The sequence below is a fragment of the Pinus tabuliformis genome, chromosome 3_1 (assembly GCF_031772625.1).
Source record: "Pinus tabuliformis cultivar Carrire ecotype Pingquan chromosome 3_1, CPIR1, whole genome shotgun sequence".
NCBI lineage: Eukaryota > Viridiplantae > Streptophyta > Pinopsida > Pinales > Pinaceae > Pinus > Pinus tabuliformis.
Genome location: NC_142301.1, coordinates 450,751,070 through 450,895,248, shown reverse-complemented (window position 1 = coordinate 450,895,248; position 144,179 = coordinate 450,751,070). Strand labels below are relative to the sequence as shown.

At 40.1% G+C, this 144,179-nt stretch overlaps 1 protein-coding gene across 5 annotated transcripts; it reads right to left on the bottom strand.

The window, feature by feature from the left end:
* Positions 1 to 43,749: 43,749 nt before the first annotated feature.
* LOC149187699 (Zinc knuckle (CCHC-type) family protein) lies at positions 43,750 to 102,289 on the bottom strand. 5 transcript variants are annotated; one of them, XM_089411448.1, is made up of 7 exons: positions 102,038 to 102,289; positions 101,870 to 101,936; positions 101,558 to 101,625; positions 87,043 to 87,386; positions 73,338 to 73,830; positions 72,578 to 72,807; positions 43,750 to 44,354 (listed from the first exon to the last, which is right to left on the bottom strand). In XM_089411448.1, the coding sequence occupies exons 4-7, from the start codon at positions 87,364 to 87,366 to the stop codon at positions 43,992 to 43,994; spliced, it is 1,410 nt and encodes a 469-aa protein (XP_089267574.1). In that variant the 5' UTR covers positions 87,367 to 87,386; positions 101,558 to 101,625; positions 101,870 to 101,936; positions 102,038 to 102,289; the 3' UTR covers positions 43,750 to 43,991. The 5 variants fall into 5 exon arrangements, with proteins under 5 accessions (XP_089267574.1, XP_089267575.1, XP_089267573.1 ...); XM_089411449.1 differs by lacking the exon at positions 101,558 to 101,625 and having other exon boundaries at positions 102,038 to 102,288; XM_089411447.1 differs by lacking the exon at positions 102,038 to 102,289 and having other exon boundaries at positions 101,870 to 102,024.
* Between the last annotated feature and the right edge of the window lie 41,890 nt (positions 102,290 to 144,179).

Genomic DNA, 144,179 nt, shown 5'->3' with positions numbered 1-144,179 from the left:
GAGGTCGAAGTCATTGTAGCAGGAGGCCGAGTTGATATTGATCTTGGAGGGTATTTGTCTTAGTCACTAGATCATAGTATTTTTCAATTGAATAATATATAAGGAGAGAAGAGATTTAAGGGTTTCCCCCTCAAAATGAAGGGTTGTGGCTCTAGCTTGCAACCTATATAGTGTGTCATTGTTCTTATTGTTTTGGTAGCTTTTTTATGTATCTCACACTGTAATAATAAGGAAAAAAAATCTAATAAGGAAAAAGATAACACAAGAAATTATCAAGTTAAGATAATTAACATACTAACTGCCCTATTGAATTCTCAACACCTATAGAAGTGTTTCTCATTGATTGTGATGGCCCTTAAAGGTGATATTTTGGGAGCAATTTTGAGGAAATAAGGCATTTCAAGAAGGCATTACAACAGACCTAGTCCAGAGTGAAGTGTTGACTCAATTCCATTGCAAGGATTCAAGTAACCTACAACAAACTTTTCCAATGCATGGAAGTAAACCATGTCATATTCAAATAAATGATTGGGACAGATTTTATGTGGATTATTGCAAAGATAGTTTTCCATCGAAATTCACCCTTCCAACGTTGATATAACAAAGGCTTAACATTGATATCTGAAGCATTGAAGTATTGTTGAAAGGAAGGGGTATTTGGAATCCCTAGCCAATAATATATATTGAAAATATGGCAAATCTAGAGTTTTAATGTTTAGAACCATGAAAAATTATGAAGCCCTAAGTTTTATCCTTGCATACTCGTGATGAACACACAATTTTTCTTGCAGAGCCTTTGTGTCATACTTGCAGTGTTAATAAGGGTTAAAGGGAGAAATGAATTATGCCCATTATAAGAGCCCTAAATGAAAAAAATAAACATACAATAGGCCTATAAATCAGCCTTATATCACCTATATTTGGCCATGATTGTATGAGATAGTTTGTTGACTTTGGGTGAGGATGAATGCATGTCATGTTGAGTAAAAATTTTGGGTATGTGAGCAGCAATGAGTGAAGCCCTTGGGTGTACAAATAGTGGCCATAAATTTAGCATACCTCTCAACCTTTAACACTTAAACATGAGGATATTTATGAGTGTCAACAAATAGCTATCTTAGGAAACATGTAACATGTAGAGTGCATTCAACTTTTAGCAATTTATTAAGGGACCAACTATGTGGTGGTATATAGCCTTTAAAGGAAACTTATTGCGGAACTAGTGGAATATGATAAGGCATTGTTTGACACCCTTATACATGAAATATGAATGCGTTGACAATATTCCATGATCAAATCAAAGTAACTATGTTTTTATTGCCACAACATGTCTTTAGGGAAATTAAGAAAAAATTGGAAATATTTACCCATTCAAATTTGTCATACAATGTTTTCGTTCAAGAAGATTTATAAATAACATGGGAGTTATTTTAAAAAATTAAGAAGATACTCAAATGCACCACCATCATTTTTAAGTCAAATAGTTGGTGTCACTATTAAGCCACAAATATAAGACCCTCAAAAACAGTTTGAGCATTTTTAGATTAGCAAAATCCACATTGTTGGTGACAATTTGAGTTAAATTTGAAGACATTTGGAGCATGTGAAACTCCCATTCCATCTACTTTCTAACCCAACATGCCTTGTTTCAAAATCTTTCCATAAATTTTACATATATCATAGAGGTCAACCCACATGAACGCTAGCTCTTGGAGTTGTTTACACAATTAGTATGATTTTTTTTGGGTACATGATGTTGGGTTGTGTTATATTCTTTCCATGTAGTTAACAGGGTGTTTGAGGGGCACCCGTAACCCCACTTTATGGGGTCCAGGGCAGTGCCCCAGAAAATTTTGGTTTTGGACCCTATGTTAGGTTGAGCGGACACACCTATGGTTTTGTGCATGATTTTCGCACATGTTTTTTGGACGCGATGGTTTTCGGTCCATCGTATTGGATGCTTCGACATGTATAAATATGTATTGTAACATTGAAAGGAACATAATGAAAAATAAAGTTGGTAGTCCTGGTTTTGGGATCCAAGAGAAAATATCTATGTATATGTGTTTTATGTGTTATGCTCTCACATTTTTTACTTTATGTGTTTTAGAATTTGTATGCAGATGATTTCTGTACAGGGTTAAAACCTACATTTGGTATCAGAGCAGATTTGGCTTCAAGGGGACGCCTTTGTTGTTGAGGGGTTTCGCTCAGGCCTGTGGTAGACCCTGTTCAGTGGGAGATCTGCGAGATTGATTCTCGTGGTAAAAGAAGATGGCGAGCAGTGGAAATATAGAGATCGAGAAATTTAATGGCTGGAGTTTTGAGATGTGGAAACTCAAGATGGAGGATCTTTTGGTGGATAAAGATTAGTGGATCACGGTAGATCCGGGTACTAAACCAACGGGAGTGTCCGATGAAGAATGGAAGAAGTTGGATCAAAATGCAAAGAGCACAATACGATTGTGCGTCTCAGATTCAGTATTGTTGAATGTATCAGGAGAAGCTACAACAAAGGCATTGTGGGACAAGTTAGGGACTTTGTACCAATCTAAGTCTTTGGTGAATAAACTGTTCCTGTCGAAAAAGTTGTATAACCTGAGGATGAAAGATGGAGACTCAGTGACAGAGCATCTGAATGCATTTAATATTGTGGTAAGTCAGTTAGCATCTGTTGATATTAAAATTTCAGATGAAGATAAGTGCATCAGTTTGTTGTGTTCTCTACCATATTCGTGGGATAGTCCGGTTATTGCAATAGGTAGCAATGAAACTGCCATGCAGTTTGACGAAATAGTCTTAGCCTTGCTAATGGAGGAGATGAGACGGAAAAATATGGAGAGCCAAAATGGTGATGCCTTGTTTGTACGAGGACGGTCCCAGAATAGAAACAAAAATAAGTCATCGAGTGGGAGATCTAAATCTCCAGGAAAACCTGTAAAGGTGGTGTGCTGGAAATGTGGAAAGGAAGGCCACTTCAAAAGGAACTGTAAATCTAAATCTCCTGACAAAGGAAAGGGATTTGATGAGGCTCCTTCTGCAGAGGCGAAAACCACCTTAGATGAAGGTGGGGATGTGTACTTGGCTTCTTCAAGTACACATGTAGATCATGAGGCATGGTTGATTGACTCAGGTGCATCCTTTCACTTCACTCCCCATGGAGAGTGGTTCTGTGAGTATGAGAAATATGATGGTGGTGATGTCTTCTTGGGGGATGATAGGAAGTCTAGAATCATTGGTCGTGGAAAAGTAAAGATGAAGCTGCAAGGTGGAAGGGTTAGAACACTTTCGAGTGTTCTACATATTCTTGCATTAGCCAGAAACCTGATTTCTGTTAGTAAGTTGGATGATGCAGGTGTAAAAACAGTGTTCGAGAAGGATACCTATAAGATGGTTCCGGGAGCACTGGTATTGATGTGGGGAGTTCGGATTGGAACTCTGTACAAACTGCAAGGTAGCATTGTTGTTGATGGGTGCAACAGTTTCATGGTTCCTGAAAGTGGAGCAGAAAATCTAGTGGTCTCTGGAGAAAAGACCATGTTGTGGCATCAAAGGCTAGGACATATTGGAGAGAAGGGCCTTTTAATACTTCATGGTAAAGGTATGGTAGAAGGTATGAGTAATATGTCTCTGGATTTTGATTTCTATGAAAATTGTGTATACGGGAAGCAGAATCGGGTGAGTTTCCCCTCTAGTGGTAAGAGGGCGAAACATATATTAGAGCTTGTGCACAGTGATGTGTTTGGACCTGTGAAGGTTCCATCACTAGGTAAGTTTGTGTACCATGTATCATTTATAGATGACTTCTCAAAGAATACATTGATATATTTCCTTAAGAAAAAATCTGAAGTCTTTGATAGGTTTAAAGAATTTAAGGCTCTAGTGGAAAATCAAACAGAAAAGAAGATTAAGGTGTTGAGCACAGATAATGGTGGAGATTTTTGCAGTAAGGAATTTGAAAAATTCTGCAAGAAGTGTGGTATAGCACGGCAGAAGACTACTCCATATACACCTCAGCAAAATGGAGTTGCAGAAAGAATGAACAAGACGTTGATGGAAAGGGCAAGAAGCATGCTCAGTGGTGCCAGGTTAGGACAGGAATTCTGGGTGGAGGCAGTGGATACTGCATGTTACCTGGTCAACAGGTCACCTTCATCAGCGTTGGAGGATAAGACTCCACAAGAGGTATGGACTGGTAAGAAACCCTCTCTTTCACATCTGACGGTATTTGGATGTGATGCATATGTACATGTTCCAAAGGAGAAAATAACAAAGTTGGATAGTAAATCTGAAAAGTGCATCTTTATTGGGTATAAGGATGGTTTAAAGGGTTATAAGCTTTGGAACCTAGTAACAAGGAAGGTTATGTACAGTCGAGATGTGGTGTTTAGAGAGGTGAAAGATGTTATCAAACATGAAGTCCAACCAAAGGAACCTAAGAAGATAGAGTTTGAGCTAAAGGAGGAAGAATCGGACTCTACAGCAGAGGAGGAATCAGAAGATGAAGAGCCACAAACTCCAGCTGTAAGAAGATCAGTTCGAGAAAGAAGGCAGCCAGAAAGGTATAGTCCATTTTCTTTCTGTTCAAATTTTTCTGTCTGTTACTGATGATGATCCCAGAACTGTGAAGGAAGCAGTGGATTCAGAAGATGGAAAACTCTGGAAAGAGGCCATGGTTGATGAAATGGCATCTTTGCACAAAAATGAGGCTCGGGATCTGGTGGAGTTGCCGGCTGGAAGGAAACCCATTGGCAGCAAATGGGTATTCAAAAAGAAGACAAATGCAGAAGGAAAAGTGGAGAAATGCAAAGCTCGGTTGGTAGTAAAAGGGTATTCCCAGGTGCAGAGAATTGATTTTGGTGATATTTTTTCTCTTGTTGCCAAGGTAACTTCTATTAGATTACTTTTATCTGTTGTTGTTGCTTTTGATTTTGAGGTAGAACAGATGGATGTGAAGAGAGCATTTCTTCACAGGGATCTGGAAGAGGAGATCCACATGAAGCAACCTGAAGGATTTGCGGTGAAAGGTAAGAAAGAACTGGTATGTAAGTTAAAGAGGTCTCTATATGGGTTAAAACAGTCACCAAGGATGTGGTATCAGAAATTTGATACATTTATATGGGGACTTGGCTTCACCAGAAGCAAAGCAGAACACTGTGTGTATTTTAAATTAATTGGTGACTGTGTTATTTATCTCGTCTTGTATGTGGATGATATGTTGTTGGTCGGAAATGACAAAGAAGTTATCCAGGATTTGAATACCCAATTGTCCTCCAAATTCAACATGAAAGATCTTGGTGTTGCAAACTATATTTTGGGCATGGAAATTAAAAGAGATCGGGCAAAGAGGAAGCTCCGATTAAACCAGAGGAAGTATGTCAAGACAATATTGCAGAGGTTTAATATGAAGGATAGTAAACCGGTGAAGGATCTTATTCCTGTAGGTGTGAGGTTATCTGTTGAACAGTGTCCCAAGACACAAGAAGAGGAAGAGGACATGTCCCATGTTCCATATTCAAGTGCAGTCGATAGCCTGAGGTATGCAATGGTCTGTACTAGACCAAACATTGCACATGTAGTGGGAGTATTGAGCAGGTTTATGTCAAAACCAGGGAAGGAGCACTGGACAGCAGTGAAGCGGGTTTTCAAGTATTTTCGTGGCACTAGTGATTATGGTTTGTGCTACCAAGGAAGACCAGGATTGGACAGAGTTTTGGATATTCATGGCTTTGTTGATGCAGACTGGGCTGGAGATCTGGATCAGAGAAGATCTACAAGTGGGTATGTGTTTAACCTATTTGGAGGTGCAGTCAGTTGGATGAGTAAGAAACAATCTGTAGTGGCACTGTCAACTACAGAGGTAGAATACATGGCAGCCACTCATGCAAGCAAGAAAGCAGTTTGGTTGCAGAGATTGTGTTCAAGTTAGAATAGATTGATTAATTGGATCCATTGCACCATTACCCAGTCTCATAGGTGGAATTATAAGGCTTAAATTTCAACAAAAAACCAACATTAATATGGAAATGTTTCTCTTTGATTGTGATGGCCCGTAATGGTGATCTTTTGGGAGAAATTTTGAGAAAATAGGGCATTTCGAGAAGGTATTACAAAAAACCTAGTCCAGAGTGAAGTGTTGACTCAAGTCCCTACCTAGGCCAGAGTGAAAAGTTGACTCAAGTCTCTTGAAAGGATTCAATTAACCTACAGCAACCTTTTCCATTGCATGGAAGTAAACCATGTCATATTCAAATAAATGATTGGGACTGATTTTATGCGGATCATTGCTAAGATATTTTTCCATCAAAATTCACCCTTCCAATGTTGATATAACAAAGGCTTAACATTGATATCTGAAGCATTGAAGTGATGTTGAAAGGAAGGGATGTTTTGAAGCCTTATCGAATAATTTATATTGAAAATATGACAAATCTGGAGAGTTTATGTTTGGCACCCATGACCAATGATGAAGCCCTAAGTTTTATCCTTGTGTACTCGTGATGAACATGCAATTTTTCTTACAAAGCCTTTGTTTCATACTTGTAGTGTTGATAACGGTTAAAGGGAGAAATGAATTAGGACCTTTATAAGAGCCCTAAATGACAAATTTTAACATGTAATAGGCCTACAAATCAGCCTTATATCGCCTATATTTGGCCATGATTGTATGAGATAGTTTGCTGATTTTGGGTGAGGATGCATGCATGTCTTGTTGAGTAAAAATTTTGGGTATGTGAGCAGCAATGAATGAAGCCCTTGGGTGTACTAATAGTGACCCTAAAATCAGTGTACCTCTCAGCCTTTAACACTTAAACATGAGGATATTTGTGAGTGTCAACAAATATATATCTTAGGAAACCTGTAACATGCAAAGTGCATTCAACTTTGAACAATTTCTTTAGGGACCAAATCTGTGGTGGCATATAGCCTTTCAAGGAAACTTATTGTGGCATTAATGGAATATGATAAGGCATTGTTTGACACCCTTATGCATGAAATATGAATTTTTTGACAATATTCCACGACTAGATCAATGCACCTATATTTTTGTTGCCACAACATGTCTTTAGGGTAATTAAGAGAAAAATGGAAATATTTTCCCATTCAAATTTGTCAGGAAATGTTGTCATTCAAGAATATTTATCAATAACATGGGAACTATTTTACAAAATGATGGAGATGCTCAAATGAACCACCATCCTTTTTAAGTCAAATAGTTGATGTCACTATTAAGCCACAAAGATAAGACCACCAAAAACCGTTTGAGCATTTTCAAATTAGGAAAATCCACATTTTTGGTGACAATTTGAGTTATATTTGAAGACATTTTGAGCATGTGAAACTCCCATTCCATCCACTTTCTAAAAAAACACGCCTGTTTCAAAATCTTTCCATAAATTTTACATATTTCACAGAGGTCAACCCACCTAAACACTAGCTCTTGATGTTGCTTACACAAAGTATGCTTTATTTTTGGGTACATGATAGAAGAGATTGATTAAGTGGATCCATTGCACCATTACCCAATCTCATAGGTGAAATTATAAGGCTGAAATTGCAACAAACAACCCACAATCCTATAGCAATGTTTCTCATTGATTGAGATGGCCCTTAATGGTGATCTTTTGGGAGACATTTTGACAAAATAAGGCATTTTCAAGAACGTATTACAACATACCTAGTTAAGAGTGAAGTGTTGAATCATGTCCCTTGCAAGGATTCAAGTAACCTATAACAACATTTTCCAATGCATGGAAGTAAACAATGTCATATTCAAATAAATTATTGGGACTGATTTTATGGGGATCATTGCAAAGATATTTTTCCATCGAAAATAACCCTTCCAACATTGATATAACAAAGGCTTAACATTGATATATGAATCATTTAAGTGTTGTTGAAAGGAAGGGCTATTTGGAAGCCATAGCCAATAATTTATATTGAAAATATGACAAATCTAGAGAGTTTATGTTTGGAACCCATGACCAATGATGAAGCCCTAAGTTTTATCCTTGTGTACTCGTGATGAACACATAGCTTTTCTTGCAAAGCCTTTGTGTCATACTTGCAATGTTGACAAGGGTTAAAGGGAGCAATTATTTAGGCCCTTTATAAGATCCCTAAATAAAAAAATTTGACATGTAATAGGCCTGCAAATCAGCCTTATATCACCTATATTTTGCCATGATTGTATGAGATAGTTTGTTGATTTTGGGTGAGGATGCATGCATGTCTTGTTGAGTAACAATTTGGCGTATGTGAGAATAAATGAACGAAGCCCTTGGGTGTACAAATAGTGGCCCTAAATTCAGCATACCTTTTTAACACTTAAACATGAGGATATTTATGAGTGTCAAAAAATAACTATCTTAGGAAACTTGTAACATGCAGAGTGCATTCAACTTTGAGCAATTTCTTGAGGAACCAAATATGTGGAGGCATGTAGCCTTTCAAGGAAACTTATTGCAGCATTAATGGAATATGATAAGGCATTGTTTGACACCCTTATGCATGAAATATGAATGTGTTGAAAATATTCCATGTATGATCAAAAGTACCTATGGTTTTATTTCCACAACATGTCTTTAGGAAATTAAGAAAAAATTGGAAATATTTTCCCATTCAAATTTGTCAATCAATGTTGTCATTCAAGAAGATTTATCAATAACATGGGAACTATTTTACAAAATGAAGAATATACTCAAATGCACCACCATTATTTTTAATCCAAATAGTTGGTGTCACTATTAAGCCACAAAGATAAGACCCTCAAAAATAGTTTGAGCATTTTCAAATTAGCAAAATCCACATTGTTGGTGACAATTTGAGTTAAATTTGAAGACATTTGGAGCATGTGAAACTCCCATTCCATCTACTTTCTAACCAAACATGCCTTGTTTCAAAATATTGCCATAAATTTTAAATATTTCATAGAGGTCAACCCACCTGAACACTAGCTCTTGAAGTTATTTAAACAGAGTATGATTTCTTTTTGGGTATATGATAGAAGAGATTGATTAAGTGGATCCATTGCACCATTACCCAGTCTCATAGGTGGCATTCTAAGGCTGAAATTGCAACAAACAACCCACAATATCATAGAAATGTTTCTCATTAATTGTGATGGCCATTAATGGTGATTTTTTGGGAGCAATTTTGAGGAAATAGGGCATTTCAAGAAGGTATTACAACAAACCTTGTCTAGAGTGAAGTGTTGACTCAAGTACTTGTCTAGTCTAGTGTGAAGGGTTGACTCAAGTCCCTTGCAAGGATTCAAGTAACCTAAAACAACATTTTCCAATGCATGGAATTAAACCATGTCATATTCAAATAAATGGTTGGGACTGATTTTATATGAATCATGGCAAAGATATTTTTCCATCGAAATTCACCCTTCCAACATTGATATAGAAAAGGCTTAACATTGATATATGAAGCATTGAAGTGTTGTTGAAAGGAAGGGCTATTTTGAAGCCCTAGAAAATAATGTATGTTGAAAATATGACAAATCTTTAGATTTTATGTTTCGCACCCATGACCAATTATGAAGCCCTAAGTTTTATCCTTGTGTACTCATGATGAACACACAATTTTTCCTGTAGAGCCTTTGTGTCATACTTGCATTGTTGACAAGGGTTAAAGGGATCAATGAATTAGTCCCTTTATAAGAGCCCTAAATGACAAATTTTATCATGTAATAGACCTACAAATCATCCTTATATCACCTATATTTTCCATGATTGTATGAGATAGTTTGTTGATTTTGGGTGAGGATGCATGCATGTCTTGTTGAGTAACAATTTGGGTATGTGAGAAGCAATGAAAGAATCCCTTGGGTGTATAAATAGTGGCCCTAAATTCAGCATACCTCTCAGTCTTTAACACTTAAACACGGGTATATTTACGAGTATCAACAAATAGCTATCTTAGGAAACCTGTAATATGTAGAGTGCATTCAACTTTGATTAATTTCTTAATGGACCAAATATGTGGTGGCATATAGTTGTTCAATGAAATTTATTGCAGCATTAGTGGAATATGATAATGCATTTTTTGACACCCTTATGCATGAAATATGAATTTTTTGACAACATTCCATGACTAGATAAAATTACTTATGTTTTTATTGCCACAACATGTCTTTAGGGAAATTAAGAAAAAAAATGGAAATATTTTCCCATTTGAATTTTTCAGACAATGTTGTCATTCAAGAATATTTATCAATAACATGAGAACAATTTTTAAAAATGAATAAGATACTCAAACTCACCACTGTCCTTTTTTCACTCAAGATGAGAAAGAGTAGATCAGTCAAGATCTAGAAGGATTGACACGAATTTTAATTGCAAGTTGTTCTCGCACACACATATGGGACTCTAAAATGGCAAGGATATGTTTTAAAATATATCCACATACTATGAGAAGAGATGGAAACAAAATGAAATATGGGCAAGGGAAAAGAATCCAGAGAGGCCACTGGTGATTATAATGAACTGGTTTTCAGTGACTTTTTAAAGGAAACTTAGGTTTATCCATTATGACAAAGTGATATTGGAGGCTTTGTATGATTCTGTTGTAGCAACTACAACCACCCTCCAAAATTTTGGCCTGCACCAATTTCGGAGCCTCCCTTGAAGAGTTTCACTTGATGATTGCACACACTCGGGTTCACTCTGTGAGCTCATGTGAGTCTTTACATTCACCTTGATTGTTTATTACATTCAAGTCCCTACATGTTGACGTCTAAGTCTTTCTTGCGACCATGTTCTGGTTATGCTCAAAGTCTTTGCTTCGTATGTGTTTGTTGTGTTCACCATGAAAGCATTTGTCGCACTCACACACGGAGTCAAATTCACTGTCACGCAAACGCCGTCTCGATCATGAACGATCAATCACGAATGTCAGGCTTGTCACTTGCACCGTCGATCAGTCATGTTGAACATGTTTATCTGGATGGTTTGGTCATTTCATCGTCAAGTCATGCGATTGTGTTTTTGTATGATCACCTATGCATCTTTCAACTATTCACACACTTAGTCATTTTTTCTGAAGTTATGACGACCAGACTCCTCACTGACAACCGGACCATCACCCTACTTTCGACTCAACCAACTGTCAACTAGAACAGCGCAGAAGCACCAGGCTAGTCCTTTCAACCAGCATTGCCCGCAAGAAACTCAATCAACCCTCATGATGGCCACCCGGACAGTCAGACCCGATAGTCACCCCGGGACTGACTCCCCTCAAAATTTGCGCAGAGGCCATTGACCTCACACGTTAAATTGACTGAGGAGATTGCGTAGACAAGCTAGACAGGCACCAAGTGCCCATCCCTGTCTCCTTTAGAAAATTGCGAAGTTTTCCGAGTCAATCATCTGGACAGTCGACCAACTATTCATCTAAAAAATTGTTTTGTGCTCATGAGCAGGCCTTCCGCTGCCCATCAGTCAGCTCAACTTAGAAATTGCGCAGAGATTACCAGCATGCCGACCTCCCAGCCTCAGTGCAGTTTTCCCAACTAGTAGCTCCTAGCAGCAGATTGCGTGTTCCCTCCAGGAATTGTGCAGTTTCTGCTCCCAGTGACTGAGCAGCCAACTTCCAGTGACCCCAGCAGCCAACTGGGAATTCCCTCTTGGACTTGTGTAGTTTTGGCTGCCAGTGACCCCAGTAGCCAACTGGAAGTTCCCTCTGGGAATTGCACAGTTTTGGCTACCAGTGACCCCAATAGCCAACTAGAAGTTCCCTCTGGGAATTGCGTAGTTCTGGCTACCGGTCTCCTGGGTAGTTCCCCAGAAAAACTATGCAATCCCTGCCTACTGACCCTTCATGCAGCCCAATCCGTTCCTCTGGAAAATTGTGCAAATATGGTTGTCCAACCCTTGTTGACTGTTCGTTCCAGAAAATGCACATATCATGCCTGTCTTTTCCTCCTGCAACCCAAACTATCCCTCCCAAAATTTGTGCAATTTTTCCTCCTAGCCGAGCCGGAACTTGTAGATAGTCACTATCGACTCAGATTGTCTGTCTCCATCTCTCAGTGACTCTTGCACAGTTTTCATCAGCAGTTGCCTGGAGCCATCATCCCGCATCACATCCCTGTTGCCTCTCCCGGTCACCAGTATTCGAATGATCCTATGTCATGGTATACTAGGAGGTTTTGGATTTGATGTCGTCTCGTCATGAGTGACTACAAGTACAGGTACACCAAAAAACATCTCAATACGATGAATGGGATGAATGAAGCACATACAGATGGACAGGTTCACCAACGGATGAACGAAAGAAACATGTGAAGCGGACGAACGTGACGAACAGTGACCTTCGCGAACAAGTGAGCCTATCAAGCCTTCTAGCACGAAAGTAAGGAACAACATGCTAAAGCTTCATCAAGTGAACCAACGACCATCGAAGACTTTGCGCACTTCGCCATGCGAAGGTGAAGCTATGATACACCATGAAGACATCTGTCACTCAGCAGCACTATAGCTCGACATGCACTCAAGCAACAACACAAATGTACCAGCATTGTCATGTCAATTCAAATCAAGTCATGAGTCATGTTGCCCACATATCGACTTTGGGCTTGTTGTCAATCAATGTGATGTAATGTGGAAGTCCAAAAGACCCACTTGTTGAACATAGAGTCATGTAAGTCGAAAATTCATGGAAGTCGAACGGTCATGAGGGTAGTCAAATAGCCACAAGGGTTAGTTTCACCCTTGGCTATAAATACCCTCCTCATTTGTACATGAAAATACTTTTTACCTCATCTCCTCCCACATAGCCAAGAGAGTCTGTAATATTTTCTTTGAGGAGTAAGTAGTGGCTCCAATGCCCCGCTGACGAGGTTAGTGATGTATGGTGTAATGATGTGTCTTGGAACTTTCACTTAATTCAGAAGTCTGTCAACAAGCCAACACATTTTCACACATGTATTGTATTTGTTTTAAGATTGATCTTTAACACTTGTAATGCATGTTGCTTTAACCTATGTTCTACATCTGAACTGATTCATTTGTTGTAATGCATAATCTAATAATGGAAATGTGTTGTATATGTTGCTAATGTTGTCATGTATGTGTCGACTGCTTTGTCGGACATCAGACAGACCTTTCACATAAACCTTTTTGTAACAATCATTTCACTTGTTGGGACTAATCCGTGAGTGTTGCATGTGTTATCTTACCTTGTATGTTGTGACTGCCGCATCTGGGTGGACTGCTCTGCCGGAAGCTGTGTATGTCCTTTGTGTTGTGTGTTCCTAGCCAAGTTTGGATTGATCCCTTTCATCCTGGAACTCACCTTCACCTTCTTCCCCTCACAGTGAAAGAACCACTGACACAAGTACAGTCACACTCACCAGGCACGCGCGAACCTCACTTCTCGAAGACAAAGTGAACCACTCTCCTAAGCTGACAAGCAAGAGTTGAGGAAAATCCTTATGATAATGGAAAATAGGCCATCATATCAGATGGGACTCCCACACCAAACGGTGTGAGGTATAGTTGGGACTTCATACTGAGGTGATCCCCTGAATGTTCGCGGGTCCAGCACCGTCAACATTTCTAGCACTAGAAGGAGGGAAGCTAGTTGTACATGGTTGAAATTCCCCTCACACTCACCCATCAACCATCTAGTCAAGGCAGTAACTCGCACTCCCTCTCCCATGAATCAGCATTTTATTACTCCTCACCTCCCAGAATTGAACACTGTTATCACTCCTCCAGATCTCCAAGGTTGAGGAACAATGCAGCTAAGGTAACCACAGACTAATATTTTGACTTGGTAGCTAGCCCTACCAAGTCGGAGAGGGCTCTATCCAAAGAATCACATCCACGAGGATTGGATGGATTAGGGTTTTAGGCTAGTTATGATTTGCATAAGTTGTTTGATTTGATTTGGTGGGGTTGTTGGTGGATGAGGGTATTAGGTCAAAGAGGCTAGGTCAGGGAAAATCAGATATGATTCTAGACATTCCAAGGGGCAAGGTATGAAGGAGGCTTAGCACTTAAAAGGTGATTTGATGAGATGGTTTAAGACTGATGAGGAGTTAGGAAGAGCATATGAGATGTATTCTTCCTAATCTTAAGAAATAAAGGACAAATTATGATAACTTTCCCAAAACAAAGCATGAGCAAACATGTATTCTACCTATCAACTTGAAAATTACCATATAACATACATGAAATGGTTTATGAGCTTACAAAACATTCATACAAATGATAACAAATAAGAAACAATGCTAAACATCCATACCAAATGTATCCCAAAGAAATAGTTGCAACTCATCTATTAATGCTAGCCAAAATCTGATACAATAGTGTCTTTGATCACTAGTACAACATCCAACTAAGTCCAACCTTTGAAAAGACTAAAAAATACAAGATATAGGACTCAAAACAATCTCCTCCTAGCCTCAAGGGTCGAATACATGAGAGGAGGAGCAGTTCCATGAAAACCTGAATCGATAGCTAGAGTGTAGGGTGTTCAAAATGACTCATCCCTAATTACAATGAAATTGATTCATTACACCTGATGAAGTCTATTTACCTAATGTATTTTTTTAGGTCCCTATACTACTAGTGTAACCCCTTATTGTTATTAGTACAACCCCCTTATTATATTTTTGTGCCCATGTAGTCCCCATATTGTTATTATTGTGCTCCATAGAAGCCCACTATTGTTATTATTGTTCCCTTACATTATTATTATTAGGTCAGCTCTTATTATATTATGACCCCTTAGACTCATATATATAGAAAGGAGGCCTTGTCATTTGTATCACCCAAGAATATTCATTTGTGTAATGTAAAAGAGGTTTCCCCCTCGAAGAGTCTTATTTCTAAAGCATTGATCTATCTTTTCTATCTTTTTGTAAGCTGGTTTCATAACATTTGGTATCAGAGGTTTGGATTCTAGGGTTTCGTCGCTCCAAACAAGCCATCGTGGCATTTTCGCTTTAACGTTTTTTCTGTGATGTTTCAGAAGCTACAAAAAAACCCATTTGAGACAACATCTCATTGAATGTTGGGTCCCAATTTCATATATTTTCGGAGATATGATTTGAGGAATTTAGGGTTTTTGAAAGCTCCAGAATTCCATCTCAAACAGGTCATCGTGTAATTTTCGATATAATTGTTTTTCTACAAAGTTTCAGACTCTAAAATTAAAACCCATTTGCGCCGAAAACTTGGTGAATCTCGGGCCCGAATTTCAGATCTTGTTTTGCTACATTGTCAGAGATATAATCCAAGAGATATAGTCTATGTATCGGTTTCAGGTCCTAATGTTGAAACAGTGACACATGGAAGTTCGTACAAGTTCACTCTACTGAACTAGTCTATAATCAAGTCATCATGGGAAATTTAACATAACTCTTCCTTTCAGAATCCAATCTTGGTCAGACTTACAGGGTTAGAAAGAGGATTCAGAGGGCTACTGTAGGATGCAATTTCAGAACTGAGAGATTTGAAATTACAGAGTTACAGTCGTTTCAAGATCGAGCTCCTAAAATCAAGAAAAGGTTATATGAGGAAGTTTGATGGCAAGGATCCGGTAAAATGGATACTACAGATGGAGCAATATTTTTATCTACATGAGGTGCAACTGTTATAAAAGGTACGTATTGCATCTTCATATTTAGGACTGGATCAATTTTTATGGTATAAAGGGCTTTGTTCTCGTAAACCACTTGTTACGTGGTCAATTTTCACGGAGGAAATGATAGCACATTATGAGGATACAAAGAGAAGCACCTTCTTTAGCCAATTGATAAATCTCAAACAAAAGGGTTCAATGGCAGAACACATTGAGGAATTTCAAAAATTGAATATAAGTGTAAATGATATTCCAGAGAAGCAAAGGATCAATGGCTTCATAGGGATTTTAAAGGATAACATTCAACATGAGGTTCGTCTTTGGGAACCCGATCCATTGGAGAAGGGATTCAGGTTGGCAAGAAAAATTGAAAGCAAAATTATGGAAACAAGGAATCCCACCACTCATAACTATAATTATGGAAGTGTTTTTTCTCCTACCCTTCCACAACCTACAAGGTTTACACCACAAAAATTGGAAGAAAAAAGGGAAAAAGGGCTTTGTTACAATTGTGATAGCAAATACACTAAAGGTCATAATTGTGCTGAGAAGAAATTATTTTACATAGATTATGAAAAGGAGGAATAAAAGGATCAAGAAACATAAAAATAAGAGGATATACACCATGAACCAACCCCAGATAAAGAAGAAATGAATCTGACCATATCTTGTAAAGCATTGGCAAGAATTACCACTCCTCAAAGTCTCAAGACAGAAGGACATATCAAGAAGAAAAAGGTTCAAGAAGTGAAAGATCACATTGAGAAAGAAGAAATGAATCTAACCATATCTTGTAATGCATTGGCTGAAATTACCACTCCTCAAACTATCAAGATAGAAGGACATATCAAGAAGAAAAATGTTCAAGAAGTGAAATATCACATCGAGCATCAAGAAATGAATCCAACCATATCTTGTAATGCATTGGAAGAAATTACCACTCCTCGAACTCTCAAGATAGAAGGACACATCAAGAAGAAAAAGATTCAATCAGTGAAAGATCACATCGAGCATCACCAACAAGTTCTCCAACTTTTAAAGGATAACGCCATTTTGGTGCAGAATTGAATGAAACAACAGGAAAATCAACGTCGCAGTGAAAGAAGTTTTGATGTAGGAGATTGGGTATTTTTACGGCTACATCTCAAGCAAGCTATTTATGAGAAGGAAATGTTGGCAATACTACATGCACTTAAGAAATGGCGACCTTACCTAATCAGAAGACACTTCAAGGTAAAAATGGATCATGATAGTCTTAAATACTTCTTAGAACAAAGATTATCTTTAGAAGAACAAAAAAAATGGGTCACAAATATGTTGGGTTATGACTTTGAAATCATCTACAAAATGGGGAAGCAAAATTTTGTTGCAGATGCACTCTCAAGAAAGGATGAGGATGTGGAATCATTGATTTCTGCTATTTCTATTATCCAATCAGATTGGATAAATGAAGCAAGGGATGAATGGAAGAAGGATGAAGAAGTTTGGCCACTCATTCAAAAGTTGCAGAAGATCCCAGTTCAAACAATGTTTTCAAAACTTGACGAGGAAGGAAAAATCATATTGGAACCTAGAGTAGGCATAGAAACAAGAACCCAACAGCTACGAAATCGATCAATTTCAGAGTATCTAATCAAGTGGAATAACTTACCCACTGAAGATTCTACATGGGAGAAAAATAATTTTATACAGAAGCATCAAGAACTACTCAAGCATTGAGGACAACACTTTTTGAAGAAGAGGGGCAATCTTAGGTCCCTATACTACTAGTGTAACCCCTTATTATTATTAGTACAACCCCCTTATTATATTGTTGTGCCCATGTAGTCCCCATATTGTTATTATTGTGCCACATAGAAGCCCACTATTGTTATTATAAAGCCCTTACATTATTATTGTTAGGTCAGCTCTGATTATATTATGACCCCTTAGACTCCTATATATAGAAAGAAGGTCTTGTCATTTGTATCATATAAGAATTATTCATTTGTGTAATGTAAAGGAGGTAGCCCCTTGAAGAGGTTTATTTATAAGGCGTTGATCTATCTTTTCTATCTTTTTATGCGTTGGTTTCATAACATATTTACCCTAGGTAATAGTAAAAATACCATAATTACGTTTACAACATCAATTACATCAGTAAAAATCTGATTTCCAAGGATGAAAATCAAATCTGGAGAAAAACAGTGAAAAATCAGGCAACTGATGCTATGCGCAGCGCAAGTGGTCTATGCGCAGCGCCTTTGGTCTGTGCGCAATGCCATATTCTAGCTAAGTTTTGAAGGGGTTTCCGATGTCCAAATTGAGCTCAAGATAGTTCAGTGGAAAGCCTATCCTGTCTAGTTTCCATAAATGTTCTTGGTTCTAATACATGATAATATTTTACCCTCCAAAAAGTAAATCTCCCAAGACTTCTCATGTGCACAGCACCTAGTTGAAAAAGAGGGCAAAATTGTGATTTTTGAGGTGTTTTTGGCTATTTATCCCTGTCAGATTGCCCAATTTTGATGTGCCAATAGTAAAAATTGCATGTTTACTGCCTTCTAAATCCAATGGTGGTCTTGATTTTTCATTTGGATGCCTTTATAAGGTTCGCAACGCCTAGGGTGTTGCGCATAGGACAGTCCAACTGTGCCAAAAAATGTCAATGTTTGCACAAAAACCCAAAAATTCCAAAAAATGCCCAGAAAATTTGTCAAAATTGGTACATGAGCTTCTGATGAAGTATGTCAAGCATGGAAAGAGGATTCAACAAGGATATCAATTTTTCTCTTCCCCTCTTGCATATTTATGGTTTCAAGCTTTGATTTCACTATCTTGAGTTTTGACCTTGCTATTTGGCTTCTTTGGCAATAATACTTTGCCATCCTCCTCTGTATGTCATTGTCTTTTTTGGCCTTGTCTAGGAGCTTCTCTAAATGATGATTTACCTTGTCAAACCAATTCTCTCTGTTATCATTAATCATGATGGAAAATTGTGCATTCCATGTGAGTTGATTTGCAAGCTTAGCCTCCTTTTGTCTTTCTAGTTCTAGAGCTCTTTTCAAACCTCTAGTCCTAGGTCTACTTTTTTTTTCTTGTTGAGGTTCACCATGCCTGTCATAGGATTCATCAAGAAATTCCTTAGCTTTCATTTCTTCTCTTTTTGCCTTAATGAGTTGAATCTCCATGGCATCATGTTTGGCTTGAAGTCGCTGGTTTTCTTGCTCATAATATGAAATAATATATGTAGCCCTCTCTAAGTTGGTCTGGAGGTCCCTGATGAGTGCATATTTTTCTTTGATGACTATGCTAATATCTCCATTTCCATCATGCTCATCTAAGTTAACAAGGTCAAAATCTTGCTCTGTCTCATGTAAATCCTCATCCTCTGACCTGATTTCCTCATGAACAACTATCTTTGTGATCTTTTTCTTCCCCTTTTGTACCTTCTTTGCTAATGAAGAAGGCAGGGACCCTCCCACAATCTGTGGGGAAAACACTTGCCTATGACCTTTCTGATAAGTATATGCCAATGTGCCCAATTCTTCCCTCTTAGGCTTGATGACCTCAAGTCTGCTAGGTGACCCTGTATGATCATACAATGGTGATGATGATGGTGAAATAGGCTGAGATGATGGAGGGATAGATGTAGTGGGCTGAGATGGAGGGGGTATGTCTTCAGTGTGATGATCAATGGAATGAGATGAAGAATTCATATCTTCAGCATGTGGAGCTTGTGGAGCAGTGAAAGTATCATTGGCAATGAAAGTTTCCCATGAGATGTTCAGCTGATTAAGGTGATGGAGGACAATGATCTTGATTAGAGAGTGATGAAAGAGGTTGTTCATTTGCAGATCATACTTTTTTCCTTGAGCTGTGTATGCCATTTTTTCAATGCTCTTGATAAAATAATATATGGTGAAGGTTACACCAGCTAACGTCACTTGATTGTCCTTAATATTTGAAATGAAAACTCTAGTCAAAATAGGGTGGCTTTGAAATCTTTGTATCATGTCACAAAAATCAAAGCATCCCATGCTTGAAACAAGTGACTGTCATGGGTGAGGCCATTAGTTCTCTAGTCTTGTTAGGATCAAACCTCAATATTCTTCCTCCTTTGTGTGGCCTTCTTTCTTCTGTATCTTCCTCCTCTGTAAAATCTCTATCTTCCTCCATGATGTGTTTTTTTTCTTTTTGTCTTGAAACCCTAGGGATTAGGAAATGGGAGTGGGAATGGGGTAGGAAAAATTTAGGGAATGGGGGAAGGGATTAGGGAACTTAGGGAGGTGATAGGGGATTGAAATATTTAAGGGATTTGGGAATTGGTATTTTATTACAGGTATGGCAGTATGGCTGCCTAGGAATTCGCTGCCTAGGACTTAGGGTTTAAGGGAGAATAAATTTGGGATAGGGATTTAGCAATACAAGGGTAGGGATAGGGTTTATTATGATGTGGGAAGGATAGTAGGGTCTTAGGAACAGTTTTGGAGGTGTGGGAATGAAACTAGGGTTTGCAAGTTTTGAGAACTCCAAGTTTCACACAAGAAACTTAAAACCATGAATTGATGACTTGTGAAATGTAAGGAGGGTATAGTAACGCTTTACTTAATTTCTAAGAGGTTAAGAGACCATGTGCTGAAGTTTTGGAGCACCTTCATGAAATCTGAGAGCTTACAGATGAAATTTGACAGGTGCGTAGCGCCTTTGATGCATGCGTAGCGCCTGACTGCTCTATGTGCAGCACCTTTAATGCATGCGCAACGCCGTCTTCAAACCAACATTTGAGTGCCTTCCCGAAGTCCCAATTGAGCCCATGATAGCTCGTTGGAAATATAACTCTCTGGGATACACAATGGACCTATCACGAACTGAAAAGGATCAATTATAGACCCACAAACATCAATTATACACAAAAAGGGAAGAGTACACAAGGGATCATGGAGGAGCTTATGAGGGAGAACCGATTGTTGAGGAGGCAAAACCAACAAGTCCTAGAGAGGATACAACAAATGATACAAAACCAGCAAAGAATCCAAGCATGTGCAAGCACAACCCAGCAGTACAACACCCATACGTATGGCCAATTTCGCCATCCTACCATGCCTCATTTTTTGGATGAACCAGAGAAGGAGAACCATAGGTCAAGGACGTGATCATCATGTAGAGGAGTGCAATTAGAGGGTGAGACCAGGGGGTGTTTCTGTTGGTGGAGACCGGGCTTTAGATGTCACGAGCCTGAGGAGGAGGTTGAGTGTGAGGGTGTGCAGGATGGTGAGGAGCACATCGATATACCCAGTGTGGCAAAGGAGTCACCATTATTGGAGACCTCTTTGATAGCACCGGTTGACACCTTGGTGGAGAGAGTAGAGCCTACACCCTTAGAGCCATATGTTGATGAGGTTTCATCCCTAGATGAGGTGCTAGGAGACACAGAGGTACCTAGAACTATGACTAAGTTCCCTAACCGTGGCCACCTACAACAGCATGGAGAACACATAGAGGGACGTGAGCTAGTCATGGAGGGGAGGTTTGTGACCCATATAGAGTTCATGGTGGAGGAGGACGAGTAGTCAACTTTTGGGCCAACCACCGATTTAGAGCATTTAAATGTACTGATCATCACTAGAGCTCCCTTTGGGCTTATATAGATGGGACTTGCAGCATTGCTAGGCTACCTCTGCACAATGGAGAGGGAGATGCAAAATTACCCTAACATATTTTATGTACTGACTAGGTCAGTGTGATGAGGCGACATGAGCTACACATGGAGCAACATTCACAAGATGGGCGATTGGTTTCATGTATGGTTGTTCATGCATTTGATTTCTCTCTCGGGGTTGGATGTTGAGAGATATTGAGTTGGTATCCGTGGATCTGGTTAGGAGGTAAGATGCATCTGTGGCCATAGTTTAGCAGAGGCTATGGATTACTAGAGGGTTTAGAGGGCCAGACTGTTGTTGGGATCTAGGTGGGATTATCCATCACATCATGGAGTCGGTGAGTGATGGTAGTAGTTGCATGATGGACTCGATGGTTGGGCGGAGACATCGTTTCATATCCCCTACAGAGTTCTTGACAACACTAGTGACAAGATGGATTGACAGGGGAGCAGGTAGATTTCATGAGTTGTCATGGCATGTTGGGCGTACATGTTTTTATAGGATGATTAGCCTACTCTGGCAGGAGTTGGTAGGAGGAGGTGGCATCGGCAGGCCACCAGAAAGGGTATTATATGGAGACGATTCTCTGTCACTGGTATATTGGACACATGAGCTACTGAGGATAGGATCAGTAGTGTTATTCATGTTAGCATGTGAGGAGTTAGGCCGCTTAGGTCTATCTGGGATGATGAGGAGATACAACTCACATCATGGAGGGCTTACCAGCAGAGTGGTAGTAGAGATAGAGACCTTGATAGGATGTGAGATGATGCCTATGGACTTAGTCTTAGACCTTGATATCCAGGGGTGTATAGGGATATGCAGCATTGCACAACAGTATGTGAAGGAGCACGGAGGTGTGCAGTGGTGCGCGGTGGTGTGCAGGGTTGCATCATGGTGTAGGAGGAGCAATTCACATCATAATTCATTCCCTCATAGAGTGACAGGAACATCGATACATGAGGGATACCAATTGATCCAGGATGATGTAGCAGCATGTAGAAAGGTCCGACAATGCATAGAGATGTGTGATTGGGTGCAGTTGTATGCCAGGAGACACGAGGATACATGGTTATATGCAATAGTGTGCGGGGTTGCACTTCAGACAGAGGGAGTGTTACTAGTAGGAAGATTCCTTGATGAGGATGTAATGTATGTCATTGGGGTGGACATACCCAGGTTGGGAGAGAGGATCGATCACGAGACAGGTCGAGAGTGTGCACACAGGTTCTTGATATTACCCAGCAAAACCCACGCATATTCTGCTCGTTGTCACCATGTCCATTTGAGGGAGCCTTGTTGTGTTTGATCTAGACCCATAGTGTGGATAGTAGGACTTGGGGGATTTTCCTAAGACGACGCTATGAGGTTCAGTGCCTTAGGGGCACGATAGATATTCTGCAATGGAGGAGCAGGGTTGGTGTGCGAGTTGACAGCCACAGGTTGGGAGATGAGGTGATCTTCTGCAGGGGTGGAATATTGTTCATCACTGAGCCTACACCTAGGGAGATGGTCATGGGGGAGACATGTGCCACTCTTTCCACAGGGCATATCGGGATCCTTCATGAGCAGAGGATACCATGTATGACTGACGCAGTTTTCCAATGGGTGTCTGGGCTCCAGACATTATATTGGTACATTATTGAGAGGGTGGATGGAAAACTTAGTGGTGATGGTTGGAAGGAGCAGGATGGATCCACATACATTGAGTCGATTGTGAGTATCAGAAACCCATATATTGGTTGCATTCATCCGGTAGCTATTTGGCACATGTGGTTTCCAGTGGTCATCAGTACTACACAGTGGCAGGCACAAGGCAGTTTAGCATGCATCAGATTAGTTCATAATATATGGAGCATATATATTGATTGCATACAGGGACTAGAGACAAAGCACGGATGGATTCCAACAGCTGTCAAAACTATGTCACAGCACGTATGGCTATGTGATCCAGGTGGATCTCCAGACACCAGTGGCATGGAAAAGGCTCAAAATTCAAAGTGGCAGAAATTTGATTAACTTGGTGTCAGATCGAAGTGCTCGTTTCCTTGATTCCAACGGTGCGAACAGCACTACAATCCAAGTCCAGATGAGGAAGATAGAGGCAGTCAAAGTTGTGGGTTGACTTATCCATGTGGCAGGCTTAAGGAGGGCACAATTTGGCAAGAATCCAGCACCAGAATCCGGCCAGTTTTCCGAGCAAATTTGCGGATCCGTTAATTTGTCTCCTAACGCTTAGGTTCTAGAAAATCCCCAAAGGGGCGGTGGTTATAAAAAAATAATGAAAAAATATGGGGCGAGTGGCCATGACCCCGCCACCCCGGAACCACCAAAACAAAATGATAATAGAAAAAGGGGCAGACGGCCATGACCCCGCCACCCCTGGAACCGCACCAAACTATCGCATTAAAAATAAGGGCAGGCGGTCATGACCCCGTCGCCCCCGGTACCCACTATAGCCATCAATGTATTGGGGGGCGAGTTGCCAACCCTGCCTCCCTTCCATGCCACTCCAAAACATGTAAAATCCAGCGAAATATTAGGACAACGGGCCATCGGACCGGTGGACCCGCCTCCCATTTCAAAACATTAACCACTATGTAATAAAAAAAGGGAGGGGCGGGATTTGATCCCCCGACCCCTCCTCAACAACCTTCCTATCTTAACCATCGTGCCAAACAGACTGATTGGGACTTTCCTCCCACAATTTAATATTTAAGCATTTTTACACAGTGCGCTGGAGGGGGAGCGAGCATGTAGTTCAAGGCAGACCAATTTTGCAGGTGGCGGAACCATGATCTTAGCAATTTCTCCAGGGGGGCAGATTTTCACTGTCGGATTTCGACAAATTTTATATGGTTTCAGCATTTCTCGACGCCACGAACGCAATGGTGTTGTCCATTTCTCCAACGGAGTTCTGCGTTTTTCAGCCATTTTCCAAAATGGATGTATAAGACTCATTTTTGTAAATAATGATTGCTCTCTTCTTTCTCATGCCACTTAATGAATGAAGGCCTCCCTATTGATTGAGCAGGGCCTGAAGACGTAGTCCAAATTGGACAAACTCTGTTATCAAGTATTTTGTCTTCTTTCATGTTTTTATGTGTTTCTCGTCTTCTCTCATGTGCACATTAAATTTCTATGTTTAAGCTACAATTTATGCATGTAATTCTTTCATACATATATAAGCAAAATACCTTGGATCAAGCGGTATCGGGGCAGGTCTTTGTAGATGTCAATTGCATGGTTGTATGCTAACAAGAAACAGGCTCCGAGAGGCGAAGGGAAACTAAAGTCTTTTGATCCCGAAGCGGGGCGTGCACTTCAAAGCAGAAACATGGTAGATGAAGAGGCTCGTTATGAAGAGGAGCTCAATTTCCGCAAAACCTTCTATACAATGACAAAAAATGTCGGTCAGTTGCTTTCAAGGATGGAGAAAGTAGAAGGAAAAGGGGCAGAAGAACAAGGTTCAGTGCATGGAAATGGTGAAGAAGAACCCCCTCCTCCTTCCATGAGTGAAAGTTCTTCTTCCTCTCATCACCATCATCATAGAAATTCAAGGGATGCATCTAAGAAACCTTTCTTTAAATTAGATGTCAAATTTGATCTTCCCATGTTTAACAATGAAAGTAATGCAAAAAAGATTAATCACTGGATTAGGAAGATTGAAATCTACTACAGGATTCAGTAGATCGAAGAGGACGAGGCAAAGATTCAGCTGGCCTCTCTTCGTCTAAGTAGCACTTCTCTTGTCTGGTGAGAGAGCAAATTGCGAAGCAGTGAGATTGTGGGTAATCTTCTTTCCTCATGGCCTAGTTTCATTTCTACATTAAAGGAACAAGTTTATCCCTTGGGTAATAAGCAAAAATCCTTAATGGATTGGAAATACTTAAGGAAAGGCAAAGGTCAGGATGTTCAAAGCTTTACATAGGAGTTTAGAAAACAAGCACTTAATTTGGGCATCCCACTTGACTCACCTAAAGTAGTAACTAAGTATATTGGGTCATTACATAGTTACCTTAGACATTCATTATTATTGTTTGAACCAACTACTATTGACTCGGCCAATGTAAAGGCCATCCATCTTCAGAACAGGGGAAAAAATGAAAGAGATGATCATTTCAAGAAACCACCTTTCAAACCTCCAAATGGCAAACCCAAAGTGAAAGAAAAAGGAAAGGAGAATAGGACGGCATCAACCAAGAAAGATGGAGAAGAAAGGCCTTATTGCACTTACTGCAAAAAGGAAGGTCATGACAACGATCATTGTTGGAAACTGTACCCAGAAAAGAGACCAAAGAAGTATGGAGGAAAAGACAAGCAGAAGACAGTGGCAACTGTGCAACAAGACCTTGGATCCGATTCCGGAGATGAAGCATTGATCACGGCAGCAAGAACAAAAGGTACTCTTACACCTCATGTTTAATTCTGAATCACATGAAGGCACTAGTTCAATAGATGAGTCTCTTCCTAATGAAACGAAAGAGAATTGAGCTATTTCATACTAGAGTTATCATAAATCATACAAAAGTGGAAACTCTATTTGATACCGGATCCCAAGCAATCTAATTTCAGAGTCCTTGGTAAAAAAGCTAGGCTTAGAAACCAAACCACATCCAAAAGCTTACCCACTTGGATGGATACATGATAAATCAAAATTGAATGTAACTAAACAATGCAAGGATAAATTTGTGATCGCTTCTAAGTTAGTGGATGAAGTAGAACTTGATGTGATACCATTGGATATTTGTGGCATGGTGTTAGGGAGTCCATATCTATATGATAGAAAAGCAATCTTCTTCCGTCATGAAAACAAATACCAAATCACAAAATATGGGTTAGAATATATTGTAAGGTCTCATCAAACTAAAATCAATGCCAGCCTTGTAAGTGCAGGACAAATGAAGAGGTTGGTGAATTCCAGTAAGCGTTGTATGCTTATGGTTGTAAGGGGGAAAGATGCAGAATTATCTGATGCTTTCCAGGGTTGTCATCATGTGCATAAAAAGGAATTATGTGAATTAATTTCTAACTATGAATGAAATGTTTCAGGGACCAAGGGGATTACCTCCGAAGAGGGAAATCCAACATGAGATCCATTTGCAACATGACGCTCCTTTACCAAATATTGGCATGTACAGGATGTCGACCATTGAGATGGAGGAGATCAAAAAGCAGGTGCAGGAACTATTAAACCAAGGGGTCATCAGACCGAGCACTTCTCCATGTGGCTCACCAATTGTCTTAGTGCTGAAGAAAGATGGCACATGGAGGATGTGTATGGATTACCGAGCACTAAACAAAATCACGGTGAAAAATTGTTACCCTCTCCCACGCATAGATGATTTATTAGACCAGTTAAAGAATGCTATCTATTTCACCAAATTGGATTTGCGTAGTGGTTATCACCAGGTCCGAATTGCATAGCAGGATGTGTGGAAAACTGCCTTCAAGACCAAACAAGGGTTGTTCGAATGGATGGTGATGCCATTCGAACTTTGCAATGCTCCAGCCACTTTCATGAGGGTCATGAATGATCTCTTTAGGCCTTTCATTGATGAATTTGTTCTTGTATATCTAGATGATATTCTTGTCTTTAGTAAAAGTTGGAATGAACATGTATGCCATGTGAAGAAAGTGCTTGATGTATTGAAAAAAGAAAAACTCTATGTAAAATTGTCAAAGTGTGGGTTTGGAAAAATCTCTTTGGTTTAACTAGGTCATATTGTTGGTCATGGTCAGCTAAAAATTGATCCTTCTAAAGTTGAAGAAATTGTAAATTGGCCTAAGCCTACTAGTGTAACCGAGGTTCGCAGCTTTTTGGGTGCAGTACAGTATTGGAGGAGATTTATTGTCAATTTCTCTATTATTGCAGCACCTTTACACACATTGACAAGTGTAAAGCAAGTATTTCAATGGGGAGGAAAGCAGCAGAAGTCCTTCGAAACATTGAAAGAAAATATTAGCACCGCACCGGTCATGGCCTTACCAAATCTCCAACAGCCATTCGAGATCGAGACAGACGCTAGCAAATATGCCATGGGAGTTGTATTGATGCAGCAAAAGAAGCCGATATGTTACCATTCAGAGAAGTTCCCTCAAGTTGTGATAAACTATCCCACTTATGACAAGGAGTTATATTCCTTGGTCCAGAGTGTGAAAAAGTGGAAACACTACCTGATCAGCAAGGAGACCATCATCCATATGGATCATCAGCCTTTGCAGTATCTTCAGTCACAAACCAAGTTGCAGCAATCTCATCATTTCAGGTGGATGGGTTTTCTTCAGCAATTTCATCTGGTAATAATGTATAAGAAGGGCACTAGCAACAAAGTTGTCAATATGCTATCTCGCCCCCCTATTTCTACGTCTGTTATTTTGCATAAGGCTTCATTATCTTTTGAAAGTTATGTTGAACAATATGCTAACAATGATGACTTTAAGGAGATCTATGCAAAACTAACCCATGGTTCACAGGTGGACAACTATCACTTGCAAGGGAAACTGTTGTATCACCTTAGTAAATTGTGCATACCCACAGGAGAAAGAGTACATGTAATCCGGGAAGCCCACACCTCCCTTGTGTCTGGTCATTTTGGTGTTGAAAAAACTGTGTCATGTACAAAGATTTTGTTTTTGGCCTCATATGAAGAACATTGTGACTCGCTATGTAAAGGGATGTGTGATTTGTTCTGTTTCAAAGCCCTCTAATAGAAAACTCGGGCTCTACACACCACTCCTATTCTGAGTCGTCCATGGGAAAGTGTGTCGATGGATTTTGTAGGAGGTTTGCCTTTGTCTAGAAAAAGTCACGACTATTTGTATGACATCGTTGACCGTTTTAGTAAGATGTGTATTTTAATGCCTTGTAAAAATCAGATCACTGAAGAGCAGACTGCTTATCTTTTCTTTCAGCATGTTTGGGTCCATTTAGAGTTGCCCACAACGATTGTGTCAGATCAGGACTCTCGCTTTCTCAGAGAGTTTTAGACCAGCTTGTGGAAGATGATAGACACCAAGTTGAAAAGAAGCACGACACTTCATCTGTAGACTAACAGACATACAGAGGTTTTCAACCGCACCATGGTACACTTGTTGCGAGGCTATTTTAGGAAACATCCTAAGTTGTGGGATGAGCATCTTCCATATGTGCAGCATTCCTACAATCGAGCAGTGCACTCATCTACACATCGTTCACCATTTGAGACATGTTTAGACTACTTGCCAAAAGATCCTTTTGATATGGTCTTTGGAAGGGAAGATGACTCCAATGGACGTGATGACAGGGACAAAGCACACCGGTTCATTCAGCAGATCCAATTGATTCACCAAGAAGTATAGGAGCAGTTGGAGAAAATTCAGGCCCGGTACAAGGCTCGACATGACAAACACCAAGTCGACCATCAATTTCAAGTGGGCGACAAAGTGTGGTTCCATATCAACAAGGAAAGGATGAAGGGAGAAGGGAAGAAGTTGCAACCAATCTGGTATGGTCCATTCACCATCTTGGAGAAGATTGGAAACAATGCCTTTCGTCTTGATTTGCCGACATATATGCAAATGTACTCCATAGTGAATGTGGAAAACTTAAAGTTGTATGAGCCACCATTGATTATGGACACCGAAGAGGTGGGCACAGTTCCTATAGTTGATGACTTTGCACCAGAGTATCTCGATGAGTTACCTGAAGATATCATCCTTAACAGAAGAACCAGGACTTCATGACGGGGAGATGTGGAATACCTTCGAGTTGGTTTCAAAGGGATGCACCCTAGCAAGGCAAAATGGTTGGAAAGGGAGAGAGTGAAGGAACAATTCCCTCACTTGCCAATTGACTGATAAATAGTTTGGCGGTCGAAAAGCTCTTCAATGGGGAGGATTGATCCAGGTGTATCTCTAGACACCAGTGACATGGAAAAGGCTCAAAATTCAAAGTGGTAGAAAGTCGATTAACTTGGCGTCAGATCGAAATGCTCATCGCCTTGATTCCAACGGTGCTAACGGCACTCCAATCCGAGTTTGGATGAGGAAGATAGAGGCAGTCAAAGTTGTGGGTTGACTTATCCATGTGGCAGGCTTAAGGAGGGCACAATTTGGCAAGAATCCAGCACCAGAATTCGGCCAGTTTACCAAGAAAATTTGTGGGTCCGTTAATTTGTCTCTTAACGCCTAGATTCTGGAAAATACCAAAAGGGGCGGTGGTTATAAAAAATTAATAAAAAAAAATATGGGGCGGGCGGCCATGACCCCGGTGCCCCCAGTACCCACTATAGCCATCAATGCATTGGGGGGTGGGTTGTCAACCCCTCCTCCGCTCCACGCCACTCCAAGCCATGTAAAAACCGACGGAAGATTAGGAGAGCGAGCCATCGGACCAGTGGATCCACCTCCCATTTCAAACCATTAACCACTATGTAATAAAAAGAGGGGCGGGATTTGATCACCCGACCCCTCCTCAACAACCTTGTTATCTTAACCATCGCGCCAAACAGTCCGCTTGGGACCTTCCGCCCACAATTTAATATTTAAGCATTTTTGCACAATGCGTCGGAGGGGGAGCGGGCACACAATTCGAGGCAGACCAGTTTTGCAGGTGGCGGAACCATGATTTGAGCAATTTCTCCAAGGCGCAGATTTTCACTTTGTTAGATTTCGACAAATTTTATATGGTTTCAACGTTTCTCGACGCCACAAATGCAATGGTGTTGTCCATTTCTCCAACAGAGTTCTACATTTTTTGGTCATCTTCCATAATCAAGGCATAAGACTCCTTTTCGCAAATAATGATTGCTCTGTTCTTTCTCATGACACTTAATGAATGAAGGCCTCTCCATTGATTGAGCAGGGCCCAGAGACGTAGTCCAAATTGGACAAACTCCGTTATCAAGTCTTTTGTCTTCTTTCATGTTTTTATGTGTTTCTCCTCTTCTCTGATGTGCACATTAAATTTCTATGTTTAAACTACAATTTATGCATGTAATTCTTTCATACATCTATAAGCAAAAGACCTTGGATCACTATGGGATCCAGGCATTCAGTTGGTTGATAGATCACTCTATCTCATGATGATTAGATTTACGGAAGAGAGTGATCTAGTTCACTCTTGGGTTAACACATGGGGGTTCACAGAGGCCTTCATCGTATGGCGACGCTGGCTTTCCCTATTGCTACACAAGTTCAGGGTTAGCTTTGGATGGGTAGGCTTTGACATCATGGAGATCCCTGGGTAGGATGTATTTGTCATTTGTCATAATTTCACCACTGGGTTCCAGGAGAGGAGGATACATTATGTGCATGATGGGTAGACAGTTGTAACTAGTGGCGCAGCGTCGACATGGCGGCATTTTTTTAGCTAAGCATGGTACCCTGGTATCGAGTGATTCATTTATGACATGATGGTGCAAGGATTCAGGGTGACTCAGCAGCACATTTAGGACCCCGGTATTGTTTGCAGTGACAGTGTGGTCAGCAGAGAAAGAGAGAGAGCTTGTTCAAGCATTGCTTGGGGACAACCAATTTTTGGCAAGGAGGGTTGTAATATCCCCAATTTTGTGAGCATGGGAGTCACAAAGATTTAAATCTATTACTTCAAAGTTTTAAATGGAAAAATACAAAGTAAACTGCTCAAAACTTCTATCTAACCCACAACAAAAATTATGTGGTGTGTCTCTCTTTTATAGACTAGGTGAATATGAGATACAGTGAATGCATAGACCACCCAGTGGTGTGCCCTCCAACAAAAGACAAAACCCTAACCCTAGTCCCTCTAGTAAACAAAATTAATTTTTCTAACAGCAATGGCAAATTTTGACACTCTACAAAGAATTATATAAAGCAGCACCAACTGTACCAATGTCCCAACAGCCTGTCAATGACTCTAAAAGACTACACCAAAGTGTTTCGGAGTCTCAGACATCTCAAAGAAAGAGCTTGTGGTGCAGTTAACAGGAAACATAACTTCTTCACTAAAACATTGTGCACCAAAAATGTCCATTTTCAAGTTATCACAAAAGGATCTAAACCATTTCTAAACATTCTATAACAAACATTTCAGATAAGCATCCAACTTTTCTAGTCCATTGGACCATGGTCTAACAGCAACTTGAAGTAGCGATTGTGACAATGACCCAAGTTCAAATTCTGGTGCATGCTCCTCCCCTACACGGGGTTTGTGGAGTTGGATGTGGATATTGAATATATTGAAAATTGTTGATGTACCCATCTGGGAAATTATTGTTATGGTTCTGAGAAGATACCAGAAAATCCTATTCTTTGCTTGTGTGATGGTGAGTTGAGCTTATTACTGGTTTTACAAATCCATAAAAGACAAGTTCCCAATAATAATGCCCTAAGGGTGGTAAGTTGAGCTTATTATTGGGTTTACAAATCCATAAAAGACAGGTTCTCATTAATAACAACCTAAGGGTTAGCTTGACTGGTAGATGCTCTTGTGCTAAGACCAAAGAGGTCTTGGATCAAATCTAGTCAGGGCCATTTGGGTTACCAACCACATATGCTAGTGGCAGTGGATCTATGTTCCATCTGAAAATTTAGAGTAAGAAGTGGAAGAGCTACAGGACCGGCATGCAATCAACACCACCTTCATTTAAGTGTGTGAGGGTAGGGTGAGATTATTTTCATGGGGAAAAAACATTCAATCTTCACACCATAGACTTTATAAAGCTTCTTAAAAGCATAAGTTAAATTTATTAAAAAGTCCTCATTTTGTCAAATGACCCGAATCAAAACAAGTATACCCTAAATGTAAACAAGGAGGTCCCCAGCTCCCATTGTGCATGTATCAATTCAACTCATGAAAAATTCAAGATTCAGCACGTGCTTAAAGCCCTTGCCAGTCAATCTTGACTAGTCACTAAAATGGGCTAAAAGGTTCATTGTATTAATTCAACTTGATTTAGCCAATATGCAGAGGTCTCACCAGTCAATATGGACTAATCACTAAAATGGACAAGAAAGTTGATTTTCTTTTAGAAAGAGAAGGCTTACTTGATGTAATAAGGTCATGTTTCAGAAGCTATTTAGGTCAGTTAAATGTTAATCAATGTTTAGGCTATAATTAGGTTTTAGATTCTAGATTTTAGGTGACGTGAGCTCTATGAAAGACTCTTTGCTATTGTATTTGATGACCTGAAGCTAATATTGAATATCATTTTGTGTTAAAGGTTTCGCCCTACCCATTGTTTTGTGCATGTTGCATTGTTCTATCTATTCATCACATTAACCGAGGGTTTATTGCATTGTGCACCGAGTTAATTTGTTGTTGCTATTAGTAACAAAGTTATCAGAGTGAGAAGATTTGACTCTGGGAATCTATGAAGAAGACGACTCTCTTGTTGATGCTAAAGTTGAAGGAAGAGAATGAGAATCCTGGACTAGCCACCAATTGAAGGAATCTGTCCTTGCTGCTCAATCCGGCATTTAAAGGCCCATACAAGCATCCATGTCAAGTTTCAAAGCTGTCACGTAAGGAGTTGTCTATTATGTGAAGAAGAAGGCACACGTGGACATTGAATCTCTTCTATCTGCCGCAAACTACTCAAGGAAAAAGGTCGCATGTCATTGGTTAAGGAGCACCCATATCTATCTGCTAATTTATATTAAAGGGAGAGAGCCGCCACATGAAAGAGAGAGTTGCCATATCAAAGCAACAGTAGTGGCATCTAATAAAAGGTAGAGACCAATTCAACACAACCTCCATGCCGTCCCTCTGCAGCACAACCTCATTTAAACAGCAGTCCTCCGATTTGCATCATAGTAGCACTGACGAAATTATTTCAGGGCACTAGCTCTCTCCAAACCACAGAATCAGATCACTTTGGTTCATGAATGTGATCTCATCCACAGTGCATGCCTATAGATGTTATTTGAGTTAGGGATCTCACAATCTAAATTTGAAATGAATGCAGCATAATACTGTTGATGCAATGATTTCAGGCCACTAGCTCTCTCCAAACCATACCGTCAGATTGCTCTGGTTCATGAATGTGATCTTATCCTCCATGCATGCCTAGAGATGTGATTTGAGTCATGAATCTCATAGTCTAAATCTGAAATGAATGCAATCTAAGCCTGGAATCAACAAAGTCTGTGGGCAAAACCATTAGTAGAAGATGAACTTGCAAGAACCTAGGAAGACTCTCCAAAACAACTATTTGCAGTTGGAGCAATTCTTAACGTGTATGCAGACTCCGTTAATTGGTATCAAAGATCAGCCATTTTATGGTGTAAGAACAATAAAAGCGAAGGCTATATTTTCAAATTCAAAGGGGAAAAATCTTAACTAAAGAAGGGAATAGAGTTTCTTGCTTTCTATCTAGCAGCGATTTGATTAGAGTTTATTCTATTTGTTTTAGATTTTCCAGCAAGACTATTTTTCGAGTGTGTTTGTTTCAGCGGTTACAGTTTCCAGTGTTCATCTTCAGCAAGATGTAAGATTGACATGGATAAACCCAATATCCAGAATACATTCATAGAGAACTAAGCGACCAACTGGCTAGGTACCTATGTGACCCAGCAGATGGAAATATTTCCATACAGATATTTGATGTTTCAAGTTTATACCTTGCGTCAGCATTTTGAGTAACAGAGGAACCTATCCCCCGTACCTGATCAGAACAAAGGGAAATAAGACTAAATGATGCTTTTATGATTTAAGCTCAATTTTAGCAAACAAAGAAGGGATAAAATGTAGGTGATGCTCAACATGGATTGTTGCCCAGATAGCTGAGGAAATCTATGATTCAAGACTTCGAGAAGATGGAATCCAGACTCAAGAAATCGACTTGGACAAGGGTTAAGGCAGCTTGATGGAGCCCTATCTGAGGACTGCTTTAACCAATGTTTTTAATTGTACTGTAATCCTTAAGAGGGGGTGTTAAAATATCAGGCTTACTTGGTGTAATAAACGCATTTTTTGTAAAAGACTTAGCTCAATTAAATGTTAATTAATGTTTGGGCTATAATTAGGTCATAACCCACCATCCTCCTTGGCTGTTGCTGTCCTTTTAATGGCAAAAATTTTCAAGCCCTTGCTCAATGATGAGGATCAGAGGGTGCCAATTACCAGTACTAGTGACAAATAACAATCAACCCAAAGAGTGGAGGTGGATACAAGGCACTGATGGAAAGTGATAATTATGGATTACATTGGGTGCGCTATATCAATCAATGCCTCATATTTCTGTCGCTCCTGAATAGTGGAAAGGAAAGGCTGCATGAAAGGTCACACTGGACTAGGAGCAATGGGGATAACCTCCCAGGTGAAGAGCGAGAACAAGCATACAATCATGAGCAGGAAATCATACAGCTATACCTACGATTCATATTAGAATTCGCTTGACATTAAATGAAATGCATATGATTATAGAAATAGTTAGTGTACTTTGTAATACATGACCCAACTTCCTTCAACAAGTGTGCTGGGTTAGGAGGAAAGCACTAATCAGATATATTTGGAGAGCTTTGATGCATAGCTATCTATGGACCATCCATAGGGTTGCTGGCTAGCAAGCTGCTCAAATAGGAGAAAAAATCTCCTAGGGGTTAACCACTTGGGCAGGTAACAGGAGTCAAGACTCATAATTAAGGTCAGTGTCAATTTAGAAACTTTTGTATGATGATCTGTGGTAAATTTTGAGCAAAGTGTTGTCATTGATGTAAAGTGGTGTCAAGTTCAGGAGGAGCTTGTTGGAAATTGTTAAGCAGGATGACAACAGGTTGTCATTGATGTCAACTTCTCAAGTAATCATTGCTGATGTGTTTTTGGTGTTTGCACAATCTTGTAGTGATTGCAGATCATTGGATGTATGATCTAATAGCTTATTTTTGAAGGCATTTTGTCTGCAGTGGATCAGCTCAAACGCTCCCGCATATAGTATAGTTGGAAAGCCCTCCGAGAGGCATGGCTGAGAAAAGGAGAAAAGGTCTTTTGAAATTAAAGTTGAGGCATGGCTGAGCAGTTTTGTGGTTTGGAAGTCATCCGGGCATATCCGGAGTTTACGAGATATCTGAGACTTGGGAGCATATCCAGGAATCCGGATTAACACACTATGGAATGGGAATCTGAATATCAGGGTTCATCCGGGAGATGAGGAGATACAAGAAGCAAACAAGTGGCACACGGCTAAACAATCCGGATACCGGATTAATCCGGATACCGGATTAATCCGGACTTATTCGAGAGGCGTAGAACATCTGGACTTATCGAGGAGACATAGAACATCTAGACATTCGGGCATCCAGAGTATATGCACAAGTGCAAACATGGAAAAAACTCGGATCCAGATTGGCCTGAGGCCGAATTCTAATTGGAACAAGGTTCCACGCAACGGAGGTGATATCCAAGCATCCAACGCTTAGAAAGTTTATGAAGAAAAACACGAGAAACACCCCGGATTTAGTTCCGTGCCAGTACAGGTGGCAGTGTTGACAGATGGCAAAATTATATTGGATGAGAAGGATGAGTTGGCATGACAAGCCAGCACAATGATATCGTGGCATGATGTGGCAAGGATATGTGGCATGATGTGGCAAGGATATGTGGCATGCAAATTTGGCACTTTTGGGTGCAAAAATGGCCCTTTGCTCGGTGACACATGGCACCACTCATACGGTGACAGATGGCATGGAGATGACATAATGTGACGCATTATCGCACCACGCCAAGTTAAAGCCGAGCAGTTGCTAATTTTTGGTGATAAGTGCGTTTGCGTGATTAACAGAGCCTCCAAGACGAGAATTTCTCAGACACTTGATGCATTGTTTGTCGTTCGCGCCGTGGAAGGATTGGTTGAGGAGGTTCATGGAGGCGCGTGACGGAAGACGCTAGACAGGGATGTTCTGATTAACTAACATATGATTTCACATTCGTACCGCAAAAGATTTAAGTCAAGTGTTTGGGTGATGGCGCGAGACGGAAGGGGCTTGATTCCACGAGTTGGCATAAATTTGGCGCCGCGGGCACTTTATAAATAACACAGAAAAACCATGAAAAACATAGCCCCTAGATCCTCCTCTATATTAATGACAAGTGTTTGAAAAGGCAATTGGTAAACAAGTGGCGATGACATGGCAAGTATGATGATGTGGCACCTGCTAGCGTGACACATGACACATGGCAAGTGTTTTTGGACCTTTTGGGTGGCTAAGTGGGATGAATTTAAGTGAACATGGCACGACTTTGTGATTGTCACGTGGCAATGATGACATTGCATAGTTTCAAGATTCGCACCAAGGGCGTGTTTGGCAAAGCTTTCACGTGTTAATATTCTTTTCAAAAAAGGTTGATGACTGGGGAGTGTGCCCAAAACAGGACTTGGGAAATCCGAACAATCCGATGCATCCGGACATCAGACCCTCCGGGCATTTTGCACAAATGCACAACCTAAAATCACCCAAATATCGGATTTGGGCACAAATGAGGAAACAGTCAACGGTCAAAGATCAAAGTTCTGGCCGTTCCTCGTTCTGCAATAAAATGAGTATCTGGATATCTAGCAATTCAGGACTTCATGCATATAGGGCCAAAACTAAAACTAAAATGAATTGGATACTGGATTGCAGTTCAAAGGAGCTGATGTGGGACCATGGCACAGTAGTTGATAAGTGACAATGGCCGATTGGTTGATAGAGGTGAATTCGCACGTTGTCATGGCAGCATCACATGGAAAAGTCTTTAGCAACAAGTGGTAAATCTGACGATCCACGCATTTTACATAAATGTCATTACCAAGAGCAGCCGCATGCCAGATTTAAGAAAGAAAAGTCCTAAGCACCTGAAGGCTTAAGCAGTTGATTCTGGCCCAAGGTCGTATGTGTCTGAAACCTTTATAAGGGCTTTGGTGCTGGATTGCGGACCTAAGGATGTACAATTGGTTGTTATTTTGTCTCGAATCCAAGGATTGATGTCTAAATTTTAGTCATTCGGGTCTGGTTTGATCGTGGCAAAGTGTTTCTGGCTAGGTGTTGGACTGAGTGTTATGTTTTGGTGAAGTTGATTTTAGCTGATGTCTCGTGGTGAACTTGGTGGGATTCCATCGATTCTCATTGGTATTGCCATCTGAGGGCAGTCTGTGACCTCTGCCTGTCGTTGTGCTTGTATGTTCTCCAGGTAGCAATGTGGCACTGGGCTGTGGAGTCCAAGAGAAGTGATTTGAATTCAGCGTTCTTTGGTCAGGAACTTCATCACTGTGTTGGGCATCGGAATTTTTTTCTGTGGGCAGTTTGTTATCGTTCTATGATCGTGGAATATCAGTGATGGGATTCTGCATTCTGGAATAGCATGGGCCTGTGCTCGCTGCTGGTTCTTTCTTTGGGTTTCATGTCCTTTTTGAATTGTCATTTCTTGCAAGGCGCCTTTTGTTTGTGCGGTAGATTGCATTGTTGGTTTGAAGACTTCCATTTTCGGGTCTTGACTCCTGTGGTTGCTGCTTATAGTGTTAACAATTGCTCAGCATTCTTGCTCGGGACTTTCAGGGGACTGTTAAAGATGTCTAAAAGCCTGAAGGATGACAAGAAAATTGATTGGGGAAAGCTGTCTGGAACCCCCCCTGGATGATGTCAAACAACATATCTGGGATAAGATGATCCAGATAGCCCAAGTTCATGAAAAAGAACAATAATCTGTGGCTTCAGCGAGCACCTCTGTAAGCAAGTCCAACCCAGCTCATGGACCGGATAAGGGCAAAAGTCAGGACTGATTTTGTTAACTGACAAATGCATGTACTTCAAATGTTTTTTGTTCTTGGACACATTTTGGAAAAATTTTGCGTGTAGATATTTCAAATGTTTTTTGGGACACATTTTGGAAAAATTTTGCGTGTAGATATAGAATTCTGGTATCGCCTGAAATAAGGACAGGCTATCTGGTTTCAGTTTTCATGGAGAAGCTTACATCTCCCATGCTTCATACTCAATTCAGCCACTTTGTAATCTTGCACTCTCTTTTTAGTAATACAAATATACTATTTCGATTAAAAATACAAGAGAAATATTCCTATGCATTTAGAAGTTGCATTGCATCTTCTAAGCTTGTCAGCTGATCAAAACATTCAAGGTATTAATGATTCTACTTAGAGAATTGTTGTGAATTATGACAGTAGTACGTCGAACACGCAATATTGAAATTCTCATAAGCAAAGCTTTCCATAAATCTGCACTGAATACTTATACCTAAAATTATCTTAATAAAGTATATGAAACTTCAAACCAAGAACCTAGTAAGCAGTTCACAAAAAAATCATTTTTTAAGCTTGCCAATAACTGAATCACGTGTTTGATATAAATGTAAATATGTTCCAAAACCAAGGTAGAGGTGGAAATATGTGCCCACAAGAAAATAAAACTTTTATTCATGTGTCTCACTGTTTACATCAAAAGGGGCAGGGTCATTTAGAACTATTATTATTATTATTTAATGCAATTGCTGTTTATGTGAGAAGATGTGTGAAAACAGAGACAAGGTAGGGCAGAATTTTGCAGCTAGAAAAAATCAGTTAGCTGTGTTTATTCATTAAATGTCTTTAAAAACCCTACTATTTATCTAAAACCAATTTGTTAATTTACATACTTATCATGTTTTATAAATAATTTAGATATAAAAATACATTGACATTGGGGATCATCTATGCAAGCTAACAATTTTCGGAGCCAATGGGCTAGCTCAAGTGGTTGAGTGCTTTAAGGTTCATGCAGTAGGTCTTAGGGTCAATCTCACGGGCTGTTTGCCACTGTTCCATGCCCCACTTGGCATCCCCACCAAGTCAGGCACATAATCCGCAGTTGTTGAATTGACAATGGGTACGATCCACAAAATGCAGGGAAAAGCCTGGGCCCTAGGGGATTGTTGAAAATAGTAAGGTCCTTCTTTGACTTGTGCCTTAGTCAAAGAGACCAAGAAACAGTTTTCTTTAGCGTGCACGAGTTCCCAAAAGTTAGGACAAGTTCCTAAAATTTAAGAGGAAATCCTTTAAGTTAGGACAGTTCATGAAGCAGTTCAACTGATGCGCTGGAATGGAAGGCTCAGTGGCTGTCTCCTAGTGCGAGTTAGTTTTGGAAATTGACATGCATGAGTCTCAAGTTCTAAATTGAGGCAGCACGAGTTACATGAGTCAGTTAGACTAAGTTAACTCATCCATCACTAGTTTGATTTCAATAAATAAAACTTGCCAGATTTAGCTCATTCGAAAACTTATAAGGAGGATGTAGGCACAAAATTGTACATCATGGTTGTGAGTTTGTTGGTGAGACAAGATAATAAAGAGCACGAGTTCATGTATGTAAACTAGCAGAGCTAGGAAGAGCGTGAAGGAGAGGCTTATATGCAGTGTTAGGCAAACAAATGGTATGAGCTAATAGGAGGAACTTCCAGGGCCAGCACAAGGATTTAGGAGCTAAGGACAGGGCTGTCGCAAGCAGGTTTCAGCTAAGTGTCAGCAGAGAGAACAACCTTGTTCTCTAAATGAAACAATTTGCCTTGTAATTAATTATATTTGCTCAACTTTGTCAATAATATTTCTACAACCAGCAGAAAAAGGGTTTTCCCAGTTGGGTTGCCTAGAAATTTATGTTTTTGCTATAGTGTGACTGTGTTTTTATTTATGTTCTATTTGGCTGCAAATTGGTAGAGAAATTGTCTTGGTGTTACAAATTAGTTTCATATTTGTTCACTACAGCAGTGCAGGTATGAGGTGCCGCAGCCCTAAGGAGGCAATCCAAAGTGTGGAGAAGAGGACAAGGTTACTTCTGTTTCCCTAGTTCTGGAATGGCTGTGTAGGAGCAGATGCTGGCCGAGTTTGTTTGGAAGTTCTAGTCACAAGTTCTGGGCAGATTTCCTGTGTAACAGGTTGCATAAGTTCTGGTCTTAAGAAGAGGGATGAGACCCCTGCAACCAGTGTATTGAAGGGTTGAAAGGCCTAGTTCCTCTAGTGGACCAGAGCAAGAGATGAGGGTCTATATGAAGGGAATAGCACAGCTTTTGAGGACTGTTTTGGAGGCCAAAAGTTGGGCACTCCCGTAGTTGTTCAGGAACACTGAAGGGGGGGCTGAATCCTCAAAAAAGTGCTCAGATCCATGTTCTTTCAGGACAGATGAATAGGTCTTGAAGAGGTAAATGATTGTCTTTCCAAGTTGCAAAGTGATGGAGTGTTGTCAATTAGCGTAATTGACAGCAGTTTACCTTACCGTAGTTCAGTCAATCTAAGTTTCTTGGTAGACTGAAGAATAAGTCTTGAAGAGGTAAAGGATTGTCTTTTCAAGTTGCAAAGTGATGGAGTGCTGTCAATTAAGGTAATTGACAGCAGTTTACCTTACCCTAGTTCAGTTATCTAAAGGTTGTTAGAAAACTGATATGTGGGCAGTTTTTGATGCCCTAGTTGAGACTTATCTCCTATGCAAGAACAGTTCCATAAGTCAGTCCCTATGCCATCTAGTTCAGAGAAGAAAAGAGATCAAGATCTAGTTCAAATTGTGGAAAGAACATTGGGTGTTGGGACTGTAAATTGGGATGTCTTGAAGTGGAGGTTAGTGGGTAGAATCAAGGAAACGATGGAGGTCTGTTCATAGGGGTGATGAACAGCAATATTGAAGCCCTAGATAAGTCAAGGTGTTAACTGTGTGTGGGCAGTTTTGGAGGCCTGAAAAGACAGGTTTGCAAGCCCTAGGATTGTCATTCTTGGAGCGCCCAAGAGACAACAGGAGGGTAGTTTGGTGAAGCCCTAGTTCAGTGAATGCAAGGGGGCATCTTAGTAATAAGAGGCAAAGTACCTACCTACCAGATGTGTTCAAGGAGCATCCTTCCACATGACCGGAAACAAGAAGTATTTTAGCCACCTGAAGGAGAAGGACATGCAGTTTCATATTGAGCTAGGAGATGATGGTATGTATGCAGCTAGAGAAAGTGGTACTGTCAGTTTTCAAAGGGAGTCAGGTCATTCTCTTCATCTCAGAGATGTTCTCTATGTTCCAAGATTGAAGCAGAATCTTGTTTCGTAGCTACCCTTGAGGATGAGGGATATGATATCATCTTCAGCAAAGGTACGGTGTACCTCAAGCACTTAGCTTTTGGATGTAAGAAGCAGATAGGTGTGAGAGTGAAAAATCTCGACAAGCTGGAGGTAGAGACAGATGCAGCGTTGAGCAGCAAAGAAAAGAGAGCTCATACTAGGGAAGTGGTGGTTGAGCGAGCGCAGGATAGAGATCTCAAGATGGAGCCTCAGCCAGTATCTCAGTTTGAGTCTAAGCTAGATGGCAGTTGGCCTGACCAACAAGATGATGAGGAGCATAGCCCAAGGCAAGTGGAGACAGCCACTTAGTCAAAGACTCCCGATATAGGGAGTTAAGGGTGATCAAAAGATAATTTAATCTTCCAGTACCACTTCCAGCCAAAGGAAGCAGCCACAAAGGTACACAGGGTACATGCCACTTATGACTGAAGTGATAGACTCACAGAGCGTGGTGGGAAAGAACAAATCTTCAGATCAGGTTCTGCAGAAGAAAGCAGAAATGTTTTCTAATTCAGAGGGAGCAGCTGCAACAGCACAGAACGTGGTAGTATTGGAAACAAATCCAGGTGGACGAGGTTCTTCCAGAAGCGCCTACCTCACTAAAAGGAAGTGTTGAAAATAGTAGCGAGAAAGGTCCTTCTTTGACTTGTGCCTTAATCAAAGAGACCAAGAAGCAGTTTTCCTTAGCATGCATGAGTTCCTAAAGTTTAGGACAAATTCCTATAAGTTAGGACAGTTCATGAAGCAGTTCGACTGATGCGCTGGAGTGGGAGGCTCAGTTATTGTCTCCTAGCGTGAGTTAGTTTTGGAAATTGACATGTGTGAATCTCAAGTTCTAAATTGAGGTAGCACAAGTTGCATGAGTCAGTTAGACTCAGTTAACTCATCCATCACTAGTTCGATTTCCAGAAATAAAACTTACCATATTTAGCCTATTCAAAAAGCTTGTAAGGAGGACAAAGGCACAGAATCGTACATCATTGTTTTGTGGGCACGAGTTGGTGAGACAAGACAATAGAGAGCACGAGTTTGTGTGTGCAAGCTAGCAGAGCTAGGAAAGCGTGACGGAGAGGCCTATACATAGTGTTTGGCAAAGAAAATTCTTGCTGGTTCAGCTAAGTGTCAGCAGAGAGAACAGCTGTGTTCTTTAAGTGAAACAATTTTCCTTGTAATTAATTCTATTTGCTCAACTTTGTCAATAAAATTTCTACAACGAGCAGAAGGCTTTTCCCAGTTGTGTTCCCTACAATTTTTTGTGTTTTTGCTTTTGTGTGACTGTTTTTATTTCTGTTCTATTCCATTGCAAATTGGTAGAGAAATTCTGTGTCTTGGTGTTACAGATTAGTTTCAGATTTGTTCACTACAGCAGCTGCAGAATTTCAAGGAAATTCTACAGGGATTTCCCAATGAGCTTTCCTTTCGAGAAAAATGCTAACAATTTTCCATCCAGACCATCAGAACATCATTTTATTTCATTAAGTTACTTGTTGATGCCCAAGAAAGAAGTCAAGCAATTGGCACTTCCCCTCAATAATCTGGAATATACAACAGTTTGCAAAATGGCAAGAAAACAGTAAAGAATACATTTGGAAGCAGTGAGAGGCAGCGATAAATTCTGTACCACATAAAAACTCCTTAAAAGAATTTCAGGCATAGTCAGCAACACTATAAATATCATGCCAATAACTTTTAGAACGGTCATAATAGTTATTTTGGTACTAGTGTTCTTTCCTCTTCAACATCCCAGGAATAATGCACACCATAGCAAAACAGTTGTATTTCTCTGACACCAGGATTTGAAAAACGGATGGCATTTCTGTGATTCAGTCTTTCAAAGTTTGAATACAATTTTTTATATTTTACAGCATTTAGAATAATTTTCCAGTTTTAACTTTTTCAGCATCATGGTTTACATCCTCGTTAGATTATTACACTTCCCAGCTAATCAAAATTCTAAAATATGTAATTTTAAAAAGAATAATGTTATGAAATGATAACAGATCAGGTCTCTAGTGGTGATTAGAAACACACAAGTTATCTGTCTCCAATAATCCAAAAAGTTTCATTGTGTAAACTGTATCACCTGCCTCAATTATGGACCACTGATATTTAATCTTCAAGGAGCATTCACAAGCGATGTTATATTTGCCGAGTCATTTTGAGTCAAAGGAAAAAGGGAAATGATGAGTTTTCAAATATCAGTTAACATGAGGATCTGTTCCAGAAGGGCGAGTTTCCCACATTCCCACAACAAAAGGGAATGAAACAGGATGTAACCACGATAGCAAACAAAATACAGAAATGGGCATTTATAATGACCCCAGGCAAAATTTACAGAGGTAATCTGAATAAAGAAACACAGTCAATCAATGAATTTCATTACATTAGATGGAAACAACCAAATTATGTGATTGCTAAAAACAGACATGCGTATTGAAAATTAGATTTAACTATAGCAGTCAATGAATAAGGAGATTAAGACCAAAGCATAAGCAATCATATAATCAACCTTAGATTTAAAAGATCACACGGCATTGAAGTAGGGTAGACATAAAACCATTTTACCTCAGTATCTTATTGTATACAAAGTTCATGAAACAATGCTTTTATAACCAAGAATCAAGACAGTCAAATATGACATTCTCCATTCAGTCTAAGGGCCACCCTCCTCCTGCAGCAATCCCATTTCTTAACACGGAACATTTACATTTTGATGAAGATTAGGGGCCCTTCATCTATAAGTGCGAAATGCTTGAGGATTTCCATAGAGACCAGCGTTATATGGTTCCCTTTCACCATAGGCATTTGGCCTGGTGGCTTGGAAGACATCATATGAAGCTGAATATCTACTGTTTTGATGTTCCATGCTAGAATTATCCACGTAGTTGCCATGACCACCGATACCCCCAGCAACGCTGCCATAAGCAGCATTGCCAATACCATTATAACTGGAATGGCTGTGATCCAACTGATGTTGATACTGCCTCTGCAGTGCATGTGTTTCACGGCGCATAAAGTCTTCCCATTGTTTTGTTTGCCTTGCCCGAATTGTAATCATGTTTTTCGGGAATGCTTCTCGTATTTTGCTCAGTCGCTGCAAAAAAAAACCACACTTTCATAATTTGAAACCAAAACCCATCGGTAGAAGAAAGAACATCAAATTGGAAGTGAAGACAAAATAGCATAAAATGATCATAAGAGAATCAAATTTAGGACACAATAAATGTCAATTGAAGCTAGAAACAAGACAAAAACCAGGATGCTCTAGATTATATCTCTTTTATAGCATATCAAAGGATTGCCTAATCTTGAAATCTGTTAAAAGGATAGCAACATTTTAAAGACTAGTAATTTATTTTGGCTAAAAGCCTTCCCAGGAGAACTTGTGATGTCTGCAATATATGAGCAACTTGCCAACAACTAGAATTGTATGATAAAACAAATCTAATGCATAGAAAATTGGTAGTACAACACTACTGACAACTTCATGCCCTTTCTCAACTCATCTAATGTGTATCAGTTAAGATATCACCTAAGTCACCTGACACGGGGATTCGGGATTCGGAGGATTCGTTATATATTATTTTATTAAAAATATATATATATATATATATATATTAAAAATTACATATTTCTTACACAAATTTTAATTAATGATACAAATTTATTGATTTCAAACATAGATCTTCATCTATAGCTATTAGCATGCATAGTACATACATAATTCAAATAAATGTCAGTGGTACTGGTCACATAAATGATAAATCTATTAAATCATGATTCATAATTCATAACTGAAAGACAACTTACAACTACAAGATAGTAAGATAAACACACTGACAACTGTAGTTTTCTCATTAAGTCATCAAATCAAAATGTGTTACATAGGTAGTGCTGGTGCAATGCCAATGGCAAATAGAAATAGAAAATATAAAACAATTATAGGTATACAAGCCTCAAGGCATCAATCAGCATCACTGTTCTCATCATCATGGTCCCCACTGCTCTACTCTGCATCCTCCTCCTCCCATGTATCCATATTCGCCTTTGCATCTGTTGGTGTGGAGGTTGACCCCTCTAAGTCATCAAATCTAATAGGCTCTAGCACTGGCTCATTGAGATCCATGTTGGCCAATGCCAACTCAACATTGGTGTCCAAACCCATATCATCAAGGAAGACATCCCACATCTTTGTCCTTCCCCTCAACCACTCTTCCCTCTGCCTGTAAATAAGACGAAGGTTGGTGTGCACATACACCATTGTCTCTGCCCTGGACTACTCAAGCCTGCTCTTCTTCACACTATACAAATTCCCATATGTGCTCCAATTCCTCTCGCAACAAGAGGATGAAGTCACCTGAGAGAGGAGCCTCATGGCTAAATGTTGAAGAGGAGGGCTTGTTGCCCCATGATTTTCCCACCAAGAATAGGGCATCTTAGCCCCCTTGTCTCTAATCACATCATAACCTCCAAATCGACCACTGCCAGTGGAAAACTCTGCAAAGGCATCCTCCACCTTAGCAAGCAATGCACTATCCTGATAAATCCGCCTGAATGCCTCTTTCCTCCCCTGTGAGATTTCACCATCCATGTGAGGAGGGAATCTGCGGGAAGGTCCACTATTCAGCCACTCATGGTTGTAATATTTGGGGTTCAATGAGTGAGCCAAACAATGTAAAGGTGTACAATTCTTGTCCCATCTGCTGACAAGAATATCATGTATGGTATCATAGAAGGCCTCTGGTGATGTCTCATACTCGGGGCACTCACTCTGTAGAATAATGCTCCTCACAGACTCAATCATGGAATCCCATCCCTCATAAACCTCTCCTAGGATGGGTTTGTCTATATCTGCAAATCGAAGCAAAGAAATGATAGGGTCCATGATCCGAATAATTAGATCTACCCTCTCCCACCAAGCATCATCTAGCGCTGTGTCCTTCACTCTTTTAGAGGCTCCCTGATTTGTCTTTCTCCAAAAAGACCAAAACTCAAAAATAACCATGGACCCAAGAGCGGTCTTGACCTCCCTCAACCTCTTCAACATCATGAATGAAGATGCAAACCATGTATCAGCAATCTTCAACAATGATAGATTGTTGTACTCCTTGTAGATAGCGAGGCCATTTGTATGATTTTGCACAAAGTTACGGATATGTCTTGCATCCTCAATAATGCTTCCAATCCAAAGCACATCAGAAGCAATGGATTTCAGTGCTAAGTTCAATGAATGGACAATGCAAGGTGTCCAAAACATTTGTGGATATTTAGCTTCCACAATCATGCCAGCAGCCTTGCAAACAGGTGCATTATCTGTAATGATTTGCACACAAGAATCAACACCTACATCTTCAATAACTTTCATAAATAACTCACCCATAAATTGTGCATCCTTGTATTCGCCAAGTGTATCCACTACTTTCATGAAAACTGGACCACTCAAGGAAGACACCATGAAGTTGATGAGTGGGTGTTGTGCTGGATTTGTCCATTCATCAGAAACAATGCTAACCCCAGATGTTAGCCATGATGCTACAATAGGCTCAAGCATTTTTTGCAGCTCTTTTTTTGCCTTCGTCAACAATGTGGTTCTTAGCTTCTCTGACCCATGAGGCACATACCCTACTGGAGCCCCTTGAGTTAGAGCTCGGCACATCTCAATAAATAGAGGTGAACGTGCAACATTAAATGATATGAAGTTTTGATAGAAGAAGAAGGCAATGGTGAGATCAAGCTCTTCCCGTCCCTCTTTTTGGAAAATCTTGTCCATTGGACCAAGTGCTCTTCTTTTTTATGCTTGTCCCCCAATAGAAGTAGAACTCTCAAATGGAAATTTGGTGGTGGCTTTCCTCAAAAATGGAAGGTGGTCTTCATTCTTGGGGTTTTTTTGTTTTGAAGCCACATGTTCCATACCAACATTGGCCTCCTTTTCCAATTCTTTTCTCTTTTGTAAAGAAATAGCTTTACAAGCTCCAATCCCACAACCAGGTAAAGCCAACAAATGTGATTTCACACAGTAACATGTGCTTTTGAAAGAAATGTGACAAAAGTTGCAATTCCATGTGACATTGCCTCTTCCCTTTCCCTTAGTGTTTGGCCCATCCTCTCTTGTGACATATTTCCACAATGCATATTTCTCATTGTCTTTAGGTCCTCTTCCCTCAACATTACTTGCAGCAGACTCTGATGATATTGGGGGAGGAGGGGCCATCTCCACCCATGACATTCTTGCCCTTCCTTTGCCCCTAACTGCTGCCTTTGATTGAGCCATGAATACTATAAAAGAAATGAACAAAGCATGCACAAACTTGTAAACAAAAAATCATATACAAACTGCTATAAGAAATGCAAAAAAATGGAGGTGAAATGCACTTACCTGGTGGTTGATTCTCCTTGTTGAATGCTCTACTCCCTTAACTCCTTGCTACAAACCCTTCTCCACTTGCCAACAGCTCACAAAACACTTGCCAAATGAAAATATGTGTGGCTGTAATGAGCAAACACGCCCTTTTCATACCCGCGCAGGTCACTTTTTGAGCCTAGCAAGTCCTGGAAAATAGGACACAATTCCCAAAATCGTGACACGCTGCCGAAGTCGTGACACGTAGTCAGATTCGACATGTCATGGTTTTTGGACACGAATCTCGAGAGAATCGTGTCGGACACGATGGATTCGGGATTCGTGGGGCCTCTAGGACGAATCCGGTTTCATAGGATATCACAGAACACACATCTTACATATTGATCTCCGAAGTTAAATGAAGTAAAATTATATTGATATTCATTAATGACCAAAAACATTTAATGAAACTCTGAAAGTACAAGTAATAATAGCAACCTGTGCCAAGAGCATCTCCTCCTAAAGACAAAAGAAAGGCAGTTGCAACTAAATGCCAGAAAATCCGTAGAACACACCTGAGAGACATCTGTAGGGGATAATTACACTTAATATGACACTGAATAGACAGATCAAACGGTACTCATTTTACAACCATGTATAATCCATAACCATCTAGATTCTAAATATCATCCAATTCGGAAAAAAGTTTGAAAGAGGTTTTTGACAGACAATATACTAGTCTAATGGGTCCTTTATTTGACATCATGGATGCTCCTATACTGCTGCCTCTGGGAAACCCAATTTCATGCAATATAACATGTTAGGCTTGTCCTCCATAGGTTAGCCAAAATCAAAATAAAACATACCAAAAAAATAATTCAAAGAGACTTGATGTGATTAAAAGCTATGTAAGACAAGATCAGACCAATGGACCAAGTCATAAATCTCCAAATGTATGCGTATAATGTACTAAAATAAAATGCACATTGGATTCTTAGATTTTATATTTTCTTCCATTGATATGATTGATCTGAAAATGGGGCACTTAGGCTTCTTGTCTAACTTTCAAGAACCTCTCCCACTTCCAAAGCTTTAAATATTCCCAAGTCGTATTGATTAACCAATGCGAAATTAAGAAATGCTTGCAAATATACATGTATGCTGATATTTGTTTTTAACTGATTATACGCCTTAAATTTTGTTGTTGTGTTGTAAGTTGATGTGCTCAAACTGATCTCTAAATATATATAACAGTAAATAAAGCAGCAAAGACAATGTGGTCTGTGTTCTTTTTACAAGCTCAACTCCACTAATTTACACAGAATTCGGGACTTAGAACACCATCTTCTCCCTGGCTCTGAAGCTCTCAGCATTCTGGCTCTCAACTTTCGCTCTAGCTCTGGCTTCTTTGTCAGTTTACAGCCTTTGGCTTTCCACTTGAACTCCAAGTGACTCCCTTGGCTGCATGCACTTCAGCTTTTACTTTCTGCGCTCTTTCGCCTTAGCTTCCTGCTTTGGCTTCGCTTTCAGCTTATGCTCGATTTCAGTAACAACTGCAACAACAACCTGTCTCTGACATTCATGGCTTTTAAGCCAATCGGTGATTGTATGTTCATTTTCCCTCTCGGGCTCTGTGGCCTCCGATTGTTGTCCCTTCAAATCCCCTCTCTGAGATTAGCAATCACTGCCAAACGCCTTCAGAGATGGTGGCCACCTGCTCCGTAACAGAATGAACCATCGTTGCAATGAAAATCCCAAAAATAGTCATTCTTTGTTTACACAGAGCAATGCTGCAAAACACGGGAAAATCCGCCAAATCACTATTCATCGGATTTGAAATATTCATAAATCCACACTATATTTCCATCGGGTCTGCCTTTTAAACCGCTTATCGCATCTCTACCGTTGATCTGGGAGATCTAGATCCAACAGTTGTGATTCATTTCGAGGCGACTCTTCCGTACAGGGGTTAATCGCCCGATGAAGGTGGTTTTCTCTCTCCTACGCCTAGACACGTGGCAGCCAATGTATGGGATCAAGCGGAGCCCGGCCCAAACCACTTACCGCCTTTGGCCTCCCGAAATCTCGCTTGTTCCCTGATTTCCTTTGTATTTAAAAATACATTAAAACATTGCAAAATCACGCACGAACTTGAAACAATATATTTTCATTCGCAAACCCTTTCTTGTCCGGTTTTCATCGCATTGGCGCTTCCCTTTGTTTTTCATTTATTAAACGAAATATGCGAAAATACATAGAAAATTGTCATTTGATGGATCTCAAAATATATCAAATATCGCCTATAGCCTCGTCGGGTCCGACTATCGCATCGCACATATATATATGTAGCCTTGTTCCACTATGTAGCTCTGATGCGATTTTGCGATATCGCAATCGCGTATCGCGTAGGCCCGGGGTCTTTCCATATGGTATGGCTTATGCCAACGCCGATTGCGATCCACCGATCCGATCATGGGCGATCGGCAATCAGCAAATCCAAGTCCCGATATCGCATCTATGTTTGCCTCCGATCCGATCGATCGGATCGGCAGATCTGAGTTTCCTCCACCTTCGCGTAAAATCCGACCTTTGCCTTTTCCGATGCGATTTCCCTTTTTAAAGGGTTTTTTGCCATTTTTAGGTGTTTTAGCCATTTTTTCAAAGAAACTGGGCATCTTCTGCATGCGATAACTTTTGCATCCTAAGTCCATTTTAGCCCATTCAAGTTGCAATATATTCAAAAAGAAAAGATCTCTGCAATGGGGATATTTCCAGGAACTTCCTTGGACTTTCATTTTTCCTCTGTGAGGACCACTTAGACTTAAGAGTCTATCCAAAATCCATTTTGGATCAACGATAATGTTGTTTTAAATATTAGCTCCAAAACCTTTGATTTAGAGTTTTCTATAGTCAAATGCCAAAGGAAGATACCACTTGCTAAGAACCAACTCGGTGCATAATAATAATCTGTAAAATGTTAGGTTTTGAAGGGGCAATTGAATCTGTATCCTCTTGTGAAGGAGTGTATCTTTTGATTGGCCATGTCTATACACACTACTATTGGACCTTAACTAGGTTCAGCTTTTTTTATATAGTATATTACATATCTAAAAACTTAGTATCCTCTAAAAGTAGGTACATAATCTAAGTATTGAACATTAGGAAAGAAAGAGGGCATTATACAGTGTACAAAAATTCAGTCTTTTGTGATATGGAATATTACATCTTTAAAAGATTGATGTCCTCTAAAATTAGATTGATAATATTAAATTAGGAGTGCATTACTTAAAAAACGAGAAAAAACAATATAGCTATACTAGAGAAAGGGATACAAGATACAAACCAAAAAAAGTGAGAGAGAAAGAGGCAAACTAAAAGTAGAGCCTTTTATCTAGTATACTACATCTCTAACAAATTAATGTCCTTTCACTTTCTAAGGGATATTGACCCATCCGATGATTTAGCTACATTGGTTATGGTTTCCCCTCCCTCCAACACCTTTGACGGTGATCATTGGGGCTATGATGTTGCTTCCACAAGGGATGTACCCTAGGAGCTGCAAGATGCCCTTAGGTTGGCATTGTACCCTTCTTGATGGGTGTTGCCCTCTGGATGATGGTTTTTTATTAAAATGACTCGACGGGACCCCTTTGGAGAGGCTAGTACACCTTCTTGGAGGAGGGTGTTGCCTTTTTGCTCTATGATGTCATTCTGGCTTGATTTTGAGAGGTGACATTGGCAACCTAGACCATGACGTCATGTTGAGGGTGGACCATTTGATGATGTGGATGCAATCTTGATGATGCACTCGCTCATCTTCTGCCATGTTCATGATGATCACCTTTTGAGGTGCCCCTTGCACCTTTCATTGACATATTCTTTTGAGCATGATGTCACCTTTACTTGGCCTTTTACTCACAAGTGTGGATCATTAAGAGGAATTTATGTTATGCTTTTGAGTTGAGATGAATATTTTGAGGTCGACATATGACATTGTTCCCTTGTATCATGGATTATGTAGTTTCTGAGCATGATGTCACCCTTACTTGGCCTTTTATTCACAAATGTGGGTCATTAAGAGGCATTTATGTTATGCTTTTGTGTTGAGATGAATACTGAGGTCGACATATGACCTTGTTCCCTTGTATCATGGATTATGTAGTTTCGGGGGTTGTTTTATCCTTTTTGAGAGAAAATAGACTCACCTTGGCAGCATTATCACACATCATCCTCTCTTTGATCATCTTTGATCATCTTGTCACACATCAGATATTCATTTATTGACTTCTCTTTTACTAGTACACAGTGGAGACCTAGTTGAGCAACTAGACTTGGGGTTTTTCTCTTGGTGGATTGAGCTCTTCTCAAGATTTTTCATGGTGAATCTTAGATTATGCATGTGAAGGAAGTTGGTTTATTTATTTTGCTTGGATAATGTTCACGAGAATTGTTTCCCTTATTTTTAAGTAGGTTAATTTGGCAATTTTGTGCATGTCGCTTATTGAGATTGTTCTCATTCTCTAAAGGTTTGAGGAGAGGATTTTTCCTCTTAGAAACCCCAATTTGTTGCGGGTTATAAGGATTTGTCAACTCTTTCTCGATGTCTGTTTCCCTACAAAATTCCTCGAACTCATTAGAGGTATACTCACCCCCATTATTCGATCCAAGGACCATGACCTTCCTCTCAGTTTGGTTTTCCATGAGAGCTTTAAACTCTCAAAACTTGTTGAAGACCTCATCCTTGGTCTTCATGAAGTAGATCCAGGTCCTCCTCGAACAATCACTAATAAAGGTAAAATCACAATTGTACCCACTCAAGGACATAGGACCACACACGTTTAAATATACTAGATCAAATAACCCTTCGGACCTTAGAATAACTACTTGGGAAAACAGTGTTGGCATAGTTGCCAAAAGCACAGCCTTTGCAAACACCTACTTTAGAACGCTAAATTCAAGGAGACCAATGACAATCTCCCGTAATATATGCAAGGCCATATGATGCAAATGTGTCATCCTCTTGCACCAAAGCTCACACAAGTTGTCAACATCATGAACCAAGGCCCTCATTAGTTGACCCCTCAACATACACAGTTTACCCTCTATCCTCCAAACGACTCATCCTATACTCGAAATGGAAGATCTCAACCTAATAATCACTTTTCCATCTCGAAAAGGTACTTCATATCCCTCTCCATGGCCGAGATTGCAAAAAGGTTCTTATGTAGCCTCGGAACATATAAAACATCTATAACCTCTAAGGATTCACCTAACTCTAGCTGAAAATATATAGTTCCAACTTCCTCCATTGGACCCTTGGCATTATTGCCAAGCTCCACAGTTAGATCTAGGTCATCCTATCTCAAGCTAGCAAATAACTCCCGCAATCCCGACACATGATAAGATGCTCCTTGTCCATGCACCTTTGCCATTGGAGCTAAAAAGACATGTCATCAGCAAGAACTCTTTCTCTAACCTTTTAGCAAACTCGCTCACATGTGAGTCTGAAAATGCAACAAACTATGACTTCCCCTTGCCCTTTTTGTTGTTCAAACATTAGCCTGCATAGTGACCAAACTTGTGACATGCAAAGAATTTTAGTTTTCTCATGTCCTTTTCTCCAACTCCTAAGGTACTATGTCCTCCTAGGTACTTGGCCTTCCCCTTGCCCTTCCTTGCCTAATTGGTTGGGCAAGGTTCTCATCATCACCCTTAGAGTGGCTCCCATGAAGAGACTCCTCTCAAATCTCCTCCTGTATGAAGTCATCCCATAACCTCTCCCAATCGTGTAGGTGCTCGCGTGCTATGATCCCTTTAACAAAGGTTTCCCAATGCTTGGAAAAACCATGGAGGGTTTTCCTCACCAAATCTTGAAAAGATGAGGGATCACATGATCCCTTTAACAAAGGTTTCCCAATGCTTGGGGAAACCATGGAGGGTTTTCCTCACCAAATCTTGAAAAGATGAGGGATCACATGATCCTTCACCCCATTGAAGATGATTCTCCTAGCCTTCACATCCTTTTGATTATGAATGAATGCTATCCTCTCATTCCAAGGACTGAAGTTGGATGCGGAATCCAACAACCGGTCTTTAGAACTTGATCCAATTGTAGCTATCCTCCCAACTTCCAAATGAAATACTCAACCCCCAAAAAAAATGTTTAATGGAAAGAATAAATATTTTATTGTAAACTCCTGTGACAAATCATTTTCTCTACTCCTCAGAGTTCAGTACTTTTTAATACCATGTCTAATTTATTTTTCTCAACAATTATTTTATACCCATAAAATATTTCGCCTAGTAAAAAAAAATTTAAAGCCGTTGAAAATAAATACAATGGTATTTAAACTTCACAGATAAAATTTGCAGCAGAAATTAAAATAGAAAATTAGCCACAAAACAAACAGAAAATTCTACCCAACAAATTCTCCTTCAGTTTTTATTAACTCTGAGAAAATTAGGGCTCCCTTAACCAAGAAAATGACCCTTTGAGAATACACAAAAATAATTAAAAAAAAAAACAGCACAACAAAACTAGGATTTTTGACCCTTGGGAATTTCAACCGAAGGAAACTTTCAGCTTCTCTACCTGCAATTTGGCCTCCCTTTCCTTGCTTTATACAACACCTTGCACACCAGAGCAAATCCCTATTTTACCCTTGCACAAGCCTAGCTGAAAAATCTTGGCCCCTCATAGATTTCAGACTCCTCCAAATCTCGGCCTGCTTTCTCCTTCCACAAACTCAGCCTCCTCTTCCTTCTCCCGAAATCACCTCATTGCACTCCTTTCTCTTCTCTTTATCTTGAATCTCTCTCTCTTGAGAAAATCACTCTCTCAGATGATTTGATGTCTTGATTATGTGTCTTCACCCTCTCCCTTAGGCTTCTTTTATAATTTCATCTTGAGCTAAATCACTATCCCCAATCTCCAAAGTGATAGATGGCTAGGATTAATTCCTAAGCCACTTAGATCAATGTTATAAATTAGATCTAATTCACTTAAATAATTGAATTATCTATCCTTATAAACTTAGTCCACTAGACAACATTAATCAATTAAATTGATCAATGTGATTTTCCTAAATTAAACTTAGGAAATAAATCATATTAATCACTTACTCCTTATGAGCAAGCACCTAAAGAGGATTTTGGACATCTTTTATAGTGAAAATAGTAACGAGAAAGGTTCCTTGATTTTTTCCTCAATCAAAGGGACCAAAATGAGTTTCTCCTTAGCATGCTCAAACCTGCCTATTCCCCCTGGACCTCCAGCATAGTAGCATTTACTATTTTTAGCAGTTTTTCGGGTCTTGAACTTCCGCAGTTGTTTTTTAAAGGCTTGTAGCCATAGTCAAGGGACTGCGCAAATCTTGTAGTACTCGAAGAGATCTTTCCAACGAGGCATTGTATGCACCAAACGGAGATCATATGACCAAGTTACGATCCTTGGAAGTTGGCTACCAAACTAACCCCAACAGGGCCCACAAACTCTTGGTGTTCCATCTCCCGGGGTTAGGGTTTTGGTTGTTTAGGGCTTTCCCTTATTATTCAATGATAAAAAGGCCATTGAGCCTCATTGTAACATAGTTCAGAGGCACGTAGCCGCCACATCTCTTATCAGATATAAGCTACCATCGCCCATGCTAGTTTATTTCCATTCTGCTTGTAAGCATCTTTCAGGTTTTTGATATTAATGAAATGAAGATTTATTTTTGCTGCATCTATGTGTTTATGTTTATATTTGTATTATGTTGTGTTTCTACATAAGTATGGATTAGTGGTATCTGAGCAATCTACTCTTTCTCTATTTTTCTTTACAAGTCCCCGACGAGGTCAAGGTATAAGGAGTTAGGGCTCGAATTGTTTGAACCTTTGCAAGACCAACCTCGCAAACCACGACGGCCTCCCATGGCGGAAGAAAAGAAAGACGAGGGAACATGAGATCCTTTCAAAATATTGCTCGAGGAAGCCCTCGAGCACCAGAGGAACGCGATGTAGGATAACTTTGCCCAGATCCTTTAGCGGCTACCCACAGGCAACGCATCTTCATCCAACAATGACTTTGGAGGCGCTACTCCCTTTCAAATACAAGTCAACTTTGACATTCCCATATTTGAAGGCCAGATAGATGAAGACATCGTAGATAGATGGTTAAATCTGTTGGAAGGATATTTTTCAGTTCATGACTTTTCCAATTAGGAAAAGATTACTTTTGCACTCCTCAAAGCCACCCCCCATGTCAAGGATTAGTACGAAACCTTCTGTGAACAGAAGGACGAGAGGGAACCCTCACTGTTTTCAGCTGCGCCACTTGGAATTCTTTTCGAGACGCCATCAAGGAACAATATTACCCTATTGGTAGCTATGAAGATAAATACATAAAGTGGACAATGTTGCGGCAGGGAAGGGACATAGACGTGTCGGAGTTCACAAATATTTTTCACCCTTTGCACGAAGATGGGTATCAAGGATTCTAAGCAGCAATTGGTACTCAAGCATTGCGGTTGTATACAAAAATACACCTAGGACGAGATGGAGTTCCTAGATATCTCCTCGCTTGGCACCGCCTATGAATACAGTTGAGACTATGAATCGGTGAATCTAAAGCAAGGGAAATGTGCCCCCAAACTGTAGAACAAAGGACAAAGCCAAGGTGGGCAACCCAGGACAACATGTAGAAGCTGCACGCAAAGAACAACACTACGAAGAAAAAGGACACAGGGAAATGGTGTGAGTTCCATAAGAGCGCCACTCACAACACAAGTGTGTGTTGAGCCAAGCAGTCACTGGCGGTCGAGCTGAAGGCTTCCAAATCATGCATGTTCTGGCTCTGAGTCAGAACCCGACAAGGGGAATGACAAGGAGAAGCAAATTATTGATGCGAAGCCCAGTGCCACCAATGCCACCACCAAGATCCAAAAGATTGAGCTCGAAGACCCAAAGGAGGGGGAGCAGTTCTTCCACTCACAGATGTGGGTGAAGGGTTCTCCACTGCAGTTCATTGTCGACAGTGGAAGCCAAAAGAACCTCATTTCAGTCGAGGTCGTGAAGCGATTGGACCTACTCACTACACCACACCCGCAGCCATACACCATCGGGTGGCTTCACCAAGGATGAGATCTCCACGTCAGCAAGCAATGTCACCTTCCCTACAGCATCAAGCCCTTCACAGATGAGGTACTGTGTGATGTTGCTCCTCTTGAAGTTTCTGATGTATTATTAGGCCAACCATACTTGTGGAAGTGTCATTATGTGTATGAGTCTAGGCCTCGCATTGTTATTATTTCTTTGGGCAATAAGTTATACAAGATACTGGAGGTAGCACCGCCTACCGCCATCTCTTTGATCTCTGCAAAGCAATGCAATAAGATCATTTCCCTGACTAGGAAATTTGTTTTCCTTATGATTCACTATCAGGGCAAGAAGAAGACTATGGCCACATCCATAGCCTCCAAACAGGGCCCCTCTGCATGGTAGCAGTAGACGGACAGGGTCGTGGCGGAGAAAAGGGATATCTCCACCTCACCCATAGGGGTACCCCTGCACTATCAGGTCAAGCACTCCATCACTCTAACCCCAGGCGCGTCGCTACCCAACAAACCGATCCACCGATGCTCTGCTCTAGAGAACGATGAAATTAAGAGGCAGATTCAGGAGTTGTTGCAGATAAGGCACATCACGTCAAGTTCATCACCCTGTGGGAGCCCGATCGTGTTGGTACAAAAGATAATGGCACCTGGAGACTTTGTATTGACTATCGAGCTTTGAATAAGATCGCTATCTAGAATAGGTATCCAATCCCACAAATTGATGACCTTCTAGACTAGCTCAAGGGGGGGCAAATATTTCAGCAAGATTGATTTGAAGTCTGGATGTGTGGATGACTGCCTTCAAATCCAAGGAAGGCCTTTTGGAATGGATGGCCATGCCTTTCGAGTTGATGAATGCCCCTACAACCTTCATGAGGCTAATGGGCAACTCTTGCGACCCTTCACCAACTCATTCATGGTAGTGTATTTGGACGACATCTTGATCTTCAGCGAGAGTTGGGAAGAGCACCTACACCATATTAGGCAGGTCCTCCAAACCCTATGACAACACAAGTTGTGTGCTAATTTGTAGAAATGCACTTTTGGTAAGACGCAAGTTCAATATCTGGGGTACATCATTGATGAGCCAAGATAAAAGTTATTCGAGGTTGGCCAACCCCAACCACTCTAATAGAGCTACGCAACTTTCTAGGTCTTGCCAATTTCTATCACATGTTCATGTTAAGATTCTCTCTATCACTTGGAATTTGAGTCAAGTCACCAAGGTCGGGAGGAGCGAAAGCAAATTTCTTTCGGCCTGAATCCCAACAGAAAGCGTTTGTCGAGTTGAAGCATCGCATCTGCTCTGCACCAGTGCTCACATTACCAGACTTGCAACAACCATTTGAAATTGAGACAGAGGCCTCCGACTATGTTATTGGTACAGTTCTTACCCAGCATGGGCATCTGGTGGCATATCACAGTGAAACACATTCAGATACAATCTGAAATTATCCCACTTATGACAAAGAGATGTATTTCGTTGTGCAAGTCTCCCGACAATGGAAGAATTACATTCTGGGCAAGGAAACGATCATCCACACAGACCGTTGACCCCTGCAGTTCATACAAACACAAGGAAACTTGCAGAACAATCGCCATCAAAAATGATCTACAAATCTGCAACAGTTCCACTTGAACATCAAGTACAGGAAGCACAGCACCAATAATGTTGCAGATTGTCTCAATCGACCACTAGTTATGGTGCTAACCACTATGCTCAACTCTTATGGACATGAGATTTCGGGGCCGCCGCATCTTTACAAGAGCGATCCATAATTCAGCAACACGTACTAAATGCTCTTGGAAAGCAACCAAGTTCCAAATTTTCAACTCCAAGGTGCATTGTTATGCCACCTACGACACCTTTGTGTTCCTTCAAGCGAGCGTGTCAAGATGATTTGGGAGGCGCACTACAGTAGAGTCATTGGACATTTTGGAGTACAAAAAACAGTGGCAGCGCTGCAAAAGTATTTTTATTGGCCAAACCTTCAACAAGATGTAAAGAAGTACATTAAATCTTGCACTTCCTTTGCCATTGCCAAACTGACAATCAAGAATCAAGGCCTATATACTCCTCTTCCTACTCCTAGTCAGCCTTGGAAATTCATCTCCATGGATTACATGTCGGGTCTTCCTTCTACTATGCATGGCAATGATTCCGTTTTTGTGGTCATCGACAGATTCTCTAAGATGGTCATTCTGACAGCCTACAAGAAGAGTATCACAGCAGAATCCATTGCTAAGCTATTCTTTGAATGAGTGTGGGTACAATTTTGGATTCTGCAGTCCATTATCTCAGATCAGAACAACAGGTTCCCGAGTACATTTTAGTCAAGCCTTTGGTTGATGTTAGGGATACCAAGCTCACTAAGTCCATGACCTTCCACCCCCAAACTGATGTCCAAAGTTCAAACAGAGGTTGTCAACAAGATGATCATACACATTTTGCGCATGTACAACTCGAAGCATCCATGCACATGGGATGAAAGCCTCCCCTATGGACAACATAGCTACAACAAAGCTCTCCATAGCTCAATTGGGCACAGTCCATTTCAGGTGGGTTTAGGATTCTAGCCACTATGTCCCATTGATGTGGCCATACCATTTGTAGCTACTCATGCAGATTCGACTCATGTCCAGTCCGAAGCTAACCAGGTTAACAGCTTCATTGAGCGCATTCAATACATCTGCCAGTAGGTCCATGACATATTGGATAGAGCCAATGCTAAGTACAAGCAATGTCATGATCAACATCGAATGCCACAAAAATTCCAGGTGGGCGACAAAGTTTGGTTACATTTGCAGAAGGAGCACGTCGCTAGGTTGTACACCATCACCAAGGCTATAGAGGAAAATGTCTTCAAGCTCAACATTCCATTGTTCCTTGGCCTGCACCCAGTATTCAATGTGGATCAGTTGTGACCATACTTGCCCCCATTGTTGGACACATCCAATGATGTTGAGCAGTTGACACCCACAGAGCTCAACCCAAACTACATCGAGCAAGCCACAACTGACAAGATCATGGACACAGATCAAGAACACTCGCCAACGAAGGATCCAGCTATATCGAGTTGTCAAAGCAAGCCAACTCCTTCACCAAGGCAAGTGGCTCACCAAGGACCAAGTTCACCAAAAATTTTCCCATCTCATGGAGGCACTCAACACGACAAGGACCATTTCTTCCTAAGGGGGGAGGATTGATCCAGGTGGATATTGGTGGCCACCCACCTATTCCACTTGGACCCCCACCGTTTCTTTTCAATATCCTTGATTGTAGTACAACTTACTATTTTTAGCAGTTTTTCAGGTCCTAAACTTTCAGAGTTATTTTAAGGGCTTAAAATACGTTTCTTGGGAAAACAGAGAGACCAAAAAAGTGTCAAATTACTTTACCCATTTTTTTGGACTCCTCTTGGAGATCTTCAAAATGAGGTAGTATGACAGTGAAACAGAGATTGTGTGCAAAAGTTACGACCCCGGGAAGTTGACGTTCCAACTATCCCCAGCGGGGCCCACAAGCTTGTGGCGCTTCATCTCGTAGAGTTAGGTTTTTGGATGTTTAGGGTTTCCCATTGTTTATTAATAATAAAAAAGCCATTGAGCCTCATTGTAACACAGTTCAAAGGCATGTAGCCGCAACATCTCTTCTCAGAGATAAGTTACCATATCCTGTGGTGGTTTATTTCCATTCTACGTGTAAGCATATTTCAGTTCTTTGATAGAATGAAATGAAGATTTATCTTTGCTGCATCTCTGTGTTCATGTTTATATCTGTATTTTTTTGCGTTCCTACATAAGTTTCGATCACTTACAGTTGTTAGTCCTGGTCTAGTGCACGACACATGAAGTAGAGAATCATATTTGTCAATCTCTTTTAACCAAGGAGGACCAACCCATTCCTATAAAAGGAATGTACCCAAGCTCCCTCTTAACCAATGACTTGTTTCCCATAACAACTCTTTGGTGGAGATCATGGTACCTTCAGTTGCTAGTAGAGCTCCTCCTTTCGATGTCATGAATTTCATCTTCTTCATTATGGAGCCTTCATCTTTCGTAAGGCATCAGTCATCCATCACTTTCACGAACCAAGTTAGTCATGTCATCCTTCTTTTCTCCTACAAGTGGTCTTCTAGTCCACATCTAGTTTTTCTTCACACTGCTACCTTTTCCACGTCATGTTTGAGATCTTCCATCCAATCTCATGATTGCTAGTTGTACGTGACATCTACAACTCTCTTTTCAGTTTCAGTAGGGCCCTATATCAATCCATCCAAATGTTGTTCAAAAATAAAAAAAATTAACATCAAATATAAGTTACCTTTTATGATAGCATTTCATCATGACATCCTTCTTGCTTGCAACATCAACATCATGCACATTCATAAACACATCTCCAAGACTTCATATGTCAAAGGTATCCTTTCTTTACGAACCTTATCAGCGTCTTTATACCTTCTTTATGGAGATGTCATAGCCATTCCTTGTAGTCATTAGATGTGACCGCAGTTGCATCTTTCATGATCTCATCTTTATTTCTTCACACCTTTCTCCCTAGGAACTTCCATCCATGGTTCCTTCATCTTTTTCAACCACCTTTGTGTTCCTTCAAGCGAGCGTGCCAAGATGAGTTGGGAGGCGCACTACAATAGAGTCGTTGGACATTTTGGAGTACAAAAAACAGTGGCAGTGCTGCAAAAGTATTTTTATTGGTCGAACCTTCAACAAAATGTAAAGAAGTACATCAGATCTTGCACTTCCTTTGCCATTTCCAAACCGACAATCAAGAAGCAAGGCCTATATACTCTTCCTACTCCTAGTCGGCCTTTGGAATCCATCTCCATGGATTGCATGCTGGGTCTTCCTTCTACTATGCATGGCAATGATTTCCTTTTCGTGGTCGTCAACAGATTCTCTAAGATGGCCATTCTTGTGGGCTGCAAGAAGAATATCACAGTAGAAGCCACTGCCAAGCTCTTCTTTGAACGAGTGTGGGTACACTTTGGGATCCCACAATCTAGTATCTCAGATCAAGACAACAGGTTACAGAGTACACATTTTGGTCAAGCCTCTAGCCGATCTTGGATAATAAGCTCACTAAGTCCACGGCCTTCCACACCCAAACTGATGGCCAAACAAAGGTCATCAACAAGATAACCACGCACATTCTACGCATGTACAACTTGAAACATCCACACACATGGGATGAAAGCCTCCCTTATGTCCAGCACAGCTACAACAGAGCTCTCTGTAGCTCAACTAGCCACAACCCCTTTCAAGTGGGGTTGCGATTCCAGCCACTATGTCCCATTGATGTGGACATACCATTTGCAGCTACTCAGGCAGATTCAGCTCATGTCCAATCCGACACTGACAAGGCTAACAGCTTCATCGAGTGCATTCAGCACATCTACTAGCAGGTCCATGACATATTGGACAGAGTCAATGCTAAGTACAAGCAGTGTCATGATCAGCATCGGGTGCCACACAAGTTCCAAGTGGGCAACAATGCTTGGTTACATTTGCAGAAGGAGTGTCTCGATGGGCCCCACCGAAAGCTTCACCCACTTCGATATCGATCATATACAATCACCAAGGTTGCAGGGGATAATGCCTTCGAGCTCAACATTCCATTGTTCCTTGCCCTGCTCCCAGTATTCAATATGGACCAGCTGCGACCATACTTTCCCCCATTGTTGGATACATCCGACATGCTGACACGAAAAGAGCTCAACCCAAGCTGCGTCGAACAGGCCACAACTAACGGGATCATGGACACTAGTGTAGCACCACTCGTATAGAACCCATGAGTACCCACGGTTCTTGGCAGATTCTTTAGCGAGACGAGTACTCGCATAAAACCCACGGGTCTTGGTGGGTTCTTTAGCGAGACGGGTCACTCGCATAAAACCTGCAGGTCTTGGCGAGTTCTTTAGCGAGACGAGTCACTCGCATGAAACCCGCGACCTAGACCTGTACTTGCGCAAACCAGTATTGGACCCGACTACCCGTATAAGACCCGCGAGTTTGCCATTAGACCCATACCAAACCCTTATTCAACCAGTCACCCCTCAATTTGCAATTTCTTTTCTTTTTTGTTGGAGATGTGGTGGAGGGAAAGGTAAATTGGAGGCAAGAAAATGTTTTATAAGCACCTCTCTCCCTATCGTTTGTCATTCACTTGCCATTTGATTGTTTAACTCATTTCTATGAGTGTTGAGTGACTCCATTGCACAATGAAGAAGCTCTTGGAGGAGGCTTCATCAAATCACACCCAGCTTCATCACAAACAAGTAGGCTTCATGAACAAACTTTGGATTTCTTGTTTGAATGTTTTATGGGTTTTCAATTCAATTTTTCTTTTGGTTTTTAATTTACAATTCTTTATGGCTGAGTTACTCGGCCACAAGGCCTACGCACTGAGAATCCAAAAAAAATTGAAACAGAACTGAGAACACAATTAAAACAAATTGAAACAAATAAAAAGTTACATTTAAATTATTGAATTTAGAATTGCAAATTCCACAAAATCAATTAAATTTTAAAATTTTAATTTTTCTTCCAAATTCCATCACCATGCCACCAAGGGTACTAGAAAGTCTCATAATCCGACATGGGCACATGGTCAGCGACTCATTGTCGGTAATGACCACCATGTCAAGTGTAACTATGGCAATGCCAAAATGCATGTAGGCATAAACAGGCTAAAATACCACCTAGCTAGAATTCCTGAGAATGGTGTGGGATGTTGTCAAAATTGCCTTGATGAAATCACTGCTAAAATGGTAGCAACTTTGGAATCCATTAAAGAAGAATGTTCTAAGAGGGAAAAAAGGAAGAATAAGATTGTTGTAATAGGTAGATCTTCATCTCAGAGTGAACCACAGATTCAAAGTGCAAGTATTGGTAACTCATCTTCAAGTGTTGTGGCAAACAGGAGTATAACCTCTTATTTCTTCAGTCCTCGTATAACTCTAGAATCTCAACCAACCTTGGAGATTTTTAATGAAAAGAGGAGGAAGGAGGCAAATATGGTAGTGGGGAGGTTTTGGTACCATAACAGTGTTTCATTCAACTATGCAAAGTCTTATTCTTATCAATCCATGGCAGATGCCATTGCAAGTGGTGGCCCTGGATACAAAGGCCCATCTTATTAGGGGGGAAGAGCTAGATGAGGAGCTTGAGTGTGTCAAAGAACAATTGGAGAACATTAAAGCCCATGGAAATTTACAAGTTGTACAATTGTGTCTAATTGGTGGACAGATCAAAGAGGTAGAACAATAATAAACTTTTTTTTTAGCTTTGCCCTAAAGGAACCATGTTCCTAAAATCCATTGATGCATTTGCACATGTAAAATATGCACATTTGATTTTTACATCGTTCGCTGATGTGGTGGGGGGAGTTGGGGTTGCAAATGTTGTCCAAGTAATCACGGACAATGCAGCAAATTATGTGGCAGCTGGAAGGTTTTTTTGTGCTAAATATCCCACCATTTTTTTAACTCCATGCGTTGCCTGTTGCAAGGACTTGATACTAGAGGACATTGAGAAGTTGGAGTGGGTGCAAGATGTGGAAGAATGCAAGCAAATTACCAAGTATATTTATAATCATGCGTGGGTGTTGAACCTTATGAGGGAATTCACGCAGGGTGAGCTTAGTCACCCAACTGTCACATGATTTGCTACAAACTTTATTTCCCTCCAAATCCTTTTGTATGAGTACTAAGTTATGAGAAGAATATTTTGTAAAGATAGTACAAAACTAGAAGCATTGTCTGTGAAAGCATCTGTCTTTGGTGATAGTTTGTGGGAAAAAGTCACTGAGATTGTCAACTTCATTGGGCCCTTTGTGAAAGTCTTGAGATTGATGGATGGGGAGAAACCTGCAATGGGATATATTTATAAGGGCATGGACAGGGCCAAAGAGGCCATCAAGACTTTCTATAAGGGAAATGAATCTAAATATCTCCCTTTATGGCAAATAATTGATTCCAGGTGGGACAGGCAACTACATTCACCATTGCATGCAGCAGGAGCATATCTCAATCCGAACTTATTTCATAATAAGGGGTCTAACATTCAATGAGATCCTGAGGTGATGTTAGGCCCCTATACTACTAGTGTATCAGAGCTTTGGATTCTAGGGTTTCGCTGCTCCAAACAGGTCATCGTGGCATTTTCGCGATAACTTTTTTTCTGTAACGTTTCAGAAGTCGCAAAAAAAAAACCCATTTGAGAAGAATTGGCGCTGAACCTTGGGTCCAAATTTCAGATCTTTTCGCGTGATATGTTCGGAGATATGATCTGCGGAAGTTGGTCTTTTTGCAGACTCCTGAATTACACTCAAAACAGGTGACCTGGGGAAAATCGTCATAACTTTCTTTCTGGGCATCGGATTGAAATTTCGTAAGAAGGTACAGAAAGAGGACGGACTGTAGTTTCTGTTTATATATTTTTCAGAGTCAAAGGTTGAAACAGTGACACGTGGCACTTCATACAAGTTCACTCTACTGAACTATTCTATAATCAGGTCACTGCGGGAGATTGTGCATAACTTTTTCTTGGAGAATCCAATTTGGATCAGACTTGTGGCATTGGAAAGAGGACACAGAGGGCTACTACAGGTCACAAATTCAGAACTTAAAGATCCGAAAGTACAGAGTTACAGTCGTTTAAAGGTAGAGCTCCTAAAATCAAGAAAAAGGAAGATGAGGAAGTTTGATGGCAAGGATCCGGTAAATTGGATACTTCAGATGGAGCAATATTTTGATATACATGGTGTACAACTGTTACAAAAGGTATGTATTGCATCTTCATATTTAGAACCAGATGAATTTTTATGGTACAAAGGGCTTTGTTCTCGTAAAAAACTTGTTACGTGGTCAATTTTCACGGAGGAAATGATAGCACATTATGAGGATATAAAGAGCAACACCTTCTTTAGAGAAACACCACAACAATTGGAAAGAGTAAAAGGGCTTTGTGGCATAATGGAAAGCAAAATTATGGAAACCAGGAAGCATACCCCTCACAACTATAAAGAAGGAAGTGTTGTTTCTCCCAGCCTTCCACAACCTACAAGGGTTACACCACAACAATTGGAAGAAAAAAGAGAAAAAGGGCTTTGTTACAATTGTGATAGCAAATGCACTAAAGGTCATAGGTGTGCTGAGAAGAAATTATTTTACATAGAATATGAAGAGGAGGAAGAAAAGGATCAAGAAACATCAAAAGAAGAGGATATACGTCAGGACACCACCCCAGAGAAAGAAGAAATGAATCCGACCATATCTTGTAAAGCATTGGCAAGAATTACCACTCCTCAAACTCTCAAGATAGAAGGACATATCAAGAAGAAAAAGGTGCAAGAAGTGAAAGATCACATCGAGAAAGAAGAAATGAATCCAACTATATCTTGTAATTCAATGGATGAAATTACCACTCCTCAAACTATCAAGATAGAAGGACACATCAAGAAGAAAAATGTTCAAGAAGTGAAAGATCACATCGAGCATCAAGAAATGAATCCGACCATATCTTGTAAAGGACTGGAAGAAATTACCACTCCTCAAAAGATAGAAGGACATATCAAGAAGAAAAAGGTTCAAGTAGAGAAAGATCATATCAAGCATCAACAGCAAGTTCTCCAACTTTTAAAGGATAACGCCACTTCGGTGCAAAATCAAATGAAACAACAGGTAGATCAACATCGTAGTGAAAAATGTTTTGATGTGAGTGATTGGGTATTTTTACTGCTACATCTCAAGCAAGCTATTTATGAGAAGGAAATGTTGGCAATACTACATGCACTTAAAAAATGGCGACCTTATCGAATGGGAAGACGCTTCAAGGATGAGGATGTGGAAGCATTGTTTTGTGCTATTTATATTATCCAACCAAATTGGATAAACGAAGCAACGGATGAATGGAAGAAGAACGAAGAAGTATGGCCACTTATTCAAAAGTTGCAAAAGATCCCAATTCAAGCAATATTGCCAGAAATTGAAGAGGAAGGAAAAATCATATTGGAACCTGGAGCAGTCACAGAAACAAGAACCCGACAGCTACGAAATCGATCAATTTCAGAGTATCTCATCAAGTGGAAGAACTTACCCGCTGAATATTCCACATGGGAGGACAAGAATTTTATATAGAAGCATCAAGAACTACTCAAGCGTTGAGGACAACGCTTTTTGAAGGAGAGGGGCATGTTAGGCCCCTATACTACTAGTGTAACCCCTTATTGTTATTAGTATAACCCACTTATTATATTGATGTACCCATGTAGTGCCCATATTGTTACTATTATGCCACATAGAAGCCCACCATTGTTACTGTTGTGCCCTACAATATTATTGTTATGTAGGCTTTGATTGTATTGGGACCACTTAGACTCCTATATATAGAAAGGAGGTATTTTCATTTGTATCATCCAAGAATTGTTCATTTATGTAATGTAAAGGAGGTTGCCCCCTCGAAGAGGCTGAATTCTAAGGCGTGGATCTCTCTTTTCTATCTTTTTGTTAGGCCCCTATACTACTAGTGTAGGGGCCTAACAGGTGATGAAAGGTGTTATGATATGCTTTGAGAAGATGTTCCTGAATCAAGATATTCAAGACAAAATCAGAATACAACAAGATATGTACAACGAAGCATCTGGCATGTTTGGATTCAGCGCAAGCCAACGTCTCAAAAACAAGAAAATGCCTTGTAAGTGCAGATTGTTAGAACTTAGCTTGTAATTTTGCTTGTTCTCTTTTATATGTTTGGCATTACAAATTGATAATCTTTGTTGTTATTTTTTTACAGCTCATTGGTAGATAGATTGTGGCACGGAGGCACCACAATTACAAGAATTCACCATCAGAGTTCTGAGTCAACCTTGCAGTGCTTCTTCTTGTGAGCACAATTAGTCGGTGTTTGAGCACATCCACAGCAAAAAGAGAAACAAGTTAGAGCATGAGAGGTTGGAGAAGTTGATTTTCATCTACTACAACCTTCAAATGCTCACAAAACAAGTGCAACCAAAGGATACAAATCCAATTTTATTGGATACCATTGATTTAGAGTTCGATTGGGTTGTGGAGGAGTCCCCTTATTTGAGTTGGCTTGATGAAGAGACTGAGGATCTCTCTAGTTTGCCATCTCAAATGGAGACTCCAAATACACCTGCCTCACAGTTGCTCCAGCCTTCCAATGTTGGCACTAGCTCCACGAGGGCTTATTGTAGGCGTAGTCGTCCATTAGTGATGAGACTCAAGATTGTTATGAGACAATCATTTATCATTTATGAAATATGTATTTGAATTTTGAACTCGCTGCCAATTTTTATTTTAATTATGGAATCATGATTCCTTTTCTTATTCAGTATCTAAATGTTTTGCTTACAAAAATCGAACAAGTTATGCTGTACTTTTATAGATGTGAGGTGATGTTATGAATTATTGCATATATTGTGGTTTTTAAAACTTATAAGGATTGGAATTGTCATTAGTTTCTTTTTTGTGTTTAAAATTTACCATATTTTAAGTTTTTTTTGTATTTTGAGGAGTCTTATACGAGTCGTTCCCAAGTCTTATACGAGTCGACGATTCAATAGCCAGACGAGTCTTATATGAGTATGAGTCGCGCAACATTTATGGACACACATATCAAGAACACTCACCAGCAGAGGATCCAACTATATCGAGTTGTCAAAGCAGGCCAACTCCTTCACCAGGGCAAGTGGTTCACCAGAGACCAAGTTCAACAGAAAATTCCTCACCTCATGGAGGCTCTGCACGCAATGGGGACCATTGCTTCCTAAGGGGCGACGACTGATCCAGGTGGATATTGGTGGCCACTCGAATATTCCACCGAGACCTCCAGGTGGTTTTATTTGTTTCCTTGATTACAGTAGCATTTACTATTTTAGCAATTTTTCGGGTCCTTAACTTCCAAAGATGTTTTGACCCCCTAAACAACAAATTTTTGAGGTCTGCAGCAGGCCCATAGTCATAGGAAGGGACCTGCAACAAATCATGTAGTACAAGAGATCTTTCCAACGAGGTCTCGTACACGCCAAGCGAAGATCTTATGACCAAGTTACAACCCCCAGAAGTTGGCTGCCCAACTAACCCCAACAGGGCCCACAAACTCTTGGTGCTCCATCTCCTGGGGTTAGGGTTTTGGTTGTTTCGGGTTTTCCTTCTTGATCAATAATAAAAAGGCCCTTGAGCCTCATTGTAACACAGTTCAAAGGCATGTAGCTGCCACATCTCTTCTCAGAGATAAGCTACCATCACCCAAACTAGTTTATTTCCATTCTGCTTGTAAGCATCTTTCAGTTCTTTGATATTAATGAAATGAAGATTTATTTGCGTTGCATCATTGTGTTTATGTTTATATCTATATTATGTCGTGTTCCTACATAAGTCTGGATCAATTAGGAATAAATTCCTATAAGTTAGGAGTTAATTCCTATAACTTAGGACAAATTGCTAATATTTAAGACCAATCCATACAAATTAGGACGAATTTCTAAACGTTACAACGAGTTATGAAGTTGTTAAATAATGTGCAAAAGTGGCAGGACAGGTTACTTATCTTCTAGTGCAAGTTACATGAGGAAGAGGACGATCGATTGTGTCCTAAGTTCTAGAATTAAGATAAAATGAGTTGCATGTGTGTTTTCACTTAGATAACTCAATCAATCACAAAATCATTCCAGAAATAGAAGTTGCTAACTTTAGCCATTCAAATTGCTTTAAAAGAAGGATCGAAGACGTGATTTGATCATTGTCTTGTGAACACGAGTTGGTAGGACAAGACAATAGAGCTCACAGGTTTCTGAGAAGGTTGCACAGGTTTATGTGTGGAGCTTGTGGGAGAAAGCTATGCCAAGAGAAGCTTGTGCGCATTTTTGGAGAGAGGAATTTCCTTGGGAATTGTGCAAGAATTTAGGAATTGCCTATGTGCAAGTAATTAGGAGGAAATCAAGGAGCAGATTAGGGGTCTTTCAATGAGTGTTTCAGCTTAGTACAAGCAGAGGTAATTAGATTGTATTCTTTATTGAAACAAGTTGTAAGAGATCTATTGCTCTAATTTTCTATCAACCAGCCTAGATCCATCTTACCTCTGGATCTGCCAAGCATGGAGATGCATATATTTAATTATTTTTATTATTAATATTTTCTAAATAATTACATATCATCAAATCCATATTAAGCATTGAAAGAATTACAAATATCCCTCATTCATTGAATTAGAAAGCAGTTAGTTATTAATGGAATAAGAATTCTCTCAATCTTCCTCTCTCTATATATGTTATGTTAAAATATGACTCAACCTACTAGTGGGCAGATCAATGAGCCAAATTTCAGTGACCCAAAAGGAGGTGTGATCATTGATAGTGGCAAATTGTGAACTCGCAGAGCATGGTGGGGAAGAACAGGTCTTCAGATCAGATTTCACAGAAGAAAGCAAAGAAGTCTTCAAATTCAGAAGGATCAATTGCAGCAACGGGGAACATGGTAGTGTCAGAGACAAATCCAGGTGGACGAGGTTCTTCCAAAAGCACCTTTCTCGCTAAGAGGGAGCGTTGAAAATAGTAGCGAGAAAGGTTCCTTGACTTTTGCCTTAATCAAAGGGACCAAAAAGAGTATATCCTTAGCATGCTCGAATTCCTATAAGTTTGGAATCAATTCCTATAAGTTAGGAATTAATTCCTATAAGTTAGGACAAGTTCCTAAGATTTAGGATAAGTCCCTACAAATTAAGACAAGTTCCTATAATTTAGGATGAAATCCTAAAAGTTAGGACAAGTTATGAAGCAGTTAACTAATGTGCAAAAGTGGAAGGACAAGTTACTTGTCTTCTAGTGTGAGTTTCATGAGGAAAAGGACAAGTGATTGTGTCTTAAGTTCTAGAATTAAGACAATATGAGTTGCATGTGGGTTTTCACTTAGTTAACTCAATCAATCACAAAATCATTCCAAAAATACAACTTGCTAACTTTAGCCATTTGAATTGTGCTTTAAAAAGAGGAACAAAGGCACAATTTGATCATTGTCTTGTGAGCACAAATTGGTGAGACAAGACAATAGAGCTCACGAGTTTGTGAGAAGGTTGCACAGGTTTATGTGTGGAGCTTGTGAGAGAAAGGTGCACCAAGACAAGCTTGTGCACATTTTTGGAAAGAGGAATTTCCTTGGGAATTTCCCAAGAATTTAGGAGCTGCCTATGCGCAAGGAGTTAGGAGGAAATCGAGGATCAAACCAGGGGTCTTGCAATGAGTGTTCTAGCTAGTACAAGCAGAGGGAATTAGATTGTATTCTCTTTTGAAACAAGTTGTAAGAGATCTATTGCTCTATCAATAAAATTCTCAAGTAGAGGGTTTTCCCAGTTGGGTTCCCTAGAAAAATATTGTGTTTTGCTACTGTGTGGCTGTGATTTATTTCTGTTCCTATTCCACTGCAAATTTGGTAGACAAATTCTGTGTCTATGAAAAGCACAGGTTTATGTGTGGAGCTTGTGAGAGAAAGGTGCACAAACAGAAGCTTGTGCGCATTTTTGGAGAGAGGAATTTCCTTGGGAATTGCCCAAAAATTTAGGGGCTGCCTATGCGCAAGGAATTAGTAGGAAATCGTGGAGAAAAACAGGGGTCTTGCAATGAGTGTTCTAGCAGAGGGAATTAGATTGTATTCTCTTTTGAAACAAGTTGTAAGAGATCTATTGCTCTAATTTTCTATCAATAAAATTCTCAAGCAAGTAGAGGGTTTTCCCAGTTGGGTTCCCTAGAAAAATAGTGTTTTGCTACTGTGTGGGGGTGATTTATTTCTGTTCCTATTCCGCTGCAAATTTGGTAGACAAATTATGTGTCTATGAAAAGAAACTTGTTTTCAGATTGTTCATATTAGCAGATCAGAATTTTGTGGATTTCCTACATTTTACATGATTGACACCTAGAATATGCAAAAGCACCTATCCAAGATATAAACACCAACACACCATTCCAATGGGATTCAGATCCAGCAGACCGCGAGGGGGCTCCTTTCCCCCTTCAGCAAGACCCATTGGAGCTCCGAATTCATTTCCCCATATAGAGGTTGTCCCTCTAGTAGGCAACCTTCCATTTCCAAGCAGCAGCAGTCCCTCCTTTGAGACATCAAGACATTTAGCGGAACCAACTCTGGATAGCCTCCAATCAGAAATTTATTTTCTTCAGCTTCAGATACTAGGAGGTAGGGCTATGTATAAATAGGTGGTTGACTTATTGAGCAGGGTTCATTCCTATTCATCTGGTGACAAGTCCAGGGAGGACTGACCTCCCGGTAACCTCCTCCAAGGCATTGCTCTGTGGACTTTTGACATTGGACCCTTAGCAGGGATTTTATCTATCCAGCTTTCCCAGTGATACTTTTTCTCTTAGTTTAGATTTTAGATCTTGTTGGGATCACGATTGTCGTTCCCCAAAACCCACAGGTGTTAGTAAACAGGCGACTCACCAGAGTTAACAGATCTTCAAGAGGCGGTTAAGCACATGTTGCGAAACACAGGTGGAGCGTTCGATTATCCAATGCCCAACAGATCTTAGATTAGATCTGCTTTTGATATTTATAGGAATCACCATTGACTACCACTGTATGATACAAATGTACTTGGCAATCCCATGGACCTATTGTGGTTATTCATTAGGCATCAATAAAACTATCTTATCTTAGCAATTCACATTTTAATTTCTCCCATCCATGAAATAATATAGCATATATCCTACAGAAAACAAACAGCTTGTGGAGAAGCAGGATAAAAATTGATATGTATTATAGACAATTACTGATGCCATTGCAGCTGACGGACTACACTTATCATCCATGAAATGATATCAGAAGATGAGAAATGTACCTCACGATGCTTCATGTTTTCTTCCTCTTCATCAATGTTTTTGACTCTGAATAAATCAAGGGCCTCTTTTGAAAATTCCTGCTCTAACTCCTCCAATGTATGTGGGAAAACACGCTGTTCACCCCTGAATCCAGGATCTAGTTCTTTACCTCGTACATCAGCAACCCACTTTTCCCTGTCATATGCACTTCTTTCCAATGACTGTTCATGATTTTGATAAGAACCGTGATCTGTGAAAGAAAAAAATGAAATTTAGATTTCCTTTAGCTGTCATTACGATCACCTCAAAGGAATTGTTAAGGGCTTGGCACAATCACTGTTTTATTTAGGGTGTGTAACAGCATAAATTACTCAATCTGGAAAAATACTACAAAGCATTCTGCCAGAGAATCGATACAATCAGGAAATTTTGTGATCAGCACCTCTGCCTTCTTCAGGAGTGTGCAATTTCTTCCAGTTGTACCACCAAAAGTTGATATTCACTTATACAATAAATGGAATGCACGCATACCTTATAATACAGGGGCTTCCATGATATAAAACAAACTACAGTTCTGAAATTGGAAAAATCATAAACGATAGGTAGCACTGTTATCAAATTGGAAATAAATGATATGCACCATTGTTGTAATGTGCTGGGAAATAATACTTATTTACTTTTCATCTCAAGACAAAAATTAAGCCACTCTTTCATTCTTATATATAAAGTTTATTCACAATTCACAGAAAAGAACTGAGCAGCTGAAACATCCAATCTTACCAGCTTTGCTCAGATATAAAGATGCAAAATTAGGGCTGCTCCTGCCATGAGAAGAACTCCCCTCTGATTTCCGCCTACCTTCATTCTGAGAAAAATGTTTATCAGCTGCATGCTTTTCTTCATGAGAATTGCGTGGCCTCCAACGAGGACTTCTGGACCTAGAATGTTGTCTTCGAGAGGTAGTATGCTCTGTCCGTCCCTGATGTGAAATGTGATTTTTCCCATCATCTTCTCCTTCATTAACAAGCTTCTTCACTGCATCTGTTCCTTTTCTAAGACATAATCTATCAGGACCAGAAATGCGAACAAAGAAACACACATCCCCAGAAGCAGCATTATCTTCGACCCTAATTTTACATCCCGTGTCTTTCTCAATCTTCTGAATAACTGATCCACCAGATCCAATAATACGAGACTTTAAATGCTTATCCTTCACAGGGATTTTCTCAACGAACTCCCTAGTTTTATTGGCTCCTAGTGTGGTTGGACACCCCTGCACAGATAAATGAACTATTCAGCAAGGAAAAATTTTAGGAACAAAGCCTCATTATTCAGTAGCAGTACACAACATAACGTGTTGGGGCATGGAACAATTGCTATACATCCAAAAGGGACTTGTTCAAACTATATTTTGAAGAGTAGAAAGCTAGATAAGTACAAACAGTGTAAGTACATAGTGAGATTACAAAGGTAACCCCAACCCTAATCCACACAAGGCAAAAGTCCTAAACGCTACACAATTGTACTTAAAATAATACAAATGACCACAACAGTCAGCCAATGGGACTTAGAAGTACAAGTTACAACCAGTAGGTAATTATCTCATCTACAGATTTAAATGAGATTGAAGGGACTAGATTGTATGATCTTGGGTAGACATGAACCCTCTACAGATATTCTTGTTACACTCAACGCCATCATTGTGAAGAATATGGGATGGAGCTCTGCATACTCAAGATAGTAGAGGGGCTAACTAGTTAAACTGTGTTGTACGCAAATCCTCCTCAAGGCCCTAGTTGGACTTCCAACTATAGGCCTAAAGCAGGTGCACAGTCTCACCAATCTAAAAGTTGATGTCACATGGGGTTTTGCACGTATCTTACAGTCATATATCATTGAGATCAAAAGTAGTGAAACTAGTAGAGTGTCTTGGTGGCCCTTGTAGGATATGTCTCCTAAAACCTAGCAATTGCTTCAAGAAATGTGCTATGCTCCTCAATTTCAAGTATCAGAAAAAAGTAGGAGGACCCTCCTTAGTCCTTGTAGAAACAATAGAACCTCCCCTGGAATCATAGTATAAAGGGTAACAAAAGATGGGTGTTATTTTGACTTCTTTCAAGTCAAACCTACAAACCGTCTTGTAGGGAACAAACCTAAAAACTGTCTATGTTCTCGAGATATGATGATCAATCATCAGTCTAAACCTCGAAACTTCCAAGTATACTTCTGTCTAATAATGAGGCCATCCTTCTATTGCATGAAATTCTGAAAATAGGAAATCGTCTTAGGACCAAGGTCCCTTGGAGGGGCAATCCAAGTGCCATGTATATATTGTCTGTCCTCTCTCAGCACTTGGAATAAACCAGCATAGATCAACATTCCAAGGAAAGGCCTACAAAAGACAAACCAATCTCCTAAGTAAAGGCCATGTACTATAGTCCAGAAATTGTCACTCAAAGATTATACTCTATTGAGAAAGGAGACCTATATAAAAATAATCTCAAGAGACATTGAATGTGCACCAAACTCAGCATGAATGATATCATGTGGAGTTTTATGCTTACAAAGAATCATGCACTACAGCATAAATGATTGGACCCACTCAACTCTTGTCCAATTAAATGAAGGATTGATCGCTACATCTCAGAGCCATAAAAGTATTTTGGACTTGATAATTGCATCAAAAAGGTGTAAATAATAAACACCAAAAAATGTACCTGAAAACATTTGTTGAACCTGGGTGTCCAACCATGTCTCAGACTTAACAATGAACCCATGAACTATACTCCCAAGCATGTATAATAAGTGGTTATCTAAATCTCACTGTCTCTAAGGAAAAAGTTATAATGAACGAAGGAGCTACTCAAACAATTTAAAATGAAACATGTCATTAAAATAACTTAATCATGAATATATCCCTATTGTTCCTAGATGGAGGAAGCCAGAAGAATTTACATCATAGGTAAAAGAAAGGAATGGCAATCAGCAGATATGTAGTAGACATCTATCTCCCTCCTAGGTATTGCTCTCTCAGAAAAGTCTCACACTCATCAATATAAAAATCAAATGGGGTCAAATAAAGGAGCCAACTTTGTTTGACATTGATGGTACTCCAAATAGGCTCAAATTGACAATAGGAAGTATAATCTATTGATGATCGACTCATAGAATCATGTCGTAGAAACAAAAGGGGTCTCAGAGACACCAATGTCTATCCCAAAACCTTTTAAAAAGCATTAATATTGAAATCAAGTCAAAAGACTTCCTAAAGTCAAAATAGCAGAAAACCTTTGCCAAGCATTGTCTTGCCTCCTTGATAGTAGGCTCAGAGAGTGAATATATGACCCACAATTTGATGCTTTCTAAGAAAACTTGCATGTCCAGTAGCCTAGAGTTGATGCCACTCTAAGTAGTCCAAAAACCATGTGTTAAGCAAAGAGTTTGGCAAAGGTACACCCAATCATGATGGACCACTAATTATCAGGATCTAAATCATACACTAAATTGAGGATAGTGTGGATAATATGTTTAGACAACAAAGAAGGAAAATGCATGCCATATCAGTGGGTCCAAGTGGCTCCATTGATATCACCAGAAGAACAAAATTGCAAGATGGAGGGCAGGGTATAGTATTGGGGGGAATGATCAAGGAAATTGTAAGGTGAACTGTGAAAGCAAGGCTGGAAGGTGTTTGGACCACTACTAGAGAAAGGGATTATTTCCTGAGAAGAAGAGTATTACAAAAGGTTGTAGATTAGTGACAAAGGGCCTATATCACAACTTCTAAAGATCAGGAAACATTTCCCATAACAAAAGAGACATTTGTATTCTTTCTCATAGAAGGGACAGAGATAGGGCCTAAAAACTTTTCTTTCATTTTTTATTTTATTAGCATTATCAAGTTACACATCTCATCATCCAATGCTCATCCACGTTGGATTATAGAGTGGACCTTGCTTTTCTTGGAGCAGAAACTACATGATAGAGACAGTTGTCCCTTTACTCCCAAATAAAAATGGCCAGACATAATTATGTAATAACATAAACTCCAGAAATTCAGTGTTAGGAGGACCACTACATCACAGTAGAATTATAACTACATCCCAGTGAATGCAGCTAACTGGGACTACTTAACCTATAATAGGAGAAAGTTACAAGGAAAGTTGAAGGGGATATGGCCACAGATCCGCCAGATTCTTTAATAGCCAGGATCCAAATGACGGCAGGAACGCCACATACAACAAATATAATAGTATTTTTTTAATTTTAAAGAACATATTCAAAGTTAAGAATCAAAACCATTCATGAATCACAACATTATAACTAAAATCATTAGATAATTTATAAATCTGAGGACTAAAATCATGATGCATCAAGCCTCGTACAAAAAGGATACCTGTAAATAAAAATTTGATTGTCTCATCAATGATTACTATATTAATATGATAATGAAGAGTATGTCTAACTACACATTCTTAAATGGGTCTACATCCTCATCATCTGAATATTTCAACTTTACATTACAATCAACCAGTCATCTTCACTGAAATTTGCCTTAAAGTCTAAAGATTCTCAGGTAGGTATGATGGTAAATGAATGCCATACACTGTTTGACAAATGCTATGGTCTATGCGCCATACTGTTTTAAGAGGACCCTCTAGAGTTGGACGGGATTGATTTAATAAAATATTAATGACACAGCCATCCCATGCACACAAAGAAAACTGAAAATTATGTATATATTATATACATTCATCTATATAATGTTTCAAGCCTTTCCTAGATGTTTGCTGCTAGCATCATCAGAAACTGAAACTAAATTTCGATTTCTCAGACCTTTCCTGCTAGCATTGTCGTATACTATACAGACTACAGATGATAAATTACTTACCTATACAGCTATTCCGACTGCATATTATACAAACCTAAAACTATAATGCTAGTTGCTTGGGATCCAGCATGTGAGGGCTAGCAGGCACAGGATCCCTTTTGGCAGCATGGGATCTGTTTCCTGGCTTGAAGGATTCATTTCCATGGCGGATCCGGATTTGAAACATGGATCCACTAAGTCAGCCTCAAGCCTGGGCTGATCCGGTCACACAGAATATGAGTGATCTTGAAGGGCCGCATTCAAAGATATATTCCGCAATTATGGCACATATTCAATATTTAGTCAATTATTCCCTCTGAAAGTAAGCCACCTTCCTCTACAACTACAGCACCTTAGCTTTTGATCCCAAATACCTGTCTTAGATAAAAATTCAATCCAGAGATATAACAAAGCTCACTGACAAAGGATGTTGAAATTTGGTACCGGAGGACAGGTGGTTCCCTAAGGCTTTGATCTTTGGCCTAAGGAAAAGTGTCCAAAAGAATTTAATTTTTCTCCTAAAGTGACTTTATAATTTTTATAAAGTCAAATCGAATCTAAAAGTGATTTTAAGTGATAAAGTTACTAAAGTCTAATTTTAAAGTGATTTTAATAAAGTCAATGTAAAATTAGACATAAAAAGTGACTTTGGAAATAAATGACTAAGTGGGTCTTTATTAAAGTAGGATGAATTAAAAAATAGAAAGTGAGATTTAAATGAGCATTTAATCTCAACCCTAGATCTCAATCTATTTCAGCCATTGAATTTAGGTATTACCCAAAAGTCACTTAGGGTTAGATTAAAGGAGGAAAAGGAGGAAAAGGTCATTAATTCTTTCATGAGCAGATTGAAAAAATGAGAGAATAAGAGTCAGGGAGATTTCTGGACAGTGAGGAGAAGGAGGCTGCAAGTCTGTACAGCGGAGTTTCAGCAGGGCAGAGTTTCAGCAAGTCTGTACAACGGAATTTCAGCAGGGCGGAGTTTCAGCAAGTCTGAGTTTCAGCAAGGCTGAGATAAGTTATAAAAGTTTGTTTGCTGATTTTTGCTGAATATTTCTCTTACTGTAAAAAGCATTTTCCATAAATAAAAGAAGCTTTCGAACTGGTTTTCCCCAAGAGTTGTAAGGGGTTTTTTCCAGGGTCACCTTGACCAGAATTCACTGTGTTTAAATGTGTTGAAGCACTGTTTGTATGTGCTGATATTTATTTCTGCATTTTCCGGCATTCTGTAAAATTTCCAGAATTTGTGTTTTCAGCAAAATTTATTTTCCGGTTGTTGAATGTATGGATATGGGAAAGGGCATTTAACTATTTTGGAGAAATAAGGTGAAACTGAAAACCGAGGTGGGAAATGAGAAATTTTTACATGGTATCAGAGCTTGAGTGCTAAAGTGCAGTGTGGGACATCAAGGAGGAAAATTACAGCCTGCTGATTTTTCACTCAGAAAATTCCAGCAAGCTGATTTTTGACAAACAGCAGTTTTATTTTTACTACAGCAGTGCTATTTTTCAGTTTTAAGACAGCAGGATGTCATTGGGATTGAGGGTGGAGGATAGGCTGGATGGGCATACAAATTACAACATTTGGAAGGAGAGAATGCAGAGTATCTTGAGGAGGTAGAAGTCTGGGACATCATGGTGCATACCAAAAAGAACCCTGTTGTTGTGCCTATTGATGCTACTAAATTGGTTACTTATAATAGAAAGAACAACAAGGGTAAGAGACTAATTCTAGACGGAGTCAAAAACCATTGCATTCCTCATGTGAGAGGAAAGAGAAATGCCCATGAGATGTGGACAGCATTGTCCAATGTCTACCCGAGTACCAATGAGAACCCGAAAATGGTCCTGAAGGAGAAGCTGAAGACTATTAAGATGGGTAATGATAGTGCAGTTGGATATCTCACAAAGATTACTAATGTGAGAGAAGAGTTGGCAGCAGTTGGAGAGGACATTCCACCCACTGAGTTGGTGCGGATTGCAGTGAATGGCCTCCCCCGTTCATGGATGAACTTTGCTGATGGGGTTTGTGCACGTGAGACCCTTCCCACATGGGAGAGGTTTTGGAATGATTGCATTCAGACAGAGATTAAGAAAGGTCAGCTTGGGGCAGCCAAGCCAATTGAGCAGGATGAGGATGTAGCACTATCGGCAAGAGGCAAGAAAGGCAAACGGAAGAAACAGGCTTCCACAAGCAATGGTGGAGGCAAAGGAAAAGGTAAAGGTAAATAGGGTAACACACAAAAGGACTATTCCAAGGTGAAGTGTTGGAATTGTCAAAAGATGAGACACTATGCAGTTGTGTGTCCGGAGAAGAAGAAGAAGAAGGGGAAAAACCAGAGCGTGGCAGCTTCAGCAGAGGTTGAGGACTTTGCAGTTCGTTTTGACCGGGAGTTTGGGTTCACTACGTGTGAGTCCTCTAGTGCAGGATCACCTTCCACATAGATTCAGAGGGAACATGCGTTTCCCTCGATTAGCGGAGCATCTTCGGGTATCTGGTATGTGGACAGTGGGGCTTCACGTCACATGATAGGAGTCCTTGCACTGATATGGAGGTAGTACTCGGTGATGACAGAGTTGTTAGAGCAGTCGGTGTGGGGACACTGACATTTCAGAGGGAGTCCAAACCTCCCTTGAAGGTGTCAAATGTTCTTTATGTGCCAGGGATGAGGAAGAACCTCATATCCGTCTCAGGCTTGGACGACAGAGGATATGAGGTACTGTTCAGGGGAAGACAAGTGTTGATGTATCCCAGGGGAACTCCAGCTGATTCAGCTAGAGTGATAGGTGTACGCCATGCAAAGGTGTACAAGTTAGCATTCCAGTCCCTTTTGGCATTGAGCAGTAGTAGCGACAGCAGAGCTAGCAATTCTGAGCTGTGTGAGATTTGGCACCGCAGGATGGGGCATATGTATCATGGAGCCTTGAGGACATTGCAGGAAATCACTACAGGATGTGCGATGGGCAAGTTTGCCAAATCCCCTTTTCCTAGCAGTGACAGCAGAGCGACTTGGATTCTTGATTTGATTCATTCCGATGTGAGCGGTCGGATGTCTCATGTTTCCTTGAGTGGATATGAGTACTATGTTTTATTCATTGATGATCACTCCAGGAGGGCCTGGATTTATTTCTTGAAGACCAAGAGTGAGGTCTTCAAGCGGTTTCAGGGGTTTAGAGCTCTTGTGGAGACACAGACAGGTCGGAAGATCAAGTCCCTGAGGTCGAACAATGGGGGAGAGTACACCCTTGGAGACTTTGTTGACTATTGTGCAGAGGCAGGCATTAGGAGGGAGTTCACTGTTCCTTACAATGCCCAGCAGAACAGGGTTGCAGAGAGGAAGAACAAATCCATCGTAGGGGCTGCCAAAGCCATGTTACATGATCAAGGGTTGCCATTGTTCTTGTGGGCATAGACCTGCAACACAGTTGTTTATTTGCAAAACAAGAGTCTGCATAGTGCCTTGGGGCACATGACTTCGGAGGAGGCTTTTTCTAGGAAGAAGCCTAATATTGATCATCTTCGCATCTTTGGATGCATTACATACTCCTACATACCCAAGGAGAAGAGGACCAAACTGAGCCCACCGCAGACCTCAAAGGCCTTTCAGATTTACATTCTTGCACAGAGAAAAGTTGTTGTCAGGCGGGATGTGAAGTTCGAGGAGGACAGGGCCTTTAGGAGGTCACGGGAGTTAGAGTATCTGAATCAGCCAGACCCTCAGCAGCAGTTGAGTCAGTCACAAGGATCCAATGGCCAGGGATCAGGAGGATCCGGAGGTACATCTATGAGGATGTCAGGTCCGTCAGTGAGCAGTGGCTCACCGAGCCAGAGGGGTGGTGCTCCGGGCAGCATGCAGAGCAGTTCACAAAGTAGTTCACTAGGGAGTCCACTGATGGACAGTTCACACGATACCTCAGCTTCTACAGGTGCAGGCAGGAGGACAGCAGACAGATAGTCAAGAGTTCAGGCTCCTGGTGATGATGAGGAGGAGTTTCATTCTCCTATGGAAGAAGTGCGCTCAGGGAAGAGGAATCCCAAGTGGCTTCAGGACACCTTGAGAGATGCCACATCTGTTGCTGAGCCTAAGAGGCCGGTCAAAGAGAGTAGACCACCTGAGAGGTTTTGTAGCTATATGGCAATGGTTACTAGCATCCTTGACTCTGAGCCTTCTAGAGATGAGGAGGCAACTAACCAGCAGGTCTGGAGAGAGGCCATGCAGGAGGAGTATTCTTCTATCATGAAGAATATGTGTGGGAGGTGGTGCCAAGGCCTGAGGGCAAATCCGTGGTTACTTCCAGATGGCTTTACAAGGTAAAGCATGCTGCAGATGGCAGCATTGAGAAATTCAAAGCGAGGTTTGTGGCTAGAGGGTTCTCCTAGGTAGAGGGAGTTGATTATGAGGAGACCTTCGCTCCCGTGGCTCGATATACTTCGATCCGCTCCATTATATCGATAGCAGCAGAGATGGGTTGGAAGATCCACCAGATGGATGTGAAGATTGCATTTCTCAATGGCTTCATACAGGAGGAGGTGTACATTGAACAGCCACAAGGCTTTGAGATGCATGGGAAGGAGTCCCATGTGTGCACACTGAAGAAGGCCCTTTATGGCCTGAAGCAAGCTCCCAGAGCTTCGTACTCCAGGATAGATACATACTTGCAAGGGATGGGTTTCACAAAGAGTGAGGCAGATCCGAACCTTTACTTTATTGTGATAGGTGAGGAGCCTCTCATTCTGGTGTTGTATGTGGATGACTTAGTCATTACAGGTGCAGAGAGACTCATAGAGCACTGCAAAAGAGATCTTGCAGCGAAGTTTGAGATGAAGGACATCGGCTTGATGCATTACTTTTTGGGTTTGGAGGTGTGGCAGGAGGAGGGGCATTTCTTCCTGGGGCAGGGGAAGTATATTGTGGACATCCTTGGCAGATTCCACATGGAGGATTGTAAACCCATGTCGACACCGATGATTACCAACTGGAAGAAGCTTCATGCTTCGGATTCCGAGTTGGTGGATCCCACATTGTACAAGCGATTGGTTCCTTGATGTATTTGGTCAACACTAGACCGGATATTTGTTTTGCAGTCAACACGATGAGTCAGTTTATGTGTGAGCCTAGGAAGGTTCACTGTGTGGCTGCAAAACACATTTTGCGGTACTTGCAAGGGACAATGGATTATGGTTTGGACTACAGGCAGGGGGATGGAGTGAGATTGGCAGGTTATACTGATTCTGATTGGGCAGGTTGTGCTTCTGATAGGAAGAGCACTTCAGGGTGCTGTTTTGGGTTGGGTTCGGTAGTAGTGTCATGGTTCAGCCAGAAGCAGCAGTCAGTAGCATTGAGTTCAGCGAAAGCAGAGTATATGGCAACCAGTCTAGCTAGTTGTGAGGCCATCTGGCTTCGCAAGATGTTGTTTGGCTTATTTGGTCAGCCGTTGAGACCTTCAGTTACTGTGATAATCAGAGTTGCATTAAACTCACGGAGAATCCAGTATTTCATGACAAGTCAAAGCATATCAGGATCAAATATCATTTCATCAGAGACTATGTTCAGAAGGGCGCTGTGAAGCTTGAGTATATTCCCACTGATGAGCAGGTTGCAGATATTCTTACCAAAGCCTTACCACGGGGCAAGCATGACTACTTCAGAGACAAGATGGGTGTGGTGAGGAACACCTTCCTCGGTAAGAGGGAGTGTTGAAATTTGGTACCGGAGGACAGGTGGTTCCCCAAGGCTTTGATCTTTGGCCTAGGGAAAAGTGTCCAAAAGAATTTAGTTTTTCTCCTAAAGTGACTATAATTTTTATAAAGTCATATCTAATTTAAAAGTGACTTTAAGTGATAAAGCTACTAAAGTCTAATTTTAAAGTGATTTTAATAAAGTCAATGTAAAATTAGAAAGGAAAACTGACTTTGGAAATAAATGACTAAGTGGGTCTTTATTAAAGTGGGGTGAATTGAAAAATAGAAAGTGAGATTTAAATGAGCATTTAATCTCAGCCCTAGGTCTCAATCTATTTCAGCCATTGGATTTAGGGATTACCCAAAAGTCACTCAGGGTTAGATTAAAGGAAGAAAATGAGGAAAAGGTCATTAATTCTTTCATGAGCAGATTGAGAGAAGGAGAGCAAGAGAGCCAGGGAGATTTCTGGACAGTGCGGAGAAGGAGGCTGCAAGTCTGTACAGCGGAGTTTCAGCAGGACGGTGTTTCAGCAAGGCTGAGTTTCAGCAAGTCTGTACAGCGGACTTTACGCAGGGCGGAGTTTCAGCAAGGCTGAGTATCAGCAAGTCTGTACAGCGGAGTTTCAACAGGGCGGAGTTTCAACAAGGCTGAGTTTCAGCAAGTCTGTACAGCGGAGTTTCAGCAGGGCGGAGTTTCAGCAAGTCCGTACAGCGGAGTTTCAGCAGGGCTGAGTTTCAGCAAGTCTGTACAGCGGAGTTTCAACAAGGCTGAAATAAGTTGTAAAAGTTTGCTTGCTGATTTTTGCTGAATATTTCTCTTACTGTAAAAAGCATTTTCCAGAAATAAAAGAAGCTTTCGAACTGGTTTTCCCCAAGAGTTGTAGGGGGTTTTTCCAGGGTCACCTTGACCAAAATTCACTGTGTTTAAATGTGTTGAATGGCTATTTGTATGTGTTGATATTTATTTCTGCATTTTCCAGCATTCTGTAAAATTTCCAGAATTTGTGTTTTCAGCAAAATTTATTTTCCAATTATTGAATGTATGGATATGGGAAAGGGCATTTAACTATTTTGGAGAAATAAGGTGAAACTGCAAACCAGGCTGGGAAATGAGAAATTTTTACAAAGGAATGATTTATTTGCTCACTATTTTCAAATAGTATGCAATCTTACTCCAGCAATTATCAATGAGGAAGATTATCTTTAATTTATTTTTTTATTTTTTTAATACATTTATGTATAAATAATGAACCTTAAATCTTGACTCACGGAGTATAGAAAGTAAGCCACCTTCCTCTAAAACTACAGCACCTTAGCTTTTGATCCCAAATACCTGTCTTAGATAAAAATTCAATCCAGAGATATAACAAAGCTTACTGACAAAGGAATGATTTATTGCTCACTATTTTCAAAGAATATGCAATCTTACTCCAGCAATTAGAAGATGCCTCTTGGCTTGTTGATTGCAATATTGTTATTCTCTCTTATCCTAACTGCTAACTTCTGTTCGATATTCTATTTCAGAATATGTTTCAAGGCCAAGGAGACCAATCCAAACAAAGGAATCTGGGTTGAGAAAGAAAGTTCCCATCATTACATTTCAAACGAGTTGAAGAACAGAATGCACTCCTGTAGGTAGTTCCGTGAACTTGAAAGACGTGTAGCAATCAAAATGGCACCATGCAATTTGCCATTTCCTGACCACAGCAGCCCCACTATCGGCTAAATCTAAGACAGGTGCGGATTCTGGAATAGATTTTGGTTAAATAAGCACAGATACTGCCAACAGAGATGAAAAAGTAAGCATTGCTTAATAATTTTAACTTATGTTATAACTATTACTTCTGAATTATATTTCATTTTTCATATTCAAAAGCATATGTTCAAAATTATAAGGAGCAAATATACAAATCCTCATAGAGATTTTTGCAAAGGCAAGATAAGGACATTTTGACATACATAGATAAGTCTTTAAACTATGATTAACAAGACTTATCATTGACCATGGCCCTGAAATCAGATACTCATATTGGATAAGCATATTATGGTAGAAATCAAAAAACTGTATTAATCTCCAGGTAAAAGCAATGTTTTACAACTCGGACTCGGACTCGGACTCGGCCGAGGATCGACTCCGACTCCGACTCCGACTCGGTAATGACTCGGCCGACTCGATTTCAATGACTCGGTCGTTGTAAAAAATACATTAAATATTTATTTTTTTTATAAAAAAACATAATTTTAAATATTTTAAACATAATTTTAAAGATTTTCATTCAAGTTTCCAAACACACAACATTATAATATACATGGAAGACAACATATGATCAAAGTAGGCTCATGAACCAATCCATTATATCAAAATGGTACGGTGGTACCCAATGGCAATAGTAAATACATAGTCAACTGTAGTCTGTCATACATGATCAAAGACTCAAGAGTCAAAACAAAATACAAATAACCAAGGAGGCTAGTAGCTACTGCCAGAGGAGCCAAGATCATCTCGACCAATCTCTGGATCATCATCATCAGAGTCAGACAAGGGGCCCCATCAATGACCAGTACTGGCTACTGCTAGAGTTGCCAACATCATCTAGCTCAGTGTTACTTGGGAGCAGGAGCGGAAGTGGGGAGCGAGAGCGAAAACGGGAGCAGAAGCGACATTTTCAGAAGCTCCAGGTTTGAGAGCGAATCCCAGAGGAGTTCAACAACCAATGTCACTAACATCAAGGTACACAGAGGGATTGGTGCTCTTGATTAAATACGAGTTCCATACCCTAATACATGACAAAATTCAATGGAAACATTGCAATCCTCCAATCCTAAAACCCTGAAAAAATGATAAGTCTGCTGGATTTTGAATGAAATCTAAAATTCTACTTTCTCCATATGAAATCCAATGAGGCTGGAACCACTCTTAAACATCCTGAGTCATTTCATGGTAATGTTAAAAATTTAAGTAAAAGGATGAAAATGAAGATTAAGGAGAATGTCACTTTTACTTTAAGAATTTAACATTACCATGAAATTTGAACATCATATCAATACTAGGAGAGGGGAATGGACCCCAAATAGCACTTAACCAATTTAGAAAACACCTTGGAGTCCCCAACAATCAGCCAAATGTTAAAAAGTTAAAAAAAAAATAGAAAAATCGTTGTTTCTTTGGGTGACTGGCTGAATTTAATGACTCGGCCGAGTAGATGTGCAAAACGGCCGGGTTGACCGAGTCATGACTGACTCGGCCGAGTCATGCAATAACTCGGCCGAGTCAGTCATGACTCGGCCTCCCGGACTGGTTTTTCTACCGGGTCACTCCTCAAGGCTTCAACTCGGTTCGACTCGGCCGTTTCGGTTTCGAAACGGCCGGTTTGTAAAACAATGGGTAAAAGATATGGGTTTTGAAATAAGTAAAATGGAATTTTACACTAATGATTTTAAGATTTTTCCTAGCCTGACCTACTCAAGTTCTCAACCTTCTTTTTTTCATTTTTCCCTATTTCTTTATTCCCTTCATGCCAACACCGAAACTGAGGACAGATTTAGAGTTAAATTTAAATATCTAAGACATTTCTAGCCAAGTGCCAAGCAAAACAAAACTCAGAATGTACTGGCTATCAAAGACAAAAGTCTAATGTGGGTAGTAATATAACTATCAATACATATACTAACATGACTCAGGGAATGTACTGACCATCAATGACAAAAGTCTAATGCAGGTAGTAATATATCAGATCATGTTTAATCACTTGTATCGCTTACAAGCTTATTCACTAATTCTAACATGGAAAAAAGCTAAACACGCAAAAAAATGCCACCTAAAAAAGCTTGATTGCAGTTCTATTCCAAAAGTTTCAACCATTTCCTATAACATAAACATGAAAAAATAGTGTTTAACAAAAGCATCAAATCAAAGGTAAAAAAATGTACACCTGAGTAAAGTGGCCAGACTCCCCACAAATTTTACAAATAAACTCCTCGTCTTTCTTTCGCTTCCAGTTTCGTTCTATTGCCTTTGCCTTTGCCTCCCAAGCTCTGGCTTCTCTACTAGTGAAGTCAGTGGGCACAGCATTTGGATCGCGTTCTTCTTGTTCCTCATCGGATTCACCACCAGCATTGCCACTTGAACGTGGTCTCTTATTCGATTTACTATTTTCGAGTGACTTTTCAGTGCTTAATGTAGGTGGCCCAGTGTACTCTTTGCCATAAACTTCCTTGAAAAATTCATCGTCTCTCTCTTCTGGTGATTCAGCCATTGTGATTTGAGATAGTCTGGCTGGAAAACAGTACAAACATTCGTTTTACAAAACCCAAATAGCAATATCCTTACTTCTCAATTCAACATCAGTTCACACAATCTTCTCACCTTGTGAATTACCACACACTTCTCAGTGCAACGTCAGTTTACAAAATATAATAACAACTACTAGATTAAGAAAAAAAATATATAGCTGTACCTTATCAGATATTCATTAAACAATAAGCTAGCAACCTGAATAGCATGAATTCTATCAGATAACTAAGGGGACCTCAAAGAACTCACTATTAATAATTAAGGGGATATACACCAAGAAAACATAGCACCAAACATGGTGCAAAGTCTGGAACGCCAATGCCAACTCAGTCTAGCTCAGCTGGTTATGGAGGAGAAATGTTATTCTTCACCTCTGGATTCAAATCCCACTTGTAACATCTCGCACTCTTCATGAGCCAATTGTTGCTGAGGCGGTCAGCCCTGATCTTATGTTTGTTTACTGGCTGGAGGGTAGGGTGCTTGGTTACATCTAAAGAAATGCCTGGACTTCCAAAACACAGAATTTATGGTTTGACAACTACTATTCTGGCTATCTTTCGTTTGTTTAAATTTGTAACAGAAGAAGCAAAAAATGATCATATATATATATATATATATATATATATTGTGCCAGAAAAAAATAAAGCATAATTTAAGGGGGATCTGCCACAACCATGCTAGTAATCTATTAGACAAGAGGTCAGTGATTTGGTGCAAAATTTGACGTGGATGGACAGACAGTCAATGACATTTGGGAACTTATGATGCTCTGGCAGCTCCTCCAGGTTCTAGACAGCCCTGTTCATCAGGGCCTTATTCTTGATGTTTGTAGCATCGGACAGGTACTTCCGCACAGATCTAAGTATCTAGAGTCTAGACACATGGAACTCGTCCAAAGCCTTCAACCTTAGCAAAATTACTTTAATTAAAGGATTTATTTAATTAATTGCTTTGTAATAAAGATTGAGTTTAATCTGATGAAATGCAAAGGATTTTGCATTAATGAATTAGACAAATCTCAACCATTGATCTCAAGTGAACTGAGATATAATCTCGACCATCAATCACTTTGGGGTCATGGATTCGATCAACAACAACACTAGGTAAAGGAGGAAGACAAATTAGAGACATTGTGAGATTGAGTCATAAAGGACAGTGATTCAAGGAGATGTCAGCAAGGGCGATAAGTTGATAACAGAGTTTCATCTAGAGATCAAGATTCAAGTCCGAAAGGAAGTGTGTAAGCAGGAGAAATCCACAGTAAAAGGATTCAACCACCCAACAGGTCATACGGGTTGACAAAGTGCATTCCGAGATAACAGCTGCACAGGTGTTGCACAGAGTACATGCAGCAGGCCAAGAGTACAACCACACAGGTGCTGTACAGAGTACGTGCAGCAGGCCAAGAGTACAACCACACAGGTGCTGTACATACAACAGATTACCTGCAGCAGGCCAAGAGTACAACCACACAGGTGCTGTACAGACTACGTGCAGCAGGCCAAGAATACCACCACACAGGTGCTGTACAGAGTACGTGCAGCAGGCCAAGAGTACCACCACACAGGTGCTATGTAGAGTTCATGCAGCAAGCCAATACTGCCACTGTACAATGTGTCAGTATAGTCATATATGTGCTGCACAGGGTTCATGCAGTAGGCTGAGAGTACAGCCATACATCCATATAGGTGCGGTGCAGGGTTTGTGCAGCAAGCCAAGGGGGCAGCAAGTCCGGAGGGTTGAAACAGGGAATTCTGGTTGACCATACTAGCCGTACACGTTTTTATTCAGTAGATCTATAGTAAATTAATTTACAGCAAGAGAATTTACAAAGTAATAAATAGCCAGGAACTGCGGTTAGTAAGATTTAACACTTATTAAGCCTTCTGCCAAGTCAGAAGAGCACGGTATCCAATGCAACCATTTAAAACTTAATACATGATCTAAGGCCACTAGATGCAGAAAATATCACAAATTAAGATAAATAATATAATCTAAGGCAACTAGATGCCAGAAGATATCACAATTAAGATAAATAACATAATCTAAGGCCACTAAATGCTAGAAGACGTAAATATGATGCTGTTGGCAATAATCAGCATGGATCCATCATATGTCCCAGATCTACTAAGCACCAGGAGGGATCAAAAATACCCAAGGTACAAGCCTCAATAACTTTTGTTCCTTCACAAGACAAATAATAAGATATCTAGCATGGGCTTTAATTTATCAAACACATAAGATTACAAAAATTCTAAAGCTACTAGAGAGCGAAGTCATTAGTTCTCTGCTACATCAAAGAGCAGTCTGAGGCAGCTGAAAGCCAGAATCCAAAGAGTTTTCATCGAATCAGTTATAAACAATAGCACATAGAGAAAATTCTAGAGATAAAATACCAATGTTTGACAGGGGACACCTCTGCAGGAGTTCAGGAGATGACACATCCCCTGCATCCCTTGTGTTTCCAGGATGAGGGCATCTCATGTACGATTAAGTATGGATGTAGTGTTGTATAATATAGGTTGGATGGATTCACCTATCTGTTTTTCAAGTTGTGTAAATGGACGTTGCATATGTGATTAATCATGAATCATTAACAATAAACTTTCCATCTTTTATATTTCTTTATTTTCTCTGTAGCTGGGAAGAAGGATCCCCTTTTGCCTAGTAGCTTGCCATTCTCCTGTGCCATTTCCTGAAATTTAAGGCCTATCCAGCCATTCACAAAGATCGTTCATCCCCAAACCTTTGTGAAATATAGGAAAAGACAAACAAGTAAACCTAACTACAAAAATGTGCATCAAAGTGATAAGCCTCTTCCCTACATAAGATTAGCCTCGTAGCTCTTTTCCACAGCATTCAGTACCAGGGTCAAATAATTGAAATCTTCAAGCGCAGAAGAAGAAACTATCTCCCGAGATATGCACGAGAAAGAGATAGACTCATCAGGTTTTCCCAAGTTTTTGTCCAGGCAACTCCTGGCACCAAATTGGATATGATTTGCAAGTCCAAGTCATACCTGACGAGCTTTGTTCCTACACATAAAAGATCATCCTCCACACTTATTTCAAACTTAAATCATGAAAAACAGTTCCCTTTGCAATGAGGAGACATGGTTATGTCTTTCCTAACAGAAATATCCTAAGCTTTAAGCAAGTAAACAAAGGCTTTTTGACTTATTTTGAGCACCATTGTCTGTGACAAGAAACAGATGTAGCTTACATTTTCTATGTGCCCACTACCATGTCTTAAGAAACTAAGTTCAAATTTTCCTGGCTTAAGTTTTAGCACAAAATATGAGCAATCAGTAAGCGCAAATTACCTAGATGGTTTACTTTTAAGTTGTTTGGACAAGCCTGCAAAGTTCAGTTTTGTTATATGCAATTAGGGCATATCAATCATTTTCCAACCTCTAGGTTACTAAGTAGGAAAGCTCTGCTTAAAAAGGATAAAGATTGGTTTTAAATTTTATTTATGGTTCATTGTCCACCTCCAAGATACAGCATGTTTATATAGACTAGAAAAAAAGTATTGCATTAACCCTCACCACCATTAGTTGTGTCAACCATGCTTTTAATTAGTATCTTGTAGATTATTAGCCACCCAATAGATAGCTCATCCATTTCCATTAAGGCATAATGCTCAGGGAGTTTTTGAAATTCATTCTAACAGAGTCTAGCTAGCTTACCAGTGACTATTGCAACTAGCAATTGATGATGCCCTCCATACATAAAAACCAGGGGGAATCTACGAGGTGTGTGCCTCAAATTTTTTTGTTTTGAAATTTTTCAATATTATCGAGTTAGTATTTTGTACCATTAGCCTCATCTCCATATGATTTTCACCACTACACTGAGGTCTCCAGTGTTATCCATTTTCAGGAATTTATTGTATTGTTGTGTCCTCTTTTATAATTTATTATCCCAAATCACACTAGATTGGATATTATACACACACGTGGTCACTCAAGTGTCTAGATCTAGACATGGTCTAAAGCCAAATGTGAAGTTCTTTGATATTGTCATTAGCTGTAGCTGATCACGGATTCAACTCTCTTCGATTCCCTTAGGGAGGGCAAGGCCTCGTAATCAGGGCTGACGGTTTACCCGGTTCAGCATCCACAAAAAGTGGGGTAATACTCAGGTGTTTCCAGTGCTTTCATTCCAAGTATGTGTGTGTGTGTGTGTGTGTTACCCAAGCCATTGTGATTTGGGATAGTAAAAGAGGGCTCATCAAGAAAAAGGTAACCCCAAAAATGGTATATGCATACAGATACGTATGTGTGTGCACGCACACACCCACGCCAGCATGATTTGGAATATTAAAGTGGGTTCATTAAGAAAAAAAATAACAAGCAACTCTTTAGTTGCTATCATTCTCCATCCAAATATTCCAGTGAAGACGAAATTTAAATAACCACTTTTCCTTCTCTCTTTTTTACCTTTTATTATTAGTATTATATTGATAGATGTTATTTTGGATTACTCATTGCTATTGTGTCTAGCAATTGAGTCGCATTCCATCTGAATATTAGAGGGAAAAGGGAGAATCTTTTAAACTATGTAATTTTTTTAGCAGTGTTAAGACTTACATCACATGGCAACTGACACCGACTTCCTTTTTTCAAACAATTACACCTAGCCACTATTCAAACTAATGTATCATTTTGATGGTTTATACCTATACTATTGCTCTAGCAATTACAATAAGACAAGAAGCAACAGATGCAACAAGGTTCAAAACTAGCTTTTTAGATTTCCTTGGTGGTTGGGATTAACAACACCTAGTTACTTCAATTTTCATGACATCAATGCGTGGATTGTGGATGCATGATTAATTGAATTGGTTCTACACTGTAACCATCGCAATCCATCAATTCATCCTCAATATGCCAAATAAATCACAATTTGTTTTTATTAGTAAGTGACTTCTTCTAGATGATTTAACGATGTCAAAAGGATGCAATTTTCTTTAAAGAAATGAGAATATATATTCTTTTATATTTCTTAAATCTGTTTTATGAGCACAGCTGTTACACCTGATCCATCATTTCAAAACTAAAGGGGCCCATTATACATAGATTTCTAGTCTTTCTGCTCCCACTAGGCCCACAAAAACAAAATTGTGATTTTTACTTTTATGCTATGACTCCTACATGCCTAAATATGCCAAAAAACAAACAAAATGAGACAACATTTACATGCTAGCATAGCTGTAACTCTGATCTTGGATTGGCTCCTCCTACTGTGGAATTGTTGTTTTGTTCAGATTTGGAACTACATAAGCAAAATGTTGATGTTTCATTATTGAGGAGGTCTGTTTCATGGATCTCGTCTCTATTGCCATTTGTAGACGACCTCTTTGTTGGCAGAGGCTACTGAGCTCATCTTCGTTCCTTTGTATAATGACCCCTAATCTATGAATAAATCCATAACTGTTGAAATGATGGCAGCGATCTGATTGTGTTTCATCTGTAGGGTGAAGATTCCTTCTTGGAGGATATTTATTTCCTCCCTCATAAGTTGTATTTCTGGATTGGGAGATTTGGCCATATGTATCCTAATGAAAACGTAAGGTTCCCACAACAAGGGAGCACAGCCTCTTCTCTATACCACCTGAAAACTGTCTTATTTACACAGGTGAAGTATACCTATTCTAAATGCACAAAACCACCAGCTCACTGAACAACTTTCCCTAAGTTGCTATTGCACCCATCAAGCACATCCCAGGTATGGTCACCCATAGTCAGAGGATGACCTCAAGTCTTCCACCAAGCAACTTGAAAATTACATGCCCACTGAATTGATAGAACAAAAATTCCAAAGAGAAACCACTTTTAACTTTTTGATAGTGTGATTCCCCACATTCATATCCCAAAAGGTCATGGTCTCGCCACAATTATGCTCACAAATTATATTTCCACCGAGTTTTAACCAGAATGTGCATCAAAATAGCTATATCTTTGACTCGAGAGTGAACTATCTAGAGGAAATGTAAACAGACAAGCCATCTTACCACAATTCCATGTGTGAATTCCCCAGCGCACTTTCAATTTTTGGCAGATTAGCTACCTGTCCAAGCATCCTAGATGAACTTATAGCAAGTCAGCTTGAAGAATCGGGTTGCCCTAAATCTTGATCCGATTTAGGTGTGCTTTGCTCTGAGGCCGCAGGACAAACTGGCTGTTATTTTGCCTTTTAATGAATCCCAATTTCACCATGATGTAAATAGCTAATACTTGCTTGTTGTGTACCTTCACTAGGTTGCTGCTTTCTTTTGCCCCAATGAGAAAGAAATGATTGGGATACATGCTCTGACCTCCCTCCTCTGTACCAAAGTTATGATCCTCCCATGTCATCTTGCTTCCACCTTTATTGATGTAGATAGAGACATGACACTTAATTACTCTTCCCTTGCTCGGCAATCTAGTGATTGTATGTAGATCCTTCCCAACACCATCCTCACATGCCCACTGCATCATTGCTCTATACTTGCTCCAAACATACCTGCATCTAAGGACAAAGCATATGGGCACGCGTGTGTGGCATCTCTTCCCCAATTCTACATATGGCTTGTATCTTGCATGGTATGGAGGCCTTGGTTTCATCATGTGGCCATCCCACTTCAAGGCATTAATGCCTTTGTGAATTTTGATTTCAATCAAGGTATGTGACATATTGTTAATGTATTATTAGTTTTAATACCCCAATATCCAATGCAACACCTTCATTTGCTAGTGTGTATGCCAGGCAATTGTGTTGCCTTAGTATATGAAAAACTTCAAATGTTTTGAACTGATGCAACATCCTTTGAATACTTTTTATTAGTGCTTTTAAATGTTGGTCTTTTGCAGAAGCATATTTCATGAGGCTTTGTATAATAATTCAAGAGTACACCATGATTGTAATGTTTTCGATCCTTTGGTTTTTAGCAAGCATCAAACCTTGCGAAAGAGCATAAGCTTTGGCTTGGTTGTCTAACTTCCTCCCTAGACCCCATGAGAAGGTTATTTTTTATTTTTTATCGGGGCGAGAGGGTGCAAATTATTTAGCAAGCTATTGTGTTGAATTATAGCATGATTCCAAGATTGCAAAGGCCCAATGGCTTGATATGACCCGGAGGCTTGTACCAATGACTGAAATTGGTTCTAATCCCAAAAAGATCAATTAAACTTAGGATCTTTGTTTTTTAATTTTTGAGTTGGCATCTTGAAGGGGTGAAGGATTAGTTTCTCCACTTGCACAATTGAATCAAAATGCAAAGAGCGTGGCTTTAATACAAATTGTTGCAAACCTGCAACATGAATATACTCATACACGTAATCCCAAGATAGCTCAATCAATTGAACCATACACCCAAAGCATGTTTCCAACAAGAAGGCCATCAATCACAAGCTGGAATCTAGTTACCAAAAAATATTATGGCTGAAAAATAGGCCACCCTCCGTTCAAATATTCCAAGGGGGGCATCCTACAAGGTTTTCTTTGAATAAAATTACTTACATGCAATAATGCACAAATATATGTTGCAATAAAATATTTATAAATGATGAGATGATATGATTACAATGGTATGTGATGTTTGTATTATAAAACATTGAATGATCACATATATAAGGGGTTGTGCCGTCTAGTTTGTGTATTTTATGTATTAGTATTATTTATATATATTTCATGTTTACAAATCCCAAGGGGTTAGCTCAATCAATTGCCACCAATGTTGTTAGAAATTATGCTAGCTCCATGCCAATAGGTGCCCAATGCAAACCCCCCCTGTGAGAAGGGCACTAGTCTACATCGACAAGTTTTATAGGAATGCCATCCAAGAATGTGAGAAACCATCCCTTGTGTTTCCCCTTGACATTTAGTTTGGAAAAAGAAACATTTAATATTTAATATATAGCAATCGATAGTTACAGAGTAACCCAAAGAATTCTATAAATTCTCTCCATAAACTTCTTTATGATTATTATCTTTCAAGTGGAAAATCCAACTTATCTTGGGTTTCTAGGATCATAAGCTTCAATCAAAATGTTTGAAGTTTCCTCTCTTTCAAAATCAACATTCAAATCAAAAGACTTAGTAATATTGGCCTAATGGACTCATAATCACACTTATCCAAGTTGTACTATCAAGTATTATTATTGTGAAGATTATACTCTATTGATTCTAACAACCACTTTAATTAAACTGTGAAGCATCATAAAAATAAATTAAAGTGAAAGAAATTGGCATCTCCTTGGTTGGAAGAATGTAGCAACCATCTAGATCAGCTTCAGGAGCAAATCAAAGAAGAATAGTGCTAGTCAATAAATATTTGTGCTAAAATCTATTGGAGGCTCTTATTCAAACCTAATAAGCTCTAGTTTAAATTTTGAAGGGCTATATGTTGAAAAATGTGTAACTAGGATTGGTCTTCATAAATATGAAATGTAATTTTGATTCTTGTATATTATAAAATGAAAGAAAAATTATTATTGTTATTTTGAAGCATGAGTTTCATGTTCGAGGTCTTTTATTTTAGAGGTCAAGCACCCATTGAGTGCTTCTAGGGTTTGTCCTAGGTCAAGAAGTCAAAAGAGTCATTGTCATATGTTGAAGACCCCATCGGCCACATTGTAACTTGTAAAAAAGAATTATTTTGTATTTAAAAGTGTTAAAATACCCTCCAAGGCCAAGTCAGTCTACAAGCTAAGAAGTCGGCATAATTTGAGGTACTTGGTCCACCTTGGAAGCCTATATATAGTAAGGAACTCAACCTCCTATGGATACAATTAATTCTCTCATCAAGCAAGAAAAGGAGAAGAAGAAAGAGGCTAGTGAAGGAAGAAGAAGGATGAAGATCAAGTGATTGGGTTATTTCTCTCTCTCTCATCACACATGCAAAAGAAGAAGACTAGGGTTTCTCTTGTTAGGTTAGGGTTTTGTTGCTGCAAGATCGAAGTTGGAAAAAGTGTAGAAAGAAGGTTGAAGGAAGGCTCATTAGGTCATCCTCAAGCCCTAGAAGAAGGAGACACTCAAGCGAAGGTCTCAAGAAGTCTTGGAAGCCCAAAATAAGCTCACGTGTGGAAGCAGTTGTTGCTAGGAGGGCCAAAATTTTCAGACCTGCAATAGAGGTCGAAATTCTGTAGCTGGGTGTCGAAGTTGTGTTGTTGGAAGAGATTTGACAAAATTTGACTTGGGACAAAGGAAGCACATCATCAAGAACGTTGGACTTGGTCTTGGAAGGGTATTCGTCTTGGTCTAAAGGTCTTGGAATTCGTTAATTGAAGGATCTATAAGAAGAGAAGATATTTGTGGGTTTTCCTCTTAAGTGGAGAGGTTTTGGTCCTGGCTTGCAGCCTATATCCTGTATTCTTGTGTATTGTTGATCTTCTTGTTTTGGTAGTTGTTTGATGATAAGAACAATATAATATTAGGAGAAGAACGTAATAAGAAAAAATAAAAAAACATCAAATGCAATTATCAAACATAAGAGAAATCATTCTAACCATTGCCCTATAGATTTCTCAACATTATATACCCAAGGAACATGAAAAAAAGGTCATACTTACCAAAAGGATAAGTATCTTAACAATATCATAAAAAAAAAAAAAAAAACCAATCAATAGGTTAACCTTTTGGGAGATAAACCATGAATTCTTGATTGACATCATGTTGAAAATTGTAAACAGTGAAAGTCTTTTATTTTATGCCTTAAGCCAGAAAGGCCACGAGTTTGTCCTTCTCTTAGCATGGTCCAAAATCATGAGATAGACTTCAAATCATGTGTAGTGTTGGAGGTTCAATTACATGGAGCCTTCCTCAATTTAACTACAGGATTGGACGGCAGTTACGAATCCAGTTTAGGACAAGTTGGGACTTCAGTCATTGATTGAAGGAAGGACGAGTTATGACTCCAGTGACAATTAGAGAGAGAACCAATTCAACTCAGTTAACTTGTCAATCACAACTCGAGTTCCAAATTTGTACTTGCCTAATTTAGCATGGATCGAATCTATAAAAGAAGGATGAAGGCACAAGGATTATTCATTGTTGAGTGCACAAGTTTTTGTGAGATCTCTTTGCTTGTGGTGTGCGTAGCTTTGAGGAGCAAGAGCGCACGAGTTTATTGAGCAGATTTGCACTACAAAATAGGAGGCCAAGTGCGCACAAAAATAGGAGCCAATGCGCTACAAAATAGGAGATTTTGTGCGCAAGGAGATAGGCCTAGTGGGCAAGGAAATAGGGCCAAGAAGTGCACAAGGATTTAGGAGTTGGGATCAAGGGTTGGGGGGCAAGTACAAGCTAGATTAGCAAGAGAGCAAGTGTGTTCTCAAAGTAACGGATTGCTTTGTAATTGATTCAATTGCTCGAGATCGATAAAATACCACGTCAAGGAAATAGGTTTTTCCCTGTTGGGTTTCCTAAGAAAAATAAGTGTTTTTATCTGCCTTTTTATTCTGCTGCTTATAAGTTGTCGAGAAATTTATCTTGGTGAAAGTTAACTAGATTCCAATTTTCAATTATTCATCGAAGTAGTTGCAGAATTTCATGGAAAATTAACATTTCATTAAAAATGCATCAACAAGACACTAGGCTAAAAGTAATCCTACTAACAAGAATTCAAGAAATAATGAAAAAATAAAGATGGGTCAAGTTTAGAGACTACAAGAGTTTGTTGCTTGTACTAAGTGTTGTGAATGATTTTATACAAGTCAACAAAGCATCGACTGAGCAAGAATTAAGATTCAACTCAATAACCTATAAGAATGGTTTAAACCAAGGTTGCCAAAGCATGGGAGCAAAGTGAGAGTGGGAGCGTGAGCACCAACCGAGCTAATTCCCAAAAAAACCCAAGGGGATAGCATTGCAAGAGCAGTTTTTAAATAATATATATTTTTCATATATACATTTATATTTAAAAATAAAATGTAGAATACAAATTAGTTGTAGAATTCTCGTGATGGATGTAATCTCTAATACCTTTGGCATAGTGTGGTCTCTAGTGGACATTAATATCCATTTCCATTTCAACTTCAATCCTCAGTAACCCAAGTTTTACCTTCAAGAATGTATGGAAGGCATGAAACAATGTCTTTTGGAAAAAAACCCATAAACACTAAAAAGGGGGACACTAATAGAAAAGCGACTATGAAAATCATATAATCCCAATGGAAAGTGGAAGAGGAGGATATCGTCTTCCATAACTGTTGAAATGACATGAAAACTCTACAAATCTTGAGAACTTAGACGAGAAGCTAAAATTCTTCATATTTCAATTAAAGACAAACACTAAGAGGCAATGCAATAAGAATGAAGACTCCCCAAAGATAATTGGATTAGAATGAAATAAGATTGAGCAACTAGTTGTAACCCACAATGAACAAACATTGGAGGGGTTCTAAGAAACAAGGACAATAAAATTTATATATTACAAGTTCCTTAGGATGGCTATAAATGATTGGGAAAAATGAGTCTATCGAGGAAGGAATAAAACTTCGCCTTTAATGCAACATCCATAATCTAGAGATAGAAAAATACTTAAGTTGATTATTGACCTCCAAACAAAGCTAAAAAAGGCTTCTAGTTCTTAAAAGGAAAGATAGCCTACACTCTAAATTAGTGAAGCATTAGAAAATCAAAATGTCACATATATCCATGTAAAAAAGACAACAAATAAGATAGGAAACTTACCTCCAAATACAACAACTCATGGAAGAAGAAAATCCTAATAATTAAATAAGGACTTTTGTGAAATCAAGGGTTTAAAGACTAAGTTGGAAAAGTCCCAACAAATCTTGAATCGTAGCACCCAAGGGTGCTATCATGCCCCATCATCTTAATCAAACCTTCAAAAAGGAGGGGCTCAAACATTAAAAAATCAATATCCCTTTTCAAAAATGGAGATGCCGCACAATCCTACACCTAAGGTGATAAAACAAACTATATCATCCTCTACAACCAACTTTTCTCCTGGGAAAAATTTAAGTGATGACATTCTCACTAAGAATCCTACATATAATCATTGCTCAAAGTCATTGATTAAGTACCTTATGCCAAAAGATGTGTAAGGTGGCAAAATCCTTCATTAACAACTATGGATTCTCCAAGGGAGGAGAATAACGTAATATAAGGAAATGTTGGCCTAAGATTGTAAATTGTAGAATGAGTGGTTGAAGAAAACAAAGACACACTAGAGGACGGACTAGGAGCAAGAGAAAGAGAACATTAAGAACCAAGTAGAGAAGCTATTGAGGTGGAACCAAACTTAAAGAGGGAGAATAATGGAGTGGAGAGGATAGCCACTAACAATTCCACTATCAAATAAAATCCACACAAACCACTCTAACCTCAAATCTAACATGTTAAAAACAATTGGGACCTTTTGTGTAGAAATCTCTCATGAATGTCAATCGATACAAAAGAGAGGAAAAGGAAGCATAGGAGAATATTGAGCACCTGCAACCTCCTTACAACCCTCAAGTACAAATAAGTTATTGTCTAGTATGTTAAATACATAATCTTCTTGTCAAGTTATGTTTCAAAAACATAGTTTATTTATATTATATTAATCGTGCCATGATAGCAATTCTAGTGGTAGTCCCCCCAACCCCTTCTCGATGTTGCTATGAATGTAAGGTCAATTTTAGTATGCCTATCAATTTTACTAGAGTTTAGTTTTAATCCTAATAGGGGTGATAATTGTTTAGAACCTATGGATTTTAGCTTTAACCTAATCACATTCAGGGATACATAAATAAAATAGACTTGGAAATGATTTTGCATCCAAAAATAAATGATCCTTTATTATACAATGCAATGGTTGCCTTGAGGATGGACATCTAACAAAGAATTTACAAATGAAGGCAAAACAACCCCTCATCTTTGAAAGTTGTTTCAAGAAATAATCCCACATCTTTGCAAGTTGTTTCAAGAACCATGCCCTGGGGCTGAGGTTGCACCACAATACTTAATCCTAATTCCGTTCAACATAGGCAAGCAGGTAGGGGTATTTATTTCACCAAAATCGGGGCAGTCTTGCACCCAACCTCATCCCTTTTCTTGAAATTACATTCACATAGGGTGAACCGCAGCAACAACGGAACCCTTGTGGATACCTTAATATATTATCTGCCTGTCTGTCCATTGGTCAGACACCAAATTTCTCCCATGGCAATAGAAAGACCTACAAGCCCATAGGACAAGCATTAACGACACAGCAAACTCGTGCTCCCACCTCCGACATTTCCACCCCAGAAATATTTCTGGGAGGAAAAGAGGGACAAAATGCCCGTGAAGCTCCCCTTAAAATGTCCTCGAAAGAAAGTGGTACCCACAAATGCCTTGCTTCTGAGTATATAGACCCTAAAAGAGTAAAAAACAGCCCTAAATTTTCCATTAAGAGAAAACCCTAAATGTTCAAAACAAAAAGGGCGCAAAATTTTCAGAGTTATGAATTATTTTATTTTTAGAACATTCTGTGGTGGCATTCCACCGTTTTTTATCATTTTGAAAAGTATCGATCTAAAAGTCATACATGTTTCAGTTTCTGAAACAGATGACCGTTTCATGGGATTTTGACGAGCATATAGATAAACAAAAAAAAATTCGCTTGCATACATACATTCAGCATTACAACGTAACAGTTGCTTTACATGGAACATGCTAGCATGCATACGCATACGGATTCAAATCTCGTGGAAAACACCAAATCTGCATGCCCCTTCGTCAGGCGAAGGCACGTGGGTAGGAACTTCAATAACAGAGACATATTAAATTTGATTCAAGAAAAATAAAACGAAAACAGATTGAACCAAAAATAACTAGCTTAGGAGTTAGAACTTAGTATTTGCCTCGGAGAGATCACGAGTTCAAACACTGCAGTGCATGGTAAAATATACCCACGAAGTCAATAACCAACTGAACCCCAAAACCCCGTGTTTTCGCAAAATGAGAATGAACATCACACATTAGCGAAGAACAACTAAATGCCGAGAAATGTACGCGCAAATAATGCCAAGAATACAAAGGTCGTGAGAAAGCTCCAAAACTAGGTTCTGAAAGCTTTGGCCTAAAACCCTAGGGCATTCGGAAGTCTCTGGTTCGAATCCCTTAAGCACTTGCACTACATAACATATCAAAAGTTGCTATGGTTTGGTTTAAGGCACTAACCTTCCTACTGAAGCAGCATGAACCGGGTTTGTTTTTGGCCAGTTCCTTTAGGCCGAACGAATGAATTCCTATCAACAATATAAATTGTTAGGGAACGGGCAAAAACACATTAGGGAAGAATAATTAAATCCCGAGAAATGTACTCGCAAAACAATGCCAAAAATATAAAGGTCGTGAGAAAGCTCCAAAACTAGGTTCTGAAAGCTTTGGCCTAAAACCCTAGGGCATTCGGAAGTCTCTGGTTCGAATCCCGTAAGCACATACACTACATAACAAATCAAAAGTTGCTATGGTTTGGTTTAGGGCACTGACCTTCCTACTGAAGCAGGATGAACCGGGATTGTTTTGGCCAATTCCTTTATGCCGAACGAATGAATTCCTATCAACAATGTAAATTGTTAGGGAAAAGAAAAATGAGATTATACATTCATTACATTTGAGCAGCACGTTCTTTGCTCGATGGGGACAAGCAATAAATACCTTTCTTAACGCCTTGATCTTCTAGCTTTAACCCAAAAGAGCTCCTAACCACTACCATCACAGAGGCCCACCATTCCAATCCTTTTCAACTATTACTCAAGGGCTGGTGAAGTAATAAACTCCGTGTTAGTATTGTTGATCGTAAGTAATGTGGCCCTAGCAGGGGCAACAACGTGATAAGGCTGAGCACCGATAACAATAATGGGATGGTTCATCATATCTGGAGCTAATAGACCGGGGAAGCAAGTGATCAGTTTATAGTGTCACTTAGCAACACAATATCCTCCAAATATAGCCGAGGTTACATGAGTTGATAATTCGACATGGCTTTCAATTCGTCACCAATAATTATTCTACATGGATACATCCAAAGTTATGGGCTGTGAGGATATGGTATTGCGTCTTATCGAGGACACTCGGTAGATTTTGTCCACTTATCCTTCAAGGCCTAATGGCACCCCAAGGGAGGACAATTCAAATTGAATTTTGATAAGGCTAAAAATGCACGTTAGGTAAAGTAAGATGCACTAATAATGGAAAAAAAATGGCAGTTGTCTATAATGCGACTTTTTGAAAGTCTTTCTGGCGGGTTTTTCTGGTCGAAATCCGGCAGGAATTTATTGGAATCGCAAGTTTGATAGCTAGTTTCTGCACAATGAAAGCGTCCCAGGGGTTTTTGAGGGTGCTGAATCCAAATATGCAATTAAAAAACCATTTTAACTGCAACAAATCAAGATTTAACCTCAATTTCTTCCGCCGGATTCCGTCACCGGAATCTCCAAAAAGTCACATTATAGACAACTCCAAAAAAATGCATGCTTTGTAAAGCCACTAAGATAGAGCAAAAATGGGAAGACTGGGCATTTTACATTAGATAATATGAGTTCGAACATAGAAGTGGTTTATTTTGAAATAGGGTTTTAAGAATTTATAATTTTTTTAAATAAAAATTTATAGATGGTCTAGCTTTAATAATTTAAAAATATTTTTTTGTCATATATATAATTTAATGGATTAAATTAAGGGTTTTCAAATTATTTTTTATTTTAAAAATTATGTAGTTTGTTTGCGGCCTTCGCTATGTTTTGATGTTACAAATTCTCGATGTTACATGAATTAAATGGCACATAAGTGTTTTGATGGCTATTAGCATTTACCAACCATTTAATTTATATAGTTGTGTTAGTAATTATGTTGAAAAGAGATACTGGTGGGAGAAATAAAGTTTTGTATGTATCAAAGGTGTTATCACTCAGGGAAAACCTTGGTTGCAGGCCCTAAGGTAACCTCAAACCACTTTTAGGTTGAAACTTGGCTCTTCAACCTGCAGGGGGATCTCTCCGTAAAACTCAACTACTTTATGGTCACTGTAATAGAAGGTTTTTACAATTGAGTTCAAGTGAACATATTTGGGTTTAGGTATAAGATGGTTGGATGATCCTCAAAACCTACCATTGGGCATGGAGTCAAGCTATCAACCAAATGAAATCACAGATCTAATGAGAAAATTGCACAAAGCATGGGAGTAACACGTCCTTTGACTGTTTTGGAGATTTCGAAGAAAGATGAACTGGGAGAAAACAGAGCTTATAAGAGTTGAGAACAACAAGTATTTAATGACTGATAATTTAAGAGAGGAGCATCAAATGAAATCCAATCTCATTAAACTAACATTTCAGACATGAAAGAGACAATTAATAACAGAGAAATACTGACAAGGAAATGAAACACATGAGTTTTATACTAGTTGCTCATCAAACACTGCAAATACATTTAAGATTGCTCAAACATATCCAAACTACAAGTAATTTTTCAAATGATTTCCAACCCTTTTTCATTATTCATAAACTGTCTTTATAGAGTTTCACATAACAATTTGCAAAATAATAGAATCCTCATAATTACAATACTGAGATATTTTAAAATATCCTTTAAGTTCATGCACAAAAAAGATAAACTTAGAAAATATCTAATGAATCCTAGAAAACTGTAGGCAAATATGCTAAAATCTAGGCAAAAATAAAGTGATCTTGGTCAATTTTCTGGCTGGAAAATAGAACCGGTCCTTCTGAAGATTTTCAACAAAACAAGTCCCTCTATCTACTTCACCAACACTGCCCTGGATGTCTTCTATTATTCTGCGATTTTCTACAAAAATCACTAACCGGTGGGTCATCGGCATTACTGATTTTCTGATCTGAGATATAGCTGACAACCGGGAGGTCAATCCTTTCGAATATCGCTGACAATAGAGATGTTAGCGTCTCTATTTCATTTTAGAAAAGAAAATGTTGACAGGCACGTTGTCGACATTTTCCTATAGGTTTCATTTACTAATCAGTATGCATAGTTTGTTCAAAATAGCTGACAAACACACTGTCAAGCTTTTCAAAAATGTTGACAAGGGCATTGTCAACTCTCCCGACTTTCATATTGTATACAAAACTGGCAGGTCGACTATCAACGAAATGCAAAAACTGAGTTTTTTATTTAAACAAGTGGACAAAAATGGTTCTGATACCCTGGCATATTAGCTGAGGGTATTGGCAGCTTCGAGTAACACATCCAACTTGTCTAATCTCTGCTTCTTGTTCTTTCTAGTCTCCATGGGCTTTGCTTTGGCAACCTGTTTATTTCCTTTCTTATTAGGGCTTTCAAGCTTATTCTTAGACTCTATAGACCTTTTCTTAGACTTTGTAGGTTTCTCATTGATGATTAAGTCTTTCAGAGGCACATCATCTATGTCAATGACTTGTTTAGCTAACTCTGGGTTGCTTCTAAGCTTGATTTTATACCGTAGCTTGTTTGTTGGCCTAGTGTGCCTATTACCCGGTCTAAGAATCTCAGGTGTTGGTTCCCTTTCCTCTATTATTGGCTTCTTTCCCTTTAAATCTTCAGGAATATATGTGTCTACAGGGGTGTTCTCTGAGGGTAAAGTTGGAAAAGTAGTGAGGCCAATGTCAACTTCTAGGCTTTTCAACGATGTAGGCTCTGGCTTGTGAAGTCGAGCACTCTTCCTCTGATAGACCTTAGGAGCTTTTGGGGTAGCTGAGGTAGATGGGGCTTCTGATTTTTCATGCATGATGGGAGTTTGAACAGGAGCTTGAGTCTGAGTCTTATTCATCCTCCTAATAGTTTGGGGTCTGCCTCTTTTCCTTCTGGCAAGTTGAGGCTGGAACCCTCCCTAGAAAAGGAAATGGTTCCAGGTCCTCTTGAGCTTACTCAATTGACTTTCTATCAAAAGTTTTATCAGTGCCTTGTGATAAATAAAATGTGAAGAAGGGTTAACCCTAGCCCTGAACCTAGCAGCCATGTACTTGAGGCTTTCCAGCAAGTAAAAGCAGGGATTAATCCTAATATGCCCATCTAAATGTGCTAAGAAGTAAAAATGATATGAATTGATCCTATTATAATGACCCTCACAAGTAAAATATTGTTTGAAAAGTTGCAAGGGAGCATACCATTTGTCTTGTAGCCTATCTTTTTGAACCTCGACCTTCCAATTCTCTGCTCTATGTTCTTCTTTGAAGAAAGACGGAACGTCTATGCCTACTAAACTATGGCTGGAAAAAACCCTATCAACGTCCATGGGTAGAGTTGTGGCTTTGGAAACAGTGTGATTTATGACCTCAAACGCTAAACCACCGACCTCCAAACGGTTACCATCGAAACCTGCTGCAAATGATTGAGCTACCAAATCTTGGTACTCGGAACAGCAATAGAAAAATTGACTCCAACCTACCTACTAGAACAAATGTAGGATATCAAGAGAGACATTCAATAGCTATGGTTCTTTAGGCCCAGTTCGGTTTAGCATGCCTCTCTTTCCCATTATGTCTGATACTATCTGCGGGATTCAATGTTGTGTCCCTGCTGTGAAAATAGTTTCAATCGCCAAGTGGAAAAGTCAAATAACTTACCCATATAACTGCTTACAACACATGAGGTTTAAGATAAAATGAAAGTAATTATGTGTTAAGTTAAAACTTAACATCACCCTTAGTCATGATTGTGAATCATAGTTCGTTTAATATGGAGGAATCGGTCACATGGCGTTCTCAATAATTACATCGCTAGACACGATTAAATTCATACTTTACCCTTTTGAACATAACAGAGACATATGCGCTCAAAATACTGACACTGACGTTATCAGCACAGTCAACATTTCAAATATTTAAAAATAACTTAATCGTTGATAATTGGCTCGTTGGAGAAATGAGAAAATAGTGTTATCCTCATTGTCAGCGATATTCGCTTTTCCAACTATATCAGGTCCCAAAACATTGCTAGGAGAGTTAACATGTTTATTACAACCTTAAATGCTGACAACGTAGTTGTCAACATTTTATAAAAATTACAAAAATGAAATTTTTTATGATAACAAAAGGTTTGAAGGAAGTGTTACTAGATTGAGATTCTTAAATGATAATTATTTTTGGGTAAAGTATATTTAGCTTATGAAGATGGAAGGTTGAAGACCAAAGGAGATGGATAAGGAATGCCTTGGAAGGTAGGATGTGTTGAAAATGTAACTAGGTTTGATCTTCATAATTATCATTGTACTTGTACCAATATGTATTTCATGTAAAAGCAAAAAGAAGAAAAATAAATTTTATTATTATTATTGTTATTATTATTCTAGTCAACACATGTTCTTCATGCTTCTAAGGTTTATTGAGTCTAAAAGAAAATTTGTCATGTGTCAAAGTCTCATTTGGACTAATTGTGAGAAATAGAAAAAAAATAAATTATTTTGAATAAAAAAGAGCCATTTAGACACCACAAGACCAAGTCGACCTTGAAGAGGCACCTATTAGACCTCCTGGACAAATATCAAAGGAAGAGACTTTGACTTCATTTGATCACTCACTCACACTCATCGATTTCTATGCAAGAAAGTAGAAGAAATAGAGTGAAGGCCAAGGATAGAGAACAAGAATCTAAGGAAAGAAGAAAAATTGAATTTTTGTTTGTTTTTGTTCACATGTGCAAAGGTGTTGGCACAACTCTGCGAATTACAAGGCCAAAAATATGTTTTTGTTCACACGTGTGAAGGTGTTGGGGCAACTTTGCGAATTTGCAAGTCCAAAATTATGACTTGAAGAGGTTTGACTAGCTTTGATTCTTATTGAGGTCTAATTTGGTTCTTTGTGGAGGTCTTGATCTTGGTCTTAGGTCCTAGATATCTCACTTTGATCTGATCCTATAAGAAGAGAAGTTGTTTGGGTTCCCCCTTGTGGGCTTTTTCCCTGGATTAGAGCCTACATCTTGTGTTCTTTGTCTTTTGTGATCTCTATGCACTTTATATTTTGGTAATTGCTTGATGAAGAAAACGTAATAAAGTAATAAAAGCCAACAAACACTCACAAGTAATTATCAAGTAAGAGGAATCAACCCTAATCTACAAGCATATTGATTTCTCAACATGGTATCAGAGCTAAGGTGAAGGAAGGACAACTTGAGGATCACTTTTTGTTGGCATTCTTGTTTGAAGACATTCTTGAAGTAGTTATCTTCTCTCTCCCTCTCCAAATGGCAAGATACATGAAGGAAGGTCTCAAGACTCTTAGGAGTCTCCTTGAATATATCAAAGGTTATATCGTCCAATTCATTTCTAAGCTATCTAAAGGAGTCATGGATGGAAGTTTTGATTCTGCTCTTACATGCACATTTGAAGACGATAATACATGGGTAATTGACAGTGGAGCTTCAAGGCACATGACAGGGGAACATGGTAAACTCAAAACTCTATCAAAAGGAAACTCTTCTCACTCAATGGAACTTGGAGATAATAATACCTACTCGCTCAAAGGGATTGGATCTACCTCCTTAGTGTTGGAATCCAGTGGGAATATTCATCTCAACAATATACTCTATGTTCCAGGTTTGAAAAAGAACTTACTTTCTTTTTCTTGCTGAGAAGATAAAGGTGATAGGGTGGAATTTCTTGATGGCAAAGTTATTGTATGGGCCAAAGGGTCTAGTATTGAGAAAATGAGAACTATTGGGATTCAAGATGGGAGGTCGTATATACTTCTAACTCCTCCTCCTCAAGCTCTAGTGCATTTATACATCAACCCTCATGAATTATGGCATAGAAGGTATGGTCACTTTCATTATAAGATATTGCCATCATTGAATCAAATGGTTACTAGTACACCTCAATTGAAAGAAGAGCATGAAGGATTCTATAAGGGATGTGCTCTTGGGAAGAATATGAAAAAACCTTTTACTAGCAATGACACAAGATCCAAGGAAATTTCGGATCTCATACACTCTGATGTTTGTGGACTTATGGCAGAGAGGTCACTTGGTGGTCATCAATACCACGTAACATTCATTGATGATCACTCTAGAAAGACTTGGATATACCTTCTAAAGTCTAAGGATCAAGTATTCAAGAAATTCCAAGAGTTCAAGGAACATGTAGAAATTTTGAGAAAGAAGAATATCAAAACCCTGAGATCAGATAATGATGGAGAATATACTTCTTGATAACTTATATATTTTTGCAAAGAAGCAAGAGTTAAGAGGGAGTTGATAATTCCCTACAATCCTCAACAAAATGGTGTGGCTAAAAGGAAGAACTGATCCATTGAATAATGTGTTAGAGTCATGCTACATGCCCAAAACCTTCCCAAGTTTTAATGGGGAGAAACTTTTGTAATAGTAGTCTATTTACAAATTCAAAGTCCTCACATAATTCTTAATGATATGACCCCAAAAGAAGCATTCATCGGAAAGAGGCCAACTATTAATCATCTCCAAATTTTTGGATGTCTCATATACATTCACATTCCCAAAGACAAAAGGAAGAAGTTGGACCCAACAGGTATAAAAGGCATCTTTGTTGGATATAGCACCTCATCAAAAGAATACAGAGTCTACATCAAGGAAGAACATCATATTGAAGTAAGCAGAGATGTCATTTTTTATGAAAGCATTGCATACAAGAAGTCCAAGGATATTCCCATTAATTCCAATGAAGAAGAAGAACCTATCTTTATAAATGAAAAAGTTTCAAGGCAAGAAAAAACTCTGGAACCTACAACTAATCATGAGGAAATTGAACTTGTGCAACAAATCCTCATTCCAGAAAATCAAAAGAGGCCAAATTGGTTAAGGTTAACTATACAAGAAGTCGAATGACATGCAACAACAAAAGGAACATTCAGAGAAAGCAAGAAGCCTAAGAGATATTCAGGTTATGTAACTTACATGACTAAACTTATTGAAGCATAACCTACCACTTATGAAAAGGAAGTCGAACATAAAGAATGGAAGAATGTAATGCAAGAAGAATACCAAATTATAATGAGGAATGATGTTTGGGAAATTGTTCCTATACCTAAAGACAAATCAACTATGAATTCCAAATGGGTGTACAATATCAAGCTTGCAGTTGATGGAAGAATTGACAAGTATAAGGCAAGGTTTGTGGCAAGAGGATTCTCTCAACAAGAAGGAATTGACTATGAAGAAACTTTTGCTCCGACGACGAGATATAAAACCATTAGATCGCTCATTTCTATTGTGGCTCTTATGAGATGGAACATCCATCAAATGGACATAAAAACAACCTTTTTGAATGGGACGATTGATTTTTACATGGAGCAACCTAAGGGATTTGAAGTTCATGGTAAGGAAACACATGTTTGCAGGTTGAACAAGGCTCTATATGGCTTGAAACAATACCCTGAAGCATAATATGTCAGGATGGATGCATATCTACTAAGACTTGGTTTCATCAAAACTTTTGCAAATCTTAATCTCTACATCAAGGCGGTAAAGAATGAACCTGTGATCATACTACTATATGTGGATGCCTTACTAATAACAAGCATGGAGTGATGTATTCAAGAATGCAAGAAGCAACTTGCAACTAAATTTGATATGAAGGATCATGGACTAATGCATTACTACTTGGGACTAGAAGTATGACAGAAACCTAATGAGATCTATCTTGGTCAAGGGAAATATGTGTTCAATATATTGCAAAAGTTTGGTATGATGGATAGTAAACCAATGACGACTCTAGTTATCACTAATTTGAAGAAGTTAAGGAGTTTAGATTCAAGCCTTGTTGATCCAACATCCTACCAACGGTTGATTGGATCCTTGATGTACCTTGTGAACACTTGGGCAAACATATATTGTGCAGTAAACATTCTTAGTCAATCCCATGTGAAGTCAAGGCATGATCATTGGATGGAAGCTAAACATATTTTGAGATATCTTCATGGGACTATACATCATTGTGTTAGATATGTTGGTAATGAGATACAGTTATTGGGCAATACAAAATCAGACTAGGGAGGCAATGATGCAGATGGAAAGAGCACTACTGGTGGATGTTTTAGTTTCGGATCTTTTATGATTTCATGGATGAGCAGGAAACAAGATTCAGTTGCATTGAGTAGTGTTGAAGCCAAATATATGACAACCAGTGAAGTTGGTAGAGAATTTGTTTGGTTTAGGAAGTTGCTTTTAGATTTGTTTGAAGGACATTTGGACCCTACCACTATATACTGTGACAACCAAAGTTGCATAAGGTTGACATAAGACCCATTTTTTCGTTCCAGGACAAAGTGTATCAATTATAAGTACCACTATATTAGAATCTTGGTACAAGATGGGGTCATGAAGCTATAGTACATCTCCACAAATGAATAGGTAGTTGAAATATTGACGAAGTCTCTTCCAAATGGGAAGCTTGAGTATTTGAGAGACAAGCTTGGACTTGTGGATATTTCCTCCATGGTTGAGAGGGAGTGAGGATGGACATTGTATTCTCCATGTGTCATGCACTAGGCCAGGACTAATAGTCGTAAGCCTAGTGAAGGCATTAGTAGGGAGAATGGAGGATTAGATGAGCATCTAGGACCAATACTCCTTGAGGAATGGTATACAAGATAGGAGTAGTCCTTAAGACTGATACTCTTTGAGGATAAGGTAGTGTATCTAAGATAAGAGTAGTCCTGAGAAGGATGAATATTCTTTGAGGATTTTGAATCCAAGATAAGAATATTCATGTGAGGACATACCTGGTGAACATCCAGATGGGGTATGTGTCTTGAGAGGCGGTGATGGTGTCCAAATGTATGCCTCTCAGCATTGTTCTCTAATCCAGTGGAGAGTTAGAGCTTGTTAGTCAATGCTTTGCTATTTTGTAATTGACAATGTTGGTTATGATGATGATGCTTGATGATGCTTAGAAATCTCAACTCTTCTTATGAGAATATTTCAATTTGAGTATCCTTCTATCCTATTGTGTAATTATGAATACCTCCCTAGTTAAGAGGGAGTGTTGAAAATGTAACTAGTTTCGATCTTCATAATTATCATTGCACTCTTATCAATATGTATTTCATGTAAAAGCGAAAAGAAGAAAAATAAATTTTATTATTATTATTATTATTCTAGTCAAAACGCGTTCTTCATGCTTCTAGGGTGTATTTTCTAAAAGAAAATGTGTCATGTGTCAAAGTCCCATTTGGACTATTTGTAAGAGAAAAGGAAAATTTGTATTTTGAGTCAAAAAGAGTCATTTAGACACCACGAGACCAAGTCAACCCTACCTGTACAAGTCGACCTTGAAGAGGCACCTATTCAACCTCTTGGACAATTATAAAAGGAAGAGAATTCGACCTCATTTGATCACTCACTCGTGCTCATCAATTTTTTGTGCAAGAAAGAAGAAGAAATAGAGCGAAGGCCAAGGAGAGAGAAGAAGAATCTAAGGAAAGTGTTGAAATATGGCAACAAGAATATTTCAATTTAATTTGTCCTTGAATTAAATTGTGAATTAAAATCGAATTTAGTCTTAACAACTACTTGGAAATAATTAATTTATTTATTTTTAAATTAATTAGTTGGGGTAATTCAAGTTAGAAGTCTTTATGAAGTCATGCAAGAGTTATCCCTTAAATTAAGGAGATAAGATTGAATTATACTTGAGTTGTAATTAGTTAACTCAGTTTACTGAGTTAAGTCCAGTTAAATTAGTTCCAAACTGTTTGAGGAACTAATAGTGAGTTAACAGTCAACTGATGCATTAATTCACTCAACTAGTGCTACTCTAATTAACTGAAGATTCCCTCATCAGAAACTCATGAATGTCTATTCTGAGAAAGACCCAGTTGAGATTAATGTTCAAGGACAGTGTACTATTAGTTGCATGTGTTTTCTCATGGAGAAAACTCATGCATGCAGTTAAGATTCATCCTTGAGGATTGCGCAGTTTTGAAGGGGAATCATCCACAAGGAACAACGCAAGGAAATAGGAGCTTGGAGGGGAGAGAGGAAGGTTGGAGAGAAGCCAAGATTGCCTGTGAGCATCTGTGAGGATTGTACTGAGAGCTGGCTAGCTCTGAGAGCCAAGGCTTTGTATAATTCCTATGTATTTCCACCATGTATAATAATACAATAGTCTAGGGTTTTTAGCTCAGGCTTTCCCCAAAGTATTTTCATGTGTATTGTGCCATTGATTTTTCTTCTTCTAGTTATATTGTTTAGCTTGATCTTTAAGCTTCCTCAAATTGATAGTAGAAGTAGGTTATAGTATTCTACTTTGATTTATATTTCATTATCGGGTTAACCTATCACATATTTTGTACATGGTATCAGAGCTGTGAAATATAATGAGAAGATAATTTGAAGTTTGAAGTTCGGGGTTGTAGGTGCAAATCGAATTCATATCATACTTCAAGGTTGACCAATGGCGTTCTATGGCTTGAGACTCGAGTATGCCTTGGAAGGTAGCTCGAATTACATAGCATGGAAAGATAGAATGGAGGTTGTATTAGAAGACAATGGCTTAAAGGAATTCATTGATCAAGAAATCCCAAAGCCAGCCTCAACTAATGCATAAGAGTTCGCTGAGTGGAAAAAGTGTGTGGCGAAGGTGAGACGGATCATCCTTGAGGGAGTTCGAGACCATATTGTCTTGAGTATCCATGGGAAGGATACTCCATTTTCAATGTGGAAGACATTGACGGACCTCTACCAGAACAATAGCGACCAGAGGAAATTGGTGCTCAAGGATAAGCTTCGAAGAATCAAGATGGAGAAGGGTGATACTATTTCCACATATCTGAACAAGCTCACCACCTGCAGAGATGAGCTTAACAGTGCGGGAATAACTATTTCCGATGATTATATGGTGAGCCTCGCTCTCCTTGGCCTTCCAAAGAGTTGGAATAGCTACCAGGACTTTGTGAATGGAAGGGAGAAACTTCCGGATTGGGAACAATTGTGGTCGGATTTTATGCAAGAGGAGATCAGGAGGAGCACACGAGATGGTTCTTCATCAAAGAATGATGATGAAGAAAATCTGGCCTTAGCAAGTAAGGCAAGGAAAGGGAAGTGGAAGACTTCCCATTTCAAATCGAATTCTTGTCATGGAGGGAAGAAGGGTGACATGTCTAAAGTAAGATGCTTTAATTGTCATAAGATGGGACATTATGCGACGAATTGCCCATTGAATAAGTCCAAGAAGGGATCCTCAGAAGGACCGGAAGGTGAGGCATTTTCCTCTCAGTTCGAAATGGACTTTACCCTCATCGCATGCATGGTGTCATCGATGATGGGTTGTGTCAGGTATCTTGACAGTGGAGCCTCATTCCACATGACCGATGATAAAAAATTATTTAGTGCCTTGGAGGAGAAAGAACTCAAGATGCGCATAGAGATGGGTGACGACAAAAGGTATAGTGTTTCAGGAGTGGGCATGGTTGCTTTTCAGAGGGAACATGGAGCTCCTCTCACCTTGACAGATGTGATATATGTGCCTGGACTGAAGAAGAACTTGGTATCGATCGCGATGTTGGAGGACAAAGGCTACGATGTTGTCTTCAGTAAAGGAAAGGCGTTCCTAAGACACATAGACACGGGTCAGACCAAGAGGATAGGGATTCGGGTGAAGAATCTCTATATACTAGAGGTAGATGATTGTGCAGCATAGAGTACGAAAGCAGAATTGGTGCAAAGCCAAGACATTGGCGAGTTGTGGCATAGGTCGTTGGGCCATTTGCATCATGGGGCTTTGCAGATAATGCAGCAGATATCTATAGGACTTCCCAAAGGTAAACTTGAGCAAGTTGACACATGCAAAGGTTGTACCTTGGGAAAGTACACCAAGTCTTCCTTTCATGATTGGGACAGTCGTGCAAAGGCTATCTTAGAGCAAGTTCTGATTTGTGTGGACCATTCTCGACAGCATCCATAGTGAAGCAAAGGTGTTATGTGATTTTCATTGATGACTATTCTCGTAAATGCTGGATTTATTTCATGCAGAAGAAGGACCAAACTTTCACAAAGTTTTGTGAGTTCAAAGCTTTGGTCGAGAAAGAGTCAGGGAAGAAGATCAAGGCCTTGAGAAGCGACAACGGTGGAGGATATGTATCGCAAGAGTTTAAGGACTTCTGTGCAGTGGAAGGAATTAAACGGGAGTTGACGACACCTCATAACCCACAACAAAATGGGGTGGCCGAGAGGAAGAACAAAACTATTGTAGGGGCAGCACGGGCAATGTTGCATGACCAAGGCCTACCACTTCACTTGTGGACTGAGGCATGCAACACAACAGTCTATTTGCAGAATAGAAGCCTGCATCGCATACTTGGGATGAAGACACCAGAGGAAGCTTTCTTCGGTAAGAGACCAGATGTGGGTCACTTCAGGATCTTTGGCTCATCAGTATATTGCCATGTGACAAAGGATGCACGGAAGAAGCTTGAGCCGACAACAGAGTTGGGGATATTTGTGGGGTGCACTGATACACCTCACAACTATCGAGTGTACTTGCCTACCAGTTGGAGGGCAGTGGTTCACAGAGTTCTCAAGTTTGATGAGCAGAAGGCCATGCAAGTTTCCCTTGAGAGGGAGCTCCAACTACACGTTGTGGAGGAATTATTGGTTCCTAAGGAGGAGGAGCCTCAGACTGATGCGGAGCAGCCGCATGCAAAGGTTCCAAGAGTGGAGACATCCACTCAAGTAGAGTCTTCCAGAGATGGACGGAAGCGCATAAGAGAAGCTGATAGATTGTTGGAGGATGCGAGAGAGAATGTGGGAGCACCATCTTCTCAGCGCAGATAGAGGAGGTCACCTGATAGGTACACTGGATACATGGCCCTTGCTGGGAAATGTGCTGAGACTGAGCCATCTTCCTTTGAGGAAGAAGTGCAACAACTGATTTGGGTTGATGCTATGGTGGAGGAGTATGACTCCATAGTTCGTAACAATGTTTGGGACATGGTTCCGAGACCAGAGAACAAGTTTGTTGTGAGTTCCCGTTGGATTTACAAGGTAAAGCAAGTTGCTGATGGTAGTGTGGAGAAGCATAAGGCAAGATTTATTGCCCGTGGCTTTTCACAGGTCGAGAGGATCATGTTGCTGCAGTATATTTCGACAGAGGAGCAAGATGCTAACATTTTGACAAAGGCATTGTCAAAGTGTAAATTCGAGTTCCATAGAGACAGGATCGGGGTGGCAGATAATCCCTTTCTTGTTGAGAGGGAGCGTTGAAATATGGCAACAAGAATATTTCAATTTAATTTGTCCTTGAATTAAATTGTGAATTAAGTTCAAATTTACTCTTAACAGCTACTTGGAATTAATTAATTAATTTATTTTTAAATTAATTAGTTGGAGAAGTTCAAGTTAGAAGTCTTTCTGAAGTCATGCAAGAGTTATCCCTTAAATTAAGGAGATAAGATTGAGTTATATTTGAGTTGTAATTAGTTAACTCAGTTTACTAAGTTAAGTCCAGTTAAATTAGTTCCAAACTGCTTGAGGAACTAATAGTGAGTTAATAGTCAGTTGATGCATTAATGCACTCAACTAGTGCTACTCCAGTTAACTGAAGATTCCCTCATCACAAACTCATGCATGTCTATTCTGAGAAAGACCCAGTTGAGATTAATGTTGAAGGACAATGTACTATCAGTTGCATGTGTTTTCTCATGGAGAAAACTCATGCATGCAGTCAAGGATTCATCCTTGAGGATTGCATAGTTTTGAAGGGGAATCATCCACAAGGAACAACGCAAGGAAATAGGAGCTTGGAGGTGATTTGAAAATGAGATCTAAGACAATAGTAAGGTATTATAGACTTATGTGCATGGATTAGTCTGTCATTTCATTCAATGGATCGATAAGATTGCGAAATTCACAGACAATGAAGCAGTAAACAAAACATAATAGACAACACATAATACAACAAATTTAATGAGGAGTTCACCCAATACTCGTGGGATACATCTCCTGGTCCAGCCTTCAGTGGTGGCCTCTCTATTATGTCTTCAAGCAGAGTTCTGTTTACAACAGTGAGCTCAATTTGAGCCTCACACGCAACAGATTACAATACAAGATCTTTACTTGAACCTCTCAAGTTTCTATATGAGTACACATACTCCCTCAGTGCTCTCTGTTTGTCTCAGCGTTTTCCTGCAATACTGCCTCCTCTGTTGTGCTCTCTGTCTGTGGCTTTATAGCCAAAAATGCGTTTCATGTTCCTGTCTCTCGGTCTCTGGTGAGCTCCAATATTGCAGCAATAATGCTGCAACTCCTGGGACTCCCTGCTTTACTTTTATCAACCCGGTAGTTCGTAACAAACTTGGAAGCGACAGTGTTGTATGCACAAGTACTAGCTCTTGCCGCATCTATCACTTAGTCAGCTGGCACAAGTCCGCTAGGGGCTTAAGCCAACTTCTATGAGCTCTGAGAAGAAGCTTTTTAATTGATGGACGAAAGCTAACTCAAAGAAGGCTAATCTACTTGTGGAAAGAAACTGGAAAGCTGAAAGGAAACGTAAACCCTAGCAAACCCAAATTTTACCAGCTATCGCTACCGATGCAAGAAAGAGTATGTAAGCTACTGAAAGAGATGTCGTTGACTTCTAGGAAGGTAAATACATGTATCTAAGCTACTTCTACAGTAACATCTGAAGAAAAAAAAAAACATCTTTTTGTATTTTTGAATAAGTTGCCAGAATTATCATACATGCGATTTGACTGTTTTTACTGTGCAGAGGTGGATTGGTGAGAGGAAATGCTTGGGATGAGGTTGGAAAGGTTCAGAGAGGGCCTAAGGGGTCCCTAACACCCTTCCAGAGAGTTTCACAGAGTTTGGCTATCAAGAAACCTCATTTGTGAGCTTCTACAGGAAGTCTGCACGGGTTCTACAGGATGTTCTGGAATTTCTACAGGATGTCTGTAATTTTTCTACAGGATGTTCAGAAATGAGATTTTGGAGGATGGGTGGAGGAAGAAAGATGAAGGAGTGGGTATGGAGATGAGATAAGGGTTGGAGGTGGTCCAGGACTTGGTGGATGGAGTGGAGGACAGATGTAGATGGATAGATTTGTTCAAGGAGGACTGAAACAATGATGCACAAAAATTAGGGTTATGTGAGCAAATGGAAAACGTAAGGCTAGAAGCTGAGCTGAGGGATGGAGCAGATGGGTTTGATGGAGTACGAGCAGGTAGAGAAGTGGTGCAGGTGCTCTGCAAGTCGTTTTTCCAACTGAACCGATGAAGACTTGTAAAATCAAAAACCTAGTTACGTTGACCTAATCTGATCTAGATGTCAGTAAAAAGAATGAACAGAAGTTTGAATTGCAATGGAACCGTGTATACTAACTCATGCAACTAAGCAAGCAAAAGTCTGAACTTGTAACCAACTTCTACAAATGAAAATCAAACATTAGTGATTGCATGGCAAAGGAAAATCAGTGTTCTTGTGGGCAGCAAGGTCACCCTGATCCCAACTCATGATCCCACCGAGGGAGAGGTGAAACCAGAGATGTTTGATGGCCCCTTTTTGAAGCTTTTCCCTGTTAACAACCTATCAACTAAATCTGAGCATCAAAAGTCTTTCTAACCATTAACAGTGACCTAGTTAATCAACAAGATTTAATCTACTTAACAGAAATGATTTTGCAAATGCATAAAGAACAAATAACAATACATAAAGGAGGCCTTAGCACTCGGGTTGGGCCCAACCCCAAGAGCTGCAGGCTCCTATAAAGAACTCAGATCTGATGCCAAGTAAAGCTGCTTCCCATTACTCAAAAATAATCATCACAAGAAAGTTGTACAATAGTAGCTAAGGAAAAACGAGCTGAACAAAGACAACACTATAGTGCAAATACCAACAGTTCCAAAAGTAAACTACGAAGGCTAAGGCCTTCTTATTTATACAATACGAGGGGGCTAGCAGCCCTCCTAGATTCAAGGGACTCAGCTGTTCCAACTGCTAGTAAACAGTCACTCTTCCCAAAGCTGCTTGGTTGCCTTTAGAACTCGTTTTGGTGGCCTGTTGAGCTCGGAGTTGAGGGTGGAGATTTCGAGGAAGGGCCATTTAATGCCACATACAACCTCCCTACGAATCCTCACCTCAAGCTTGGTTGTCATCTGGGCCATAATTGTTTGGTTTTGCTCCAAAATTTGTCCAAAAAACCTGAAATGACCACGTATTAGCCTCCTTGGTAGAGTGACCACCCTTATTCGTTCAAATAACATAAACATACTAGAAAAACATGCATAATCTATGAAAAATGAAAGATTGAACAAGGACAATTAGGCAAAATGAGCCCAATAAGTTACCCAATTCGGGGCTCATCATCACCCCCCTGCTAAATGGGTTGCTCATCCTCTGAGCAACTAGTCCAGCTCATCATCCTTTATGGCTTTGATCGCCTCCCTCACGTCCCAGGCCTCTACTGTGATATCCTCTTCCCGGTCGTGGAATCCTGCCTTCCTTTCCACTTCCTCCCATTGTCTACCTTCCTCCTCTTCCTTCACTCCTTCTAGAAATCCCAAAAGTAAAGGAGGACTGAATTTCAAGCCAATCCAATTGGCCTGCAAATTCAGCATCAACTGTTTGTAGAGAAGTACCCTTGCCAAGTCTTCCCTCATCCTAGTGGGAGAGTGGTATTATTTTATCTTCAGGCTGTGAGGCAGTGTGTTCCACCGCCTTGTGCAGGCATGCATGCAGTTTTCTCCCAACAGTCTCTCCATGTCCTCAAAGTGGGCAATGGCTTGAGCCTGTTGCTCAATGTACTCCGGTAGCTCCTGAGGACTGTTGGCCAAGTGCTGGTGGGCACTTATCACTGCTGATGGGTCATCCGGCTCTGCTCTGATCATGAGAGGCTCACTGAGCTCTCTGCCTATGATACTGCGGACCTCTGCTGCTCTCTTCTCCTCATGGCTCATCCAAGAGGCCATGGCCATAAGCTGGACATCTCCTATCACCGTGTTGGGATCCCATGCGTTCATGTTTGGAAGGGCGAAGTTGTGCAAGTAGAACTCTGATAATTTGGCCCTATCCTCAAATGAACTACTGCCGCATAGAGCTGCAAATTGATGATAATTTTGGAATGGGGTGATGCCCCTTTGAGCCAAGGTATTGATCTAAAACTGTAACCACTGATCCTTGAGGTATAGGGCATAGGATTTGGTAGGCTGCCTACACTACAGAGCTTCCATTGCCCAGCTGGCCATGCAGGCTAGTTGGGCCTCCTTTTCTTGTACCTGCTGTTTCAGAGACTGTGTCTCCAATTCTTTTTCCTGTAGCTGTTGATTCAGTGTCTCAATTTCAGTCTACATCCCTTCCTTTCTTTGCTGTTCATCAGGGGTATCTTTGGTTGTTGCGGGCTCCTCCTGTTGCTGTTGTTCTCCCAAGATATGAGGCATGTATTCCTTCCTCTGTCCCTGTAATTGTAGCTTCTTTCTAAGCAGCTCATTTTCTTCCTATAGCTTGACCCGTTGGCTGCTCTCCACATGTCGTACCATAGCCAATTCCCTCATTGCCTTTTTGAGTTGTTCCTCCAGAGGACCTATATCCGCCACACCCTTGGACTTAGCGATTTTCATCCAAGTGGGGGTCCTCACCCTCTCTTCTTCTAGTGTAAGGAAAAGTGGCACTGTGAATTTTTGAGGAATGATCTTTCCGGCCTCCAAGAAGTTATAATAGGAGCCCAAGCTGGGCTGGGGGCTAGGTTCCACAATGTTCTCCACCTTTTCTTCCTCATGTGGTGATTTAGCTGCCTCACCTTCCATTGCTTCGGTCTCCTTCAACCTAGCTAGTGTTTCCTGTAGAATAGTGTCAGCATCCTGTAGAGAGGCCTTTATGTCTAACATTTTCATTCTCTCCCTCCAGGTAGATGTCTTCGGGCTTCCCCGTTCATAAGTGATGGATGCCTTGGAGGGGGACCTCTCCTTTTGTGTAGTAGGAGTGTCTACAATTGTGATTGGTTCTTTGGACAGAAGCTGGGGTCTGCCAATCTTAATCCTTACACTCCTTCTTGCCTTAAAATACAGAGGAGGCTCCCTCTTTCGCTTTCCCTTCTGCTTGGGAGATGTGCTTAGGGTGGCCAGCACAGCTGCTGCCTCCCTAGCTAAAATTTTCGATGATTTTTCCCTCTGTTGCTCTGTCTTCAGACTTCTTGTAGAAAGTCCTGTGCTGACTGTTTTCTGTCTTCCTGTAGAAGCAATTTTCGGGCTTCCTGTAGAAACAGTTTTCACTATTTTGGCCTGCTTGGCTGGGGGTGTCTTCTCCTTCAATTTTGTTGTGGTTTCCTTGGATGTGCCCTCACTTGCTTGGACTTTTTCAGTCCTTTCTGCCCTGATTTGCAACCATTTCTCCCTTGGCGTTTGTGCTTTTATTCCACCCACAACTTTGGCCTCAGTAGCTTGGCCTTTTTCTCGTTTCTCTTCTTGCTCTCCCTGTGGTGGTCTGTCCTGGGTTTCTTTACCCTTAGTTTTCTTCTCTGCCTCAATATGCTCCCTTTCCTCACTGCTGGATGAAGTGAGTTCTTCGGCCAGAATTCGGATATCATCATCCTTGGACATATTGCGAAAAATCTCCCAGGAGAGAGGGACAGTATAAGTATGGAGGGCATCTTCTACTAGAAGCTTGATAAGCCCATGATGGGCCAGCTGGTCTGGTGTCCCTTCCTTCAGTTTTGTGCCACACTCAATCAATGACTGTAGGAGGAAGTAGGGGATGCTTAGCTTTTGTTCTGTGGGTAAATCCATCTTATGTCTGAGTTCAGTTAGCAGCCGGAAGTGATAACCATATACAATACTGAATCGCCCCTCACAGGTAATGTATTTCATAATCTGAAGGCTGACCTCGCTCCAAAATGGCTGAAGGCTGGCTCTCCGGACCCCATTCTTATCCTCTGAAAACTGTTCTTCTGGTAGGAAGAATTCCTTTTTGGCCTTCTGGCCCAATTTCCTTTCCTCTTTATCCTAGGGTATCCCCAATGGCAAATCAGTGACCCGACTAATGAGTTGTGGGGTGAGTTTTAAGGTCAATTCTTAGAAATTTACAGTGGCCAACGTCTTTGATTTAGGCTGCAGGGACCTTAGGAACTCCTCTATTATCTCATCATCGTGACCTTGAATTCTGTCACAGAAGGTCATCCAATTTGCATGGGTAAATAGGTCTACCATCTTAGGAGTTTCTCTCAACTTCTTGGAATCTGAGGGTTCCTTTCTGATAAACCCTCCTGACATGGTGAAAAATAATCTATTTTGGCTTGTGCTCTGATTAGAAAGGGAATTCTGCTTATGATTTCCTCCTTTTATTCTTAAGAAAGGGTTTCTCAGATGTCTGTATCTCCCTTTTCACCAATTCCCTGGTTATAATGTTGTTGCTGCCCCAAAACTTGACTGTCAAAAGGAAATTAGGCTCTCACAGACAGAGTGCAGAGCATAATTAGCACACCAATCACATACAAGTCACATTTTTTATGCACAGGTCAGTCCTTACAGAGGTTTATCGTTTCTACGGGAGGAATTCGTTAACAGGAATCGTGGAGGAGAATGTGATGCAACATCATTTGAAAGAAAATTCGTGTATCATATAAGCAAACCACAATTCTTGACCCACAGGCAGACTTGTTTTAACTTTCCCTACTCCAAACAGTTTAATTTACCACCTTTCGAAATATCATGCATGGGTATGGCGTTTTTTGAGCCTACCTCTCTTCGAAACTCCAATTCCGACGTAGAAGATCCGGATTTCTCTGCTCCGGGAGGCTATGCTGTGCTTCCTGTAGAGTTCCTTCCTGTAGAGAGCTTTGCCGGCTTTTGGAGGAAGTCACGGTGCTTCTGAGCAAGCTTGGGATGCGGGAGGAGTTTGAAAAAGGCCGAAAAGCTCGGGCCAATGAACTGCAGAGGAGGAGGATGCGTACGTTGCTGAAAACTGGTTGCAATATTAAATGATAGTGGTTAATGTGAGTGTTATGGCCGAAGGATTTTGAATTATAGCACAATTCATGGCGCGGGGGTGAGGTGTCCAGGCCGATCCGTTGGCCAACGTCACGACCATCATTCTCCGGCGTGTCTCTGACCACCATTTTTCTATCTCTGCCATTACCCACCGTCATCACTGCCCATCCGCCGATTTTCCTCGACTGGACACTTCCCACGTGTCGGCTCCACGTCCCTTTGGCGGATTCGAGCGTAACCGAGCTCGTTCGGATCCCACGAGGCCATTCGACTGACTGTGGGTGGCCAGTTGACTGGCCACCAAATTTGTTCAATCCGCACCATTCACAGACATGCAATTTTCATAGTATAGTCTATGAAATTTGACGAAATAAGGTTAGGCACTTACCTGTGTGGCCGTGGACGTGCTCTGCAGGTTTCCGGACGTGGAACGATGGCTTTGCTCATTGCTGCTTCGTGCACAGGCGCTGGAATTCCTTCGTTCATTCTCTGATGCTGCATGCAAGGCTTCGGGACCCGATCCACTGGTGGTGAACGTTGCATGCACGACTCTGCCTTTTCTCAGCTGTCGAGGAGGTGTTCACGTTCAAGCGGAGCTGGTTACATGCCTCCTGCATTGATTTCAACTGCTATTGACTCCATAGTGTGTATTCCAGGCGGATCAGCTGCTACAGGATTCCTATAGGACATCCTATAGTTGTTTCTCCTCCTAGGATGCATGCTGAAATGAGCAGGGTTGTATTCACTATTGAAGGGTCCTGATGAAGCTTTAACAGGTAGAGTGTGCGGGCCTTCATGTACTTGATTTGTCCCTTGAAAAAAATTGCAATTTGAGGAGAACAAGACTTTTTGCATGACTATGCAGGAATACCGGACCAGATTGTGGTAATGGCAGTGGAAGGAGATGAAACAAGTGATGGATGGAAGAAAGGGGTGGCTACATGCCTCCTCAAGCTTTAAATCCCTCTCCAGAGTCGATTTTGGCCTGCCCAAAGGTTTTACAGGATGTTTTCTGTAGAATTGCAGAACTTCCTGTAGAAAGCCCTGAAACTTCCTGTAGGAGGTTGAATCTTGACCCGAATGTGTCCAAATCCTGGAAAAAGTGAGTGGCCATGGAGGGAGTGTCTGTGAGGATGTCTGGTAACTTGGTACAGACCCCTGTCCTTGTTTTGCGCGACCTTCTTCATCTGCACTGTATTCCCTGCAACCTGCAATAATTCTAGAGATTAGACCTGTTTCTTTTTCTTTTTTCTTTTTGCTTTTTAAGAGACAGCAGGAGCGCCTCCATGAGGTTTTCACCCCCACTATCTGCCCTGGGCGCCTCAGAGAGGTTTTCGCCCAAGGATCTTTTTTATTCCATTTCTTTATTTTCTGAGAGACAGCTGGGGCGCCTCCATGAGGTTTTCACCCTCACTGTCTGCCTTGGCCGCCTCAGAGAGGTTTTTGTCCAGGGATCTTTTTATTCCTCATTTTTTTTTATGATAAAGGTGTGGTCGGAACAAAGGCAGAACCCTGCTCTATTACCAACACTGATTTTTCCACAGTTTCAATGAACTCCTGCCTTGAAAGGGGTTTCTTGTAGATTTTCAATCGATGCCCATTGACAAGCATGGGGATGGCTTCTTCATCAATGGTCCTAATAAGGACTGAACCATTGTCATTACATTTCTCCACTGTATATGGTCCTAACCATCTTGTCCTCATCTTTCCTTTGAAATCCTTGTATCTTGAGTCATGCAGTAGTGCCCAATCTCCCGGCTAGAATTGCTTTTCATTAAGGTGTCAGTCATGCCATATCTTCCTCTAGAGTTGAACTACTTCTGAGTGGAGGAGGGCCTGCATTCTTTGTTCATCTAATCCATTCAGCTGCAATAATCTTTCACGTTGAGCCTGGCTGAGATCTAGGTCCAGCTGAGCTGCCACCCTTAATGTATTGTACTCAAACTCTATGGACAACAAAGCTTTCTTCCCGTAGACCATCTCATAAGGTGTGAAACCGGTTGTAGTCTTCCAAGTGGTGTTGTAGGCCCAGGTGGCCTCAACCAGGCGATCTGCCCAATCCTTTCTGCTGCTGCTCACAACCTTAGTCAAAATCCATTCCAATGCTCTATTAGTGACTTCCACCTGCCCATTTGCTTGAGGATGATAGGGGGTGGAAGTCTTGTGCTTGATCTTGTGATGAGCGAGCAAATCTTCAATCAAGTTGGAGGTGAACTGGCTTCCTTGATTTGTGACTAACTCTCTTAGGTAGCCATACTTGTAGAAGACATTTTCCCTCAGAAACTCAGCCACCTTTTCTTCTGTTGCTGCTTTGATTGCCTTCGTTTCTGCCCACTTGGTCAGATAGTCGGTGCACACAATGATGTAAGACCGTTGCTTTGAAGGAGGGTTGATAGGACCCAAAAAATCCATGCCCCACTTCTCAAATGGCTCGAAGGTCACTTGAGGTTGGAGAGGCATTTCATCCCTTGGAGTTGGTTTCCCCATCCTCTAACATCAGTCACACTGGCTAATGTATCTTCTGACATCTTGATGAAGAGTAGGCCAATAGTAGCCTTCCTGTAGAATTTTAAAGGCAGTCCTTTTTGCTGCGAAGTGGCCTCCACAAGGTCCATCATGACAGCTTAGGAGTATGTCAAAGACTTCCTCCTCCCTAACACGATGTCTCAAGATTTGATCTGGGCCAAGTTTAAACAGGTTGCCCCCGATCCAAATGAACGGGGCACTCTTCCTTACAATTCTGCTCTTCTCCTTTGAGGATAGACGCAGACGGAACTGTGCTGAGACCAAGTAATTTGCTATATCAACAAACCATGGAGAGAGCACTGAGATAGGAAACAGATGTTCATATGGCATCTGGTCATCCACTTTTCCTTCTTCACCTGCAGGCAAGTCCAATCTAGACAAGAAGTCAGCAACAACATTTTCCTTACCTTGCTTGTCAACAATCATCAAATCAAATTGCTGCAACAAAAGTAACCATCTAATGATACGAGCATTGACATCAGGTTTATTCATTAAATATCTAATCGCAGCATGATCAGTGTGTACAAATGTTTGATAACCAGTGATGTAGTGTCTGAACTTGTTTAGGGAATGGACTACAGCCAAGAACTCTTTCTCGGTTATAGTATAGTTCATTTTTGCCTTGGTCAGGTTTTTGCTGACGAAGTATATGGCATATGGGAGTTTCTCCTCAACTTGTCCTAAGGCTGCCCCTATGGCTTTGTTCGAGGCATCAATGTGGATGTGGAAAGGTAGGGCCCAGTTTGGACCTCTCAAGATCGGGGGGGGGGGGACACCAGCTTATCTTTCAACTCATCCAGTGCCCCTTGAGAGTTGTCAGTCCATTTAAACTCAACATCTTTCCCTAAGAGTCCAAACAAAGGCGAGGCTAGGTTACTGAAGTCTTTAATGAATCTTCGATAATATCCTGCTAAGCCTAGGAAACTCAGAACATCTCTTACCTTTTGAGGAGGTGGGACCTTTTGGATGATAGCAATTTTATTAGGATCCACCTGTAATCCTTGCCAAGAAATGGTATGACCTAGCATGGTCCCTTCAGTCATCAGGAATTCACATTTTTCGGGACTGAGGGACAGGTTCATCTCAATGCACTTGGTTAGAACTTTTCCCATATTAGTCAAGATTCTTGGAAGTTGGACCCATAAGGAGTAAAGTCATCCATATAGATTTCTACTGAATCATGGACCAACTCAGAAAAGATGCTCAATACTGCTCTATGGAAAGTAAAGGAGCGTTGCATAGCCCAAAGGGAAGGACTCGGTAGGAAAAGGTACCCCAAGGACAGGTGAAGGTGGTTTTATCTTGGTCTTCCGGGCTGATTTGGATCTAGTTATACCCGCTGAACCCATCTAGGAAAGAGAAGAACTTCTTCCCTGCCAGTCCATCCAACACCTGATCTATGAAAGGCAAATGGAAATGGTCTTTCTTGGTGGCTTTGTTAAGTTCTTGGTAATCTACACAGGTTCTCCACTTCCCGTTCTTTTTGGGCACAAGCACTAGAGGCGAGATCCACTCACTATCGGAGATAGGGTAGATGAATCCTGCATCCAATAATTTTTGCAATTCTTCTTTGACAATGTCCTTAAGGGCTGGATTCATTCTCCTTTGAGGCTGCCTAACTGGTTTACAATCTTATTTAATGTAGATGTGATGGGTACAGACCGAAGGATGGACTCCTTTCATCTCCTTATAGCTCCAAGCGAAAGCATCTAAATGATGTTTAGTAAGCTACACAGCTCCTTCTCCTGGGAAAGAGATAGGGAGGAGCTGATCTTTAAAGTTATTTCGGGACAAAACTCCACATTCTTAACTCTGGGAGAGGTTGGATCAGTCACACAGAGGTCCACTAAGGTGTTGGCTTGGGTATCTTCCACCAATTCCTCTAAGGACAGTGCACTGGGAGGTGGATTTTGAATCAAAGTCTCAATCAAATCATCCTCGGTTTGAGGACCTCCCCTAGTGGTTTCTACTGTGCACAATGGTGTAGAGTAGACCTCATCCTCATCTCCTTCTTCCAACCAGAGTGGTAAGTCATGTTCTAGCAGAGGTTGGGCAGGAGGATATAGGACCAGCTGCTTGGACATAGGCCCATTCTTGATGGTCATGCTTCCAGCTCGACAACTGATGTAAGCATTCGCAGTGGCTAACCAAGGCCTTCCCAAAATGAGGGGGTATCTAGTGAGCTTTGCTTTTGGCTGAAGGACCAAGAAGTCCACAAGGTACTCCCAAGAGTCAATAGAGACCAAGACATCTTCCACAATCCCTTCGGGAGTCATGGTGGAGCGATCTGCCAACTGCAAGACTGTCGAGGTCTTCCTTAAGGAATTTTGAAGGTTGAGTTTAAGTATGGTGTCCTTGGTCATCACATTAATGGCAGCCCCTAGATCAATCAAGGTACGGGGAATTATGGTTCCATTGGTGTGGACATCAACTACAGGACTCCCAGGGTCCAAATGCTTTGGACAGATTACTTGCCGCAACATTAGATCGAACAGTTGTCCGATAACATTGATAGTCGAGGCATCTCTCTTTCTCCTACCTGGGTGCCTGAACACTTCTCCTTTATCAATTTTTTGTATATCGGTACATCTTTGATGGCCTGGAGAAGTGGTATTTTCACACACAACTGTTTCAGTTCTCCCAAAAGTTCAGTCTCCTCTGGGTTTGGTTGTTTGGTTACTGTTAATCGCTCAGGAAAGGGTGGAATGGCTTTGGGTTCACTTTCGTGTTTCTCTTCCTCGCCCTCTGGGGGAGGAGGTTGGCAATCTGGAAGGGTCTTCCCGGATCGCAGGTTGATCTCCTGGATCTCCACAGCATAGGTAGGACATGTTGTCTCCCCAGTGTATACCTACTGGGCTTGTCGGTTGTTGGGGTTCAGGTTCGGTTGAGCAGGCATTTGGGGTTGTCTTGGAGGAGTAGGAGGTAATGGTTGTGGCTGAGCTGGTGGTGGAGGCAGAATGGCGGGAGGGGAGTTGTATTGGGGCCTCCACCCCGGTTGAGGTGCATTCCACTGAGGCTGTGGCTGGACATGTGAGTGAAACGAATGAGCAGTGGGTTGAGTATGGTATTGAGGTGGATAGGACCACGGAGGAGGTGCAGACCAGGAAGGATTAGCAGGGGGACCCCAAGAAGCCACGTGAGCAAATTGGTTGGGGCTATAATAAGCTTGGGATGTCCATTGCATCCCATGCTGGTAAGGTCTGGGTCCATGCGGCCTCCTTTGGTTGAGGAAGTAGAGAGGTTTAGTGGGTGCCTCAATCCCTTGGTACATGGCTTTGAATCCGGGCAAGGTTGGGCATTGGTTTGTGGGGTGGTTCTCCTCACAAACGAAACATACCTCTACTGAGTGCAATGGACACTCGTTCTTAGGGTGCTTCCTCGTACATCTGGGACAGAAAATGGCCAAAGCCCTCTCAGCTTCCTCTTTCTTTTGTTGGATTCAGAAAGTATCAAGTTGCATGGCAATGGTCTGTCTCATCTCACTTTTGAGGTCTTCCATCTGATTAGCAAACTCATGCTTGGAGAAGGTAGTACTAGCTGAAAGTGGATTCCCCCTACCTCTTTTATGGGCTGCCCTAGAGTGGTTTCTAAACACAGTCTTTATGTCCTCATAAGGTAGTTGGTAAATGTCTCCTCCAGCTAGCATGTGAAGGGTATCTAGGAGGTCTTCAGGGACTCCTCGGAGCAGAACCAGCTTTAGAGATTCAGGGTCAAGTGTGCACCTGGACCGTTTATAGCTAAGTTGGAACCTTTCCTCATAGTCTTCTAAAGACTCATCATTTCCCATGGTCATCCGAAAGATTTCTCCCTTGATTTCCTTTAACCTACAGTAATCCCGGTATTTGTTGTTAAAGGCTTGCTGCATCTGAGCCCAAGTAGTGATACTGTTTCCAGGTAACCCTATGAACCAGCTTAATGCTGCATCCTTGAGGGTAGAGGGAAAGAGATTCAACTTTTGCTCATCTTTTGTATAGTCATAAGTTTGACAAAGGACAACAAACTCAAATAGGAAGGTATCAGGGTCTTCAGTGGTTAATCCATGGAAATGCGGTAAGGCTGAGGGACTTATGTTCTTCATTTTCATGTCCCCATTGGTCTCTCGAATGGGGAAGGTACCTTCTATTCTCTCGTCATCGTTTCTACCATTTCTGTTGTCAGCCATGGTCTGAAAAGGAATGTTTTCTTGCTCTTCTTCTATTATAGGATCTTCGTATATCTCAGGAGGTTCACCTATAGGTTCTTCTGGATCACTACCACCAAAGAAGAGAGAAGGGTGACTTAGTGAAGTTGTGGGGGTGTTGGGTAGGATTTTCCGGTATTATCTCTGTTCCTACGAGGCATGAAAGGATTTTTGATTGTTTTTGCTTTTTTTCTCTGCTTGTACCTGCAAAACTGAAACAGGATGGAATTGCAACTAACTACAATCTATCTTGCAGAAATGAAAATGCGGAATTGAAATGAAAGCAGGAAATGACTAATCTATTTTTGCTGAAATCAAATTGTGAGAATGAAATGCTAGACTACGCTTGCAAAATTGAAATTCTATTCTACGCTTGCAGAAATGAAATTGCGAAATTGAAAGGCTAATCTATGAAAGCAGGAAATGTCTAATTTACTTTTGCAGAAATGAAATTGCAGAATGGAACTGAAATAAACTACTTAGCAGAAGATTAGAGTAGGAAAATAGAAGAAAAGCAGCAGTCACAAATACTCTGACGCTTCCCTAGCAACGGCGCCAAAAAGAATGGTGAGCTCCAGTATTGCAGCAATAATGTTGCAACTCCTGGGACTCCCTTCTTTACTTTTATCAACCCGGTAGTTCGTAACAAACTTGGAAGTGACAGTGTTGTATGCACAAGTACTAGCTCTTGCCGCAGCTATCACTTGGTCAGCTGACACAAGTCCGCTAGGGGCTTAAGCCAACTTCTATGAGCTCTGAGAAGAAGTTTTTTAACTGATGGACGAAAGCTAACTCAAAGAAGGCTAATCTACTTGTGGAAAGAAACTGGAAAGATGAAAGGAAACGTAAACCCTAGGAAACCCTAATTTTACCAGCTATCCCTACCGATGCAAGAAAGAGAATGCAAGCTACTGAAAGAGATGCCATTGAATTATAGGAAGGTAAATACATGTATCTAAGCTACTTCTACAGTAACATCTCAAAAAAAAAAAAAAAAAAAAAAAATCATTTTGTATTTTTGAATAAGTTGCCAGAATTATCATGCATGCGATTTGACTGTTTTTACTGTGCAGAGGTGGATTGTGAGAGGAAATGCTTGGATGAGGTCGGGAAGGTTCAGAGAGGGCCTAAGGGGTCCCTAACACCCTTCTAGAGAGTTTCACAGAGTTTGGCTATCAAGGAACCTCATTTGTGAGCTTCTACAGGAAGTCTGCAGGGGTTCTACCAGATGTTCTGGAATTTCTATAGGATGTTTGTAATTTTTCTACAGGATGTTCAGAAATGAGATTTTGGAGGATGGATGGAGGAAGAAAAATGAAGGAGTGGGTATGGAGGTGAGATAAGGGTTGGAGGTGGTCCAGGACTTGGTGGATGGAGTGGAGGATAGATGTAGATGGCTGGATTTGTTCAAGGAGGACTGAAACAATGATGCACAAAAACTAGGGTTATGTAAGCAAATGGCAAACGTAAGGCTAGAAGCTGAGCTGAGGGATGGAGCAGATGGGTTTGATGGAGTACGGGCAGGTAGAGAAGTGGTGCAGGTGCTCTGAAAGTCGTTTTTTCAATTGAACCGATGAAGACTTGTAAAATCAAAAACCTAGTTATGTTGACCTAATCTGATCTAGCTATCAGTAAGAAGAATGAACAAAAGTTTGAACTGCAATGAAACCGTGTATACTAACTCATGCAACTAAGCAAGCAAAAGTCTGAACTTGTAACCAACTTCTACAAATGAAAATCAAACACTAGTGATTGCATGGCAAAGCAAAATCAGTGTTCCTGTGGGCAGCAAGGTCACCCTGATCCCAGCTCCTGATCCCACTGAGGGAGAGGTGAAACCAGAGATGTTTGATGGCCTCTTTTTGAAGCTTTTCCTTGTTAACAACCTATGAACTAAATCTGAGCATCAAAAGTCTTTCTAACCATTAACAGTGACCTAGTTAATCAACAAGATTTAATCTACTTAACATAAATGATTTTGCAAATGCATAAAGAACAAATAACAATACATAAAGGAGGCCTTAGCACTCGGGTTGGGCCCAACCCCAAGATCTGCAGGCTCCTATAAAGAACTCAGATCTGATGCCAAGTAAAGCTGCTTCCCATTACTCAAAAATCATCATCACAAGAAAGTTGTACAATAGTAGCTAAGGAAAAACGAGCTGAAAAAGGACAACACTATAGTGCAAATACCAACAGTTCCAAAAGTAAACTACGAAGGCTGAGGCCTTCTTATTTATACAATACGAGGGGGCTAGCAGCCCTCCTAGATTCAAGGGACTCGGTTGTTCCAACTGCTAGTAAACAGTCACTCTTCCTAAAGCTGCTTGGCTGCCTTTAGAACTCGTTTTGGTGGCCTGTTGAGCGGAGTTGAGGGTGGATATTTCGAGGAAGGGTCATTTAATGCCACAGACAACCTCCCTACGAATCCTCACCTCAAGCTTGGCTGTCACTTGGGCCATAATTGCTTGGTTTTGCTCCAAAATTTGTCCAAAAAACCTGAAATGACCACGTATTAGCCTCCTTGGTAGAGTGACCACCCTTATTCGTTCAACTAACATAAACATACTAGAAAAACATGCATAATCTATGAAATTGGAGGATTGAACAAGGACAATTAGGCAAAATGAGCCCAATAAATTACCCAATTCGGGACTTATCAGTCTCCCCGGCCTATGTCTGCTTCGAATCCCTCTCTCAGCGTGATACAATCATTGTTTAACGCCTAGAGAGGAGGTGGCCACCCATTCTGTAACGCCATAGTGTCGCGGGCCTCTGAAACTCCTGAAACAGCCGCGCTTTGTTAAACACAGGGAAAATGTGTTTTAATAAAGAAAGTCCACCAAAACTCAATATATCAGACTTTAAAAGTCCTTAAATATGATTCATTCCCCTATCGGCTCCATCCACAAGTTGTTATCGCATATCAGAAGGCTCCGTCCCTTTGTGTTTTAGAAATACAACGAAAATCGCGAAAATACATTAAAAATGGCTCTGTTACAGACTTGAAATTATATCAAATTTCCTTTATAATACTATTGGGTCAGGCTGTTGCACGGTGTATTGATATTGGCCCCGCTTCATGTTCCGACGCAATATCACATATCGCACATGACCCCCGTCGATTGTAATCGCTCCTCTGCACAGTTTCGATGTGATGTGATATATCGTAATTGCTCATCGTAATAACCCTCGGGCCATTTGTAAGGGCTTTTGCAATCCCCCGATAGCGATCCGGTGATGTAATATGGGTCATCGATCTGCGCGCTTGATTGACGGTCCAGATTAACTCTGCCAATCACCTTCGCAACATTCATGAGCTCTGCGCTGATACCCTCTGTCTGTCTTGGCCGATTGCGATTCACCTATCGGATCTGGGTCATTGATTTCTAGATCCAACGGCTCTGATTTAACATTGTGTTAAAGCCACTGATACTTTGTTTTCTCTGTTTTCACGGGTTTTGGGCTTCCCGATAGTGTTTCTCCGCCCTGCTAAGGGTATTTCCTCTTGTGTTAACTTTGATCTTTGGCATGATTTTTAAAGAGTTTATGAAGACTTAGAGAGTTGTAACAGATCCATTTGGATTACACCTTCCCATTAAAAAGGATTTTAGACCACCAAAAGTTGGTTTTCAAGCATCGCTTAAGTGAGGATATAGCTGCCTCACTTGCCCAATCTCTATCCATTTAGGACTGTTGGGTTTTGAACCTTTGAGTCCAATTCTAAGGTACTCCACGTCCCCTCTGCGCGTTGTCCTCACCTTCCTATCTAGAACTGTATCTACCTGCAACTCATTGAGGTATTCATGCAATATATTATCAATGGAAGGCAATTGACTTTACTCTTCAGGATCTTCAATTAAAGAAGGTTCAAGCAATCTTAAATTTTCTACATTTACTACTAAATAGATGTGCATGTATGCTGGTAGATCAAGGTGGAAAGCATTCTCACCAATTTTCTCAAGTACGTTAAAAGGCCCATACCTTATTGGCTTCAGCTTCTTTCCTTCACCTTGCATTCTATCCTTGCTGATATACAACCAGACTTGATCACCAATTTGGAAGCTGTGCTCCACCTGGTGTTTATCATGCCTTGCCTTATATTTGGCTTGGCTCTTTTCAAGCTGTTCCTGCACTGCCTGGTGAATTTCTTGGATCTGTTCAATGAATCTGGTTTCTTTGTCCACATCACTGTGTCCAGCAACTACTATGTCTTTTTCAAAGACAAAATCCAAGGGAGACCTTGGTATGAAACCAAAACAGATCTCAAAAGGAGATCTTTGTGTAGAAGAATGTTTAGCATGATTGTAAGCATGTTGCACATAACATAAGTGTTCATCCCAAAGCTTGGGATGCTTGCTGCAATAACCCCTAAGCAACTAGATCACTGTCCTGTTGACTACCTCTGTTTGCCCATCTGTTTGTGGATGGAAGGCCGTGCTTTTCTTAAGCTTGGTGTCCATTACTTCCCACAGACTTGACCAAAACTTCCCAACAAATCGGGAGTCTCGATCAGATACTATGGAAGTGGGTAACCCAAAATGCACCCAAACATGTTGAAAGAACAATTTCACTGTTTGTTCAGCTGTAATCTGCTTATTACAAGGTATTAAAATACACATTTTGCTGAACCTGTCCACAATAGAATACAAATAGTCATGACCTTTTCTAAATTTTGGTAGTCCTCTAACAAAGTCCATGGAAACACTTTCCCAAGGATGGGAAGGGACTGGTAGTGGAGTGTACAAGCCTATTTTTCTATTGCTGGGCTTACTTTTAGCACACATGGTACACCCTCTTACATATCTAGAAACTGTTTCATGAATTATTGGCCAATAGCAGTATCTTTGCAGTTGTGCAACTGTTTTACTTACGCCAAAATGACCTGATATCAGAGAAATATGTGCTTCCCTAATTATGTTAACTCTTTCTGTTTGTGGAATGCATAGCTTTCCCAAATGATACAAGAGTTGGTCCTTAACATAGTAATCCAATTCTTCTACCTTTTTGCCATTACTTAAAGCTGCATATACATCTTTGAAGTCTATATCTTGAGCATATTGTTCAATGTAGCTTTCATGCATTACTGAGTTATGCTTAAGTATAGTAGATGCATTTATGATTGAACTAGACAACATATCTGCAACTTTTTTGTGTATGCCCTTTTTATATCTGATGACTAAATGAAATTGTTGTAGGAAACCCATCCACCTATAGTGTCTTGATTGTTGCAACTTAGTTTGTGAGTGCAAGTACTGAAGTGGCTAATGATCAATATGTATTATTGTTTCTTTGCCCATTAAGTAATGTTTCCACTTCTTCACACTCTAAACTAATGCATATGATTCTTTATCATATGTAGGATAATTAACTACTGCAGAATTAAAAATCTCAGAATGGTAGCATATGGGTTTACCATGTTGCATCAACACTGCTCCCATGGCATAGTCACTGGCATTGGTTTTGATCTCAAATGGTTGTTGAAGATTTGGCAATGCTAGTACTGGTGCTCTACTAATTTTTTCTTTCAAGGTGTCGAAGGCTTTCTGTTGTTTGCCTCCCCACTGAAACACCTTGTTCAATCCTGTCAAAGCATGTAAGGGAGCTGCAATTAAGGAAAAGTTAGCAGTAAACTTTCTCCAATATTGTGCTGCTCCTAGGAAGCTTCTAACTTCTGTAGCAGACTTGGGTTTAGGCTAGTTTACAATGACTGCAACCTTAGAGGGATTTATCTCACCACCCCCTAAAATATGACCCAAATAATTCAAAGATGTTTTACCGAATTCACATTTTGATAATTTAACATAGAGATTTTCCTTTTTCAAAACATCTAGAGTCTACTTCACATGCTTTAAATGTTCTTCCCATGTTTTACTAAATACAAGAATGTCATCCAAATATACAATTACAAAATCATCAATAAAAGGCATGAGTACATCATTCATTACTCTCATGAAAGTGACAGAAGCATTAGTTAAACCAAAAGGCATAACTAGCCATTCATACAACCCTTGCTTTGTTTTGAAAGCAGTCTTCCATGCATCTTGCTCTGCTACTCTGACCTGATGGTAACCACTACGTAGGTCCAACTTGGAAAAGTAAACAACTTCCTTCAACTGATCCAATAGATCATCAATGCGAGGAAGGGGATAACGATTCTTGATGGTTATTTTATTCAGTGCTTGGTAATTAATGCACATCCTCCACGAACCATCTTTCTTTCTCATCAACACTATCAGAGATCCGCATGGTGATGTGCTTGGCCTTATGAACCCTTTCTCAAGCAGTTCCTGTACCTGCTTCTTGATTTCTGCATTCTCTAAAGCGGATAACCTGTACATTCCGATGTTAGGCAATGGAGCATCTTGCTGCAAATTAATATCATGTACAATTTCCCTTTTTGGTGGCACTTTAGGTTCTTGAAATAAGATATCATATTCTGAAACAACTTTTTCTAAATCAGTTTGTTGTTTAGCATCACAACCTTCAAATACATTGGTTTTATCAGGTTTCTCTTCCTTTACAACCATCAGTAAAAATTGCTTGCATGAATGTACAATTCTTTTCATCTGCCCTGAGTTTACGAGAGTATAATTATTCTTGAGTTTATGAGCTCTTACAATATATTCAATTCCATCTTTAACGAGTTGATACTTATTTTCAGCTCTATAGAATATGGCTTTTCTATCATACAAGTAAGGACTTCCTAAAACAATTCCACATATATCCAAGGGAACAATATCTAACTCAACCTCATCCACAAATGTTGACCCAAAAGAAAACCTAAGTTTACATTGTCTAGTCACTTGTAGTTTTGCTTTATCACATACCCAACCTAATGGATATGGCTTCTTGTGAGGTGTGGTTAGCAGTCCCAATTTCTTTACAATTGCTTCAGAAATTAAGTTTACTTGTGAGCCACTATCAAATAAAGTATCAATCTTTTGATGCTTGGAAATAACTCTAATATGAAAAAGCTCATGTCTTTTCCTCTCATTTTCTTCACTATCAATAGTTTGGGCAGAATTACTAGTAGATGCTTCAGAATTTTTACCTTTTATACTTGTGGCTATGATTGTTGTTTCATCACCTGAGTTTGACCCCAAATCTTTTTGTATGGCAGCAACAATCTTCTTCTTTGTGCTATCAAACATCTTGGGTTTCAGCTCTGGATGCAAATACCAGCAATGTTCATCATCATGTCCATCCTTCTTGCAGTGAGTGCATGAAGGTTTGGTCTTTTGTACAATATTTTCCTTCCTCTTTTTCCATTTATGCTTCCTCGTTTCCTTGTTATTGCTTGCAGTGGGTTTTGATGATCCCTCAATCTCTTGGTTCACATTCTTGCCTCTAGCCTCTAGATGGGTAGTTTGGACAGATACCTCATCTATGCTAGTAGGGTTAAACATGAGAATGGTATGTCTCAAATAACTACGTAGACCACCTATATACTTCAGCAAAGTTTTAGGTGAGTCTAAAGAAATGCCTAGAATCAAAGCTCTTTTTCTAAACTCTTGGGTGTAGCTTTGTACACTTTGCCCTTTTAATTACCGAAGAGTTTGCCAACTCATGATAACTTGTTGCATATAAGCTAGTGGATAGAATTGTTTTTTAATTGCATAAACAAATTCACTCCAGACAAAAAGAATTTTACCATGCTTCTTCAAGTCAGCTTGTGTTCTGCCTTCCCACCATACCAAGGCATTTCCTCCAAGGCGTAGGCTGGCCAGCTGAATTTTTCTCCTGTCTGAATCAATATTCTGCACCCTGAAATACACATCAATCTGTCTGGTCCAGTTATCTAGCTTCTTTGCATTCAACTCTCCATCATAAACAAGCAAATCAAATTTAACATCTAATTCAACCAAGGATGTTTTCTTCTTTTTATTTTCAGGGCTATCAGGAGGTGTGGATGGAGGAGCCTCTTTTCCTTTCCCTTTGCCTTCAGAATGCCCATCTATAAGAGATTCTTTTGTTCCTTTGTCTTGTTTGGAAGTGGAAGAATCTTCACTTCAACCTTTCTTAAATTCTCTATACATTTCTTCTACCATGGCTCTCATGGTCATGAAACTGTCCATGAACTGAGAGTCTAATTCCAAGGGGATTTCTTCTGTCATTTTCCTCTTACGATAGACTCTACCAATTTCTAAGTTAGTTTCAACCAATCCTCCTTCTCCTAATTTAAGATTTGATCTAGTTATCGTTCACTAACAATCTAGCACAAGCTTGTCTAACCTTAGCAACCTAAAGCTCTGATACCACTTGATCTGAAAATGAGATCTAAGACAATAATAAGGTATTACAGACTTATGTGCATGGATTAGTCTATGTCATTTTATGCAATGGATCGATAAGATTGTGAAATGCATAGACAATGAAGCAGTAAACAAAACATAATAGACAACACATAACACAACAAATTTAATGAGGAGTTCACCCAATACTCCTAGGCTACATCTCCTGGTCCAGCCTTCAGTGGTGGCCTCTCTATTATGTCTTCAAGCAAAGTTCTGTTTACAATAGTGAGCTCAATTTGAGCCTCACACACAACAGATTACAATACAAGAGCTTTACTTGAACCTCTCAAGTTTCTCTATGAGTACACAGACTCCCTCAGTGCTCTCTGTCTCTGTGCAAACTCTGTCTCAGCGTTTGCCTGCAATACTGCCTCCTCTGTTATGCTCTCTGTTTGTGGCTTTATAGCCAAAAATGCGCTGCTTGTTCGTTTCATGTTCCTGTCTCTCGGTCTCCCCGACCTCTGTCCGCTTCGAATCCCTCTCTCAGCATGATACAATCATTGTTTAACGCCTAGAGAGGAGGTGGCCACCCATTCTGTAACGCCATAGTGTCGCGGGCCTCTGAAACTCCTGAAACAACCACGCTCTGTTAAACACAGGGAAAATGTGTTTTAACAGAGAAAGTCTGCCAAAATTCAATATATCAGACTTTAAAAGTCCTTAAATATGATTCATTCCCGTATTGGGCCCATCCACAAGTCACTATCGCATATCGGAAAGCTCCGTCCCTTTGTGTTTTGGAAATACAACGAAAATTGCGAAAATACATTAAAAATGGATCTGTTATGGACTTGAAATTATATCAAATTTCCTTTATAATGCTATCGGGTTTGGCTATCACATGGTGTATTGATATTGGCCCCTCTCCATGTTTCGACACGATATCGCACATGACCCCCGTCGATTGTAATCGCTCCTCTACACAGTTCCAATGCGATGAGGCGATGCGATATATCGCAATCGCTCATCGCAATAACCCTAAGGCCGTTTGTAAGCACTTTTGCAATCCCCCGATAGTGATCTAGCGATGTAATATGGGCTGTCGATCTGCGCACTTGATCGACGGTCCAGATTAACTCTGCCAATCGTCGTCGCAACTTTCATGAGATCTGCACTGATACCCGCTATATGTCCTTGCCAATTGCAATTTGCCGATCGGATATGGGCCGTTGATCGGCCAGATCCGATGGCTCTGACTTAACGTTGTGTTAAAGTCGCCGATACTTTTTTTCTCTGTTTTCACGGGTTTTGGGCCTCCCGATAGTGTTTCTCCACCCTGCTAAGGGTGTTTCCTCTTGCGTTAACTTTGATCTTTTAAAAGATTTTGATCTTTGGCATGATTTTTAAAGAGTTTATGAAGAATTAGAGAGCATTCTCGTATCCATTTGGATTAGGAGGGCAAAGAGGAAGGCTAGAGAGAAGCCAAGATTGCCTGTGAGCATCTGTGAGGATTGTACTGAGAGTTGGCTAACTGTGAGAGCTAAGGCATTGTATAATTCCTATGTATTTCCACCATGTATGATAATACAATAGTGTGGGGTTTTTAGCTGAGGATTTCCCCAAAGTATTTTCATGTGTATTGTGCCATTGATTTTTCTTCTTCTAGGTATATTGTTCAGCGCGATCTTTAAGCTTCCACAAATTGATAGTAAAAGTAGGTTATAGTATTCTGCTTTGATTTATATTGCATTATCAGGTTAACCTATCACAAATTTTCTACAGAAAGAAGAAAAATCAAATTTTTATTGACTTTATTCACATGTACAAATCTGTTGGGGAAACTCTGCGAAGGTGTTGGCGCAACTCTACAAAGTTGCAGGTCCGAAATTCTGATTTGAAGACGTTTGACCATCTTTGATTCTTGTTGACTTTGTTTTGATTGGATAAGATATGAAGGAGGGTTGACTTGGTTCTTTGTGGAGGTCTTGGGCCCTGGATGTCTCACTTTGATCTGATTTTATAAGAAGAGAAGTTGTTTGGGTTTTCCCCCTTGTGGGGTTTTTCCCTGGTTTGCAACCTACATCTTGAGTTCTTTGCCTTTTGTGATTTTCATCTACTTTATATTTTGGTAATTGCTTGATGAAAAAAACAAAATAAAGTAACAAAATCCAACAAACACTCACAAGTAATTATCAAGTAAGAGGAATCAACCCTATTATACTAGCACATTGATTTCTTAACATGATGGATCTTCAGTTTAGTCATCTTAGTAAGGTACCCAACAAGGTCATCAATTCATTTTCCCGCTAAGAATAAAAGGGAGAAGTTGATGATCTTAGAATTTTTGTGATTAAGAGGATAAAATAGTTGGGTCAATGCAATTAAGAATTTTGAAATGACGTAGAGGATGGGAACATTGAATATGCCTATCAAAATGGGGCCATGGAGAGGAAATATGGGGGAGGGTGGGTGCTCACCTTCAAGCTTGCCTCATTTTTAATATTGCTTAAAATGATTTGGCTCCTTGACCTGGATATATGTATCCTTCATAATTCCAACTAAATCCTTAAAGATCAAGCATTAAATTATGAAATTATATTGGACATAAGATAACTACCATTAATGGTATTTTATGTCAACTAACCCCAATCTCAAAGCATTTACTTCTCCAATGTGGTGACTCCATGGGAGTATGGAAAAGACAATTCATTTGTGACATGTTCACTCCGTATGGAATGTATAGAAATATTTTATGTGCATCTCAATATTTTTATCTATTTTAGATTAGAATATGAATATGGAGATTATGGCAAAGCAATGGATGAATACAAAGGGAAAAATAAGAGTTTTCATGATGTCCATGCTCGAATAATCATCAAGTAAAGGTCCAAGCCCCATAGTTAGTTAGCTAGAAAGAATGGGAGTCAATGTGATAATTGTCTTAGCTTTCAACGAAGACCAAAATTAGTATGAGAAACTATTAAGTTAGTCATCTAATTGGCCATGGGAAGGGGAGCATCATCCCATTGGTAAGACCTAAAACATTATTAGGGTTGTTGTAGTGGTTGTTTTATCGTTTCCCTTTTTCAAACAAGATATTTGTGAGTCATGGGTTGACTTCATTTTATGAAGGTATAGGGAGGTGTTGATGGTGCTGGACCCGCAAACATTCAGGGGGTCACCCCGGTATGAAGTCCCAACTAGAACTCACACCGTTTGGTGTGGGAGTCCCATCTGGTATGATGGCCTGATTGCCATTATCTTAAATATTTGCCTCAACTCTTGCTTGTCGGCACAGGAGATTGATATGCTTTGTCTTTGAGTAGTGAGGTTCGCGTGCCTGGTGATTGCTAGTGTTACTTGTGTAAATGGTTCTTTCAATGTAGAGGGAGAGGGTGGGAGTGAGTCCCAAGTCGATTGGGAGGAAGCCCCAACTCTATTAGGAGCACACAACACAACAGGACGTGCATAACTTTCGGAAGAACAGTCCACACTGATGCTACAACCACAACACATAAGGGAAGATAACACGTACAACACTCAGTAGATGAGTCCATGCAAGTGCAACGATTGTTATAGCAAGTTTATGTGAAAGGTCTATCTGATGTCCGGGGACGTAACCAACATGAGCATGACAACATTAACAGAACATACAACACATTTTCACTAGTATATTGTATTACAACAAGTGAATGAGTTCAAGCGTTAAACACAGGTTAAAGCAACATGCATTGCAAGTGTTCAAGATCATTCTTACAATAAAATACATGTGTGAAAACACGATGGCCTATTAGCAGGCTTAAGAATTAAGCGAAAGTTCCAAGACACGTTGTTACACCATACATCACTAACCCCATGGGCAGGGCGTTGGAGCCACTACTTACTCCTCAAAGAAAAGATTATAGACTCTCGAGGCTATGTGGGAGGAGCTGAGGTGAAAATTCCCTTGCATGTACAAATGAGGGGGTATTTATAGCCAAGGGTGAAACTGACCCTTGTGGTTGTTTGACTACCCTCATGATTGTTTGACTTCCATGACTTTTCGACTTTACATGACTCTTCATACAACAAGTGGGTCTCTTGGACTTCCACGTTACATTACATTGATTGATAGTATGGCCCACAATAGAGATGTGGATGACATGACTCATGACAAGACTCGACATGACAGTGCTGGTACATTCGTGTTACTGCTGGTGTGCATGTCGAGCTGCAGTGTTTCTGGGTGATGGATGTCCTCATGGTGTGTCACATCTTCACCTCTGCATGGCAAAGTGTGCAAAGTCTTCAATGGTCATTGGGTTCGATTGATGTTGCATCCGCATGTTGCTCCTTGCTTTTATCTTGGTATGCTTGATAGGTTTGTCCATTCGTGAAAAGTGCATGTTCGTCCGTTTGTCTGTCCGTGAACACATCTTGCATGTTCGCACATTCGTCCGTCCGCGAACACATCTTTGCATGATCATCTGTTCGCAAGCATGTCCCTTTGCATGCATCGTTTTCTCATCCATTGGTGAACATGTTCTTCTGCATGTACGCCATTTTTTCATCCCATTCGTCGTCGTGCCATGCTTGTTTGTGTATCTGTATCTGCATTCTCTCATGACGAGACGACATCAAATCCATAAACCTCCTAGTCTACCACGATTCATGATCGTTTCAGATGCAGGTGATTGGGAGAGGAGACAAGGTTGCGAGTTGGGATGGAGGCTTCGGGCACTACTGGTGAAAGCTCCGCAGCAGTCACTGGGTGATGGAGATGGGCAATACGGATCGACAATGATTGTCTGCAGGGTCTGGCTCAGCTGGAGGAAAAAACTGTGAGTTTTTGAGAGGAACAGTCTGGGCTGCGGGAAGGCTGGGCAGGAAAAATATGCACAATTTCTGGAAGGAGTGGGTAGCGGGAGTCTAGCAGCCAAAACTACGCAATTCTTGGAGGGAACTAGTAGCTGGCTGCTAGGACATTGGAAACAGAAACTGCGCAATTCCTAAGGGGAACTGGCCGTTAGCTGCTGGGAGCTTGGCAGGAAAACTACATAATTCCTGGAGGGAACTGGCAGTTAGCTGCTGGAGCTTGGCAACAAAAGTTGTGCAATTCCTGGAGGGAACGGGCAGTTGGCGGGAAAAACTATGTTGATTTTGGGAAGTTGGCTTATTGATCACCTCTACGCAATTTATGAGCCGAGTGGACTGTTGGGCAGCAGAGGGCTTGCTCATGAAAACTGCATAGTTTTCCGGGTGAGCAGCTGGTCGACTGATTGGAGGGCTGGCTAGAAAAAATGTGCAATTTTCTGAGGGAGACTGGGATGGGCATTGGGTGTCTATTCGACCTGTCTATGTAATTTTCTCAGTCAGCAGAGCGGGTAAGGTTTGCAGCCTCTGCGCAATTTTTGAGGGGAGTCTTTCCCCGGGTGACTACCAGGTCAAACTCTCCGGTTGACTAGCATGAAGGTTGATTGATCTGCTTGCAGGCAACGCAACCTAAAATGGATTGCTTGGTGCTTCTGCGCTGTTCTAGGTGACAGTTGATTGAGTCGTTGGTGGTGTTATCACTAAGGTTGTTCCCCAAAAACAGTGGAAAAGGGAATACGGCTGAGGTAACCACTAACCAGTCTTTTAGCTGTAGATTCTAGCCAATCTGCAACCAGAGAGGGCTCTCTCTTTGTGATTTAGCTTTGTTTTGTTGTATGTTAGGCTAGTTATGAAGTGCAAGTATTTGTTTAGTGTTTGGAAGGTGACATTCAATAAAACAGGGCTACAAAGTATAAGAAGTTCAGACCATTGGGTTAATGGAGTCAAATGAAAATAAACTTCTGGGTATGGTTTCTTTGGCGAAAGGAGGAACTACAGAGCAAGATAATTAAACATGGAACAATCTTTAAGCTGGAATAAGAGGAAATGGAGTCAGGGAATGAAAGGCAATTAAGAATATTTCATTATGCTAACAGAGGGAAAATGAGTAAATACTACTAAGGAGCAGTTAAGGATTCCTTAATTGTATTCTGGGTGTAAGAACCAGGGAGACAGGAGCAGTCAAGAATTCCTGCCTATGCTAGTCCTGTAGAAAACATAAAAAATGACAGGAATTGAACACAGAGTACAACAAAGTAAATTCTGGGCTATTCTTTTTTCCTGCAATTTAGAACATGATATATAGATGATATATAAAACACAGGAACAGTAAAACAAGAGTTAAAAGACTTATTGATCCATGAGGTAACACAAGAATTATGTAACATATTCTTCTGCCATTAATTCCACAACCAGCAGGTTCATTAGCAAAGCATTCCGGCAATCTTTATTCAGAAGAGTTCTCAAAATGTACAGCGCAGGTTCATAATGATATTCACCAACCAACCCCGAATACATCTCTAGGGGAGGTATTTATACAAAAAGAGTTACAAAATATCTCATAGGGAAAATATCAAGCAATAAATTTATCCATCTACTTCTTCAAAGGCAATAAATGACATTGAAAACAGAGCGCAATGAATGTAGGAGTAACTTCCGCTGTACTGGCTGCCTTAGGTGGTCTACTATACTTGACTTTTTGACTTAACAAGTCGGCTGGTAGCTGTCTCTTCAATTTGCGTTCCTGCGTTGCTGTCACGGCCCTGTCATCTGTGCCTGATTTTGCTTTAATGCGTTTTGGCGTGAATTCCTTTCTCTGTTGTTTTCATTTTTCTGATAGGTGGCATGTCCATTAAATTTGATTAAATGCAGATGATCAAAAAGAAAGAGAACAAAAACTACCTCGGTAAAACCTCCAACATGCCCTGCCACCATTGTTCTGTTGGCAACTGGTGTCTTTGTAGTTTTATCAATATTTCATCAGCTTCAGTATACCTGTAGAAATTGGGTTGGACTTCAAAAAGATGTGTTATTTCATGCTTGATATAGAACAGATTTTCCAACTTGTCATATAAGATTTGTCCAAAGGGAGGCACTATGTCTTCTGA

Excerpts from the sequence above, each read along its gene's own strand:
- LOC149187699 (XM_089411445.1), bottom strand. The coding sequence starts at position 102,095 with ATGGTAGTGGTTAGGAGCTCTTTTGGGTTAAAGCTAGAAGATCAAGGC. Across the intron at positions 87,387-102,037 it reads AGATCAAGGCGTTAAGAAAG|CCAGACTATCTCAAATCACA; the intron begins GTATTTATTGCT and ends ACTGTTTTCCAG. Across the intron at positions 73,831-87,042 it reads AGTCTGGCCACTTTACTCAG|GGGTGTCCAACCACACTAGG; the intron begins GTGTACATTTTT and ends TTATCTGTGCAG.